The 114,259-nt window shown below is 40.1% G+C and overlaps 13 protein-coding genes, 1 non-coding gene and 1 pseudogene across 17 annotated transcripts; 5 read left to right on the top strand and 10 right to left on the bottom strand.

The window, feature by feature from the left end:
- The first annotated feature begins 4,209 nt into the window (after positions 1-4,209).
- LOC116204388 (putative cysteine-rich receptor-like protein kinase 23) lies at positions 4,210-7,787 on the top strand. Its single transcript, XM_031536464.1, has 5 exons — positions 4,210-4,628; positions 4,721-5,099; positions 5,509-5,632; positions 6,784-7,129; positions 7,227-7,787. Exons 1-5 carry the CDS (start codon positions 4,282-4,284, stop codon positions 7,618-7,620), a joined length of 1,590 nt encoding a protein of 529 aa, XP_031392324.1. The 5' UTR covers positions 4,210-4,281; the 3' UTR covers positions 7,621-7,787.
- Positions 7,788-12,849: 5,062 nt separating this feature from the next.
- On the top strand, positions 12,850-13,675 carry LOC116204387 (uclacyanin 1-like). Its single transcript, XM_031536463.1, has 2 exons — positions 12,850-13,012; positions 13,092-13,675. The coding sequence occupies exons 1-2, from the start codon at positions 12,850-12,852 to the stop codon at positions 13,673-13,675; spliced, it is 747 nt and encodes a 248-aa protein (XP_031392323.1).
- A 109-nt stretch (positions 13,676-13,784) lies between these two features.
- Positions 13,785-17,198, bottom strand: LOC116205278 (extensin). 3 transcript variants are annotated; one of them, XR_004156484.1, is made up of 2 exons: positions 15,203-17,198; positions 13,785-14,429 (listed from the first exon to the last, which is right to left on the bottom strand). XR_004156484.1 is itself a non-coding variant. In XM_031537826.1 (2 exons), the coding sequence occupies exon 1, from the start codon at positions 16,843-16,845 to the stop codon at positions 16,354-16,356; it is 492 nt and encodes a 163-aa protein (XP_031393686.1). In that variant the 5' UTR covers positions 16,846-17,194; the 3' UTR covers positions 13,785-14,429; positions 16,329-16,353. The 3 variants fall into 3 exon arrangements, 1 of the variants encoding a protein (XP_031393686.1); XM_031537826.1 differs by having other exon boundaries at positions 16,329-17,194; XR_004156485.1 differs by having other exon boundaries at positions 13,863-16,202; positions 16,329-17,197.
- A 1,636-nt stretch (positions 17,199-18,834) lies between these two features.
- LOC116202491 (beta-amylase) lies at positions 18,835-22,004 on the top strand. 2 transcript variants are annotated; one of them, XM_031534065.1, is made up of 9 exons: positions 18,835-18,965; positions 19,072-19,268; positions 19,461-19,541; positions 19,718-20,116; positions 20,241-20,405; positions 20,527-20,790; positions 21,082-21,291; positions 21,375-21,614; positions 21,710-22,004. In XM_031534065.1, the coding sequence occupies exons 3-9, from the start codon at positions 19,464-19,466 to the stop codon at positions 21,914-21,916; spliced, it is 1,563 nt and encodes a 520-aa protein (XP_031389925.1). In that variant the 5' UTR covers positions 18,835-18,965; positions 19,072-19,268; positions 19,461-19,463; the 3' UTR covers positions 21,917-22,004. The 2 variants fall into 2 exon arrangements, with proteins under 2 accessions (XP_031389925.1, XP_031389924.1); XM_031534064.1 differs by having other exon boundaries at positions 18,856-19,268.
- Positions 22,005-22,052: 48 nt separating this feature from the next.
- Positions 22,053-22,125, bottom strand: TRNAA-AGC. Its single transcript has one exon. It is a non-coding gene; the product is annotated as a tRNA-Ala (tRNA).
- A 2,631-nt stretch (positions 22,126-24,756) lies between these two features.
- On the top strand, positions 24,757-29,129 carry LOC116205263 (formin-like protein 3). The gene is made up of 6 exons (XM_031537799.1): positions 24,757-25,529; positions 25,878-26,565; positions 26,657-27,101; positions 27,188-27,387; positions 27,492-27,727; positions 27,952-29,129. Exons 1-6 carry the CDS (start codon positions 25,374-25,376, stop codon positions 28,834-28,836), a joined length of 2,610 nt encoding a protein of 869 aa, XP_031393659.1. The 5' UTR covers positions 24,757-25,373; the 3' UTR covers positions 28,837-29,129.
- Positions 28,913-31,393, bottom strand: LOC116205264 (pentatricopeptide repeat-containing protein At3g29230-like). The gene is made up of 2 exons (XM_031537800.1): positions 30,605-31,393; positions 28,913-30,308 (listed from the first exon to the last, which is right to left on the bottom strand). Exons 1-2 carry the CDS (start codon positions 31,130-31,132, stop codon positions 29,205-29,207), a joined length of 1,632 nt encoding a protein of 543 aa, XP_031393660.1. The 5' UTR covers positions 31,133-31,393; the 3' UTR covers positions 28,913-29,204.
- A 494-nt stretch (positions 31,394-31,887) lies between these two features.
- Positions 31,888-33,349, bottom strand: LOC116202746. The gene is made up of 3 exons (XM_031534353.1): positions 33,112-33,349; positions 32,759-32,964; positions 31,888-32,398 (listed from the first exon to the last, which is right to left on the bottom strand). Exons 1-3 carry the CDS (start codon positions 33,208-33,210, stop codon positions 32,218-32,220), a joined length of 486 nt encoding a protein of 161 aa, XP_031390213.1. The 5' UTR covers positions 33,211-33,349; the 3' UTR covers positions 31,888-32,217.
- A 1,828-nt stretch (positions 33,350-35,177) lies between these two features.
- Positions 35,178-36,895, bottom strand: LOC116205548. The gene has a single exon (XM_031538175.1). It carries the CDS (start codon positions 36,554-36,556, stop codon positions 35,549-35,551), a length of 1,008 nt encoding a protein of 335 aa, XP_031394035.1. The 5' UTR covers positions 36,557-36,895; the 3' UTR covers positions 35,178-35,548.
- Positions 36,896-37,285: 390 nt separating this feature from the next.
- LOC116205598 (histone-lysine N-methyltransferase ATXR3) lies at positions 37,286-49,179 on the bottom strand. Its single transcript, XM_031538230.1, has 20 exons — positions 48,941-49,179; positions 46,271-48,736; positions 45,795-45,851; positions 44,519-45,691; positions 43,744-44,117; positions 43,131-43,664; positions 42,906-43,006; positions 41,433-42,483; positions 41,226-41,297; positions 40,676-40,786; positions 40,484-40,584; positions 40,262-40,361; positions 40,084-40,179; positions 39,689-39,856; positions 39,426-39,551; positions 39,220-39,273; positions 38,644-38,891; positions 38,425-38,533; positions 38,033-38,335; positions 37,286-37,924 (listed from the first exon to the last, which is right to left on the bottom strand). The coding sequence occupies exons 2-20, from the start codon at positions 48,603-48,605 to the stop codon at positions 37,748-37,750; spliced, it is 7,290 nt and encodes a 2,429-aa protein (XP_031394090.1). The 5' UTR covers positions 48,606-48,736; positions 48,941-49,179; the 3' UTR covers positions 37,286-37,747.
- Positions 49,180-70,533: 21,354 nt separating this feature from the next.
- LOC116204386 lies at positions 70,534-71,795 on the top strand (annotated as a pseudogene).
- Positions 71,796-80,999: 9,204 nt separating this feature from the next.
- Positions 81,000-83,791, bottom strand: LOC116205925 (terpene synthase 10-like). The gene is made up of 7 exons (XM_031538626.1): positions 83,535-83,791; positions 83,055-83,319; positions 82,601-82,976; positions 82,265-82,480; positions 82,004-82,142; positions 81,627-81,878; positions 81,000-81,449 (listed from the first exon to the last, which is right to left on the bottom strand). The coding sequence occupies exons 1-7, from the start codon at positions 83,715-83,717 to the stop codon at positions 81,153-81,155; spliced, it is 1,728 nt and encodes a 575-aa protein (XP_031394486.1). The 5' UTR covers positions 83,718-83,791; the 3' UTR covers positions 81,000-81,152.
- Positions 83,792-90,806: 7,015 nt separating this feature from the next.
- On the bottom strand, positions 90,807-91,827 carry LOC116204385 (myrcene synthase, chloroplastic-like). Its single transcript, XM_031536462.1, has 4 exons — positions 91,760-91,827; positions 91,529-91,667; positions 91,199-91,447; positions 90,807-91,067 (listed from the first exon to the last, which is right to left on the bottom strand). The coding sequence occupies exons 1-4, from the start codon at positions 91,825-91,827 to the stop codon at positions 90,807-90,809; spliced, it is 717 nt and encodes a 238-aa protein (XP_031392322.1).
- LOC116205563 (santalene synthase-like) lies at positions 90,819-93,518 on the bottom strand. Its single transcript, XM_031538192.1, has 7 exons — positions 93,320-93,518; positions 92,711-92,981; positions 92,215-92,596; positions 91,760-91,974; positions 91,529-91,667; positions 91,199-91,447; positions 90,819-91,067 (listed from the first exon to the last, which is right to left on the bottom strand). Exons 1-4 carry the CDS (start codon positions 93,449-93,451, stop codon positions 91,857-91,859), a joined length of 903 nt encoding a protein of 300 aa, XP_031394052.1. The 5' UTR covers positions 93,452-93,518; the 3' UTR covers positions 90,819-91,067; positions 91,199-91,447; positions 91,529-91,667; positions 91,760-91,856.
- A 16,090-nt stretch (positions 93,519-109,608) lies between these two features.
- LOC116204384 (beta-bisabolene synthase-like) lies at positions 109,609-110,491 on the bottom strand. The gene is made up of 2 exons (XM_031536461.1): positions 110,007-110,491; positions 109,609-109,867 (listed from the first exon to the last, which is right to left on the bottom strand). Exons 1-2 carry the CDS (start codon positions 110,489-110,491, stop codon positions 109,609-109,611), a joined length of 744 nt encoding a protein of 247 aa, XP_031392321.1.
- Between the last annotated feature and the right edge of the window lie 3,768 nt (positions 110,492-114,259).

The raw sequence follows: 114,259 nt of genomic DNA, 5'->3' as shown, positions 1-114,259 counted from the left end.
CTGGTATCCATCCACAACCTGCAGTCCATCAAGCCGATCTTTCCCAACAGGACAACCGCAGAAGCCTTGGAACACCTCTTCAAAGCCGTGGAAGTCGGTCCCGAGAGGATTTTGCAGCAAACAATCTGCTATGACCGTGGTTTTACTGGATGATCTCAGTTGCCTGGGGCTACGCAGTTCAGGTGTTTCCAAGGCACCCGTTTTTGCCCGATGCGACCCAAGTCCAAGAGACCTTCAAGCAATTGAAGAAAGGGAACGTATTTGGGGAATCATACCCATTGGACACGCGAAAGCTTCATCCTGACCCATGTGGAAGATCCACAACTTCTTCTTTGATCGAGTCTATGCTGACCATGATGGGATTAAGAGCACTTATAAGAAATCTCCTGAAAACTGCACGTATGACGCGAATTCACCTAAGTACATCGAGGAGATCCGAGTTTACTCTGACAAGCTAGACCTTAGTGTACAACAGTTGCAGGCCCCAAGGAGGCATTGCTGTGATTTATTACCTTCCCCTAACAATAAGGTATTCGACATTGCAATCAGGCAGTGCAAAGAAGAAGAATTAATCTATATGCACCTGTAGCAGTGTGTCGAGAGATTTCCGACGAACAAATACTATATCAATCCACATTGTACACAAGATAAGATTGATTTCTTTTATTCATATGTCGCTGACTTGATCGATGACCCGAGATCTCTAGCAGGTTTGTCAACAAGCTTTGATTGGATATTATGTTCATTTTTGCATAGAAGTACCACTTGACATATATATCTTACAAAGTTTAGGGAATATTGCTTGTACTGCTTTCTGTAGATGGAGCTGTCTTGTATGACAAAATTAACTATGCAACCTTTTTTCAACAATTGATTCTATGATCTGTGCATGGTAAGAGCTGAACATTCTTTTCTTTTTTTTCTTTTTAATAATTTAATTGTCTAGGTGATATTGACATACATGCTTGAGAGAGTTCCATATGCATAGATGTTCTAGAAGAAGCTAGAGAATTTCGATAATTGTTTCATCACGAGCAGAGAGACCGTTGAAAATGATTGTGAAACTACAGTGAATGATTTAAATGTCTTGACAATTTTTGAGATTGGTCATAAGATGCATTTTACCTTTCCTGCCTAGAGGTCTAGTTTAAATTGCCTGACAATCCGGGCATGCTGGTTATGATATACGATAGTTAATAATCTTACCCATATTCAAAGCTTCTAATAATGTGTCTGCAATGTATAAAAGTGGACAAGTAGCCAACTTGCGTTGATACTTGGTTTCTAGAAGCATTTACTTATATACACACAGATAAATATGTATAACATTATTGATGAGGTTAGAATAAGACAAATTAACATGGAGGCTCTAACTGGTCAATTATTCAATTTGTCACAACCGACAATATATTAGCCGGAATTGCTCAGTCAAAATTTCATTGGATAAAACAAAGAACATAATAGGTTTGTACTTTGTAGAATATGCATTTTCCCCAACTTTCCCTTCTTAGTTTTTTTTTAAAAAAATTTTCCGGCCGCATGAGGCTACACATGGAAAATCAAAATGTTTAACCATATGAGATAAAGAAAGGGGAATGAAAAAAAAAAGGGTATGAAAAGTCCAATTATGTGAATAAAATCCATAATTTCTTGATTTGAAATTAAGTATGAGTGCTGCTTTCATCTCCCTTCTCAAGACAATTAATTTTTTTTTTGTTACAATGGACAAAAAGTAATGTCGATCTTTGCATTTATACTTATTTAACTCATTGCATATCCAATAGAAAACTCATGATTTCCGGAATGCCTTGATCCGCTTCTTTAATCAGTCAACGAGTCTGTGAATGAGTTTCTAATTTTATTGATCATTTCCTTTTCTCTGTGCTTGTTACTTTGAATCCTATCAGTTTGATGTTTGAGGGGATGCAATCGATCTATTAGCGGCGCACCGGGTAACCCCCCCTGGTATCCATCCACAACCTGCAGTCCATCAAGCCGATCTTTCCCAACAGGACAACCACAGAAGCCTTGGAACACCTCTTCAAAGCCATGGAAGTCGGTCCCGAGAGGATTTTGCAGCAAACAATCTGCTATGACCGATGGTTTTCCTGGATGATCTCAGTTTCCTGGGGCTACGCAGTTCAGGTCTTTCCAAGGCACCCGTTTTTGCCCCATGCGACCCAAGTCCAAGAGACCTTCAAGCACTGGAAGAAAGGGGACGTATTTGGGTTTACTCTGACAAGCTAGATCTTAGTGTCCAACAGTTGCAGGCCCCAAGGAGGCATTGCTGTGATTTATTACCTTCCCCTAACAATAAGGTATTCGACATTGCAATCAGGCAGTGCAAAGAAGAAGAATTAATCTATATGCACCTGAAGCAGTGTGTCGAGAGATTTCCGATGAACAAATACTATATCAATCCACATTGTATACAAGATAAGATTGATCTCTTTTATTCATATAGTCGCCGACTCGATCGATGACCCGAGATCTCTAGCAGGTTTATCAATAAGCTTTGATTGGATATTATGTTCATTTTTGCATAGAAGTACCACTTGACATATATATCTTACGAAGTTTAAGGAATATTGCTAGTACTGCTTTCTGTAAACGGAGCTGTCTTGTTTGACAAAATTAACTATGCAACCTTTTTCAACAATTGATTCTATGATCTGTGCATGGTAAGAGCTGAACATTCTTTTCTTTTTCTTTTTTTTTAATAATTTAATTGTCTAGATGATATTGACATACATGCTTGAGAGAGTTCCATATGCATAGAGGTTCTAGAAGAAACTAGAGAATTTTGATAATTGTTTCATCACGAGCAGAGAGACCATTGAATATGACCGTGAAACTACACTGAGTGATTTAAACGTCTTGATGATTTTTGAGATTGGTCATAAGATGCATTTTACCTTTCCTGCCTTGAGGTCTAGTTTAAATTGCCTGACAATCCGATCATGCTGGTTATGATATACGATAGTTAATAATCTTACCCAAATTCAAAGCTTCTAATAATGTGTCTGCAAGGTATAAAAGTGGACAACTAACCAACGTGCGTTGATATTTGGTTTCTAGAAGCATTTACTTATATACACACAGATATATATATGTATATAGATGTATAACACTATGGACGAGGTTAGAATAAGACAAATTAACATGGAAGCTCTAACTGGTCAACTATTCAATTTGTCACAACCGACAATATATTAGCCGGAATTGCTCAGTCAAAACTTCGCTGGATAAAACAAAGAATATAATAGGTCTGTACTTTGTAGAATATGTGTTTTCCCCAACTTTCCCTTCTTAGTTTTTTTTATAATTTTTTTCCGGCCGCATGAGGCTACACATGAAAAATCAAAATGTTTAACCATATGAGATAAAGAAAGGGGAACGAAAAAAAAAAGTATGAAAAGTCCAATTATGTGAATAAAATCCATAATTTCTTAATTTGAAATTGAGTATGAGTGCTGTCTTGATCTCCCTTCTCAAGACGATTAAAATTTTGTTTGATTACAAGGGAGACCTATTAGTACATTGAAATAGAAATTATAATAATTAATAAAGGGACATACGTAATCCTGCTGACTATCGGATTTGCAACCTCTTGGTTGTCGAGCGAGGGCGTGCGCTACTATATTGTACCCGCTTAGAATTTAACAAGAGAATAATCAAACATATCTTAATATATATACTCTTATGTGTGCAGGAGTTTAGTTAGATACAAATATTAATTTGGATATTTCGTCTAGTGATGACTTATTAATTTCGAGCAATATATTTAGGTAAAAATAAACCAATTAGTGGAGAAGGCAAGAGAGAGCCAAAGTTTTCTTATTCCTCACAAATTATTCAAACCAGATCTTATATCCTCCAGTGATTAAAATATAACTGAAGAACCTGTAATTTCACATGTTTACTCTTATAGCAAGTTAGGTTAAATTTTTATTGCCCGAAAACCGGGTCGAACTTTCCATATGGAGAGGGAAGAGAACCGAGCTGCCGAACACCCATCGATTAATTTTTCATTACGCCGCCCACGATATTGAAAGTTTCATCTCCATGTGAAGTTTAAAATTACAATTTACAACCTCAGAAGAAAACGAAAAAGTCAACTCATTCAAATATTTTCATTTGGTCAAATCCTGAAAATCCCTCCCCTCCCTCTCCCATAAATATAGTCAAACCCTCGTATCCCTCAGACATGCAAAGAACAGAACATCTCTCTCTCAATACTCTCAGCCTCGTACGGTCTTCTCATTAATCAATCATACGACAATGTCTTCGAAAACTCCCACCACCTTTTACCTAATAGCTTGCTCCTTTCTTCTGTTCCAAGCTGTTCTTGGAGCAGATCCTCTCTTCCACTTCTGCTCGAGTTCGTCCGGGAACTTCACCCACAGCAGCCCTTACGAGGCGAACTTGAACAAGCTCACTAGCTTCCTCTACCTCAAGACCCCTCCGTCGGGCTTCGGTCTCGGCTCTATCGGACAGTACCCGGACCAGGCTTATGGTCTTGCCCTGTGTCGGGGCGACGTCTCGGCATCCAACTGCAAGTCGTGTGTGGCTGATGCAAGCTCTGAGATCCGTAAACTGTGCCCCCTAAACAAAGGCGCTGTCATATGGTATAACAACGCACTTGCATGCATCATTATATATATATCATGCATTATGTTCAGTCTTTTGATATATTTTTCTCTTCCGACTGCAATTGTAGGTACGATAACTGTCTCTTTAAATACTTTGATGAGGACTTCTTTGGTAAGATCGACGCCCAGAACACATTCTACATGTGGAATCTGAACAAGGTGAACAATTCCGTGGAGTTCAACCAGAAAACAGAGGAGTTCTTGACTCAGCTGACAGATGAAGCCTATCAGACCACAAAACTGTATGCGACCGGAGAGTCGGAGCTTAACAAGTCGACCAAGCTGTACGGCTTGGTCCAGTGCACGAGGGACTTGTCCTCGAGCGACTGCAAGAAGTGCCTTGATGATGCAATTGGTCAGCTCCCAAGCTGCTGTGATGGGAAACAGGGAGGGAGAGTTGTTAGTGGAAGTTGTAACTTCAGATATGAGATCTATCCATTTGTGAATGCTTAAGATAATTGGGGAAAACCAATAACAAAGGTTCGAGAGGACCTTTAGCATCAAGAATTGTCTGGGTCAGAATAATTAGGGATGATGCATGTCATTGCTCCTAAAAGTATATCCATTGTTTCGTGTCCATGTGAGCGACCACTTATATAATAGACCTCACCTTGTTACATCAAATATGCCTCGCATAATTTAAGAGCAATGGCACAGTATAACAAACAAATTCTGCTAGCAGTATATCAAAATGTGTTTAAGCAGATTTTGCTGATGAAGTTTTGATGAATATATTCTCAAAAAGTAATGCGAGACCAATTTGTCCAAAGATTACAAAGACCCCGTGTGCGTTGTTCAATAACCAAATCTGTTCGTATCAAGTATACAGTTAATACTATATGTAGAATGTACATAGAATCAAAACCACCTTCTACAATCTTTAATTAAGAATGTAAACGCTGATCGATCAGCTACATTAGCAGCTGCAAAGTGTCCATTCCAATACCATCTTATGATCTTCACCCATGTGATTGAACGTGGTGATCATCTATGCATACGAAGGCCTTTCCCAATCCTCGGGAGTACTCTTCTCTAAAAAAGGAAGAACAATTATGTGTCTTGTTAATTTCCTGCCTTGCCAACAACTAAAATGTGTATATTGTTCCAGATTAATTGATTAGGTCAATGATATATATATATATATATATACACGTTATATATACGTGCACGAGTTTTTTTTTTTTTTTTTTGCTGGGCTCGCGCTCAATTGTTGAATTTTATAATAAATTGCCGCTTGAGATTACTACAGAACACTTGGTTATGTCCTAAAGCATAAAGTAGCATAGTCTCGAGGAGTCGAATAATGAAGCTAAATATATGCTATATGTATATATATGTTATATATCTCACATAGTTAATTAATGATTTTGGTTTTCATATTTTCAAATTTTGATATATATATTTCCTTGGTAAAATCTAAAGATTAATTTGTCCACATAGCTCCATTCTGACGGAGGAGATTGGATTGGACGATCTATTGAGCTGCTCTTTACTAAGTCGTTATTTTGTTTGAGATTCAAAACACAAGAAACTATATACTTTCGATATGAGAGATTGCATATTATGATTGAATATCACTAAAAGTTGAAGTAATTGGGCACATATCGAACTTTAATGTGTATTTAACGGTATTAAAACGCATTTTATTTTATGCAGATTCCTATTTAATATTACAAAAGTAATTTTGATATATACATAGTGTGGCCTACTTTTAAGAAAATGGAGCTACTTGAAGTGAGCCTGTGTGCATCCTATGTGGATTGCACTTTGGGCTAATCAAAACCCTAGAAATTTCATGTAGGGCAACTGGGCAAGTGCTTGGAACAGATAATGGCTAAATTTTATGACGAGGATTGCCACTTTCTAAGTTTCTAGAGCGAGTCAAAGTCAGCGTTTCTTTCCATTAATCAATAATTTCCGCAAAAAAAAAAAAAGTCAGCAGTTTCAACTTTAATAATTGCGACCACAAGGCTACCAAAAAAATAATAATAATAATTGCAACCACAACTATTCAACCAGTTCCCCATTTCCCTTCTATTTAAGGACCAAAATATCTTGAAAACAATCATGAAAAAAAACCAAAATTTTCAGACCATACAGGGATTAAATAAACCCTAAGCTTCGATCTAAGACATGTTCTTCTCCAAACCAATCCCTCTATTCCTTCTATCGATTTCTCTTCTATGTTCCTGCACTGTCGGGACCGATGATCCGCTCTATCACATCTGCTTTAGCCCGGAAAATTTCACTTCCTCTAGCCCTTACAGGAACAACCTCAACGATCTCCTAGGCATCCTCTCCACCAAGGTTCCGCCAACAGGTTTCGGCACTGGATCAAGCGGTTCGGGACAGGATGTTGTCTATGGTCTTGGCCTGTGCCGGGGAGATGTTAAGAGCGATGACTGCAAGACATGTGTTGTCGATGCAGGGCAGGAGCTCCAGGCAAGATGCCCCACCAGCAAAGGCGCAATCATATGGTACCGATGATATATAATATTACTTAAGCTCATTCTGTTTACTATATATAACGTGCACTCTGATATCTTTGCCTCCCTCTTCGGTTAAATTCAACAGGTATGATAACTGCCTCCTGAAGTACTCAGACAAGAACTTCTTCGGGAAGATTGATAACAAGAACAAGTTCCATCTGCTCAACGTACAGGATGTGGACATAGACTTCATGGAGTTCTACCAGAAGATCAAGGACTTGCTTGGGGTTTTGGCCGAGAAGGCTTCTGGGACCCCAATACTGTATGCTTCTGGGGACGAGAAACTAAATAAGACGTCGAGGCAGACGCTGTTCGGGTTGGCCCAGTGCACTAGGGACTTGACTGCTGCCGATTGCAAGACATGCCTTGACCATGCTATCAGCGACTTGCCTAGCTGTTGCTATGGCAAGAGAGGAGGCAGAACTGTGGGCGCAAGCTGTAACGTTAGATATGAACTTTACCCCTTTGTTAACGTCTGAGTTCAATATGTCCTATGATTGGATATAGTATGAGCTAGCACGTATTTACGTTGTTATTTAGGTTCTCTGGACTTTTATCCTCTAGGCTCTGGAGATTAATTAATAAAGGCCAAAGTGTACCAATAACAAATACTTCGATATATGCCATTGTGACCATCTCAATACGACAGTATAATTTCCTGAAACTACGGTTTATTCATCTTTCCATGAGTACGTGACTGGATGAGATTTTCATCTGGAAGGCAATACTACATGTCCGTTCAGCATGATTCTAGGAGTCATCTTATTAAGCGGGGTCAACAATACTAGTCTATCAATTCCAGTCTGCCAAATCCGTCTTTTCATCACTGTTGTTGACGTCCATATTGCGTATCGTAACATATAAGCAAATGTTGTGCTTTGATAATCAGTCATTTACCAAGAACAAAGAGAGTAATTAAGTACTGGGTTTCATACTTAAGCGACTCTTCCTACCCTATTATTTTTTTCCTAATCTCCTATTGGGTTAAAGTCTCTCTTATAACGCCAAAAATAAACAATTGAAAAGTTTAGTTCCGGGTTCAATATTTGTTGGGGTATTACACATGCTCCGTTATTAGCTATTATGATTACTATTTAAATTTATTACATCCATAGACCTCCCTATGTATCCGAAAAAATAGAAAAGTTTAAATTATAATTACACTGGGCCATCAAAAGTAGAATTTAAAAGGAGGAGCATTGAACCAACAAGCTGTTGATTAAAATGGTATGCAACTTCAACCACTAGGAGGAGAACACAAGTTTAAATTTTAGGAGACGCACTTGTTGGAAGGGGGAGTAATCTTAACGCTTCATTCTCGGAATTATTAGAGTAATATTTCCCATAATTTTTTTCCCACGGAGAAAGCGGAAGCGTGTGAAGAATTGTCTCTCCCAAATTGGAGAAGGAATCACTCCCGGCCCATAATTGGGAGGAAAAAAGGACTACAAGAGGGCCTTGGCCATGTTCTCTAATTGGTCGTACCTGTCCAAAAAAAATTGAGCAGCGAGCTAGAGTTCTTTTGCTTCACTAAGCCGTGTCTTATGGAGGTCGAACTTGAGCCTCTATATTGATCAGCCCAGTTGATATATGCAAATTTCTTCCACAACCATATTCTTATTGATTTTTTCTAAACGCACTCAGAATATTTTGGGAGGAAACTCACACACCAAACGAGTGTGGATTTGTATTCTTCTTCTTCTTCTTCTTCTTCTTCTTCTTCTTCTTCTTCTTCCACAACCATATTCTTATTGATTTTTTCTAAACGCACTCAGAATATTTTGGGAGGAAACTCACACACCAAACGAGTGTGGATTTGTATTCCATTATATAGAGGTAATTGTACAGATTACACAAAACAAAATATCTCTAAATATTTGTAATAATATAACAACTCTGGAGAACTGTAAGTATCTCTATTACTCCCCTACAAGCATAATGGGAGAGATCGCACATTGAGCTTGAACCGAATATCAGCAAACCGTGCAGAGGAGAGACCTTTGGTGAGAACGTCAGCAAGTTGATCCGCAATACCAATAAAAGAGATATGAAGTTGCCTCCGGAAAATACGCTCATAAACAAAGTGATAATCAATTTCAATATGTTTAATGCGAGCATGAAATACCGGGTTAGCAGTTGAGTTAATCGCATACATATTATCACACCATACGGTTGAAGAGTGAGAGAGACAGAGTCCAATTCTCGAATTAGAGATTGAATCCAAACAAGTTCAACAGTGGCATTCGTCAAATTCTTGTCCTCAGATTCGGTGCTGGAACGTGCTACCATATGCTGCTTCTTAGAACTCCACGAGATAATATTTGGACCAAGATAAATAGCAAATCCACTAAAAGACTGATGATCATAGGGATTGCCAACCCAGTCTCCATCATAAAAGCCAGGGAGACTTGATATAGAACCATTACAAATAAAAAAGTCCATAATGGATATCCTCCTTTAAGTACAATAGAATCTGCTTCACTGCAGCCCAATGTATTGTTGTCAATCGATGCATGAATTGACACACTTGGTTTACAGTGTAGGCGAGATCAGGTCGAGTGAGAGTGAGGTATTGAAGACAGCCAACAATTTGGCGATAGAGAGAGGGATCATCATGAAGTACTCCATCATGCAGAGATAGGCGAGAAGCAGCAGAAATAGGAGAAGAAATTGGCTTGCGATCCAACATGGAAGCACCGCGAAGTACATCATGTACATACTTGGATTGCGTGAAGTAGAGACTATCAGTATTGTACCGAGCCTCAATACCAGGGAAGTAGTGCAATGATCCCAAATCCTTCATGGCAAACTCCTGATCTAGAGATGATAAGAGAGAACTAAAAGGAGCATTAGTATCTCTTGTAAGGATAATGTCATCAATGTAAACCAAAAGATAAATGCAATAAGAGGCTGTGCGCATTATGAATAATGAAGAGCCAACCCGCATTCCTTTAAAGCCAACCCAAAAAAGAAAGTCACTGAGACGAAGAAACCACGCATGCGATGCTTGCTTCAGTCTATAAAGAGAATGGTTGAGATGACAAACAAAATGAGTTCGAGTCGAGTCAACAAACCCAGGGGGCTGTTGCATATACACCTCTGCATCAAGATAGCTATGGAGAAAGGCATTCTTGACATCGAGTTGACGAATGGGCCACCTGAGAGAAGTCGCAATGGCTAGTACTGTACGTATTGCAACTGGCTTGATGACCGGGCTGAATGTTTCTTCATCATCTATGCCTTCCTGCTGATTAAACCCTTAGCAACTAGTTGGGCTTTAAAACAATCAACAAACCCATTGGCTTTTTGTTTCACCTTATAGACCTACTTCCATCCGATAATATGATGATTAGGAGGAGGAGGCACAAGGTCCCATGTACGGTTGCTAAGAAGAGCCTGAAATTCCTCCCTCATAGCTTCAACCCATCATGAGTCTCGTTTTGCTTTCGCAAAAGAACGTGGTTCCTGCAGATCAACAGAAACAGAAAGGGCTGCAGGATGTTTAGAGAGAGTAAAACACCGAGGTGGAAGAGACCCATCCTGCAACCATGTAACCATGGGATGAACCCGACTTGTGCCTGGTGCAGTGGTTGAAGAGGAAGCATGTTGATCGAAGGACTGAACAGCAGCTGAAACAGTGGACTGATCAGCAGCTGGCAGAGCAAATGGAGCGTCAGAAGGGATCTCAAACAAATTAAGGTATGGATAGAAGATTTTTAGTAATTTGAGGTGTATAGAGAACATTATTCAAAGTAAAAGATCGGCTGGAAGTGTGAAGAGAAGAAGAGCCAGAAGTGAGAACTTGCAAACCTGAGCCATCACCGGTCACGAGTTGTTCCAGAGTTGAAGGATCATCCTCAATCTGCAGATTAGCAAGATCACCGTGACATGGTGAGTAGCACCGGAATCGACATACCAGTCCAAATCATGGATAGAGGATGTGTTGCCATGAGTGAGAAAAGCATTTGCACTTGGAGAGGCAGCTTCAAAATTGCGAGCCAGGTAACGAAGGCGACAAGTGAGAGCACAGTGACTAGGTCGATGACAAAGCTGACAGATCAGACCAGAAGGACAAGGAAACTCAAAACCTGTTGAAGTAGGTTATATATGAATTGTTTATGTGACATTGGATATTGAGAATCACATAGAGGAAACTCTGTTAAAATTTCGGATCGTGACAACGCTAGCAATACGTGCGCTCTAAACGGCTAGCTTAGAAAGTCGTTGGAGAGTCCAATGCAAGGACCGTTGGTCAACCCAAAACCAGCATTATTCCGAAGCCCAATCCTCCAGGCGTGGTCCAAACAAATAAGTCCAGCAAAATTGCCTCTGCTGTTATACTTCCCACTGTCCACAGCCTTTCTATTGGGACTAGTAATCCAAATTCGGCCGACAAGAGCCCGTTAGAACTGAGCCCAATGGTCGTAAAGACAAAAGGAGACCAAATAACGGAGAACTCGAGACACACAAAAAAAAGCAAATATGAAAATGAAAAAAGAAGGAAGAAAAAAGGGCTGCCGGGGGGGGGATGGTTTGTGGTTTGTGGTTTGTCATGTGGCTTGATGTACAAGAGTTTTAGTATATTAAAAGAAAGAATATTAAAAAAAAATTTAGTGATGATTAAAATGAAAAATGGGAAAGTTTAGACTGGTAGCATGAATATAAACTGACCGATCAGTTTTCATTTATTGTATAATGTTTCAGGCATAATCCTCCTTTCAATCTAATTTTTCATTATAAAAGAGGCCCGTAATATAATGACATTTCAATCTAATTTTAATCATTTAAAATGATTAATCTCGATGATTATGCAAGTTAGTTCGTGCTGAAAAGAGCCCAAGGCAGGTCCACTTTCACAACCAGATTCTCGGTGATTAGTCCAAATACAAGTAGAATTGACCCACATTGCATCCATCGATGAGCATAATAATTGATATCGGGATTATAGTAATTGCCAAAGAAAGGCATCCTGCAATCATACTTTTATATATCACAAAACTAATTATAATTATTTTTGATAAAGTCATGAGATATTTTCAAGTCTCCACTTATTTTTTCAAATTTAAATATTTTTAAGTTTTTCCTCGAAAATCCAAACTGACTGTATCTCGTACTATCATTAAATTTAAATATTTTTAAGTTTTTCCTCGAAAATCCAAACTGACTGTATCTCGTACTATCATTAAATGAGAGATGGAACATATATATATATATATATATATATATATATATCCTATGGATTAGTTTATAGGCAATGCTTGAGCACTATCACGAAACCAAGTAGAATGGTTGAAAAATTCTCAAGGGTACAACTTGTCATTACAGCCCTTGATAATTTGAAAAATCCCAATTCCTATCAACATGCCATACCATAATCTTATTCCATGCCTATAAATGTAAGCTTTGGCCACTGTTCGGAGAGCTGAGTATATCTCGTACTAACATTAAGTACGAGATAGAACCTATACATATATATATATATATTCCATGGATTAGTTTATAGGCCATGCTTGAGCACTATCAGGAAACCAAGTAGAATAGGTGAAAAATTCTCAAGGGTACAACCTGTCATTACAGCTCTTGATAATTTGAAAAATCCCAATTCCTATCAACATGCCATACTATAATCTTATTGCATGCCTATAAATTGTAAGTTTTGGCCATTGTTCGGAGAACTGATCTGAGTTATCGGCTTTACAGTGGCTACCATGAAGGGAACGATTATGATCTCTCTCGTCGTTGTGGCCCTTCTCATCAGGTTATCCAGTGCGGTGGATCACACTGTCGGAGGTCCCAATGGCGGGTGGGACACAAGCTCTGATCTCAAGTCATGGGCCTCGTCGAACACATTCGCGGTGGGAGATAGCCTTGGTAAGTCTCACGATACCACACAATCTCCAAACGGAAATTCGTTAGACATAGGGCTAATTGCTTTATGTTCATGTTACAGTCTTCCAGTACTTGGCGAACCACGACGTAACCGAAGTTCCAAAGGTAGACTACGACTCATGCCAGGCAGCTAACCCAATCGGAACCTACACAGGCGGCTCAACTGTCATCTCTTTGACTTCCCCAGGTAAGAGATATTTCATCTGCGCTCAATCTGGGCACTGCGACCAGGGGATGAAGCTCGAAACAGACACTACCACAGCCTCATCATCACCGCCTCCGGAATCTCCAGCGATCCCACCCCCGCCAGAATCTCCTGTGACCCCTCCGCCGCAGTCCAAAGCACCAGCACCCCGGCCTCAGGTTTCCTCTTCCCCAAAGTCATCTCCTGCTCCAAATGCTTCACCTTCTCTAGCTCCAGCATTAGCTCCTCCAAAGTCATCTCCTGCTCCAAATGCTTCACCTTCTCTAACTCCAGCATCAGCTCCTGTGCCGAACGCTTCTCCTTCTCTGACTCCAGCATCCGCTCCTCCTCCCACGGCCACGGTGGCTCAGTCGCCTACATCTTCAGCAAACAAGGGCACTTTCGGTTTTATTACCGGGCTCGCGTGGTGTACTGGTGTCATGATATTCTTAGCCCTCTGACGAAATGATCATTTTTTTTTTTACCCCGAAGAAGATCTCCCGTTCTGGAAACATTTGTTTTTTTGGTAAGGGATAAAATTTCATTAATCACCAAAATTATACCCAATCCTAACGTCAACTGCCCAGGATGCTTAATCATTAGGCAAACAGGCAGCATACACACAAGAATATAAACAACTAAAGCCCCTCAGGTGCAGGTCTAAACGACCTGCCAATATCGAATATATAAGCCTCAAAGAAACATTGGGAAGAGTCAATACTCTTGCCCTCACATCAGCAAGGATCTGCTGCTCAAGTGTTGAAAGAGACAGAGCCTTCTTTATATAAAATCTTCCATTACGCTCACGCAATATCCAATATATGACATAAGTCCACAACAGCTTCAAGCAAATAGTGTCTATCTTCTTGCCTTTGAGAGAGAATATCCACTGTAACTCTGAATTCTAATCTATCTAAGCTCTCCCATGAAAAGCGCTAACTTCTCCGGATTGAGTTTTAGTCCAGACCATAGAAAAATTCATGCAAGATCTTCAAAACAGTTAATATAGAATCCTAGGTACCATTGTAAATATGAACAAGTCATCCGCAAATCAAAGGTGAGTCAACTTCATAGACTTATATCTCGGGTGATATCCCAATCTGCCATCTACTGCTGCAGCGTCAATGCTTTTTGAGAAAGCCTCCATTGCTATAACAAATAGATATGGCAAAAGTGGATCACTTCGTCTTACTCCTCCCTTGCTAGGAAAATAGCCTGCCAAAGAACCATTAATAGCTACAGAATAAAAAGGAGTTGTTATGAATCCCTTGATCCAGTCAATGAATTTGCTTGGGAAACACAAAGCTTCCAGACAATTCAGTATGAACTCCCAATTAACGGAATCAAACGCTTTCATGAGATCAACCTTGATGGCACTCCTAAGGGACACACCATGTTTGTGATAATTTCTAACAAGTTCATGTGCAAGTTAAACGTTGTCAGAGATCCTCCTTCCCTGTACGAAAACTGTCTGGTTCAAGCTCATTAAGTTTGGAAGCACAATCTTGAGCAGCATGTTGGCATTAACTTTGGTAATACATTTATAAACAACATTGCAACAAGAAATAGGACGAAAGTCTTTCATATGATCAGCCTTAGCCTTTTTGGGGACACCGTTCTGGAAACCTTATCTGAAAGTTGCAAGTGAATTTTCCGGTTCCTATTGTGTAATGAAGAACAAAATTCTTTCTATGAGCATTCTCCAAGACATCCATCAGCAATAAAACCATTCACCCATCACAATTTCTGATCTCCCTTGAGCTTCAAGTCTCTCTCTCCTTCAACACCGATCTCCATTTTCTTGTAGTTTTACGACTCTATGAATATAAAAACGTCGCCAACCAAATCAGCGCAGAAAATCTTCTCAAGAAAACTATGGAAATAGTGATCAGAGTTGAACAATTATCTTCTTGCATCAACCTAAATTTGGCGGCATAACATAGCGACATGCACACTACAAGTCGTAAACTGCTGTGATTTACCCTTACCATGTTCCGGCTCTCCAGAAGTAATCGAATCGGGATCTTTCACTCGATCGATGCAATGGAAAGCCTTTCTTTAAGGAATTAGGAAAACAAACCATAACCTGATGAGACAGAGAATCATCCCTCCATCATGCAATGCCAACTGCATATGCGGTGCCCGAGTATATTAATCGACGCTAGTTTCATCCTGCGGTCTGTGATGGGCAGAAGCCGACGCAGCAGCAACTCCCCCATGATCCCATGGCCAGCCACAGGTCAGACTACACAGCTGAACTGATAACTTCGGGAGATGATTGGGAGTTAAGCACGGGAGTCTCACTAGTCCTGTCCTGTTCTTGTACTAGGATGGTCTGCTCTGTCCTTTGCGTTGGATTCTCAACCCAGAAGAAAGGACCGCAGAACACACTGCATAATTCTCCAGGTTATTCGATCAGTCGAGTGAGTTCGTTCCATCGGGATCATACACAGTTTCCCCGGATCGGGATCCTCCGCAGTTCCTTATCACTGCAGTAGACTCCACTGAATTATTATCCACGTCTGCCAGTTGTCGTTTGCCTCCCAAAACCAATATGGTATTTGTTTCACCATCAAACTGTGGAGTGGTCCCTCCAACAATTTCACTAACATAGCTGACCCTACTCTCCTAACTTATCAGCTCAGAAATGATTGAATTCTACCTCGGCCGCCCAACTTTTACTCCGGCTGGATCGGCTTATACGGTGAAAGTGCATGGTCCAAGAATTATTGCAGGCAAAGAAATAATTGACCCAAGAATCATTAAAACAGTACGACTAGGGAACCCACAAATTCCGTTGAAATCGTCCGGGCCAACAAGTAATCACTGTCACTAACCAGGAAAATCGACAGAAATGGTCAATTCTGCCATGAAAGGGGACGAATTTAACCTTGGAAAGTGAGAGTTAAGATCAAAGAGGATCCAATGCAGACAGTCCCCAAGAGAACAGAACAGCAGCTAATCAACATGATCGTCCCCCACCTTAATCTATACAAATCGGAATTAAAGAACAAATTAATGAAACCCCCACAAGAAAAAAATTGACTAATGAAGAGCCCACAAATCCAACGAATTCCGCCACGACAAAGAATCAAGAGCTCGAAATTTACGAACTTTATTGGTCGTGCATGGGCAGCAGCTAAGACTGTGTGGGACCTGGAGTGGTTGGGGGCACTGGACTCGGTGGGCTGATGTTCGGCGGAGCTGCGGAGGCCTGAGCTGGCGGCGGCGGAGGAGATAACAAGTCCGGGGGCGGCGGGGATGGAAGCAGCGGCGGCGGAGGTGCGCCGGGGATAGAGACTGGAGGGCTGGGGCTGGTGGTCGGAGGGTAAGGGGCGGTGGGGGTGGGAGGCGGGTTGGTGGCGACGTAAGGAGGGGAGGGGTTGGAACTGGGCGGGCTGAGGTTGGTGGTGGGCGGGGGGTTGGTGCCGGTGGGGTTAGGGAAGACAATGGGGGAGGAGGAGGAGGAGGGCGGGGGCTGGCAAGCGGAGTCGGAACATTGGTGGTGGGTGTGGGAATTGTGGGAGGTGAGGGAGTGGCGGAGGGGGCCCAGGCCCAAGACGAGGCCAAGAACCACCAGCACTGTCACTATGAAGATGAAGATCTTTGTCGCTTTCCCCACATAACACATCTCTCTCTCTCTATCTGTTCTCCGAGAATCTGATCTGCTTCCTCCGCTCTGCTCAGCTCAGCTCAGCTCAGCTCAGGTCCGATTCTTCTCTAGGTCCTTCTCTGTTTCTCCTTCTGCACTGAGCACTGACGGTGGGTGGGAAGGAGACAGGAGTCAGGACAGAAGCAACCCCCAGCTGTTGCCTGTTTCTCATGGAGCAAGAGGACGAGGAGGAGAAAGAAGAAGAAGAATGGGCTGAGCAGTGGGTTTCACTTTGGACAAGGAAGGGGCAGTGTACTAATGTGTTGGTAGTGCACGTGAAGACCATTTTGCTGACAGAATGTTGCATTCAATTAGTACTGTCATTTTATCTTTTAATTTCTTTTTTCGGTTAAAAGAGAGGCATCTCGGATGGGTATATATAACCAAGATAGTGATATATAGCCAACTCAGCGATTAATGGGTCGTTCCCCAAGCTATCAGATAAAATTGGATGTCATGTACGATGGTAATGGTGGGAGAGAGCTTCTCTGTGGTCGAAACTATGGTACCGTAGCAAGCATGGATGGCGCAACCATTGCCCCTCTTTCACGAGAAGTCGTCGCCAACATCATGAAATTTTGTTTATCACGAAGATCGCATCCGCATCATCCATGGTGCGACCATCGTACGTCTTTTAACATATAGCTAGTCTAATACTTGACTAGACATCGATCTGCTCTGACCAAAAAATAATTTCGCTGAATTTCGAATATCAGCTCTGCATAACCGTACTGCCTTTCAACTTCCTCTTCTTCTTCTTCTTCTTTTCTTTTTCGATGAAATAACGGGTATTTTTAATCTATTAACTATAATTAATTCCATTCGAACACGTGTTTAATCTTCATTATGAGATACTTTTAATCGACCTCCAATTCTTATAAACTGCAGATAAAATCTGGCTATTGACACAGTTGAATTTACCTTTAAAGATGATTGAAGTTTCTTTCTGCTTCTTTGTTCTTGGGTGTTGTGGTGTTGTCGGAAGGAGTATATAAGTCGTTTTTTGGTGAGCGAGCCCACGGGAGCATGTTCGCCACGTCAGGCCGCTGCTCAGTTGACTTTAGATTCCTTCGAGCCTGCAGTCTTCTTCGTACATTTCCGGTTCTGCCCCTCCTTTCTCCACCAATTCACGTAAACACCCACTTCCCCTCCCAACCAACCAAAACTACCCTTAAATAACAGTACCCACTACCCAGTACGTAGAACTAGTACCCCTTCACCTTCACGGGCTATGGACCAAGATTGAGTAGAATGGGCCTGGTGACTACTCTAATAGGCCCAATCTTAGATATGGGCTTTTCTGGGCCGTGAGGTTTGAAAAAATGCGAATTGTTTTGTTCGCGACCCCCGGGAGTAATCGATTAGCGGGCTCCTATCGATGTTCCATTTCAATATACATGTGTCATCGGTTCTTCACTACCATATCATTGAAACAAAACCGAATGGTTGCCGAAAGCGTCCGAAAGATGAAATGCTCACAGATATGAGTTGACCGGTGGCTATGGAACAAATAGATGAATTTGCATTAATGGGAGCGACTAGTGTCTAGTAAGAAGAAAGAAGGGTAGGAAAAGACGCGCATGCTTAATCCACAAAGATGGATACGGTCTTCCCGTTCCAAATGAGGCAAAAGGACCACCAAAATCATGTATTATAGTCTCATATCTTCTCGTCTTATATCTCACACCACAAGACAAAGTGAACATGTGATCTAATTGGCCCAAATGGACCACCCCGTTAGTCCGTATCCCTTTCCTTTATATATGCTCATCATTTTTTGGAAGCTTTATATACGGTTTGGGACAAGTCCCAATGATGAATTACGGTGCCCGGTACTCACCGTTCTTCCTGGAATACAACCAAAGCAACCCAATCCCCACACGACTCGGCAATGTCTGGATGATCGACAACGACTCGAAAGAGCATTCGGAACATACATTACGTAACCCCTCGAGATTTTTGGACGGCCGAGTGGATGCATTTTAAATGAGAAGCCGCGAGGGATGCACTGAGAGAGCTAAATAACACTTCCTGCCAATTCCAACATCCTCTCCTGCTCTGCCTTTCCAAGACAAGAACTGGAGTCCATCAGAAGTAAGGTATCATATCAGGAGAATCCCTTGGATACATTCGGAGACCGATAATGTGAGAGGAAGGATTCGCACCTCGGAGCTGCCATGACCAGCATTATATATTCGAATGCAGGCGGCATAGGAGAGATTATCGGACTTCGCCGAGATGAGTTTGCAAAGGAAGTCCGCCAGGTTTGTCGAACGGAAACAGTGCGAGGAGTTGGGCGAGCAAGAAAAGTCAGATTCAGGCAGGCTCTCTCCTTCAACCCTGGCAGTGGAGTCAAGAGTCTTCGAGCCGTAGCACCGGACAAGTTCACCACAGAACTAGAGGCGAGTAATAATCCTACAATCTGACATGGCTTTTTCTAGCTTTCTCAGACATTGGAAAAGGGATAAATATTGAAGCAGGAAAATTTCCTGGAACTATCAAATGGTGTTATTCACTACCAGCATTAGTGCATTCGTTCGAATTGAACTGCTCGATTGTTGATTATGCAATGTTAAATCTTGCCCTTTGCTCAGGCTATGAAGGCTGCAACCTCACCCGGCACTTACAATGACAAGATGCTAGCCAACTATGTGCCTGTCTACGTCATGCTTCCGGTAAGTCGACTGCAATTGCTGCGACGACTCAACTCCCGAATGAGTTCTAGGAAGGAAATCTCCGTATAAAATTTGCAAGGACAAGCAATCTAGGAATTACCTGTAACCGGTGGTTTAGTGTGTTGAGCCCGTGACATTCACTGTCCACAGAATGACACAGTTTCTTCTGGTGCCAGTTAGATGTGATCACAAACAATAATGTCCTCAACAACCAAGCCAAGCTCGAGGGGCAGCTCCAGAAGCTTCGAGCAGCAGGTGTGGATGGGGTGATGGTGGACGTATGGTGGGGGATCGTGGAGTCTGCTGGGCCCCAGAAATACGATTGGAGTGCTTACAGGAGCTTGTTCCAGTTGGTCCAGAAGTGCGGCCTGAAGATACAGGCTATTATGTCTTTCCATCAATGCGGCGGGAATGTCGGGGATGCCGTGAACATCCCACTTCCTCAGTGGATCCTCCAGATTGGAGAGGACGACCCCGATATCTTTTACACTGATAGGGCGGGCACGAGGAATAGGGAGTGCCTCACGATTGGTGTGGATAATCAGCCTTTGTTTAAGGGCCGAACTGCAGTAAAGGTTAGCCGTTTACCTCCAGATAGTTGGAAACCTGAAGTCTAAATTACTAGCACCATATATTCGAAAAATAATAAAATTGTCCCGACTCGAGAAGGATCAAAGACACATAATTCTATGATTGCAGATGTATGCAGATTATATGAATAGCTTCAGAGAGAACATGTCCGACTTTCTAGCAGCAGGACTCATAGTGGACATCGAAGTAGGACTTGGCCCTGCAGGAGAGCTGAGGTACCCGTCTTACCCGGCAAACCAAGGATGGGTTTTCCCCGGAATCGGGGAATTTCAGGTACAATGTCAATGTATAATACCATCTGTCGGCACTCAGCACTGTGCAATACGCAATTCAAATTTCATCATCAGATTGCTATAACTTCTTCAAATTCTCACATCACAGAATGAAATTGCAGTGCTATGACAAATATCTCAAAGCTGATTTCAAAGAGGCCGCAACAAAAGCCAGCCACCCTGAATGGGAGCTGCCTGACCATGCTGGAGATTACAACGGTACCCCTGAGTCGACGAAATTTTTCATGCCAAATGGTACTTACCTTAGTAAGAAGGGCAAGTTCTTCCTGACTTGGTACTCGAACAAGCTGCTTAGCCATGGTGATCAGATTCTCGACGAAGCCAATCGGATTTTCCTTGGCTGCAGAGTCAGGTTAGCTGCTAAGGTCAGTTTTCTGGACATTCAACCATGTGACACTTACTTAGCAAAAAAAAAAAAAAAAAACCATGTGACACTTACATTAGCATCGTTTGCCTCTGGAGGAGAGTTTCAGTTTTCAATTCCGTGTACGAAATGTGTTCAAATCTGTGCTTATTGTTGGCTGCTAAAGCTGATTTTTCTGTCATTTCTCGAAACATAAATTTTCTGAAGTCCATCCGACTAAGCATCAACAAACAAGCAATAAAATGTCATTAGAAAGGCATGCCAATGAATTGCATTTCTTAGCAAAATGCAGGTTGCGGGCATTCACTGGTGGTGTAAGGACGACAGTCATGCGGCGGAGCTTACTTCAGGATTCTACAACCTAGGAGATCGAGATGGTTACAGACCGATCGCTAGGATGTTATCGAGGCATTATGCTATATTCAATTTCACGTGCCTCGAGATGAGAGACTCCGAGCAAAGTGCTGCAGCAAAAAGTGGACCGCAAGAGCTTGTGCAGCAGGTAAAGTCCGATATATTTGTCATCTATATCACAAATTTCACATGGTAGCACAGCTCGTGAAAAGTCTCAGCGGTTTCACGCAGGTTTTGAGTGGAGGGTGGAGAGAGAATATCGAGGTGGCGGGAGAGAATGCGTTACCAAGATACGATCGGACAGCTTACAATCAAATCCTTCTAAACGCCAGGCCTAATGGGGTCAACAAAAACGGACAACCTAAGCTCAAAATGTACGGAGCCACATACCTCCGGTTATCGGACGATCTAATGGATACCGAGAATTTCAGAATATTCAAAACATTTGTGAAGAAGATGCACGCTGATCAGGTAACTCGCACACGATCAGACCCGTGCTGGCATTGCATCTAAGCACTCACAATAACAGGATGATATGTATAACCGATTTGTCATCCCATTTACAGGACTACTGTTCGGATCCGAGAAAGTACGGGCAGGAAATAGGCCCGTTGGAGAGGTCAAAGCCACAGATTCCGATTGAGGAGCTCATGGAAGCGACTAAACCGATGAAGCCGTTCCCATGGGATGAAAAGACTGATATGAGCATCGGCGGTGCACTTGCTAATTTCTTAGACAAATTGATAGCACAGATTACTTCTGTTTTCAAGTAAGAAGAAGGACAGCTCCAAAATATTGCAATTCTTAGCTTCTGCCATGAACCGAAGAAGATCATATTCATAGATCTCCCTCCTTTGAATATATTCTAAAGAAAATGGAAGAAAAGCAACAGCATAAAAGAAAAAAAAATGGAGATGCGGGGTATCGATCCCCGTACCTCTCGCATGCTAAGCGAGCGCTCTACCATCTGAGCTACATCCCCTTCACGCCGACTTTTACAAAATGTTCATCACTACGCAAAATGTTCTCCTCAAATTCTATTCATATTGTAAATTTGTCTATGTCGTCGATACACTAATGAGGATTGAGTCTTAACAAAAAGATTAGATTCTAATATGCCAAAATTAGCATCGTGGGAGAAGGAAATCGTGCATCGACTTCTTTCCCTTCATATTTCTATATCAACAACATGTTTGATGTTTCATTATACCCATCAAATAGTAAATTTGAATTGACATATCTTAACTGCTTTGAAAGTTATGCGACATCGATTCGAGAAGTCCATATTTATCCAAGGATTAATGGAGCTTATGAATGATGGGAGAAGGTCATATGTATTTTTTGGCTGGCGAAAGGTCATCATATATGTTTAGTCCTCAATCTATGGAGTTTTTTCATCTTCATTTGAACTGGAAACCTTCACTAATAGTGTCACTTTTCTGTCAATTTCTTAACTTTCCCATTCAAAAACTATTTTAACTAAAATTATATTTAAAGAAAAAAACTCCAGAAGATCAAACCAGGAAAGGGAGGGGCGGTGACTTGGTGTGGCCTCGATGACGCCAACCACCGGCTTGTCGAGAGACCACCTCTGCCATAGCGAGGTCGCTAGCATCAACTAATTAGGTGGTGGCCACCGGTGAGACCCCATAACCTCCCTTCCCCCTTCTCTGTTCAATTCCTCATCTAAAAAAAAAAGAGTTATTTTTATTTTGAAAAATCTTTTTTCGTGAATCAAAGTTCTTTTTTTTTTTACGAAAAATGTAACAGAACTGGTCATTAGGATAAAATGATTTAGGATAAAAAATGAAAAAAATATCAAAATTTGAGGATTAAAATCGACATTTTCTCATGAAAGAATCATACGCAAAAGAGATCAAATAATGCCCGATAATACTTTGTTTTAACTCTTAGATAGATTCTAGGATGGAACGTTAATTTATGTTCCATGATGGAGTCCTAATATTAAAGATAACATTTTTCATCCATAAAACTTTTAATTTCATCACAAAACCATCGGGCCACATATAAAATCAAATAAATTTGGTGGGCTGCTTACATGTCAAATTACTGGTCTGGTAGTCCTGTCGAGTATATGAGAAAATTTTTCAGACTATCTGGGGTGCTTTAATGGTCACTCTTGAGACTGGTCTTCCTCCCCAGCACCGACCCTTCTCTCAGCTTCACCACAGCTCGGATCTCTGTCCACGGAGAGAGAGGGGGCCAGATAGGAGCAGTCATTCCGCTTTTTTTTTTTCATCTTTTAAAATTTTCCGAAATTTAATCTCGTAAATCGGGTCAATAAATCGGTTTATTAGGTTGATTTAGTCTTGAGTGACGTGCCATACCGTAATCGGTACATGTGTTAGGATGAATGTGGATGTGGCAATCGTGGGTGATGTGGCAATGATGGGTGACGTGACAGAATGTGACTGCTATATGTGACGAGAAGATTCAAAAACAGTAATATAATATTATCGGTCAAAATTGTTAAAGAAAATTTAAACTACTAGAAATACTGGAAGGAAAATATGTAAATAATAGACGGATGAAATTAAAAGTTGGTAAAGTTCAATGGCTGAAATTAATATTCGATCATGAAACACAAGTTAGTATTTCCTCCTAGAATCACCCTAACTTACTACTTCAAGAGAGAACATGTTATAATAAATAAATAAAGACTCGCAATTAATATATCAAATATATCTCATTATTTAAATTGAAACGAAACAGCCTAAAATTTCGCTTCTATGATATCAATTTTACCTATTTTTTCTTTATAATCGATTCGATATGTAGCCATTCTTCAAGTGTCCAAGTTATCTGTATAATACTAAGAAATTTAGAGTTTCTTGAGAAATGGAAAGTTTTTATTATACGAAATGTTTTAAAATAACTTACTTATGCATGTAACTAGTTCTTTCAATACATACTTTCGATCTTTTTCGATGCACACATGCTCAGTCATCAACATTTCCATCCTTCTCATGCATACTCATATTGACAACTCTCTCTCATTGTCTTGCATCTGTATTGAGTATAATCATATCCTCTTAGTCATCCTTTGCAATTTTTCTTTTTAAAATTAATTATTTTCTCAATAACACACATCTCACCTATTGTTCTTTTCGTCATATGCTTTTCACGACACCCAACTTCCAAATGAATCTTTTGAATGATACGTATGGATCCACTAATCATCTCGACCTCTGACGATATTATCGTTAAGATTTAAATCTTCTAAAGATCTTTTCATAGATCCATCTAGAAAGTGGATAAGTTACTCAACAACTTTTTTTTTTTATTGGATGCGGTGATGAACTATTTATCATAGTCTAAAAATAACAGAAAATAGTTTCACATTTTCTATATATTAATGCAATCTTGAAAAAAAAAAACCAGAATCCCATATAAGCAAAGATATAAAAAGTACAGAACTGTTTTTTCACAACAATTCAAATGTTAAGATAAATTCTAATTTATTATAACGATCGGGTCTTTTTACGCGATTATCCCCATAAATATTCAAATTATTCAAATAAGAAGAACAAATAAACTATGATAAAATGGATAAATACTAAATAGGCTTGAGTAAATAGTAATCGCAATTATATGGGCGGCATGAAAGAAAAAAAAAAGAAAAAAAAAAGGGAAAATGCTGAAAAAGACAAAAGATAGATTATGGGTGTCCTCTCCCCTTCTTTCCCTCCACGTTGTTCCCGTCACGTCTCCCTCCTCAGGCATCCTTCCTTCTCTTGCTCTGTTTCCATCCGATAATCAAGGAAACAAAAACAAACAAATCAAAACAAATTTCTTAGGATAATAAAAACATTTTTCTTGATCTTCCCCGTTTCTCTTGATTTTTCGGAAAAAAAAAGGGAAAGAAAAATCCCATCTTTTGCACATGTTCATGTCGTTTCAATCCCATTGTTTTGCATGAAAATTATCGATTGACGGCCCGTTCAGCTGCCCTTTTCATTCTTTCATTGCGGCCATTGGTGGGCTGAGTTATCGGGGACCCTTGTTGATCATCGGCAGAAGAACAGATCGAGAAAAATAAATAAATAATAAGGGAATTTCCATTTTTGTTATTTTTTGTGGAAATTCCTGAGACAGGGCCGCCATTGTTGTTTGTGTGTGTTCATGTTCGAGGATAGGAAGTGTTTGGGTTTTCCGATGAAATGAGAAGTAAACAGAGGGAATGGGGATGCAATGATCTGAGAATAAGTGATGGAGATGACGAGAGGCGGCAATGGTATGGTTCTCGTGTTTGCTCTGCTCTGCGTGCTGGCCTCCAGAAGCTCTGAGGGCCGACCACGGCCAATCCACCGGCTCTCCCGCCATGGAGGCATTGTTTTGCCACCTTCGTTCATGGACCAACACATGGTAAGAGACATTATTTTTCATGTTCATGTGTCGTCCTCATCGGGTTATTCCCGTTCTTTTTTGTTGGATCGCTTGAAAACTCTCCTGGTATATGAAAGACTTGGACATGTTTCTATAGTTTTTGAAGGCTTCCTAACATTTGAGGAAGATTCCGATATAAGTCGTGCGTAATTCCGATATCATGAACTGTTTGATCGAACGATCAAAGAAGTTGTTATTTGTTAGGCATTTTGCCAGAGTTTTGATGCGATTCTTCAACAACAGATAGAGCAAGCATGGATTTACTGCAAGAATGAACTAACGGACAGGGCAGAAGGTATCAAAGATTTTGACCCTTGTTCACTGCAGGAACTTGTAGATGCCCTGAAATCGGTGATAATCTCGAAAGTGAATATTGAAGAAGCCGTGGATACTCTGCCTCCCTCAATGAAACAGTCCGTCCTGGAATGCTTGCGAGAGGCAAATCCTCAATTCCGTGTCTCGTCGTCTGAGGATGTCATCTCGAAAGACTGGTTCCTCAAGTGTGTAGCTTTTCCCCGGTCATCCTGGATTAACATTCCGATGAGAAGAAGCCTAGAAGAGGACCTTCCAAATCCTCTGAGAGACTCTCCAAGAACTCCTCCGTCTCAGAGCCGCAGGACTAGCCGGAGCCCTGCCCCGGCTCCGTCTCCGCCCCAAAAGTCTGGGGCCCCACCGAAACATGCTCCTGCTTCCACTCCCTCTAGGCATATTGCTCCATCTCCTCCCCCCGATTCTTCAGCCTTGCCACCTGACCTGCCCGAGATCATCGAGGCGCCTTACATGCCCACAAAGAACACCCATCCTCCTCCTCCACCGCACCTCCCGGCTAAGAAGATAGAAGAGGACGATGATAACTGGATAAAATTAGTTGTTGCTGTTGCTGTAACTGCTGCGGCGTCATTTCTTCTCGTCGCATTTATCTTCTTGTGCTGTCTCCGGAGAAAAAAGAAAGTTCGGGATGCTCACAAGGACGATAGCCCTCTCCTAAATTTGAGCTCGAGTGATTACTCTGCCAGTAAGATATAAACCGCAATCATACTATTGGATTCACAAGTCTTTCTAGCAGAAATCTTCTGATAAGTTGAGGACATTCGTTCCCCTTTCAGGTTCTTCACAGAAATCACTTAGTATCGGAAACTCGAGCAATAAAGACTTCAGCACAAGTGGAAAGAATCCTTCCTCCGTCAACCACTTGCCAACAGTGTCTGAAAATCACAGCCTAACAGTGCCTGCGGCATTAGCAGAGACAAACGCATCAGTTGGGGTTCCCCCTCCGTCGCCAGGTAAGGCGGCCCCACCACCCCCACGGCCGCCACCGCCACCTCCTCCTAAGCCCCGTCCCCCGCCACCACCAAAGATTGCCCGCCCACCGCCTGCTCCACCGGCCAAGCCATCTCATAGCCGAGGAAATAGTTCAATGAGCGACGGAGATGAAAGCAATGGAGACCCTGAAGCTCGAAAAGCGAAACTGAAGCCATTCTTCTGGGACAAGGTCATGACAAGCCCCGATCACGAGATGGTGTGGCATGACATTAAAGCCGGGTCCTTCCAGTAAGGCTAAGACAATCTAGACCCGCCTCAGTATACATGTTCTTCATTTGCCAATCACGTGCCGATATAATAAAACACTTGTACAGGTTCAATGAGGAGATGATGGAGTCATTATTCGGTTATGCAGCAGACAAGAACAAAGGCGACCGCAAAAAAGATTGTTCATCTATGGACAATGCTGTGCAATACATTCAAATTATTGACACCAAAAAGGCACAAAATCTCTCCATCCTTCTCAGAGCACTGAATGTGACGATAGAAGAAGTATGCGATGCCCTTCAAGAAGGTCTCACTCTCTCTACCTCACCTTCTCCCTCGCATGCTCACCGTTCAACAGTTTTCCGACACAGAGAAGAATTAATCATTCATTTACCTCAAACTCTTCTACAGGTACGAAGCTACCCTTGGAGCTTGTGCAGACACTTCTGAAGATGGCTCCGACAACTCAGGAGGAACTGAAGCTCAGACTATACAGCGGCGATCTCTCTCGGCTGGGACCTGCAGAGAGATTCCTGAAGGTCCTAGTCGACATCCCCTTCGCATTCAAACGGCTTGAAGCTTTGCAGTTCATGAGCATTGCTGAGGAGGAAGTGTCTACCGTCAAGGAATCCCTCGAAACTCTAGAGGTGAGATCTGTTTGTCACATGCAGTTTGCACTGCACTTCCCAAGACAAATGATATAATGTTTCATGGAGTCCAATTGACAACATGCTCTTCTCGTTTCCTTGGTTTCCCAAGCCGAGAAAACCGGAAGAATGGAAAAATCTTCCGCAGCACTCTTCTATTTGCTTTTGGTATTATATGCGTATATTTCTATCCTTGTTAGTTCCAATTCAATTCTTCTGTGCAGGTTGCTTGCGGTAAGCTCAAGAACAGCAGGCTGTTCCTTAAGCTTTTAGAAGCAGTACTCAAGACCGGTAACCGGATGAATGATGGGACATACCGAGGAGGGGCCCAGGCATTCAGACTCGACACACTGCTAAAACTGTCTGATGTAAGAGGTACAGACGGGAAAACAACACTCTTGCACTTCGTCGTACAGGAAATCATCCGCTCTGAGGGAATACGAGCTGTCCGCACAGCGAGAGAGAGCCAGAGCACCTCAAGCATGAAGTCTGATGATTCTGCGCTAGAGGATTCGAACAACGAGTCAGCCGAACATCTCCGCACCCTTGGGCTCCAGGTTGTTTCAGGGCTGAGCACCGAGCTCGCAGACGTGAAGAAGGCTGCAATAATTGATGCTGATAGCTTATCAGGGTCCGTGGCGAAGCTAGATAACTCACTGGTGAAGGCCCGTGAGTTCCTCAACACGGAGATGAAGAGTATGGAGGAGGACAGCAAGTTCTCAAAAGCACTGTCGGGCTTCGTGGAACAAATGGAAGCAGAAGTTGCAAGGATCTCAGCGGAGGAGAAGAGGATCACAGCTCTGGTTGAGAGCACGGCAGATTATTTCCATGGAAATGCCGGGAAATCGGAAGGTCTAAGGCTCTTTGTGATTGTACGGGATTTTTTGCTCATGTTAGATAAGGCGTGCAGGGAGGTTAGGGACTCGGGGATGCACTTGAGCAAGTCATCAAAGAAGGAGACATCAGCAGCCCTGACAGAGTCTCCCTCAAGAGATAACACTCGCCCGTCGCCTATTGATATGCGCCAGCGGCTCTTCCCAGCGATTGCGGAACGTCAGATGTACAATTCGAGCTCCTCCGATGATGACAGCGACGCTGAAGATACATAGTTTCCTTCAAGAGAATCCCGAGTTGAAAGGAAGGCTTCGCTTTATTATTGGAAAGATGGAGCCTACAGCAAGCAGGGAAATCCATATTTTTCCCAATTGGATTCTCCTGTGGGGCTCGGCTTTGCCGAGAAAAGCAAGGGTTGCACAATTCTTTGAATGTTGTAACAGGAGAATTAGGGAAATCTATGTTTGTATCATACTTTTAAACCCATAAGATAACTCTGTTGAATAGACTGACCAAAGAAATTATAACTTGAAACTGTCCTGCAGCAGAAGTAACTGCAAATGTTTATCTATTCTCCTGGTTGTTCCTCTGAGGCTCCTTGGATGTGTTTCCAGAACACAAGTATAGGAATAGGATTTTTGGATTAACCTGCACAAAAGGCACTTTTTGATAAACTCCACAGGACCTGTCTTAATTCCTTATTCGTCATACTCAAATCATCTCCACTTCTAAACTCTTCGATGTTTCCATCTACTTCTATGACGCTCTTTCCCATCTCCTTGTCCATTTTTATATCCTTTAAAAATTTCCTTATCCGCCTAGATTCTTCCCAAAAACCAGCATCAGCATATATGTTAGACAGAAGAACATAGGTCCCACAGTCATCGGCTCCAAGCTCTTTCAGCTTCTTGACTGCTACTTCTGCTTGGCCTGGATCTTGATGGGTCCAACACGCCAAGAGAAAAGACCCCCAAAGAGCAGAATTGGGCTTCATTGGCATGGCCTCTATAACTTCTCGGGCCTGATCCAATCGACCTGCGCGACCCAGGAGATCCACCAGACAACCGTAGTGTTCAAGTTTCGGCTCAACTCTGTGTGCTCTCCTCATCTCATCAAAGATGTGTAAACCTTCACTGACCAATCCCGAGTGGCTGCATGCTGTGAGAGCTCCAAGAAAAGTCATGTCATCCCCTTGAATTCCCCCAGAAACCATCTCGAACAAATACTTCAAGGCTGCCTCTCCATAACCATTTATCCCGAACCCAAGTATCATCACGCTATAGGAAACAGCATTTCTTTCAGTCATGCTATCAAACACCCAACGAGCCTCGTCAAGGGCTCCGCATTTCATGTACATATCCAATAGTGCTGTCTGAACTACTATGTCCATATCTATTCTTTTCTTCTTTATATACATGTGCATCCATCGGCCTTGAAGAAGTGCTCCCAACTGGGCACAGGCCGAGAGTGCTCCGACCACTGAGACCTTATCAAGCTCTACATCATCTTCACGAAGCATTAGCCTGAAGAGTTTTAGGGCTTCTTGCGGCTCCCCATGAGAAGCGTATCCCTGTATCATTATGCTCCAAGAAATCACATTTTTCTTAGGCATCAGATCAAACAGATCACGAGCAGCTACCAATTCTCCCACCTTCATGTACCCCGTGATCATGGAATTCCAAGAGACCGAATCTCTGACAGGCATTTCATCAAAGAGAACACGAGCTCTGACAACATCGCCGTTTTTCTAACAGGAGCCCATGAAAACGATCTTGTTATTGAGATGATCATTGCCAACTAATCTAGAAATTCAATATTGTCATACAAAAAGGATATAATTGCAAACTCGGCACTCTCCTCACATGCGCGCGAAAAATAATGATGAATCCCCAAATGTGAAATTATTAATACGAATTGATTTAACAGCTTAATCTTTGCAGATAAGTTGGCAAGAGGTAACTTACATAAATCGCTGACTATAATAGCTAGGAATGCAGACAGAATATAATCAACAAAGTCGACTTGGTAATGCAAACTACAGACCTTACCATATCCATCAATCATTATGGACCAAGAAACCACATCTCTCTGCGGCATTGCATCGAACACCATCTGGGCCACCAGCATCTCTCCAGAGCTCACATAACCTCCCAATATCAGATTCCAGGAAACCAAATCCTTTGATTCGAGCCCATCGAACGCCTTCTTAGCACAAACCATTTCAACACATTTCCCATACATACCGATCAACCCGTTCACCACGAAGACATCGCACCCGTGTCCGCCCTTGACCACCTCTCCATGGACCTGCCTCCCCTCCACCAAGCCCATCATCAACCCACAGGCCTTGAGCACAAAAGGGTAGGTGTAGTTGTCCCCCAGAAGGCCAGTCCTCCTCAAGTCCAAGTAACAGGCCAAGGCCCCCCGCGGGTTCGACTTGTTCGCGTGGGCTCTGATCAGGGAGTTGTACTGGAAGATGTTGGGTTCATTGACGCGGGAAGGTGTTTTTGATCTCTGAAGGAGAGAGACTAAAGGGTTCTTGAGGTGGGATTTGGAAGCAGAGTGGACCATTACTGTTGGTGAAGGTAAGAACGGCGGTTCTTTGCGAGTTTCAGTTCAAGGATGAACCCTTGAGGAAGAAGAAGGGGGGAAAAGCCGTTACCTTTGGCGCTTTTGTGAAAGGAATTAGAGCCCGAGATGAGTAGTAAGTAACCAATCTCTTTGGGCCGGGCTCTCTGTATCGGGTATTCGGGTTGACGAGCGCTTCGTGTTCGTGATCGTAAAATAGCGCATACATCGACCGGATCCGAGATTATTTAGTACGTGCTTTGGTACGGTAATTCCAAATCAAAGAGGTATACAAATTCTCGCCGCTCAAAACTTGGTTGGGCAATGATCACAGATTAAGAAGTAATATTGGGGTTCCTAGTTAGGAACGACTTCTATAGCACCATTAGACAAGGTAATTTTGACGCTATACATACGGGATGATATTTACCATAAGGTCCTTCGATTTTCCGACTGAGGGTGCTCTAGTTGTTCCAATGATGTAGGCAAAGAGCATAAACACAACCAGTTTCAACTCATATTATGAATAACCGGGGGTAATATCGATTACTTGAGTCGTTCATAAATCTAAATCTTTTAACTCCATGTTATAACCATAATATGATGCGAAAGTGCTTTCTTCATGATAATCTGTCTCAATACGCGTGCTCCATTATTTGATTGACCTGCTCATTCGCCATTAGCTACCACGTTGTAATTCCATGTCTAGGTCATAAGCGGAAAGAGCCAGATAGTCCTAGGCAAAATGGATAGGATCCTTAACAAGCAAGTCCATAGGAGGATGATGCTAAAAAGAGAAAATAAAATGAGGTCGATAGTTACATGACATGACCACCTTCTTTTCTTTTAGCTAAAGAAAAGATCTTTATAATAAAATTGTAATTAATTCCCTCCAATGGAAAAATGACATTATAATCACAAAAACAGTCATACATAGAGACTTAGAACAGTCATCAGCCCATCAAACTCAACTTGAAATTTTTTTTTTTAAAAAAAAAAAGGTTAATAGGTTTTCTTTTTAACAAAAAAGGAAAGGAAAGGAAAGTGAGTGAGCGTGCAATCATCATCATCAGATATAAGTAACTAGTTTAGGAGGGGCTGCCGGCAGTGGCGGAGATGTAGTAAGCAACCGAGAAGAGGCCGTGAACGAAGCACAGTATCCCCCCGATCGATAGGAAGTGATGGTGTGTGATCCCGCAGGATGCCCTCGACTTGTGGTTTGCGAGCGTCCCGATCACCAGCATCGACAATCCCACCGCCAATATGATCCTGAATCGAAAATCCCATATTAAACTGAGCTAGCTCATACCAATACTCATAGTTTACTTCTATTTTTAAAGCTGGACTTAACTGTATGGTGGGCATTCATTAATTAAGCCAGTGGCTTTCGGTCATGCATGATGTTGGAGAAAATTGGACACGGAACGAACTGGCCGGACCGGCTAGAAACACCCTGGTCATGCTAGTTTTGCAAGTGAACCAGCGTAAAAATTACTTTGAATTATTGCCTTTCGTAAACCTTTTTGTACCCGCAGTTCCGCCGATTCGATATTCAGTCCTGTTCTGGAATCTATGACTTTACGTGACTATACAATTGCAGATTTGATAACCGAGGAACGTAATCCGTACCAGGTGAAGAAGAGGCAGGCGATGGTGAGCTGCCTGTTCGGGGGAGCCTTCTGGAGCTCGTCCTGGGAGCATACGCAGTCGCACCCGCCGACCAGATTAGCCAGGACATGGGCTATCACAAGAAGGCCGGCCGCGCCGACCCCGAGCTTGAAGGCGTCCTGGCTGGGCTCTTTACACTCGAATATCCAAACCCTCAAGTGCTTCACCTGTTCTCATTACCATTTCCCAGAAAAAAAAAATAAAAAAATTACAATCACGAAACACGTAACATAATAAAAACTCTAGCCAGTCGATATGAAACTAAATGTATTCATCGCACTTGACATGACAAGCCGCGCGAGCGGTTTGGTTACCTTGTTCTGTTCGACTTCTGCTTCGAGGCCGAGGATGCCCGCGCCGACGTCGAGGGCTATGATCACAATACACAAAAAGATCCCCACTGCCTTCGCCATATTTCTCAGAACTCACAGATCACTCACTTCTGTCTCTTGTTCCCTCAAGAAAACTTTAGTGTGTGTGAAGAGAAGCAAAATCTGAGCAAGAGGGTTTTGGGGTTTAAATAGTGAAAAAGCCATAGGTAGGGAGTTTTCCATTAACATATATGATTTATTATCGTATTATATTAACATGACAAAAGTGGGGAAGGCAAAAGCGTCTTTTGTCCATAAACAGTGCTTTGCTTTGTTCTGTTTTACTTTTCCTCCTCATAAACTTTTTCAATTTTTTCTTCCGTTCTTATCTGTGTGATTCCATTGACAGAGGAGGAAGCAAAGCACAGAACAGCTCATAAAGGAGGTGGCTGCCCCACCAACGGTGATACAGTAGTTAAATTTCAAGCGCTCCACTTGAACATCACGAGTTCAAACCTCACTGAGAATATAGAGCTCGCTACTATGTAGGTTTATTATGGGATAATAGTGATCGGCTCATAATGTTTTATCCAGTGAGCCTTGAATTTAATCCACTAATATGGTGGTGGGGCTGCGGTAATTAAGTTGGACTAAAGTCTCAACGAGTTATGACGAAATGAACATTTCGTAGTGATTAGGTTTCCTTAGTTAAAATAGCCATAACAAATTAATAACCCGACCTAACCTTTTATTAAAAAAAAAAAAGAGAGAGAGGAGGTGACTGCCCCTGGATGCATCTCATAGATTCTCTGTAGTAGTGGCCACATCAAAGACGCAGCGGCATGCAGTAGATCAGGCTTCGACTCTCGCCAGCCGACATCATAATTTATCGTCCTTCTTCTTTATAGTGAAAATTATTAGCATATCGAAGATGGGCATTAAGATTATGACATTGTCGGGACATTTTGATTTCATCGGTATGTGTTTCTTTGGGAGGTTAATAATAATCAATTTGTTTGCTTTCTCGGGCCCTTCCCCTGCCCCTGGACTTATCTTGTTGACCATATGACAACGTTGTTATATGTCTCTATTTTGGAGATCCGCAATCCTAATAGATTGAGCTAATCGGGGACCTCTTTTCTCTGTTTTGATGCTTCACTTTATATATAAAGTGATTTCCAATCGATAGATTACCGACCCAAATTACATAAACTCGATATGGAACATGTGCAGTTTAACGTCCACAAATTAGACCTATGGAATATTTGGGATGTATCAACTTAAGATGGTGGATTTTACCTGCCCCACTCTAGTAGTGAAAGTTGGACGGAATCTTGGGGTATGATCAGATTGGATCTCGCCCAAACAAATCAAAGGATTAATTCATGGAAAAATTATATTTGATAAAAAAAAAAATGAAAAAGAGCAAAACCGCGTGGTCAGATAAGTGGGCCCGCAGCTGTGGATTTGTAGGTCTGAAAGAGCCCAAAACATGCTATGCCATGATCTAAAATGTCAAAACTTGACCCGTCGGCGTCTCTGGGTCCTCGTAAAATGTGAAATTTTGGAGGAAGCTATCTGTCAAGTGTCAAGACAAGACAATTGAGTGAAATGAACCGCTGCGTTTAGAAAGAACGCACAATTCACGGTCCATGTTACGGTCTATCTCAAGTTCGAATCCGCCAAGTGTGGTAGATAATGTCCCTCGAACACGTAATATATTTGATGCGAAGGAAACTGAAGGTCGGTCCAAGTCCGAGCTTTGAGTACATATTCCGGTTCATGCACACTATGAACTGTGCCAGCATAACCGAACGCAACGCTTGAGCCCGACGGTATTCGGCTGCCTAACTAAACGGTGATAAAAACCAACTCTGAGTTTTCAACAAGTTGTTATTATTAGGAGAATTATGTACCTAACAGAGTCCACAAGTAAGTATGTGGAAGGCCCAGTTAAAGAGCTGAGCCCATTTAAATGAGCCTACGAGAGAAAGCCCAATAATGCTTCTAAGGCCCAATAATAAAATGGGGGCCCAAATATGAAGACTTGCTGACGCCTGCGGAATCGTCTTCCTCAATCAAATATCAATCCTCATTCCTCCCTCACTACATCGTTGCAGAGCGGACGAACTATTTTCAGGCAGAAGCAGAATGCCAAACGCAGAACGAAACGGGAATCGTAAAAAAGTTGTCGGGTCATTGATTCAAAGTCGTTCACAAAGCCAAGTTCTCTCTTCCCTTCCAAACAAAATGACTGAGAGTTTTGCTTCTTCTAATTGCAGCAGACTGATCAATGATGTTCTTTCCAAACATCTTTTAACTATGAAAAAAAAAAGAAGACAAGAAAATCATATGCATGAGATCCCGTGTTTTGGTCTTCCTAATTAGCTAGCTAGACTGACTGGTGGTGTTTGTCTGTAGATCATTCATGGGGGTGGGGTCAGTAGAAGTTCGAAACCGACGAGGAATAAGCATCGAACATCACGGATGCCATCACCATCGTCATACTCTGCTCCTGCTGCTGCTGCTGCTGCTGCTGGTAGTGGTGGTGGGCCATTATCGCCGTCTCTGCCATCTCCAGCTGCTCCACGGAGACCACGCACTGGCCTCGGGAGTAGAGCACAGTCTGTTGCCGCTGGTTCAGCCCCAGCACCGACCTGCAGCCGTCTGACCCGATCATTGCTGCGTCGGCATATGAGTAGTTATCGGCTTGATGGGGCAGTGCAGGCTGTTGATAACAAGGAGGGGGAGGGGGAGGAGGAGGGCCATGATGGACGTGGGCGGGGATGGAGAGGAGAGCAGAGACGTGGGCCTGTAAGAAGCGGATGTACTTGTGGACCTCCTCCAGCAAGGTGGCGTTGTCCATTTTCCGGTTCGTCGTCGGCATTAGCTTCTTTAGGCACCTCATCTTCTCGCTGATATCACGGCGTCGCTGACGCTGCCTGACCAGGTCCCTCCTCGAGCCCGCACGCCTCCGCGATGCCGGAACGGGCGTCGGGCTGGTGTTGTTGGGGAGTTCATGCTGCCAAGGGATATGGCTTCCGGTGGCTGCCGAGAGAGAGTCCGAGGGCGGCTGAGCGGGCTGAAAGCAGTCGAGGTGGTGGAACAGTACCGGCGGGAACTGAAGCTCAGCGGTGACAGGCTCATCAAGGGGCTCATCGAGGGGCTCGGGTTTAGGAGTTTCGAGAACAAGGGTACTACTGCTGATAGGGAAGGAGCCCTCGTCGGTGGTTTTGCCGTGGCTCAAAGCTGGGCTGTACTGGTCACTAGGGACGAGAGGCGGTGGGAGGAGGGTGGAAGGGAGTTGGGGGCAGTTGTCGTCGCCGTCGGGGACGACCGGGTGGAGGTGGGGAATTTGTTGGAGGAGAAGGGATTGGAGGCTCACGCCGGCGAACATGGCGTCGAAGCGGGCTGCCACTTCGTCGGCGTCGGAGCCGTCGGCCGTCATCACGACTCTCCTGAAATGGAAGCAAACCAGTGAATGAGAGAGAGAGAGAGAGGGAGAGTGAAGAGTGAGGCGAATGCAACATATATCATCATGCTGAGTGAGTGGCGCACACACGCTCTCACAGGGCGTGTGGGTGTGAAGGGACACGTGGCGGGAGGGGGAGTAGGAGAGAGAAGGGAAGGCTACGCCCCTAGTGGGCCCGGTTCAGTGTTCGAGGACGATTGGGGTAGGGGCACTAGTCCTGTCCTGTGCTGTCACCATAAACGACAAATGATGTCTGTTACGGTGGACGGAATTTTACAGTCGCCGGGAGTAGGCCGGAATATTAAAAAAGGGAGACTGGGGCGGGGAGACGAATGAAGAAAGAATAGAGTGAATAAATCATATTTAAAAAAAAAAAGAAACGGACATGGGGGAGACAATGAGCCGCAGAAACGTACATGCAGGTACCGTGTCGGAACGTTTGCTCCGTCAGATTAGGAAATGTCGACGATTCGTGTTTATGTGTATGCGCATGATATCATCTATGTACATGTCCTCAATAACAAAATTGAAAATAGTAGTATCGAATCCATCCATACATACACGTACGCATAGGTATACACACCGAGCTTTGTTCAACGCCGTCATGAAATGTTGACTGCTCAAACGGCCCTGAGCAATACGAAGCTCATCGGGAAAGAGTAAAACACGGAATAGCATCCCAAACAAGAAGTGAGGGACCTCAAATGGCTGAATGCAAATCTGAATATCTTTCTTTTGCTTCTTTTTTTTTTTTCATTTCTATCTCTTCTTTATGTTTTTAAGTTACAAATTACACCCTAAGAAAAAATGGCACTACCTACAACTGCCACTGGCCGCTACTGCTACCGCTACACAATGAATTACAAAGCTACCAAAGAAAAACGAACCAAAACCTGTACACAAGAATTCAAAGGGGGCGGGGTCCGCGCAGCTCGATAATGTGTGTTTTGAGGATCTTGTTCTCTGACCAACTCCCGCTCATTAAATCACCGGCAGTCCTCCGCAGACTAGACCCAGAAGCCGTTCCAAGATTGAAGGCTTGAGTTGAGTGAGCGATTCATTAGTGGCTTCCAAGAGCCGATGGTGGGGAAGTCGCAGAAGAGTTTCTCACGGATCCCACATGGCCTCAAACACGGAGGTTCTGTTCTTCAGCCAGTGCAGAGTTTCTCACTGATCCCACATGGCCTGAAACACGGAGGTTCTGTTCTTCAGCCAGTGCACCATCTCCCTGTCTAATGGACAATTCTTCAAGACGGAGTCGAGCATCGGGCTCCCGAACACCTTCGGGCTGGTTTTGAATGACCATATACGGTCCTTGGGCCACGGTCTCTGGGGCTGCTTCTCCTGCAGATAGCAAAACAAATAGATAAATAACACCATCTTTCAGAACTCACTTCTTGTATATACCGAGCATGTCAGAACAAAATCCAAAAGGGTGAATCTTATACTCACCATTTGGGCCAGCATGAACCTCACAGTCTCTGGTCCATAAACACGTTGCCGGGATGGCTTCTGGAGCTTGGCATAAAAGGACCCTACATCAGGTAACGACAGACAACCTCTGCCCATCCTGAATAGGGTGCTGTCAGGTTCGCTATTGGTCTGAAGGTGCCAAAAAATAAGCTGCCCTAAACAGTAGTTCTCTCCATAGGTCTTGCAATAGTCGTGACCTCCCGCTCCCAGCTTGTCACTATATTTCGGGCCCAGATCGAGTGGGCTGATGAAAACAGGAGGGGAAGTGAACGTTTTATATTCCTGCATACGAACACCACAAGTAACTTTTAGAAATGCGAATCTCGTCATAAGTTTAAAAATCATTTATTCCATCAGATTTTGAGGCTCACTCGTATTTTGAAGAAGCTCTTCGTGTGGGCATAAATGTGGATCAAGTCAGCAGCAGCATCGTGGCGACATTTCTGTGTGCATGGTAGATCACGAATCTCATCCCTCAACCTTTAACAAGAAAAAGAAAACGACCACGTCTCATAATCATAAACATAATTACAAATTACTATGATCGTGAAAAATGTGGAGAAAACTGGGGAAAGAGTAAAGTCCCTGACCATAATATCGATGTCTTCAGCACTCTCTGTAGATCATCGGAACCGGATGGATCGTGTTCGTGAATCTTGGACTTGAGCTCATTTAGCGTGCGCCCATCCAAGTGAGGAGCGATGCAGTCGAGGAGTTCCTCCACAAGTGATCCCTCTCCACTCCATAGGAAAGAAACTGCCTCTTCAGGACTAAGCCTCTCCAGTGGTGGTGGAGCCTTCTTTGGGTCATTGAAAACGCATCTCATAACATACCTAACCTGCATCATTCACCAAACAATTCTAGGACATGAGCACCGCACCCAAAGAAAGTACTTCACATGGAGCATGATCCTGCTAGTCATCGTATGAGAGTCAATTCATCATATCGTACTAAAGCTACTACTGATATTTCCATTAACTAGAAAGAGAATTCTACCATAAGAACCTAAAGTGGGATCAGCAATTTAGGAAGTGTCCTGACAGAATAGGCCACACAAGTCAATGAAATGCTCAAGCAAGTCCAGCAAGCGCCAAACTGAAACTTCGTCACTAATGAGATGATCATAAAGAAGCAATGCTGCAGAAACCGAAAAAATAATTCCTTACCTTGTCAAGTGTGATGGCTAGATTTTGAAGCCTCTGGTTGTAGACACCCTCAGCCTGTCCCAAGACAATCAAAGAAGTGAAACCAGGTATCCAGTACACAAATATGTTTGCACTTCGACAGTTTCATCAGTTTGGACTGGCTTACACACGCATGTGTGTACTATATACATATATATAAATAGAATAAAAGGAGAGTAATCATTTACCTGAACCTCTGCATCGCTCTTCTCCAATTCAAGATTGATATCTAGAAAGTATTTTCTCTTCTCCGCCAAATTATGCTTGAGAATCTCTTGAGGAAGCTTTGTTCTTTCAAAGTTTATGAACCTCACCTTCATTAGAAGATATGTCAACAGTCAGATGAAAGCGAAAAGTTCAATGCATTAAACTAGAAATGTCAGCAGTCAGATGAACACTTCAATGCGTTTAACTAGAAAATTATATATGAAAGAGGGAAGTAGATGCATACAAGGCGAGCAGAGTATGCCACAAGCCAATCAGGCAATCCACCAAGCAAACAACTACCAAGTCCGGCCCTCCCCAAATCATAGTAGTCCTCTTCAGAGACAGTATTCGTTTCACAGGCCTCAACCATCAATTGGTATCTATCTAAAATTCCATGCCACTCCTTAAGAACCTGTTGAAAAATGTTCTCCAGTCAGCAGAATATCTTGAATGCAATAGAAAAAGAGACACACTCAAGTGCTGATATGGAAGTTCCTTTTAGGCTATTCAATTGGAAGCAGGACGAACAATAAATTCTGGAAAATAAGTTTCCAGATCAGTTGTCCAATCTTGTCATACAGAGATGGAACAGGGGAGATGCAGGAGGAAAATAATTAAAAGATTGTACAGAGAATGTACCTTCTGGAAAGCTCCTTCCCCAGTCAAATTCAGATAACTACCCCGGCAGATTTGACTTCCGCATAAACATACAGAAGCTTCATATTCTTCCTTACTCTGCAAGTAAATAGATTCCAGAATGAAGACACACACATACACACAGAGATATGAAAGACAATTCCAGGGTGAACAAACATACCTCGGTCACTGAATTGTAGTCGAAGGTTATCTCCTCACCGAATTGAATTTTACGCACAGAATATATTCCAATCTGGTACTGACCATCAACCGCAGTGACTCTGCATTGAAAATATTACAAGTCAGATATCACCTAGCCCCAATTTTAAGGTAAGATATCATCTAATGCGATCTACTGTGGATTCAAATTAAAATATTTATGATATTGGATAAAGTAGCATACTTCGCTTCACAATTAGGTCTACAGGAGTGACAAATTCGACTTGCATAGTTCGCCTTGTGCATCGCATCAACAACAACTAAGTCATAGCCATCAGCATCACCCTGAGGAAGCATGCATCAAATGAGACTTGGTAAAACAACAATAAGAAACACTTTTCCACTAGCATGAAAGAAGATTGATAAGACTAAACACCTTTGGCCTCTCGAGGTATATGTTGTAGAACTCCGGTGCTGGATCTTTACTGTTCTTCTGCAGAGATCTGATCCCATCTTGCTTCTCAAACCATCTCCATGTAGGATAGACCTGCAATAATATAAAGCATTTCAGCATATAAATTCAATGCCAGCTTATTCCGGAAAACTGCAGCTCATAGAAAAGCACCCCGTGGGTCACCGAAGCATGTGAAACGTTTTCGAATTTTACATGGCTAGGGCAGAATGTCAGAATGAAATGAGCACACATTAACTTGATAAAAATATTTGCAAGAAATAAAGGTCCGATAAAGACTAAATCCACTGAAACACAAATATGAAGCAGCAGGCCATGACCTAATATTGGACTTAAAGGAAAATATAGCTTTGAACCAGCAAGAACAACTACTGCTTTAAATATTTCTCCATGCTAATTACACTGAGCTTCCTATGTAAATCTCAACAAAACAAAATTCGAAATTCACAACCCACATATTCAAAGGAAAGGTCATAAGGTAAATTCAGCAACAACATATAAACATGCATCATACCTCTCCAAGAAACTCCACTATGAAGTCCTCGTCTCCAAAGCCCCCTTCTTTATTACAGACAACTCCAAGTCCCTGGGAGTTTAAACGATGGAAAAACATGTCAGCCAAGTAGTTAAAAGAACAAGTCAATAACTGAAAAGGACAACCATAAACAAAGACCTCGTGATTAAGCTTATGAGAAGGCAAAATCAATACTACGCATATTACCTTTCTGTATGCGACATATTTGTCTTCACGACGGCCATCTATGGCCCTCAAGAGACCCTGGCACATTCTAACTGTACGTATATCATGGTCCTCATCAGCAATTCTTTCAACTTCTTCAATAACAGGCTGTAAAGGATACATCATTGGAGTATTTCCCGTGCCTGTGAAATGCCTGACTTGCTTATTCAGAGTACAAAGAAGCACCTCCTCAATGAACCAATGTTTGTCTGATAATGACCAATCCAACTCCTCAGGCATAGAATCGAGTACGAGATTGTGTGTATAGGGATCAATTCCATAAACCTCCTGTTCTATTACCTCAAACCCCAGCTGCTTTCTGGGTTTATAGTCCTTGACTTCAGGAAGTTCCATGTCCAACTCCTCAGTTCCATTTTTCATAGCATCAAGCTTTTCAGCATAATCCTCGGGTAAAGCGACCTGCATTTTACTCTTGACATTTCCCTCATCTGCCACAATGAGGTACTGATCTATTACTTCATACTTTCTAGTGACAGGAGGAACGAGGCTTGCTTTTGTCATTCGAGCTCCCCATTCACGATCATCACCCAAGGAATCTAAACCTCCATCTTCTTCAAGGAAGCCATCTCTTCTGGACTCCCCAGTTCGACTTTCTACCTTCGATCCCAAGTCACTTTCTGTTTCTGAAGCAGTAGATTCACCCTCAGATCGAGTAGTTCCAGAAGAGAAATCAAATTCATCAGATGTTTCACTTTCTGAATCGGCTGATCTTCTATTCAACTTGGATAAGCGCCTTCTAATTTCCCGATCAGAAGCATACTCTCCATCAAAGACACCATTTAGAGAAGAACCATTGCTTCTATATGTGTATCTCCTCTCATTCTCAACTTTATGGAGTTTCTTCTTGTACTTTGAGGAAGCAGAAGACCCGGCAGATGAGTCATCTCTCCATGACTTGATCATCTCATCTTTCTGGAAGGAAGATTTTGAGCTGTCTTCCAAACTCGATGCAAGTTGGATGAATAATGTTATAATGCGATTCATATCTCCAGCGTCACCTCGATTCTTTGCTCTACATTCAACCATAGACATCATGAATAGATGTAGAGAAATGGATTGTGAACTCTACAAAGGGCAACCCCAATAACGCAAAATAGGAAGTCTATATAAACCGTAAAATTCCATCTTAAAAAATTAATAATACAACATATTTTTTTAAAACCTATAAAAACTGTGCCACCATGAGCAATTGAAGGCAAAGCCTAGAAACCAACCTGATTGCACGTAATACTAACAATGCTAGATGATATTTGGTAGTCATGGCATTGACAATTGGAAATTCATGGCTTTCATGATCCAGGAGGAGGTGATTGGTTGGGGTGGGGGTTTGAGTGTTGGAAGGGGAAGGGAGGAATTAAGTTTCCCATTAAAAAAATGACTTCACCTTTTTTTTTTTTTTGGGTTTTCCCCAGTGAGAGGATGAGTTCAACTTACTTTATGGCGTCCCTACACATTCGACTGATGTCTTCCTTGATAGAGCTGATTCCTCGACGAATGTAATAGCCGCTATTGATTCTGTCCTCTATATCAGCAACCTGAAAAAGAAAAGACCCGTGAGGAGTCTCATCAATGTCTCAATAATATAATAATAATAATAATAACTTATCAGAAAAAAGTGTCTCAATAATATGAATGCTCAAAACAAGAGGAGTACAATACCTTTGGCACGAAAAACTCAAATGTATTTTCTTTCATGATCTCCTTCAAACTTGCAACAAGAAATTCCTCCATCCTCTTATATCCCTTTTCAGACTTTTTAGCATCCCATCGCCTCACTCGAGCATCCCTAGATATAATGGACAAGGCTTTCCTAGCACCAAACACTTTTGAGCGTTTGTAGAAGCCACGACGGAACGACTGGCCAGCTGAGTCTCGCCGATCCACACTGGCAAAATAATCCTTCAATTCACTGAAATCATCCACATCACCAACCATGCTGTTGCTTACAGAGTTTGAAGAACTTTTCTCAGTTAATTGTTTAAGGCTCTTTATTTTGGAATTCATATTCCTACGGCTCCTGACCCAGTTCACATTAGAATATGTAAGGGTCAATTCAGCAAACTGACTGCAACCTCTAATGTCAATGAAAGATAAACAGGGACAGGAACAGAGAATATCTTCAAGTGCATCTGAACTAATGTTGGAGCAGCCTGTCAGTATCATAGAGTTTATTTTTGCTTTGTTGAAACCATCCTGCCAAGAAGAGAGCGCTATTAAAATTTGACTTGGGAGGAAGTGATAAGCAGCGTCGAGAAACTACAACGAAACATACCATGATACTCCTAAGTACAGAGTCAGTACATCTAGGACCAAGAGAAGACACATCAACCCGCCGAGCAACATTCCAATAAAACCTGGTTGCAGTTCTCCAGTGCTGACAAGTTGAAGATGCAAAAACAAGGGACCTGATATCTGATCTCAGAAAATGAAAAACTCGTGCCAGGACATGACTTTCTAGTAAACCCCATGACCCTGTAATTTCGTCACAAAACGCGCTTTCCTTTGGGCTAAAAGTAGCATCATGACATAAATCTTCAAAAGAGGGCTCATCCCTTTGAATTGTTTGCATGACCCCTTCCATTTCACTGTCCTCATCGCTTTCCTCAACCGAAAGTCGAGCTCGTTTGCTAGCATGGAGATAAGCATCTGCAATTTCCCACGCAGAAAAAAGGGGTCAAGAAGGCACATTCTCATTTAGAAAGAAAAAGGACCAATTAATGCATAAGCCACATCTTGTAACTCCAATCAATCGGTATAAAAGATCCTTGAACTTAACCCAAAGCAACAAGCAGTGCAAATTTCTAATAGTGGAGAATAATCATTTCGAGAAAAATTCTGCCGCTTCCACTGAAGAATTGATAAAAAAGAAAGATTGTAACATCAAGGTAGGTAACCTAGGTTCAGAAATGTAATACAGATACATGCAAAAAGAACTCCTCTATGACCTTGAGACAACTTTATATTCTCCTTAAGAAGGATCAATGGTATCCTTTTCTGAGCACACAAGAAAGGGAGTGGGATAGGAGTCTGGAAATGAAAATGCTCACCTGATTTCCGATAGATGTGTTTCTCAGTATCCTTCTTTGGCTGTTTCGCATTAATCCATGGATCTAAGACCTCATTAATTGCAGCAGCAAATTCCCGGCTCTTATAAGATCTCATCACCAACTCATGTAACTTCCCCCGCATATAGCCAATAAATTGTGGATGCATGTTGTGGAAAGAACCAAGGCTATGGTTCTGTTCAAAAGAGCTGCTGTGTAATTGTGGAGGAGGAGGTCCAGAAGAACTGCTAGAGGACAAATTGCTGTCTGGATGAAACTTGGCATTGGCTTTAGAAGTTTCATTACCAGATGTAACTGGAACCCAGAGCTTATCAAATTTCCGAAATACACTGCTGCTCTTCTGAATAGAACCTTGGTCAACAAGAGACTGTAATTCTGAAAATGATGCGGGCCCTCGTTCACGTCCAGTGCCATCAAGGTAGTACCAATCACCCAAATGCAACTGCAAGTCATGAACGGTGCATAAACGGTCCTTTGGGGTGTTAATAGCTGGCATAGTCTTTCTCGAACTCCGCATGTGGTGTTCATCAACAGTTCTTGATCGAGAATCACCCTCAACAGAACACCTCTTCAATTCACTGTTTGACTGTGTGCGAGCAGATCTTGAAGAGTACCTATCCTTTCCACGGGTTCTGCTACGAGACTCAGAAAAAAAGGAACCTTGATCCTTGACCACGCATGCATTTATCCTAACAACTGATAACATGGTGCCTCTCACTCCCCTTGGGACAACAGGCTTAATTTGAGATCTGCCAGTTCCTTCACTATCACTCTTCTCCTCTGGCCAAGAAAATGCCCATGAGGGCAGATCAAGCCGTCTGTTATGAGAAGGATAATAGAGCTCATCCTTTTGGAGCCACCGAGGATCCTCAAACCCAGATTTTGGCATTTGACATAATGGGAAACCGTCATTGAGAATAAGTTTCCTTCTTGACAATCTATCATGGGCTGTTTCCTCGTTCCTCTTCCAATCCCCACCTTTGCAAGACCATTGACCAGGAAACCAGCTGCCCGAATCACAGACTGCAAAAGAAAAGTCCTGATCAGGGACTGTAATTTCCCTCGATTCAGTAAATGCGATGCCAGGATAGCTTGGTGTATTGTCTGTTTTCTGGTTACTCAGCTCTCCAATGCAAGCTCGATGCCAAATGAAACCTGTACACACCCAGAAATCGTTACATATTCCGACGAGATAAAGAAACATAAGAAATATTGATAATAGATTGAAGGATGCATGTATAATGCTGAGCGAATATACCTTCAAGACTTCCCCACCTATCCCATTGTTCATGATCAAATGTCATCTGCAAAGCTTCTGCAACAGGAAGATCGGAAACAGTGAAAAATTGACCCCAAAAAAGAAATTAAAAATAAATAAATAAATAACAGTAAGGAAACATGGGTCTGCTAGAAAAGCCCAAGTTTTCCACTTTCTTATCTTGAATACCATGAAAATAAGAAAATAAAAATATATTAAATGACACTTTAAATTTCAGTATATCCCTTGTAAGATTTGACAGGATAGTCTTCGTTTTTATTTTTTCTTCTTTAGAAAATAAATTATTAAAAAATAAACGAAACTTTTTAAACAAAGTGGGGAAAGAAGAAGAAAAAGACTGGAATACTTCTCCCAGTTCACCAAACGCAAATAGATCCTATTAATTGAAGATTCCAGAAAAGGACAAACAGAATCCAGAAACGGGAATCTAGTAATACACAATATTTGGACAGTACCTCCAATAGTTTCAAGTTCATTGCCCGGCACGAGAGTGAAACCCTCCAGCAAAGCTGCAATCCTTTCGTCCATGCAAAACTCCACAGCAGCATCAGAAGTAGTCAGCGCATCCTCAACAGGTTGAGCAGAATCTCCAGTATCGGCCATCGAATTGCCAGGAGCTTCTGGGGGGCTTACCAGCTGAGTTATGCTGTCTGGCACAACGGATGCGAAACTCAGAGTCACCAAAGGAGAAGATGCATTTTCAACGGTCACCCACCTGTCGCTGTCCACATGCTTGATGAAGTGATCGGAACACATAACACCCTCTTCGACGAGTGCTTTGAGCTCACAGAGTCTAGAGGGCCCACATTCTGCACCATTGTAGTCGAAATAAACCCACTTCCCTGCAGTAGAGTCTGCCACCACAGGCACATGGGGTGGTGTGTCACATATATCCATATCCTCCTCCATTGATAGCAGCTCTTCTGGAAGAGCCCCATCAATACGAGGGGACTCCTTGCAACTTGCAGCAGGCGTTTCTATCAGATCATCCTTCCGAGGTTCACTGTTGCCACCTTTCTCAGAAGTAGACGGTGCTTTTACATCTTCCACCGCGATTTTACATTGGGATTCTTTTGAACAAGGAATAGCATCTTTTTCACTCGAACCCAATTGGCTTTGCTTTTCTTCTTCCCCACCTTTGCTCTTGGCCTGAGAATTAAGCTTGTCACCTGTTCCAGCCTTCCGACTAGCATCCCGACTATCGTGGGGCTTACCTCGATCTTGCGGAGACCGCTCCTTACTAGCCTGATTCTGATCCCTCCGGTCATGGTACCTCCCTCGATCTTGTGGGGACCGCTCTGCATGAATAGGACTTTTGATCCTTCGATCTGAGTGATGGCTGCGGTCGTGTGGGGACCGATCGCGGCCATGAGGGGTTCTTTCCCGACCATAAGGAGATCTGTCACGGCCATAGGGAGATCTGTCATGACTGTATGGATTTCTTCTGGCATAGTATGGGGATCTATCCCGAATATAAGGTGACCTATCGCGTCGGATGGGGCTGCGGTCCCGATGATCACTTTGTCTTGGTCGATCACGCGGGGCCCGCTCAGGATAAACTGGGCTGCGGGCGTTCCTGTCATAGACTCCTCGAGAAGATGAAGAAGATTCAGGATGCCGAGAAGGGTATTTGTCAGTTGAGGATACTCTAGAGGAAGAAGAATTTCTATGTGGTCTCTCAGGAGAACGGCGAGAATGGTGGTCAGAATAAATCGAGCGGGTGCCATCATCAGAAAGCCTCCGGCTTTTTGAGCCTGCATTGTCAGCAGCATAATCCCCGAATTGCTTGCGATCATGATCGCGATCACTACCATCCGAATCTCCATCATGAGCACTGTGGCGCTTTAGCCGATTACCCGAGAAATACTCCCTTCTCTGGTTCTTGCCGTTGCTGTGCTCACCCCTGTAAGAACTGTCCTCGTCCACGATTTTGGAGCTGAGCTTCCCACTCCTCTCTGAGCCACTTTCCCACCGGTAGAAATCCTTATTGTGCTGACCCCCTGCACTCCTGCTGAAGTCTTTCCTCCTAGAAATGTCATCACCCAGATACTTTCCCAGTGGAGGGGTACGCTCAAGGTCGTGCCTCCAGCTCCTGTCCTTTCCCAAGTCGTACCTGCTGCGCGACTTAGAGTAAGAGAAGTCATCCCTCGCGAATTCACTCCTGTGCCATCTATCAGGGATGAATTCACCTTTCTCAATCTCATCATTGGAGCCTCTCCATGGCCGGAATTCCCCCTTTTCAAGTTCCCCTCTCCGGCCCTTCTCGGGAGTTATCTCCCCCTTCTCCCGTTCCCTTAATTTACTTGAAGAAGACTCATCCTTTTCCTTCTCCTTCTCTCCTTTTCTCCACCTATCAAGAACAATTCCATCTTTCTCAGTCTCGTTTCTCTGGGACTTATCTGACGTTATCTCCCCATTCTCCACTTCTCTAGTCGGCCACTTCAGGGTGCCCAATTCACCCTCTTCGACCTCATCGTTCTGCTGCTGCGACTTGTCAGTGCAAATTTCACCATTCTCGATTTCTCTATTGTTGCTGCTGTCATTCCTCTGTGCGGCCACCTCGCTCTTCAGTGTCTCTCCTTTCCTAACTGTAACAACTTTCTTCACTACCTTCCTTATCTTCTTCTTCTTCTTCAGCTCGGACTCAGCCAACTTGAGGGGCTTGGAGCTGAACCCATTGTTATTGCTTCCATTGCTGCCTCCACCGCAAAGTGCCTTCTCCGGAGCTGAAAGCCTGTCCATGATACTACTATGCTGCAAAGGCATGCAAGCGACGCCCCCATCGCCCATGGAAATTCGCCTTCTTCCCCAGAATTGCGGAACCCTAATTCTCCCTTGTGCCGGGGCTGTCGATGCTCATGCTGCAATGCGCCTGTCTTCAATCTCTCCCAGTCTCCAGGCCTCCTCGCAGAGCCAAAACCCTAGCTCAAACCAAAACAGAGAGAGAAGTCAATACAATTGCCAATGTAGGGTTTTAAACAAACCCAAAACACGAACCAGGAGCTCGCGCCCAAAAACCTCGATTCGACTGAGCTCCAATAAAGAACCCCCCAGTCCCCCCGGAATTCAACGAATCAAAGAAGAAGCAGACGAGCTAATAGATAAACAGGGCGACAAGCACTCACCGAGAAAATTGGGAGCTCCGGCGACAGATCGGAGGAGAAATCTCGGGAGCTGCGCCTCGAGAAAGGTCACCAAGTGGGAAGCCCACGGGGGAGGGAGATCGAGAGAAGCTGAGGACGGAGGAGCTTCGAAGCGAAATTCAAGGCTTCCGGCGACGGCGAAAATCTTTCCGACGAGCTCTCTCCCTTCTTTCTTCCCTTCTCTGTGTTTCTGCTCTCTCTTTCTCTCTCTCTCTATATATATATATATATATATCCTTTGTGAGTTCGCTCCCGTTTTTGTGTTCTTACGGCCTGAGAGACGAAACATTTTTCTTGTATTTTTTTTTTCCATTCTTTTTTTATTATTTATTATTCATTGTGTCAAGTGAAAGTACGAAAGTACCCCTGGGTGCGGAGACGAGTGGACCTTGGAGCGCGCGAGGAGTGGTGCGACCTTGGGGTTGACCCTTATCAAAGGCTGCTAGAGGAGCAAGTTTGACCCCAATTATATTCTTTCCTTCCCATGCAATCCCTTTTTTTTGGAAAAAAAAAAATTCCAATTGCCTCGCACCGTGTTATGTTCAAGCTATACAAAGATTGTCGAGTCTGATACATGTCATGATGCGTCCAAAGTCATCCGTCACTCTCGATTTTGATACTGATTCGGAGAAGATAGCTTCACTATATGAAATGATATATTTCTAAAATTTATAGTTTCAAGATGAACTTGTATGTACTAAGAAACATTTTCAATAATCAAACACTATTACATATCTGAAAAAAAAGGAAATATCTCTCCATTTACTAGTATAAATTTGATATAAGTAAGAAAAATCTCAAAAGAAAACCATTTTTGATGCATTGCTCAATTTTAGCTCGTCAATCTCAATTCTGGCCTCATTAGAGGGTGGGATAACTTACGAAATCACGCATAATTACACTGCACCAAATGAGTTCTATGGCTACTCTTTTTTTTCCCTGACACAGTCGGCACGAGTAAAATATTCATAAAATTTATCTACACTTTTCTATAGAGTCCCCCTGCTCTTCTTCTTAACGACACAGTTTCTTGCATCGGGAGCTACTTCTTAGTGTAATTCTACCGTAATTCTGGAACGCTTTTGTAAAGAGTAGTGGTAAGTCAATTTGTTTTTTATTTTGTTATGTCAAGAGAAAAATAAATAGTTTCAAAATATTGTCATAATAATTAACTTGCTATATGCCCAAAAAGTAATTAACTAACTCTTATTATTACCGAAAAATATTAAGATAATATTTAAAATTATAATCAATAACTAAAATTTTTTATTATTTCTAATCAGAAAATTTAAGTTTCAAAATGTAAATAATTACAATAAGAAATGATATATTAATATATGAAAGTGAATCCGTGCAACACACATGACAGAAAATTAGTTACGTAAAATCTCTCAAACAAAATTGATTGGCAACATAGCAATTACTAACTTTAATATTAAAGTTGTGCAAGGATGCCGCTTTTAAGTCTTGATTTATCTACGATCAGCTGCACCATTACGTTGTCTTCCAATCTCTTGTTGTTGAAGAGTCTCGAGTTCCTTTTCTTTCAGACATAATAAATATAACCCGTCCACGTAACATTTTGACAATAGTTTCCAGCTTCATTCCTCTCTCGAACTTGCAGCAGCATCAATTCTTCTTGCCAACTCCCCACAGGTCTTGTGACATTAAGTTTACTAGCCACAGCTCCCCTTATCTTCTTGATCCCAGAAAATCCAAAGAACAGATGGTTTCTATGTTCATCATCCAAACTACAGAAGCCACGGAGGACTCCGACAAAACCACCACGTTAATAGTAGGAATGTATAAATACCCGACGAGATCAATTGACATGCAATTCACATAGTCTTTCCTACACCTTCCCTAAAACTTAGATTGTGGGAGGCATGAAATTGGACCCTCACTTCACAATTTCGGCTCATCTGAATCATTATAATAGGTATCAATTCCGAAAAATCATTTCACGATGATACTTCTTATATTGTTTTCAGTTTTTCTTTTTTCAATTAAATATTGTTTTCAGTTTTAAAGGAACCAAAACGCATAAATACACATATTTATATGACAAAATTTGGTATTATGAACAACTTCAATGAATATGCCAATATGTATTTATTGCTCTTTTTTTTCGGTTACAAGGAAAACTCATGAGCATAGTACATTAAAATAAAAATCCTAAATATTTAGTAAATGGACGGAAATAGTCCCATTACGTATACCCTCTCTTGATTTTATTGCCTTGTTTTTAGTGTAAGAAACATTAGATCTGAAACTTCCACTTCCAATTGGTTTATACATCTCTAGTTTTCTCAGCTGAGAGGTCGTTATGGTTAGGCTATATAAGCTGAGGTGGCTCGCTGTGAGAGGCCACGAGGGCCCAAGGGCGAAACCGTCATTGCATGATGGCCGTGGTTGTCTGAGGGATTATTAATATATGGCGAGGATATTTTTGGGAATGGAGGGAAATTTTTGGCGCTCAACTTGAGCTGGGCGAATTGTTTTGGGAGGGATTCTCAAAGTCATCAGTTTGGGCACCCAAAGAAAGCCCAAATTCCTATGTTACCATATCTTCGATTGACAGTCGAGCGGGGTCCGAAGTCAATTGAGCGTATCTCGACTAGTTCATTTTTTCAAAAGAGTAGAAAGCATGTCATTTACGCGCGCTCGGATTAAGAGATTCTCATAATCATTCTTGTATAATATTTCAAAGAAATCTAAACGTTATCGGAGAGTATGAAATAATTACCGAGCTTGAGGCTGTATTTAACCATTTCACCCCGCTGTGACTGTAAGCATGTCTTCCTTTTTCTTCATCGCAGGCAAGCCAAAAAAAAAAAAAAGCGGGCAAATTGGGATTTCCGAAAACATAGGAGGCCAAAGCTATCAATGGCCCATATTGGGCGCACGTTCGATAGATTGAGTTCGTATCACTCAAATATAATGGGTAGCAAAGTAATCCAAGTTCAGAGATTCGGAAGCAGAAGGTATTCAATTTGATTATCGTTTTATTGGGACTTTTCATATCCTTTTTCCCTTCATTTTTCGTATTTCTATATTAGATTTATGAACTTTCTATTTATTTGAAAAATATACTAGGAAGTGTGGTCGGACCAAGCAAACGTCCGATTGATTATACTTTCAACTAATATGTTTAAAAAACCTTGTCACCGAAAAAAAAGAAAAACCTTGCGATATCACCAGACTCTCCATTTGGTATAGTTGAGAATAGCCTTTTGCAAATTGTTCAATTTAATTCATTATTATTTCGTGGATAAATAGGTAGTTTCCGAATCCTGATCCTCCTGGACTCTAGCTCCATTTTATATGTTCTCATCATTCAATATTCTCGTCTTTGTAAATCTGTTGGCAAAAAGCAGCAGATATAGTGATCTGATCTTGAGCAGCAAAGGAAGCAATATATTGAGGAACATCAAATTTTAGCAGGATGGTATACTTCTAATGCAACCGGAAAATACCAAAATTTACTTCCCTATACTCATTATTATTAGAATACGTACTATCCATAAAAATATTAGTATGTAATTTTGTTATTAGAGTCAACTTGGCATTGGAACATGATTAATTTTCAACCGATAGAGAGGATATATCCGTTATTATTTTTTATTTTTTTTAGAAATGCAGTACGTACTCCTCGAAGTGTACCACGCAACTTCGTACAATGTGAGTATTATGTGGAGGCTATCATTGTGAAGTGGTGGATATGCATTTAATTTTGGTATAAGGTGATATAAAGATGGACAATAAACGAACATGGCAACTAAAAGTTTTCCTTGAAAAATGATGGAGAAACAATAATAATCATCCCATTAACTCAATAGGATCGGTCTGCTGATTGAAGGGCACGACTCCGTTGGTAAAAATTCAAGTTGAGATCAACATGATATTATGTAAAAGAATACTCTCTATTAGGCATGTATGCACAATCCATATAAGCCGGATTACGTTTGGACATGTCTATTCTTGAACTTACATAATGTCACGTAAAACGTGAAATTAGCGGCTTATGTTTGGACACCATCGTTATAAAATAATGATTTAAATAATTATCACGTTGTTGACAATAAAAAGATATTACAAACACTTCAGGTTTGGAGAAGATAAGCAAAATCGGTGAAAGTATCACAAAACCTATTGGTAGATGCAGTGCAGCGGCTTCCGAGTACTTATTGGGCCGTTTGTTTTCCCCTGTGCCGCCACAGCGCTGCCATCGACCTCCCCAGCGATTGGCAGTAACCGAGGGCTGTCGGCCGGCCGTCGACAGCCTGATGCCAAATGCTAGACATCTGCAGACAAAGGATGGCCGACAAGGAGAGATTAGCTTTCATCCGCCGTGGCGGGATGGTGAAGTCTTGGAGGCGGCAAGACATAGAAGAACTTCCTAATGTACGGATCAACGTTCGATGCTATTATAAGCATATCTTGAATTATTTGGATCGACATGATCTTCGTAATTCTTTTGATGAATTACGAGGTGTTGATTTTCAACCTATTAATTAAGACTAATTCATGTTCAGGTGTTGATTTAGTCTCGATCACAATGCTTTCGACTAGTTTTGTACTCCTATAAGAGTCACGTCGTTGTCAGTAATTCTGCGAGAGCATATTATAGACTTATAATAAGAATTAACAAGGCATAAATTATACGAGACAAGTTTGTTAATCATGTAATGTTCCAATCTTAAGTGACTAAATTTCCCGTATCCATTTTAGACTTTCTACCATGGGTTATATAGGTTAGTCGACCACGTCGTGGAAGAAACTTTTTGGAGTTGGAATTTTACTTCACTCTACTCCAGTCTAATTAAACAAAAGTAGCTATTATATATATAATATATGGAAATTTATTATTAAAAATTAATTGTACTAATAGTTAAAAATAGATGTAAAAATTTATTATTAAATGGGACGAAAAGACAAAAAAAAAGTATGTGTATATATATGTATGTAAAAGTATATGGAAATTTAATTATTAAAAAATTGATTGTAATAATGATTGTATGTGAGAGAATTTATTATTAAATGAGAGAAAAAGATAAAAAGAATATAATGATTATATTGTTGAATTAAGAGAATAAAGGAGTGGAGTGAAATAGAGTAGAATTCAATTTCAGAATCAAACGACATCTCATATTTCCGAATTTTTATTTATTTATTTATTCTTTTCTATTTTTTAAAATTTTTATTTTACTTCGTACTATATTAAAGAAAACATGAAAAAAATGCGACTTTTTTTTAGGTCATTCACTCTTTTATTTAATTTTTTTTGCTTTAAATTATAAAGTTTTCATGGAGTTGGACTAGTCCTTTCCTCTGGAATATAACTCATACGTATATAAAAATTAGGTTAATCACCTAAGAAAAACATGACATTTATACTTTTTCCTAAATATAGCATGATTTTTATAAAATAGCATAAAAAAACACGACCTTTGCATTTTTTTTAAATATAATACGATCTTAGAAGAATAACACATAAATACATGATATTTGCACTTTTTTCTAAATATAGCATGGCCTTTAGAAAATAGCACAAAAAGATACGATCTTTTTTTAACGTGCTAAAATCGTTGCTTAACTTGAAGATCATGTCTTTTTGTATTATTTTTTAAAGGTCGTACTATATTTAGGAAAAAATGTAAATGTCGTTTCTTTTTGTGCTACACTCTAAATGTTATGCTATATTTAAAAAAAAATGTAAATATCGTGTCTTTTATGTTATTTTCTAAAGATTGTGCTATATATAGAACAAAGTGTAAAAGTTGTGCTTTTCCTATAAAAATTTCGAGTCGTTATCTCAGTTGCTTCTTTTTCTTACTCAGTTAAGTCGTTATTTCAACTATAAGATGACAGACTCCACCTCTCCGATCAGAATCTACAAGAAGCCATTGAGTCCATCTCTCTGATTCTGGCTCTCTCCTCAGGTTCGTTATTTTCCGATCATGATATTATCATGAGTCAAGAAAATCAGGAAAAGCCCGAGAATGATTCGATATCTTATTGTACCTGCTGTCGATAATAGCACGAGCAAAGAGTCCCCTCGAGTTAGCTGGAAATTTTTCTTGGTCTCGGGCTTGTTCTTTCACTGGTACACTAGCCATAGCTAACTCATAAGTGTATGCTGATAGGCATCGAATAGATTTCTTTTCCCAGGATACTGTAGATAGATCAAGGTTATACAAGTCAAATAAAACATACCTGAATGAGCCATGTCGAATGCGAAACTGCAGATCAACGCTCACAAGACGTTGATTGGTCAATCAATTGCACCAGGAACTTCCTCTCCTTTACCCTCTAGATCATGCAACCTCAGTGGGACGACAAAAACTGCTTAGGGTTGGAGAGCAGATCTAGCTCACAATAGTTATTTACTCTAACGGGCTCTCCCATTAAAAGGCCAATTGCATAAGAGAGCTCACACTGCTGCCTAACCACAACACCCAATAATTAAGGACTGTTGACCCGCTAAAAAATCACAATAAATCGGGTTATCTGCATGTCTCATAACAGACCCAAAACAGACCCAAACTCTATCCGTTATATGAAAATTGAAACCCGCAATTAATAGAAGCCCACAAATAGTGGAATCAATTCCAACATATGCTTCTGCTGCTGTTGCTGCTTCTTTCTTCTTGTTCTTGTTCTTCTTCAGTATTTATATCAGAATCTGCCTCTTTGATCACAATCTACAGAAGAAGCCATTGATTCCCTTATCTTGGGTTCTTGCTCTCTCTCCTTCTTTGGTTTCTTGTGATTTTCCGATCATGATCTCGTCATTGGATTGATTGCTGTGTTAATCATCTAGGCACTACCGAAATGATTATATATTTTAGAGTAAATTGCACCGGTGGTCCAAAATGTTTTACAAATATTTCATAATGATCCAAAAAGTTTTTTTTCGCTATATGATAGTACAAAATGTTTCAAAATTGTTTCATGATGGTACAAACCGTCAACTCGAGCTGACGCCGTTAACATTTTGCTGATGTGGCGCGTCCTATGTGTCACTTTTGTTACGTGGAACCAATCATAGTGCACCACATCATTTAAGACAAAATAAAATTTTAAAAAGTCCAAAAAAATACAAAAAAAATTAAAAAATACAAAAAAAGAGTAAAAAATTTGAAAAAAATAAAAAAATTTAAAATTTTAAAAATTTTAAAATTATTTTTAAAAATTTTAAAATATTTTTAATTTTTTAAAAAAAAAAAAAATTCAAAAAAGAGTAAAAATTTAGAAAAAAAATAAAAAAATAATTTTAAATTTTGAAAATTTTAAATTATTTTAATTTTTTTTAATTAATTTTTTAAAATTTATTTAAATAATTTTATAAAAATTTAAATTTAATATTAAAATTCTTAAAATTTAATATTAAATTATTTTAAATTTTAAATTTTAAATTTAAATTAAAAGTTTAAAATTATTTTTAAAAGTTTTTAAAATTTAAAATTATTTTTAAAAGTTTTAAAATTTTTAGAATATTTAAAATTTTTCGGCCACGTCAGCAAGGAGGTGACACGTAGTAGCCACGTTAGCATCGGCTTGACGGCGTCAAGCTCGAGTTGACAGTTTGTACCATCATGAAACAATTTTGAAACATTTTGTACCATCATGTAGCGAAAAAAACTTTTTGGACCATCATGAAATATTTATAAAATATTTTGGACAACCGGTGCAATTTACCCTATATTTTATCGTACTAGCATAATTGATCATATTCAAGCGGTCGTGTCCCTCACTATAGAAAGACACTTCACGTTGTATCACAGCGATCTCCCATGCTATTGGAAATGCTGAAGCAATGTGACATGCCAAAGGAACTCGAAGAACTGGTCGTGTGCGTAGGGCCTTCGCATTGACTGTTCGATGTTTTTTCTGCTTTCGATATGTAAAAGTTTCATGACTCTTTACAGGTTCGATGTTCCATAGAAGAGTGTCTGCAAAGGAGCATGACAAAATCCGAGACGATCAACCTCTTATGCGATTCAACCATAACGCCCAGTCTCGTAGATTTGAGTAATTATCTCGAACTTCATCATCTATTGTTGCTTGTGAGAAATCTTGAGATAATCTCGCGTAACTAAATTTATGAGTGGTATATTCTTTAGTTTGGAAAACAATGGAAGAAGAGGATCCAGAACTTTTCAAGGCGTACTACACTAGGTTGATACTGTTGAAGCTGATTACTCTGTTCAATAAGCTACTTAGGGACCGATTCCTGAACCACCTGTCTCGCTGTACGTATACTCAGTAACCTTTGGTTTTACTTAGTATTTGGTTTTCATTAGGACTTGGTTTTAATTACGACTTGTTTTCAGTACCACGGGAGATATTGATGGAGATCCTAGTCAGGGTGCTGTGATTCGATTTGAAAAAGTTGGAAGAGAAATGGATCCTGTTTCAGTATTTCAATCAACTCGGGGTTCTTCCATGGGATGTGGCAGACCCGTGGCAGGTGGCTTTCGAGAAGTCCAAGCAGTCTGCAGTCCATGTGGGAGGTAGACGAGTACATGACCTACTAGAAGTCATTGAAATCACCCGTGCAAGTAGCCTGCACCGATCAAATACAGGCCGCCGCTTTGGCAAGGAGGTTGACTGGGAGTATATTGCCAGCCAAAGCGGCCTGCACCGATCAGGTATGAGCTGCTGGAAGCGGTATTACCGGATTAAGGATCGGGAGATCCATTACTCGGAGCTAGATTTCGAGGAGTTTCTGGAGATGCCCAAACTGGTATGAAAGTTCAAAAAGTATGGAGAGCAGAAGTGGGGTGTTATCGCGAAGGAGCTTTAAAGCTGAACGGAAGGGTGGCCGAGGCGGAGCACGGCACAGGTTCGGGATGAATATAACCCTAAAAAGTGGTATGACTCTGAGGATGAATATGAATCAGAACCTGCCACCTTAGATGGAAGAAACCAGCCCATTCCGAATCTGCCGATCCAAGTCCCCCAGATACCACTCGATGAACTGAAGGAGATCACAAACAACTTTGGAGTGGATGCTCATATTGGATATCGATCCTATGAGAAAGTATAGAAAGGGATCCTTAAGAATGGCAAGGATGCAGCAATCGAGAAGCTATATATGAGTGCAAGCAATCTGATGATGCATTTTGAGTCCAGGTTGGTTGCAATTCAGACGAAGATCGGACACTCCCTGTCAGTTTTTATCGATGTTAGTAAGACACAGGTTTATATTCTTTCCTGCTGATTTGTTGGCACCACAGGTTTCGATAGCATCGTCACTGAAGCACCCGAATGTCACTGCTCTTCTGGGCTGCTGCATTAACTTGGAATCTCGTATCCTGGTCTATGAGTATGCAACTATTGGCACTCTCCATGAGCTTCTTCATGGTAAGTAGATCATACGTAATCAAGACCTCTTTTTCTAGTTAAATCTTAACCTGATCTAATATCTAAGACCGAGATTAATACATCTGAAATATGAGAGGTTGCTTCCAGTTCCTGACGTTTGTTACTGAAGCCGGTAACAGAGAAGCCGCAGACCCAATGTCTGGTCGGGTTGGGATCAGCAAGTTCGAATAGCTGCACAGGCTGCACGAGGACTCGACTACTTACATGAAATGGCAGCCGTGCAAGTCGCCCATGGAGCCATTGAGTCTTCCAACATATTGATTTTCAGCAACTTTGTAGCTAAGATTGCTGACTACGACTTGACCAGCCAAAGGGAACGTATCTCCTACAGTTATAGTACTTTCGAGTAAGCGACATCCTTGAGTCCATTTAATTCAGCTATCACCTTGGAATTCCTGTCTCAATGAATGCTCCTTTCTGGAGCAGATGTTTATTTTCCATCAAGAAAACTACCAAGAAACCTTGGGTCCCTTATTCCTTTAGATTGCAGTCTTAATGACTATCACTTGGAAAGCAACCCTCGAAACCATAATAATTGAACGATTTTTCTGTATTGAATATCAGTTTAACCAAAAGGATAGCGTTAGCGAAATCGTCAACCCGAGGATGCAGAGAGATTACCCTCCAGCGGCAGTTTAATAGGTAAGCAAGATGACATGCATCTCTTTAATCCGATTGAATACTGAACTCAGCTTATTGATCAATGATGTTTTTTTGTGTCTGGATCGCAGTTTGCTGCCATTGCCCACCTGTGCTTGAAGGGTGCTGATTTCTGCCCCAACATGACCACCGTCCGCAAATGACTCGAGCCACTCTTAAAAGAACAGATCAGGCCCAGCTCCTACCATAGTCTCATCGATGATTGAAGGCAAACAGAAAAGTGACCGAGTAACATTGGCTTTATCAGTCCAAATTCCAACAGAAAGTCCGAAAATCATCCTTGAAGGATGATACTGTAGACTGCGAACGATCGTTAGATACATGAATACACAGGATTTCAATGAGAATGTAAATACTACATGAGGATTGTCCCGACTCTGATATGGATCAAATTCAAAAGCTGTGATACTCATGAATTGGCATTGCCATGATTTTCTCAGCGTGTGTATCAATGGACAGAGGAAATGCCATACAACTGACCTGGAATTTTGGGCTCCCTCCATAATGAAGATTCGGCAACAACGACCCACCGAGCACAAGCCATGTAAATCTATATCTAAAATACTGTAGTTACAGTTACTCCTGTATATGCATCAGCTCACTATTCCCTCCTTCCGTCATCGAGAAAATCGAGATCATCATCATCATCATCGGTTACTGTCCCACCCGCTTGATTAACTTCCCAGGGTTCGAGATCATTACTCAAAGTAACCATTTCTACAGGTCTCTTCTCTTCGCTTGCATTCTCGTTTTCATCTCCATAGAATTGCTCCACTTCGTTGTAAAGGATCTCCTGATAAATCATAAAGAAAAAAAATCAGTTTGCAGTTAAGGGCTGAAGCCGACAAGGCTGGGAGGGAATCCTTAAAAGATAGAATGTTAAATTGTTAATGTATTGTTACCTCATCATCCTGCTCCAATTGTTTCTGTGTTCCATCAACCCAATCATGCAAGGCTTTTCACAAAGGAGAGTAGATTATCAGTGTCTCTACCGACCAGAAGTTCTCTGAGACACAAGTTGTAGTGAACATAGGTCAGATCATCCCATCTCTTCTGGGAGAGACTATTACGCCTTCTGCTACGAAGTTGATCATATATATAGTCCACTAGTTTTCACATCCAATAGACAAGCAAGTTTGGCCCATTATGGGAATGGCGATGCTTATTTTTATTTTATAAAGTGCAAATAGTTCCGTAATTATGGCTAGGTGATTGTTGAATCTGTCTTGGAATAAATGGAATAAAAAGGATTGATACGAGTGTGATCTGACACATTATCAAAGATCAATCCTGAAGCCTGACGGATGTTCGAGCTCGAGGCAGCTTATCCCATGTTGTTGCCAACCCCACCATGAAGCTGTTTGCGAAACATTCAACAGCACAAAGTTAAAATTATTCTGCACGAAATCTATGATACAAGATATGATGTAGCTTGAATGCTCGACCCAGTAATTTTCTGTTTAAAGCGGATCCTACGTCGGCTGGATCAAGCTTTGTCCTTGTACTAATAGCCAAATCAGTACCGAAATCAACTTTCCCAGAAACAAATTCTGAAATCTGATATAGATAGAGAATTTCATCAGCAAGGGCGAAAGAAAAGGTAAAAAGGCAACAACTCGTGGAATGAACAAAAAACATGCTTACTAAATGAGCACTTGAAGAACCATTTTAACTCAACTCGAAGGGGTTTGGCTTAGTGGTTGAGGAGCTCAAGTATTTATTCGTTTCCAGATTCGAAATCCCTTCGAGTCACCGAAACGCCTTTGGCATGATTACCCGCTCCGTAAGTCGCCGGGAGTTCACGGAGCTAGGGATTAACCTGGACACCCTGGTCCCGGCAAAAAAAAAAAGAAGAACAATTCTGACTCGAAACAACAGCAAAGCAACTTTCATTCTCCCCCAAATACACTTTACAAGTAATTATAAAAATAGATCATGTGGAAGTGAGAGACTAATTAATAATTTCAAATAATTTCATTCTCCCTCTCCTCTTTCTCTTCTCTCCTGCTTCACTCTCCTCTCACTCTCTTCTCGAGGAGGTTGATTACTTTCAAGATGTTGAGTCCATTCCGTATGATGATGAGCTTCTTCCTGAGAAGTACGAGGAACCTGACGGGAGAGAGCCTCCCGTCCGCGAGTCACTGCTAAGAATATGCAGTTTTCCATTTAGCATTTTTTTTTATGGTTGACCTTTTTTTTTTTTTTTTCCTGAGACAGGTGTCTTGAGTGCTGAAGTGTTCGCTCGGTATTGCCGCCTTCGCGGCTAACTTGCTGTATATATGTGGGACTGATGAGTATGGTACAGCGACGGAGACCAAGGCAATGCAAGAGAAGTGCACTCCGTGGCAGATATGTGACAGGTAATGTCCGTCCTCCAAGCCCTTAATTTTTTTTATGAAATTAGTAGATGCATAGTTTACGTGGTCATACTTTTTGTCTGTTATTGTAAGAAATGCGAGATAAGTGCCAGATACTGCTGAGCGTAATAGGATTTTCCGATACCACGGTTTATATCGAAAAAATAAGTGCAAGATACTTTTGTCTGTCTATAAATGAAAATTCTCTGAGCTGGAAGTATCCAACTCTGTGGGTCAAAAAATAAAAAGATCTCGTGAAATTTTGATGTTTCGATAATTTCAACTTCTATGACCCATTTTAGCTGCTTTTTTTTTTTAAAAAAAAGAAAAATTAAATGCATTAGCCAGTGCATATTATGTCCATACTCTTTACAGAGGGCCGGCATTCATCTCTCACCAAACTTTTCATTTCAGTTCAGCAATGGTATTGCATTAGCAGGACCCGAAGTTCCGCCTTTTTCATGCTTGCTGGATTAGTACTTTACGAATTGATGGGGTTGCACTGAAGTAGATTGTTGATAAATACGTCATTATGATGCTTCTTGTGCATCCGCAGATACCATGCAATCCACAGGCAAGTATATGACTGGTTCGATATAAGCTTCGACAAATTTGGACATACATCATCCCCGCAAAAAAAAGGAGAAATGACCTTCATTGGAGAACCTACCGTTGGGATTGGGGAGCTTCGATCAAAGAGAAGAAAATTTGCACGTGACAATTCATAAGAAAAGGAGTGGAAAGAAAAAAAAAAGAAGAAAGAAGAAATGATTTTCATTCGAGAAACTATCGTTTGCTACTTGTTGAAGAACTTGAGTAGTATATAACATATATTTATAGTCAATTAAAGAGAGATATTTAATAAAATGAAATATAATATTTAAAATACCATAATAATAAATATAGACTATATAATTTATATTGTATATTATTGTCATGCCCTTAATAGACTAAATTTCATTGTAAATAATCTATAGATTGGCCAATCAATATACAAAAATAGATAGGAATATATTTATACTTTGATACAATGGACTACTATATAATTTTTATACTGACATTTATATATACATATATATATATTGACTCATCGGTACATGGGAATATAACTGAATATATAGTGTAAATATATATATATATATATATATTGATACAATAGAACACAGAAACTTCTTCCCTTTATATATATTTTGTTGAGGTATATACATAAAATTATATATTCTACTATTAGATAATCAATTAATCAAATTTTAAAACAATATATATGAGAATATTTCCTTCCTTTATAAGAATATAATAATTTTGTTAATGTAAATCGATGACGTAGCAATGTGAGAGAGCTCCATTTTTTTATTTTTAATAATATGACGGCATGATAATTTAAGTCGGGATTTTGTTTTCATATACATATATATAGATTAAACAAGTAGTTTTCCATGACAACTTCCCTGGCGAAGCTCATCTTGGTCATGCCCAATTCGACCCCCACCTACAGCACACTTCAGTTGATGAATTGCTCAGTAGGTTTATATATGGTAATTAATGTCCATTTATAATAAAACCTTAATTCGATGACTTTCTTGAATGCTAATTATATATGTACCTTGCCAATTTGTGAATTTCCCTCATATGGGTCGATTGCACTACGTTGTTGTTGTAGTCCAACTTTGCCAATTTAAGCAAAGTCGGATTATTGTCGGGGCTCTTCCTCGTAGAAACCCATAAACCATCTTGCCTCCAATCTGTTGGGCCTCCAGTGCATGGTGGTATCGATGGCAAGATTTTCTTTTATGTCCAACCTTCTGGGCAAATTATTTTTCTCGACAGCAGCCCTCAAATAGGTGCCAGAGAATTCCTTGGCTTTATCGATGATCGTTTCCCCTTTCAGTCCATGGTATTAAGGATAGTTCCAATTGTATCGGTGTATAATAGGAACATTGTAATATATATGGTAGTCATATATTTAGGATTAATTAATTTCCTTTACATGTAAAGGCTACGGCCTATTTACAGAGTCGATTTACATCAATGGAGATAAGTTGGATTGATTCAAACTTCACATGGTATCAGAGCAATCGCTCCTGGACCGATTGAAACCCTATTGTTTGCAGGATGTCTGATGTCAGTGACACTAAGAAGAGTCCAAGGTTGGACATCAACGCATTCAGGGACAGAAAGGCAGGGGACTGCTCAGGACAGAGCATGGAAGTCCCGCCAGTTTACCGACTTGCTTCGTCGGACAGCACAGGAGCACAAGTAATCGGATGTGCTCTCAACGGCGATAATTACCTGACGTGGTCGCGCGCCATGCTAATCGCACTTCGAGCAAGGAATAAGCTTGCTTTCATCGACGGAACTCTCGAGAAACCGGGAGATGATGACCCACTCAGAGAAAGGTGGGAAAGGTGCAATTCTACGGTATTGGCGTGGATTTTTAACACCATGGAAGGGAGTCTTCAAGCCACGGTTGCCTACGCTGTGGACGCCAGGAACCTGTGGGAAGATCTGAAGGAGAGATTCTCCGAAGGAAACCAATCTAGGGTTTTCCAAATCAAGACAGATATCTGTCTACTCAAGCAGGAAGGATCGAGTGTTCGAGATTACTACGGCAAATTGAAATTGCTGTGGGATGAACTCGAATTTTACTTGGAGCATCCGGGATGTAGTTGTGGGGCAAGAGTGACGATCGCGGCACAGAGAGAGACGGACAAATGCTATCAGTTCCTTATGGGACTGACTTCGGATTTCAACACAATCCGATCCACGATTCTTAGCATCGAGCCGTTGCCGAATCTCAATAAAGTGTATAAGATGGTGGCTAACGAGGAGCGGCAGAAGATGGTGACGAGGTCGTGAGAAGTTGTTCCCGAAACGGCCGCTTTCTTCGCCAGAGATGAAGCAGAGGGCGGACGAGCTGGGATTAAGAATCTGCAGAAATTCGGGGAAGAAAGGGTGTGCAGTCACTGTGGCAAGTTGGGCCACGTCAAAAGCACCTGTTGGGCCCTTGTTGGGTACCCAGATTGGCATTTTAAGTCCAAATTAAATACAGGTAAAGGGCCTGGAGTTGGGCAGAGCAAACAGAGCAGCGGGCCGAGAGGAAAGGCCCAAGTCCAGCGAGGCCCAAACCGCGCGAATGCTGTCCAGACAGCACATCAGACCACTTCGCGGGCCGACCGCTTGGAGGCCCTACCCGATGATCAATTCCAACGCCTGATGTCCATGTTGTCTCAGGACGCCATCGACCCGAACCGGCTAGTTAGTAATAATTTTAATTATGTGGTCTTGCAGAATGAATGGATTTTGGACACGGGAGCTTCGAGGCACATGACCGGTTATCTTGAATATTTTTCAAGATCCATTCCAATCAAGGGCGGTGCACCGGAATATATCCCCAATGGAGGCATGGTACAAGCTACCCGAATGGGAGATGTGATAATTGTAGATTTGATGGAGATTACCAACGTGCTATATGTGCCTACTTTCAATTGCAATTTAATTTCAATTGCACAATTATCAAAGGAGATGAATTGTTACGTGATATTTCACTCCAATTTGTGTGTTATTCAGGACCGCACCTCGAGGAGGATGCTTGAAGTGGGTGAACTTCGAGGAGGGGTTTATTATCTGAAGCGAGTGGCTATCTCACCGCAACAATGCCAAGCAGCTGTAGAGGAATCCGCAGACTTATGGCATCAGAGACTCGGCCATCCATCTCGCTTGATAGAGTCGAATGGTATCAATTTAAATTTTGGGAAAAGAAGTAATAAGGAGTGTGATGTGTGCCTTAGAGCAAAACAGACGCGCTCACAATTTCAGTTGAGTATGAATAAAGCGGAGTACCCGTTTCAATTGATACATTGTGATTTATGGGGACCATACAGAATAAAGGCAAGTTGTGGAGCCAATTACTTCCTGACTATTGTTGATGATTTTAGTCGAGGAGTGTGGGTTTATTTACTGCGAGAGAAATCAGAAGCTCGACGATTTATCATTGATTTTTATAATTTAATTGAGAATCAATTTGGCTGCACAATCAAAATTCTGAGGAGTGATAATGGGATGGAGTTTTTGTCGAGAGATCTACGGGATTTTTTCTCTGCACATGGCATCGTGCATCAGACATCTTGCACGGATACACCGCAGCAGAATGGTCGAGTTGAAAGGAAGCATCGACACATCCTGAACGTTGCTAGAGCACTCATGTTTCAGGCCTCATTACCGGTAAAGTTCTGGGGCGAGTGTGTTTCGACGGCGGTCCATTTGATAAACATCACTCCGACGGTCTTACTTGATAACAAAAGCCCACATGAGGTACTCTTTGGTAAACCACCTAATTACTCGAATTTACGAGTTTTTGGGTCATTATGCTATGCTCATATACGGACCAAAGATAAGTTTGAGTCGAGGTCCCGTAAGTGTATTTTTATTGGATATCCTCATGGCAAGAAGGGATGGAGACTTTATGATTTGCAGAATCGACAAATGTTCGTGTCAAGGGATGTACGGTTCTGTGAAACAATTTTTCCATTTGCCGCGGAAAATGGAAATTCGGAGAAGCACGATGACTGCGGCCCACTTTTCCTGGAAGATGTCTCAGCTGGTCCAAGAAGAGGAAATGTGTCTCTTCAACCCGACACAAAGCAGACGGGCCGGTTTGATGAGCTAACACCACAGCCCAGACGACAGCAGCCCAATGATGAGAAGGGAGACAGGCTCAGCAGTACAAATGGGCCTATTGCTAAGAAGGGACAGAAGCCCAGCGGAATAGTCCATGAATATTCCTAATCTGGGCCGAATAGAGAAAAGCGCGAGCCAGGATCTGGAGGAAAGAAGGAATAATTCGGCCTCTTCTGATCTGGGCCGAACTGAGGGAGATGTAGGCCAGCGTTTGGACGAAGGAAGCAGCATATCCACACCAGGTCCAACAGAAAAAAGCCCGGTCCGGACTGCCGAAACAAGGGAGACTATTATGGGAACAAGGGGGAGTTTCTCGAAATACAAAGGGGAAGGAGAACCATTCGAAAGGGAAATTTATGAGAATTCAGAGGTTGGTCAAGAAGTGAATTTGCGGCGATCTGAATGAGTTTCCCGTCTTCCCAAGCATCTTAAGGATTATGTTGTTCATACTGCTTGTTATAAGACCCCTCCTCCTCATTCACCCATTTCCTCGGACTCCTCAGGTATGTCTTATCCAATTGAGAGTTTTGTTGATTATTCAAAAATCTCTAATACACACAGGGCTTTTCTAGCTGCAATCGATTCTGACAGGGAGCCCACATCTTATCGAGAGGCTGTCCGAGATAGACGATGGAGAGTTGCGATGGCAGAAGAAATTCGCGCTCTCGAATTGAATAAAACATGGACAATTGAACGGCTGCCACCTGGTAAACAACCTATCGGTTGTAAATGGGTATACAAGGTGAAGCGTCGGGCTGATGGAAGTATTGAACGTTACAAGGCACGGCTAGTTGCAAAGGGTTTCACCCAGGTTGAGGGAATCGACTACCACGAGACCTTTGCACCAGTAGCCAAGCTGGTGACTGCGAGATGTCTGTTAACAGTAGCAGTGGCGAAAGGGTGGTACCTTCATTAAATGGACGTCAACAATGCCTTTTTGCATGGAGATTTGGAGGAGGAAGTCCATATGAAATTACCGCCTGGATTCTCTGCATCGAGAGACAGCACTGTGTGCAGGCTTCGCAAGTCTTTATATGGACTTCGTCAGGCATCAAGGAATTGGTTTTCGAAGTTTGCTGACGCACTTCAGCGGTATGGATTTATTCAGTCAGGTGCGGATCATTCTCTTTTTGTTTTTAATCGGGGACAAATTTTTCTTGGTGTACTGGTGTATGTAGATGATCTAATCATAGTGGGCAATAGTCCGAGCCACTGTGACTCATTTAAAGGATATCTGGACAAGTGCTTCCGCATAAAGGATTTAGGACCTCTGAAGTATTTCCTTGGCATCGAAGTCACTAGAATGGGTTCTGGTCTTTTTCTCAGTCAACGGAAGTATGTTTTTGACATTTTGACTGAGTGTGGTATGTTGGCATCGCGACCATCACCATTTCCCATGGAGCAGCATCATCGACTATCCACGAGTTCTAGTGATTTATTATCAGATCCGAGCACGTACAGACGTCTGATTGGGAGACTTATTTATCTGACTATTACAAGGCCAGAAATCAGTTATTCACTTCATATTCTGGCACAGTTCATGCAAGAGCCACGTCAAGATCATTGGGATGCTGCTATGCGTGTTCTCCGTTATTTGAAACAGTCTCCTGGCCAGGGTCTTTATTTGAAGCCTACATCCCTGGATCTTGAAGCTTTCTGTGACTCGGATTGGGCAAGTTGTCCTTTGACCCGTCGTTCTGTTACGGGATATTTTATTACGCTCGGAGGATGTCCAGTCTCGTGGAAGACAAAGAAACAAACGACAGTTTCTCGCTCATCCGCTGAAGCCGAGTATCGTGCCATGACTGCAGTTGTTAGTGAGATCATCTGGTTGCGTAATCTACTTTCTTCTCTTGGAGTACATATGATCACACCGACTCGACTATTCTGCGACAATCAGGCTGCAATACACATTGCTGCTAATCCAGTGTTTCACGAACGAACCAAGCACATTGAGATAGATTGTCATTTTGTGCGTGATCACATCAAGTCCGGCGTTGTGACTACCGATCATTTGCCTACGCGACTTCAATTGGCAGATATCTTCACGAAGGCATTGGGTCGAGATCGCTTCCGTTTTATTCTTTCCAAGTTGGGCATTTGTGATCCACATGCTCCAACTTGAGGGGGAGTATTAAGGATAGTTCCAATTGTATCGGTGTATAATAGGAACATTGTAATATATATGGTAGTCATATATTTAGGATTAATTAATTTCCTTTACATGTAAAGGCTACGGCCTATTTACAGAGTCGATTTACATCAATGGAGATAAATTGGATTGATTCAAACTTCACACATGGAATGAAGCTTCACATACTTACTAGGCCCTCCACATCCTCGAGCAACGGCTCTTCGAAAGTGCCGGTCTTGTTCATGAAACATTTGAAGACATCTAGAATAATAATAAAAGAAAAGGTACCGTGCATCAAATTGTTGTTGGATCATACTTGGGAAGTTATTTTGTAGTTCTGCCTAGTGAAATTGAAAGGAAATATACCTTGGGTTACATTTTATCCATGCTGTCGAGAAGTCTAAATCGTAGGTATATGTGGCATAGAGATCACTGGAAAACGCTGAGAATAATGGTTGCCGGCCTCTTTTATGAATAATGTCGAATGCATATTGTATCTCCGCCTCGAAGTGGTAGTGCAATCCAAGCTGTTGAACGACATCTATCAGCTCGAGTTTTACTAGTGGATCCTCTTGATATGCCTTGATTAGGCCCTTCGCGTCTTCCTTCATCTTCTCAAGCTCCTCCCTATTACCCTCCTCCAGCCCTCCTGCACCCATAAAAAAAGTAGAAAGTTTTGCCTTTGAATTAACCTAAACTCTGCCAAAGCACTTTAATTATCCTGAAAGCAATCTTTTAATATGAGAGTTAGGATTCATTCTTTTCTATGAAAATAAAATATTTGAATTGAGCAAAGTTTCTCACCTCTTTCGTTCAAGTGATTGCGGCCAAAGAATTCATTCAAATCACTTAAGTAGAGTCTTGGGTTGGAGTTCTTCTGAATGCAAAAAATTCATGCTGGAAGGGCTTTATTCCTTAGTGAGTCGACTTGACTCGATTGAATTAGTCATGACCCAATTAAGCTTTCAAAAAATAGGGTTCACACAAAAAAAAAATTCATTTAATTTGGTTGCTTATATAAAAAAGATTAGAAACATAAAATTCCTGCCTAACCTGGAGAGCTGGACAAGTCAATGTACTTTTTTTGTTTTTTGGGGGGTTGGTGAGGTGGCAAGAGCTAGCTATTTTGGTTTTTAGAATAATTTTTCTTTTCATATATAATGAGTATCAAAATTAAAATGTTTTAATTATCAGACGAGCGCGCGCATACATCACTATGTTACACGATCTTTGACATTAGGTAAATATATTGAACAATATTCAAGATTGTGTCGGGAAATAACAAAATATACCAGCAATATAAATGACAATTATTCGAACACTATGTTGGTTTTTTGTTTTTTCTTGATAATGTTTTGAGTTGGATTCATGAAAACTAAAGAGATGAATCCTTGTAACCGAAAAGAAAAACTAAAGAGAGGAATTAAAAAAAAAAAACTAATTTGACCCCGGGTCTCCAGGTTTCCACTGTTGGATACGTGTGGGCCTCGTAGAGCACAATGCATCCAATGAGTGTGAGGGGTTCGTGTTATGGTGACACAAAGTCATATTAAAAATTCAACCAAAAAAGAAGAAAAAGAAGAAGAAGAACCTCAATGACACAGACAACTATGTATACACAAGAGTTTTTGCGTATCGTTCTTATTATTTGTTTTCTCAAAATGAAATCACTTTTTTCATCAACATAGGTTGGTTCAAGCAGTTTGTTCCACTTAAGCAAAGTTTCAAGTTCGAGTTTTTGTGAATGTAGAAAATCAATGCTCGAAGAATTTTATCCCTTAGTATGCTGATCCTGCTCAATTGAATTAGTCGGGGTCCAATTGGACTTTTTCACAAGAAATTTCTGATCTAATCTTGGTCATAAATTCTATATACGGTTCGTACCCAAACTTATGTTGGAGTATCGATGCTCAGATCAGGTGGTCCAATAAAATTGATTACAGAACAAATTGAGGTGGTAATGAGATTATTTATTGAGTTGAATCGGATAACTTAACCACAACAGAAAAAGAACATCATACTAGGCTACTTTTTTAGAAAGAGAGAATTGGCAAAAATAACCTCGAGAGATTAATGCCTTGTTTGGATTCCGGAATTTTAACTTTAACTTTAACTCAACACACTATACAACAAAAACACATATTTCTCAAGTAAAAATTTTTAACTTTAACTTTAACTCAACACACTACACAACAAAAACACACGTTTCCCAAGTCAAATTTATAATCTCATCTCATTTGTTCTTTTGCACAATCAAAATCAAAATTAAAATCAAAATTACTTTTAATTCTGAAATCAAATGTACTGTAAAATTGTCTTAAATTGATCTCGACCAAATTTTTACATCAAACTAAACCATGAAAGTTAAAAGTTACATCAGAGCTGTCCTCCTGTCTATGTTTCCTGAAAAATCAGACGGAATCGTCTGACGTGAGTTTTTATATTATTTCCTCCCTTAAGTATTTTAGGTCGTATTTGGTAACGATTCAGACCTTTTATTATTTTTAAAATGTGCCCCGGTTACCGTTCATCATCTCTCTCTTTCCCTATCTCGTTCGGGTACTGTTCATCGTCTTTCTCTAAACGATTAGGCGATCTTCTCCGAATCAAACTTTGCTGGGAGACTGAAGGAAAAGGGGATTGTGCAGCCAAAAAGAATGCTCCGCCCCCACCTTCTGCGCCCTGCCGCTGCAGCCCGCCCCCCCGCGGAGCCGGCCCTGGCGGGATTTCGGGTCGGGCTCGGGCGGTTTCTTCCTCTCTGGGCAGATTGAGCGCGGGGCTCTCTCGGGCCCGCTCGGCCCGAGCTCTGTTCTGGATGCTTCGGGCCAGGTCCCCTTCTCGGCTCCAATCGGCGGTACATATGTGAAGAGGAAGAGGAGAAAGAAGAGCATTTCCGGGATTAAGAAGGCAATCTACGGAAACTTCTCGGAGAAGAAGCGGCCTGGGTAGTTCTCGTGCTGAATTTCGGGGCAAAGAAGGAAGCTCCGGAGGAGGAGGAAGTCGCGCCCGTTGCTGGCCGGAACGATGTAGATAAAGTGCAGTGGGCATTGGGCAAGGCGGGCGAGGATCGAGTGCATGTGGTCGTATCGGAGGAGCAGGGGTGGTTGTTTGTCGGGATTTATGACGGGTTTAATGGCCCCGATGCCCCCGAGTTCTTGATGGATAATCTTTATCGGGCTGTTTACAATGAGCTCCAGGGCTTGTTTTGGGAAGTAACTGACGGAAGGGAAGAAGGGACTGACCTAATTACTGTAGGAGGAAATGTAGCGATGATAGAGGAACCAAATCCATCAACGGAAAAGTCTGTTGAGGAAGCTCGATTTGTTGTAAATCAAGATAATCCCGATCAGGGATCGGGAAAAAGAGTCAAATTTCAATCGGAGGGGGTTGAAGTCCGGTGAAGACGGCTATGGGAGTACCTTGCTGAAGAAGATCCGGCGCTGCGGGGGGCAGGCTGATTCGGAGAAGATTGAGGAGTGGTGGAGAGAAAGACGATGAACAGTACCAGGGTGAGAGAGGGGGAACACAAAGATGCATAAACAGTAATCGGGTGTGGCGCATTTTAAAAATAGTAAAATATCTAGGTCGTTATCAAACAAGTCCTAAGATGCTTAAGGGAGAAAATAATATAAAAAGTCACGTCAGACGATTCCGTCTGATTTTTCACTGAACGCGGACGGAATGACAACTTTGATGTAACTTTTAGCTGTCAGTGTTCAATTTGATGTAAAAATCGATGGATCGAGGTCAATTTGAGATAATTTTCATCTCTCCCGGTTATTTTTGCGTATTCCCTCCCATCAGAAAAGCTCCACTTTTGATATATAGATTTCCCTGGGCATTGACACCGATATCATACCAAGGAAATTAAGGGTGGCAAGTGGTCGGGATTAAGTATAGATCATGCCTCCTCCTAACTGCCACTCCGAATAGCTCCGTCATGTCAAGATCTTCATTCTTCATTCCATCGGGGAGTTTCCAGTTGAAATGGTAGACAAGCGTTGCAAGCAGATACTCGACTGTTGCAAGCCCAAAATCTACGCCTGGACAGGTCCTCCTTCCCGCCCCAAATGATATATATTCAAAATTATTACCCCTGTAGTCGATCGGACTGTTCAGGAATCTCTCCGGGATGAACGTTTCTTGCTGGTTCCAATACTCAGGATCTCTTCCTATAACCCACATGTTGATAATTGCTCTTGTTTTCTCAGGCATTTCGAACCCGTCGATCTCACATCTTTCTCGACACTCTCTGGGAAGCAGCAAGGGCAGAGGTGGGTGGAGTCTTAGTACTCTTTGATGACCAACTTCGAGTACTGTAGTTTGGTTAGACCGTCTTCTCGGACTTCCCCTTGTCCGCTGAAAAGCCGCCTCACCTCTGCTTGCGCCTTCTCCAGGATCCTTGGCTTGTTTATCATCTCGGCCATGGCCCAATCTAATGTGGCTGCAGATGTTTGGTCCCCAGCAGCGAAAATATCCTATTAGCAAAGAGCAAGAATAGGTAATAAGCAATATCTACTAACTACTAATAGTCTTTAATCATCCATTAGGACAAGTAAACTACAAGGTATTAGCATCCAAGGAATAAAAAATATAATGAAGACTCGAGGGGAAAGGCTAACCAGGATCACTGCTTTGATGTTGGTCACGCTAAGGGAAAATTCTTGATCATCACGCTTCTTGAATTTCAGAAGAACATCGGTCAGATCCAAGCTTGCTTCACCATTCCAGGTCATACTCCCTCTAGCCTCCCGAAGCTCCCTAATGATATTCTCCAGTATATTATCGATTTCTTGGTGCATCCTCTGGAGTTTAGGTCTGCTTCTGCTAATGAAGTGAAGGAAAGTACACGAAGGATAAAAAATGTCAGTGATATAGACACACCCTGACATACCATCGCTTCCTGGATCACTTCGACGAGTGGCTCCAGGGCGCTGCATTTCTCGCCTAAAGCTGCCCTTGATATAATGCTGTAAGTCATTGAGGACATATGCTGTGTAAGATTGACTTGTAATCCCGAGTTTAATGCGATTCATTCAACCAGTTCCTATGCTTCTTCTTCTCTGATCCACCGGCAAGAATGGACCCTTTTCGCGCTCGATAGCTCAGCATGCAAATCTTTTGGAGTTGCCTCCAGTACTCACTGAACGGTGAGAAAGCAATGTCTGCGTAGTCATAGTTCAGGATCTTCAGGGCAAGAAGCTCTGGCCTGGAGAAACTACCATAGTCAAAACTTCCCCGACCTGAAGATGCATCAAGGGCCCATATTTTCTGGCCAAATTTCTTAATGGATGGTGGGGCAGAGCACCACCATGGACAAGATGGGGCAAACTCCCTATGATGGGTAGTTTCCACGGCCAAGGCTGAAGCCTCGGGTTGAAGCGGGTTGGTTTTGACCCGGCTCGTCCTATCTTCAAGACGCTAAAGATGAACAGGAGGAAGAGGAACGTAAGTAGGAGAAGAGACGAGGATTGGAGCTCCATGGCAATGGCTATGGGTTTCAGAGACAGGAAAAAGAATATGTCTTGCGTTATTATCTGTGAAGCGGATCGACATAGTCCGGAATCCAACTTACTATCTGGCAAGTCCATCCTGCCGACAAATAAAACGACATATTTCTGAATTACAAAGTTGCGTGCTAGCAGTATATATTGTATGGACCTTGGCTAGAGTAGATCAGTATGGAAGGTAAAGAAATTCAGAGTATTTAGGAGAAATCCAACCTACTGTTCATAGGTTGTATATTGGTATTTATACTGTAATTGTGTACAAAAATATGAATACAAGTATGGAAAGTGTATCAAATTGATTATACACAATTAATGACTTGTTATCTATGGCTATCTTTCCCTATACTCCCCCGCAAGCACAACGGGGAGGGAACAACGTTGAGCTTGGACCGAAGTGCCGAGAAGCGAGAACTAGTAAGTCCTTTGGTAAGACAGTCGGCAAGTTGATCATTGGTGCTGATGAAGCGAATGAGCAGTTGCCTATGAGATACACGTTCGCGAACAAAATGATAGTCTATTTCAATATGCTTGGTCTGAGCATGAAACACTGGATTAGCTGTGAGATAGATAGCCGAGAGATTGTCACACCATAGAATTGGTGGACTTGATAACCAAACTCCCAATTCCGAAAGTAAGGATTGAATCCAAGTGACTTCAGCAGTGGCATTAGCCAGGCTCTTATATTCTGACTCAGTGCTGGAGCGGGCTACAGTTCGCTGCTTCTTGGAGCTCCAAGAAATTGGATTGGGACCAAGAAAAATAGTGAAACCACTGACAGAGCGACGGTCATCGGGATTGCCCGCCCAATCTGCATCAGAAAAACCATGCAGGGAGGATATAGAGCCTGGTTTAAAATGAAGTCCACTAGTAATAGTACCCTTAAGATACCGAAGAATGCGCTTTACCGCCGACCAGTGAACTGTAGTAGGTTTATGCATGAATTGACACACTTGGTTGACAGCAAATGCAATATCGAGTCTCGTGAGAGTCAAATATTGAAGGCTCCCAACAACACTTCGATATAGAGAAGGATTATCAAAAGGGTCACCATCATGGATAGAAAGACGAGCGCCTGAGGTAACAGGTGAACTAATGGGCTTACAATCCAACATGGAACCCCGCGAAAGAATATCATGGATATATTTCGCCTGAGTGAGATGGAGTCCTGTCTTGTCAAACTTAGCCTCCATACCAAGAAAATAGTTGAGTGGTCCTAAGTCCTTCATTGCAAATTCCTGATGAAGAGCAGTCATCAGTGAATCAAAAGGAGCACTTGGAGTTCCCGTGAGAATAATGTCGTCAACATACACAAGGAGAAGAATAGTGTAATTCCTGCCCCGTAAGATAAATAGTGACGAGTCTGCAATTGAGCAAGTAAATCCCAAGCTCAGAAGAAAATTACTCAGACGTTGGAACCAGGCTCTGGGAGCTTGCTTTAGACCATAGAGAGAGCGTCTCAGGCGACAGACAAAGTCTGAACGAAGAGGATCGATAAATCCAGGAGGTTGGCTCATGTAAACTTCCTCACTAAGATGACCATGAAGAAAAGCGTTCTTCACATCCAGCTGTCTAATAGGCCACTGAAGAGAGACAGCTATAGAAAGAACGACTCTAATAGTAACTGGCTTGATGACAGGGCTGAATGTCTCCTCATAGTCAATGCCTTCCTGCTGATTAAAGCCCTTGGCAACAAGACGAGCTTTATACCTATCAATTGTGCCATCAACCTTCTGCTTGATCCTGTAAACCCATTTGCAGCCGACGATATTCCTCGAAGGAGGAGCAGGAACTAGGTCCCATGTATGATTAGTAAGTAGAGCTTGGAACTCTTCTTCCATGGCGGCTCTCCAACGTGGATCTTGTTGTGCCTTAGAGAAGGTACGAGGTTCCTGTAGATCAACAGAGACAGAGAAGGCAGTTGGATGCCGAGATATGACGAAACGAGGAGCAGGAAGGGTCCCATCACGAGACCTGGTCACCATAGAATGAGTCCTCTGAGAGGCAGGATTATCAGCCTGAGCAACCTGTGCAGAGTCCATGGAATCATCAGACTGATTAATGACTCGAGAAGCCGGAGATGTCACATCACCATCATGTCTAGGAGAATCTGCAAGTTCATGAGAGCCAGCATGTCTGGAAGGATCTCCTGTATTATTAGTGGACATAGGTACGGAAAAGACTGGAAGAGGAATGTGGGATAAATGGGTATCTGTAGAAGGGACATTATGTGGAGTTAATGATGTCGTACCTGGAGCACGTACAGGTGAAAGAGGAGTCTGCCTGGAATCCACCGGGACAGATGACCCAGAGTGATATGGGAATGACTGTTCATCAAAGATAACCTGGGAGGATATATAGATACGACCAGATACAGGATCTAGACATTGATATCCTTGATAATGAGACGGATAACCAAGGAAAACACAAGGGACAGATCGAGGCTCTAATTTGTGACGATTATATGGACGTAGATAAGGAAAGCAAAGACACCCGAAAACCCTTAAGGCAGAATAATTAGGAGGTCGTGCATAGACAAGTTCAAATGGAGACTTAAATTTGAGTGATTTAACAGGAAGACGATTGATGAGATAAACTGCAATTTCAAAGGCATAATTCCAGAATTTTGGAGGTAAAGAGGCATGGAAAAGTAAGGTAAGACCCATTTCGACAATGTGTCGATGCTTACGTTCTGCTGAGCCGTTTTGTTGATGAACGTGAGGACACGAGATACGATGGAATATGCCATTGTTTTGAAGCTCAGCTTGAAAGGCGTGAGAAAGAAATTCTTTAGCTCCATCAGACTGTAAGAATTTGATTTTACGGTCGAATAGATTTTCAACCTGTAATCGAAAAGCACGAAAAATAGATAGGACTTCGGAACGAGATTTCATCATATAGAGCCAGGAGAATTTGCTATAATCATCAAGGAAGTGAATATAATATCGATACCCATTGTCAAAGGTAATAGGTGCTGGCCCCCAAATATCAGTATGAATGAGTTCAAGAAAGACATTACTTTTATTAAGAGTAGGTGGAAAAGAGTGGTTCACAATTTTCCCTTGTTGACAAACGGAGCAGACATGACCGCTATGGTCATTATTCAAGGAAATAAACGCAGGCAAAGTACGACGAACAATAGGAAAGGAAGGATGTCCAAGTCGTTGATGCCACAATATAGTAGACTTGGTGGTAGTAAGGAGAGTATGTGGAGCACGGGTACATCTGTCTTCCGGCTGGAAACAGTACAGACCGTCTCTAACTGGTCCCCGCATGAGCTCTCAGTGCGTGTGAAGGTCCTTTACAACAAAGAAATCAGGATGAAATTCAAAGAAACAGATATTATCTCGAGTAAATTTAGAAATGGATAGGAGATTTTTCCAAATTTGAGGACAATGAAGAATATTTTTCATGTGTAAAGGACGAATATAGGATGGAAAATTAGAGGAACCTGTAGCTACTACAGGTAAAGATTTACCATTGCCCAAGAATATTTGGCTTGAGGTAGGATAGTCATCCTGAACATGCAGATTTGCCAGGTCATTACTGATGTGATGAGTGGCTCCTGAGTCAACATACCGGTTGAGATCATGGATTCCTGCAGAAGAAGCTTGAGCAAAATAAGCCTGCCCATCACGAAGCTGACAGTAAAGAGCGGAATGTCCAACTCGATTACAAATTTGGCAAATTAAATTATTGGTAGGCGCAGCGGACGGCCCGGATCCAGGCCCGGTGCCATACTGAGGCCCACGAAGAGAAGGGCCAGGACGGATATTCTGCCCAAGAGCCGATGGACCGGAAAAATAAGAAAAATGGGCCGGATTGCGAGTCGGGTCATCGAATTGACCCGATTTCCAGGTCTGACCCGATTGCCACCCGCGTCCTCCTCCTCCATTTCCTGCAAAATTAGGGTTTCCCCCATTAACAGAGGAAGCTCCTCCTGAATTAGGGTTTCCACCACCCTTATTCTTCCATTTTCCTCCATTATTCTTGCTCTTTCCGCTCTTGAAATTTCTGCGTCCCTTTCCTCCATTTCCGTCGGAGTAGTGCACTTCGACAGGCGGTGGTCCGAGAAGTCCAGAGAATGGCGGCATGACCGATTGCGGCACGGTGGAGGCAGAGAGTCGACGGGATTCATTGTGAAGAAGTAGATTGGTAAGTTCATCTGTCGTCATAGCCGCGAGAGACGGAGATAATGCTAGAACCAGTGGTTCCCAATCGGACCCGAGACCTGTGACGATTGCTCGATTAATTTGCTCAGACGACTTTGGCTTTCCAATCTGAGCAAAACGTGTTGCTAATTGGCGCACGGCATTGATGTATTTGATCACTGTTTTTCCTTCCTTTCGCAGGTCACGCCACTCCTGTTCGAGAAAATCGACTTGAGCGGCTGTTTGAGCCAGGAACATGGTCTCCAGGGTAGTCCAGGCTTCATGAGAAGTCTTCAATCCAACTATGTTGCATCCAATTTCTTCTGTTACAGCAAGCATAATGCAGGTAAGAGCGAATTTATCTCTCATTACCCATTGTCGATATGTTGGATTGATGATGGTAACATCATCCCTTGAGATTGTTCTCTCTGGTGCTGGTATATTTCCTTCGGCATAGCCAAGTAAGTCATATGTTTCCAGAAGAGCGCTCATAATACCCTGCCAAAAAAAGTAATTACCGCCATTTAGCTTGATTGGTATGGTGGGGACTGTTGCTGGAAGAGGTTGAAGATGGCTAGAGTTGGTTGTTTCGGTAGGAGCTATTGTAGGTAAAGGTTGAGGTTGACTGGAATTGCTTGTGCCAGAGGTAAAACTGTTTACAGGAGAGGTAGAATCAGCCATTGCACAGAAAGGATGGCCGGAGAGGTTGTGAGAGAGGCTAAGAAGGGCAAGCAAAACGGGTGTTATCCCGATTTAGAGCTCTGATACCATAAAGAAATTCAGAGTATTTGGGAGAAATCCAACCTACTGTTCATAGGTTGTATATTGGTATTTATACTGTAATTGTGTACAAAAATATGAATACAAGTATGGAAAGTGTATCAAATTGATTATACACAATTAATGACTTGTTATCTATGGCTATCTTTCCCTATAGAAGGCTTTCAACTATGCCATCTCCCTCCCACGCATGATGAATCGGGACTTGTCAAATATTCAATTGCATTATTGATTGATTCTCATCTGGTTCACTACTAAATAGATAAACCTCGTGCTCTCGTTCTCTGTCTCTTTAGAGTATAATAAATGGTTATAAATCCCATCTAGTTCATCTAATAAACAACGAGAGTATACCAGATACATGGTCCAGCTAAATCGGAGCAGGTTTGTTCACCGGGGAAAAAAATAAGAAAAAAATAATTAGGAGTCAGGTTTTGTAATGTCATTGATTTGTTGATGTTCCTCTACTCCACAGATGTCTTCACCCGTTTAGATTATGTGGAACTCACTTCGGGATTGGGGACTCGAAAGTTCTTGACATCTCGTGTTTCTATGATCAGCTGGTGTCACAACCATATTAAAATGAGGATGAAAATTACGATAGATTTTTAATGTTCTATACCCAATCTATGCTGATGAAATTGTGCAGGAAAGCCAGTTCTGGAAGCTGTAGCATGATGATCCGCCAGTTCTGAAATATCAATTAGGAAGTAGGTTCAACAAAATTAAGGGGCAAACAAATTATTCGTGCTCTCTAAGAAGTGCAAACCTTAAGGCTGCGGCATAGAGATCATTGGAAAATCGAAGATCCTCTCCTCTTTTATGAAGTTCGCTTGATGCATGTTGTTGTACCTTTGCCTCGAAGTGATCTAGTGCAATCCGAGCTGTTGAAGGCATGTATCAACTCGAGCTTTTCTATGGAATTCAGATGCTCATTTGCCTGGATAAGACCCTTTACTTCTTCCTTCATCTTTCTCAAGCTCCTCCATGTATTCCTCCTGCTGTCCACAGAAATATTCCAAACTTTTACTTTTGAATTTAATCAAAACTCTGCCACAAGCACGTTTTTATCATAAAAGTTTTCGTTCAATATAGAAAAGTATAATGGGATATAGAGAAGGCAAGCTGGTTGAATATATACATTGAATCCATTGTTAATTGCTATTTCCATATAATCGTAGTCCTGGACACAAATATTGTAGTTAACAATTCGTCCAGTGACTGCAGGCTGGTCATGGTCAGTTCTCATGGCTCAATGACATATACGATGGGTGCGCCCTTGAGGAGATATTGGTGGCCATGGGTTTTGGCCTATTGAATGAACATATACGAGGAAGAATAAGACCATGGGAAGGAGAAGGAGGGTAAGGCTTGATTAATTAAAGCCATGGGGCTAAGCCTTAAAGCTGTCTCACTCTCTTCTCCGATTTTCTGTGGCTAGCAGAAGGTGTAGGACTCACGTATTTATAGGATAAATGAGTTCATATATCCCCTCTTAACTCTGAGGAATTACAAACAAGCAAGGAAGTCAGAAGGCAATAATTCTACTGATGAAGGATGCGAATGACTGCTTGAACACGACCAAAGTGTTTTACCCAGGTTACATTTTATTAGTCGATACCAGTTTATGATCCAATCACCACCTGATTAAATAGGTATATAGAAAACCTTAATCGACAAACCAGATGATCCAAAAGCCTAGAGTATACATGCCGTCGTTAATGTTTCAATTATTGTGAATTTGGGAGCAGAAGTCACCCATGTTGATTAGACTCCTGGCTTGGACTAGAAATAGGTTTGGCTCAATTACTATAATCAAGAAGATTTATGGCTAATATCAACATTATAAACACCTATATAAATGAAGTGGGTGCTTCTTGTCCGTCCACAATTGTAATTAGTCATCTAATTGACCATACCAATTGTGACTTAACCGAATATAACATTTTTTTGTTTTTGTATGAAACAGATATACAACATCGACATGCATGCACCGCTCCATTTATGGGCTTAATACTTGCAAATGGTCAAGTCTACTTTACTCCATTTAGGACGGCGGTTGATTCATATATGATTTTTTATACAAAATATACAGAAGAATTATGATTTTGATTACCAAAAAAACTAAAAAAACTGATCAGTTTTTTGGAGCTCAGTCTCGATGACATGAAGTAGCAGTCCAACGCATGCAACGGGTTAAGGTTGTGCCCGCGGGCACGAGTATTTTAGCACGAGGGTTGCGGATGGGGCTGCACGGCTAGGGCCAAAGCGAAGGTGGTATCTCGGGAGTCTGTAATTGTAAATCAATCAATGAATTGTTACAAGTCGTGTTCCCTGAAAAAAGATCATAATATGAGGGAAAATAATTTGGAAATACTCTGAAAATATTATAAATTCAGAAGTCAAATTATGATTACATTCTTAATCTAATTTTTGTTATATATCGTACAGCTAGCAGTAGCAAATCATGATCTGATCGTACTTTAAATTGAGACCACTACCCAAAATAATATTCCATGCTTATGGACCATTATGTAACTAATACATCGGAACTGGCTGGATCAGAACGGAGTTGAGATGCTCTTTGGTCTCCCTGTCAGGAATACCGTGCCCATCCCCGTATTGGTAAAAGCATTGAGAAGCCCGTGCAAGATCTAGACACGCGCCCACGAAAGTTTCCGAGAGCGGGTAGTGATCGGCCATATCCTCATTCAAGTTCTTCCAGGTTTCACGTATAAGATCCTTGATGTGGTCCCGAGCGGCTTCTTCTGAACATCCTGTCTCGTTCATGTAGCACTCCACCGACTTCAAAACATCCCCCCTCGCTAGCTCATGCTGCAATCAACCAGTTAGATCGTAAATTTCATTTAGGCATCCCTGCCATATATTTATCTATCTTTACGTGATAGCTATGAAATTTGATCCAGCTACATACAACAGTTTGGATACTTTAGGACGAAGCTAACTGTTGCATATATGGGCGTATATATATATATATATATATATGCGTACCGACGATGTGCCCAAATCATTGCTGAGTCGAACAATCAAGGACGAAGAGAGCATTATCCTGGGTATTTCGGAAATGGAATCGAGTGTCTCAGCTGTTAATGTGTCTGTTGTAGCCAAAAAAACACATTGCAGCAGAAGAAACCCTCCGACGGTTGTTACGGCCGAGTTGAGATACTCCTTCAGTGTCGGAGGCTTCAAGCCCCGGTGATACCACTTCGCCTCAACCAAATATGCTTTGCATTGATCGGCCCACTGATACGAAATGTGTTGACCAAATTAAAAAACAAGTTCAACTTTTTGTTCAATTGAACCACGACTATAGTATACACTTTATGTTACTGGTCTAAAGTGAGAACTATATATAGAGTATGTCTTACCATTTTTCGAAGATATGGGATGATGTTGATGCCACGTTCTATCAACACTGAAAGGCCAATCTCGTTCGTGGTGTTGTACAAAGCCAAGAAACAGGTTTTTATCGTATATGGAAGCTTGTCAATGCCAGTAATATCCCATCTATTCAAACATATATATAATCATGTATCAATTAGAGATGTGTATGTGTGTATATGTCTCTTTTCCAATGTAATTATATGCAATATTTTACAGGTAGACAATTATATAATTTGGAGAAAGACCTGTTTACGAAATCTGTCAAGAGTTCGAGTTCTTCCAGCAAGCCATATACGTCGTAAACATCATCAATCATCGTTATCATGGAACCCAATTTGGTAGTTATCGCTCGGGCAGTTTCGCACTTTGGTTCGAAAACCATAAGAATACTCCATAGGTAATGTTCCAAGAGTCTATCCCTGAAGATGCTCAACTTGGTAATGCCCAATTCCTCCCACCACCTACGAAATACTTCAATCAATTAATTGCTCTAAAAGATTATTTATAATAGTTAATCTTCATCGTGACAAAAATTATGTAAGTTCATCCGATGATGTCTTGGTTAAATTATAATTATGTACCTTGCCAATTTGCTAACTTCCTTCATGTAGATTGATTGCACTATGTTGTAGTCCAATTTTGCTAATTTAAGCAACGTACGGTTTATGCTGGTTTCTTCCTCGTACACCGGCATGAACCATCTTGCCTCCAATCTGTTGGTCCTCCAGTGAATGGGCATGTCTAGGGCGTGATCTACTTTCATGGCCAATCTCTTTGGCAATTTATCTTTGTCCAATGCCTTCAAACAGGTAGAAGAGAACTCCATGGCTTTATCAATGATGGTTTCGCCTTTCAGTCCATGGAATGAAGCTTCATAGAGACTCAGCAGGCCCTCCACATTCTCCTCTAATGATTCCCTAAAACTGCCGGTCTCGTCCACGAAACCTTTGAAGACATCTAGATTCGAAGAAGGTGTCATCAAAGTCAACAGGACCTGAAAAACTAACCTAATAATAAATTGGAAGGTGCCCATACCTTGAGATACATGATATCCATGCTGCCTTAGAAGCCTAAATCGTAGGGCTATGGCATAGATATCATCAGAAAATCGAGAATCCTCTGCTCTCTGATGAATTACATGCAATGCATGTTTTATCTCCGCCTTGAATTGGTATTGCAATCCGAGCCGATGAACAGCATCTATCAGCTCGAGTTTTGCTAATGGATTCTCTTGATTTGCCTTGGTGAGATCTTTCACATCTTCCTTCATCTTCTCAAGCTCCTCTTTGTAGTCCTCCTCCTGCATCTCCAGCAAAGCTTGTTACTGCGGTGAAAATAAGTACCGGACTAAATTCTTCTCATAAATAATTTAGAGGAACACATTTGACAACATTTTCTTGTGAAAAATGTTTATGCTCATAACCATTATTTACTAAAAGCTCTGTCTAAGGACTTCCAATTTCAATACAGAGAAGAACGACGAGTGCAGTTGAGTTTTAGATAATTTAATTATACGTTGAACCCATTGTTGAGCGATTGCATAGAGCCGTAGTCCCACAAATTAGGGTGATAGCTAGCGTTGCGTCTGATGACCGGCTGATCATTATGCTCAATTGATCTCGAGGAGAAAGAAGGAGCTGGGGGATGAGAGTGTGAGCGCTGGGAGACGGACATGCCTTTGGTAACAATTAGAGCCATAATATGGATTGAGCTTTTAGTTTAACCTCTCTCACTCTCTGGTTCCTCCTCCTACTGCGAGGAGCAAAAGGTGAAGACGGGCACCTATTTATATTGAAAATTAGGAGTTCATATCCCCTTGGTGATATCAACACTAATAAAATACTATTAATAATTGAATCTTTAGCCTGGACATGAATTCATACTCTTATGTCGGTCTGAAATACTTGTCCATGTGTCACGTGACAATGGGCCAGACCTTGGCATGTAATAAATGGTCACGACACCATTCTTTCTTCTTAGAGTTACATAATACAAATTTCATGATATCATTATAATCAAATGGTCACGTATAACCCAAAAAAGAAACATTAGATGGTCACGGGATCATTCTTTCTTCTTAGAGATATTATGACGACAAATCAAATGGCTTGTCGGAGCGTCCTCCTGTGGGCCATTTCATCGTCCGCTAGTACATGAGATCGAGGGGCTACTTCAGAAGGATTGGGACGTCTAGATTTGTCATGTGTGTTTCGTGAGGGAAACTTTTGTATAGATTCGGCTTGCCCGACGTACCATTTTTCAGCCTATCGGCATTCAAGTCCTTAATTATGCTCCTAATGGTTTAGGATTGCTACTGTTAGGAGATATTGTAGGGGTCATCACAGCCCGTTTTTATTCTTTTTTTCGGTGTAAACCCTGATATCCGGAAGTCCAATTGAACTTCAACTAATCCAGTCGAGCCGGGTTGACCCACTAAGGGATAAAACTCTATCAGAGTGGATTTTATACATTCACGAGGACTGAAACCTGAGATCTTGCTTAAGCGGAACAAACGCCGAACCGCTTAAACCAAAAGACGTTGCTTTTAGCTCAATTTCTCGTCCAGTTATACTCTCGTGGTTTTTCTAGGTACAATAAGTCGGAATAAAAAATGGAATGAAAATTTTTTGCTTTTGTTTGGTTCGATAAGGAACCAGAGATCCATTGCATTTGCTTCAATTTGGCTCATCACCTAAGAATTGGAATTAATTTTTCAAATTTAATAATTGTTTGTAAATTGTAATATATCAGATAAACAACTAACAGATATCTAAGCAGGTCAATGATTAGTCATATAACATATATGAGAAAATTCAATAAATTCATAAAATTTACCAAATCTATTTAATAACATGTTGCGAAGTAATATATGAAGAAAAGTCTGATCCGAGTACGAGTTCTTAGAAAACATTAAAAGATTTTTCGTAATTACTCATAATATATAAACAGTTGAAAAAGTGTGATATTAGTCTAGATTATTCAAGAAATAAGCAATAACTAATAAATAATTCGGCTTCTCCATTTATATTATTAATTAAAGTTATCATTAAAATTATATAGAAAGAAAAAATTATTTTAGATTTTCTCTTCTCCTCCTCTAGGGGATCTCAGGGACGGATGATTCTCTCGTATGGGAGAGTCAATTTCCCATTAATAAGGAATCAGAAACCGATTCTCTTCAACCAAACAACTACAATCTAAGTGCTTCATTCCTATTCCGATTATGATTCCCATCTTATTTAAAAAGAACCAAAGGTGTCCAGAGGTCAATAGCTGTCTCTGCTCAAGTGTACTCATCAGTTATGTTTCAATTTTTATTTCCTTTTTCAGATTGCACCACTTCGATTGTATCTGGAAGTTTAATGAGCCTTAAACAATCCATATTTAAATTAAGGTAAAACTCTTCTAGTCTCATTATCTCTCTCTTTTTTTATTTTATATTATTAATATGATAATGAATTTCCCGATCCCATAAATATCTCATAGGATTCTTATGGTAAACTAGTGAGCTATAGTACATGTGATAAAGGCCTCATTGAAAGCTAGATGTGCTCACGGATATCTAGACTTACGGCCCTAGAAAAACATTAAATGAGCATTACTCATTTACTATCGATGAGTAACTACTAATGAAAATGCATATAATTATGGAGCGATTATGGGCTATATATACCACTTACATGTAATTTTATTGGATATTACTCAACCATACTCATCGAATATTTGCTCATTTTACTAGCACCAATGATTCATTATCATGTCCATCGAAACTACGTTACTTCTAATTGGTCATATAGGTTTTTATTTCGTCGACTTTCTGTGCGAATTGATTTTTCATAGGTAGCTTCTCTAATTATGCCATGTGTCCCTTTTAACCCCAAAGACTAAGCATGTGTTTGATAACACACATTGAGTGCTAAAACTAATCATTCAACACTTAATGAAGTTAAGCTTTTTTGATAAACACTAAAAAAGCACTTAGACTTAAATAAAAAAGACGCTTAATGATTAAGTAAGTGAAGACCTAATTAATCATTAAGTATCTTTTTGCTGACTCGCTCAGTCAGGGAGCTTTATGAACTTATTGCACCGGTGCGCCCAAAGTTTTCATGTGTTTGCAAATCAGTGGTCCACCCCTTACCCCATCCGGTAGAGAGAGAGAGAGAGAGAGAAGACGGGCGATTGAGCCCCCTTCCATCGATTTGGGGCGGTGGTGGCCCCGTCGCCGACCACCACCCCTCTGGCAAGGTTGCCTTCCCCGGATCTCCCTCCTTCTCTCTCTTTGAAGAGAAAGTGGAGGAGACAACTGTGTGCAGTGGTGGCTTGTCGATGGCCACCACCGCCACAGACAAGAGAGAGGGATGAGAAATTACGGGCAATGGTGGTTCGTCACCCACTACCATTGCTATAGACGGGTCGCGGGCGAGTTTTGTGCTCGTCGACGACCTCTGCTAGGGTGTTGGGAGCCATCGACAGAGCCCCCACCACCCCATCCCTTCCCCTGCAATTGGATCTCGATCTATTTTTTTTTATTCTTAGAAATTTAAAATAATAAAATATGAGGTCAAAATAGAAACAAGCAAAATATTGGACTGACAAATAAATCTACTACGAAATAACTTTAATTTTTACCCATTTATTTCACCAATCAATTTTGACTTAACCAATTATGCACTTATTTATTAAGTGATTAAAAATTCAGCACTTAAACTTTAAGTACTCAATTTTATTTTATTTTTTGATAGAGAACTCGGAGCAAAGGCTCAGTAGAAAGTGCTTAATTTTAAGTGGAAACACATATGCTAATAGTGTTAGTTATTCAATTAATTTTATTTTCTTGATTAAAATTTTCTACTAATTGTCTTATATTAACTTTTTAATTCAACCCATTTTATTAAAGGCAACAATCCCATATACAATATGTAAAGCATAAAAGAAAAAACCTTTTGTATGGTCTGTTAAATGCTCATCAGTTCCCCTGTGCAACCTTCAAATCATACCAACCCCATCTAACTTTTTCTTCCTATGATCAAAAGTCTGTTCTTTTCAAGATGTTGATAATCTTCTAAAAAATTCGATTTTTGAAACCCTAGTCGTCCTTCCACGGCTCTACACGGAGTTTCTCTCCATATACATAAGGAGTTGTCGAGCTTATTATTGTCTTATTGCGAAAACCTACCACAATCATCGTGCATGGTCCAGTGATAACGTGAAAACACCGAACTTTTCTCTTTCATGTTGCGTTCTGTAGTGAAGAACCCCCAAGAGTTCACTGATGGTCCAGTGATAACGTGAAAACACCGAACTTTTCTCTTTCATGTTGCGTTCTGTAGTGAAGAACCCCCAAGAGTTCACTCAAGACCGCCCTGAAAACGTTTTTCCAGGATATTAAGACAGAATACGAGGTGATCCTTGCAGTACTCGTCGTCTAGACATAAGTTTGATACCCTAGAAGGTACCAAATTAGTAATTCACAGTCAATAAGAGGATAGGGGTCCTAACGGACAAAGCAAAATGTGGTCCATCTCCCTTAAAAATTTTATGCTACGTTTGTTTCGCCGTAATGGAATAAGAGATTAATGGAATTAGTAGGGAATATAAATACATAAAATAATAAAATGAAAATTACAACTTATTTGTTTGGCTGGATGTAATAATGAAAATGAGAATTGTAATTCTCAATTTGGTCTGCAAGAATGAATATGGAGAGGTTTAACATAAAAAGACAAAATTATCCTTATTATAGAAACAGCCCCATATTAGAATTTATTTATTAGAAATATATTTGAATATTTTTTTGTTGAATAAATAATATTTTAGGGAATTAATCTTAAAATCACTCGTCGATAGACAGTCTTTGAAGCGATTAACGTTAGGCAACAATTATGAGGAAGGACATCACGTCCTCGAGCAGCTAGACACAGCAGGGTGCAAGCTAGATGGTTCAAATATATTTATACTAGTTTTCTAGATCAACTCATTGCACTGATTTTATAAGAAAAATTTTATTATAAAAATAATAATTATATAAATTTATAGTTTATATCAAAATGCAAAAATTTATTTTTTTATATTTTATAAATTTTAATACGATAAATTCAGACTTGTGATCAAAGAATATATATATATATATATATATCAAAATTCTTAAGAAAGAAATTTATACATCATTGCAATTATCAACTTAATTTCTTGAAAATTTTTATTTAAAATTTCAATACTTTTGTATCAAATCGTTAATTTTATTTGATGGAAGAATAATACTCTTAAAGTCTATCAAATTTTTTAAATTTTATTGTTTGCTTCTTTTATTATAACAAACATTTCATATATTGATTTTTTATGAATTCGAATACTTTAAGAAAAAATGACCCAATCACCTCAATAAATAATTTACTTAATTGAGCTCTACTAAGATTAGCTATAATTCTTAAAATTTTTAAATTGAATTTAACTTTATATAATTATAAATAATTCTTTATTTTTTAATTATGTATATATTTATTATTTAATGAAATGACAACAAGTGATCGAAAATTTAAAATATTCTCTTCTTTAATATTTTCTATATCCATATATTACTATTAATTATAATATAAATTATTATCTTTTAATTTTTTATATAGTATATTAACATATGAATTATTAATGGATTTACTATTTTACTCCTATTTATTGGAGTGCTGTCAACTTTATATATATATATATATATATATATTGTATTTATTTATTGATTAATGAAATGGCAATAAATGGTCGAATATTTGAAATATTCTCTTCTTTGAATATTTTCTTTATATTCATATCTTATTATTAATTGTAATATTAATTATTACCTCTTAATTTTTCATTCCTTGCTTTTAGAGGAATTTTCTCAAATTTTTTAATATTTTTAATGACGCCTTTTTTATTTTTTAATATATATATATAGATGTAGATTCGTCAGACCAGTCATTAGTTTCTTCATTTGAACTTTCTTTAAAAAAATAATTTTTAAAGTTTTTACATTTTAATAGTTTTAAAAATTGTATGATTTATGGGATTGGTTGTTATGTTCTCGAATTTTTAAGCATTTTTGAGGTGACGAATTTTTGATTTTTTAATTTTTAAACACACAGATATAGATTTATATGATCTACACAAAATATAATAGATATAGATGTATAGATATTTTGTATAAGATGTTATGGATGGGATGTATTATATATTTTCTATGGTTCCATTAACCAGTGAGACGGATACGTTATTATGTATACTAAAATTGAGTAGGATCTTATCTTATTTATAGAAATATATCATTTTTGTGTTTCAAAAGATCCAATATCATATTTACTTTTTAAAAAATAAATCAAATCGTATATTTTTTTAAGATATGATTTGTTATCGTATCTACAAAAATAGAAAACTTTCTTTATCTAGTCACACATATATACTCGATAAATTACGTTTTCTATTTAACAATTCTTGCATGAACTTTTTTTAATAACCTAAAAATGCACAAACTTTTGATTTGATAACAATTCTAGCATGACATCAAATTTTCCGTTAATTTAGACGGAATCAATGCCCTAGAGGGCGCCAGTGATCCCAGTCAGGGGAGGGCGTCGGTGACCCCAATCGAGGGGTGGGACCGGGGTCATGGCTTCATTCGCCAGAATTGGAAAAATCCCCAATTTGAGTGTCCTCTCGATTTCGGGGGTTGGGGGCTCTCGATTCCTGCCACTACCCCTTGATTGGAGTCGTCGGTGTCCTCCCCTCTGATAGGGGTTATAGGCGCCCTCTGTTATCTCGATTCTGTCCAAATTAATAGAAAATTTGACATTGTACTAGAATTGTTATCAAATCGAAAGTTTGTATATTTTTATGTTAAGGAAAAAAGATCATGCTAAAATTATTAAAATGTAAAAAATTTATGGTTTTTTTTGTTATTAACCCTAGTTTTAATGATAGTAAATTACGATTTATAAAATTTCAAAACATGCATATAATATATAATAAAATTGAAAAAAACATAAACATTGAACAAATACGATCTCGTGCAACGTAGGGCTCCACGTCTAGTTTGAGAATGTAGCAAGATTTCGTGACTTTCACAACTTTTTTTTTTGTTTTTTGTTGCAAGATTTTATGAGTTACTATAAGAAAATAAAAATCTTAATAATTGATAAAGGGGTAGGAGAAGTCCCATGCGAGAATCGAATCTGGACCTCTTCATTGCCAGGTGAAGGTTATACTATTGCATTACGCCCCTTTCTCTCGCCAAAACCAGACATTTAAAAATATGTAACATTTAGCGATGCAGTTTGGTTTGTTAACAATTTGACACTTTTCCTCCTTAAATTAATATGGTGTCAGATTTATAATTTGCAATGTAGGAAATTCATGATTGTGAGAGTTTTCATCTCTTAATAAACCGATATGGTTCCATATGGATTAATTAAATAGTTAGAGGATATTGAGTTTTTGGGTACCTATTGAAAAAAAAAAAGATGAAGCTTATATATATAAATATATATATGGGCGCAAGTAATTACCATATATATGCTCCATTATAACACGAAGTAATTATCTTTTTGTCTGTAATCATCATATGATCATAGTGTCAATTGAAACACTGCAGCAATATGATTTTGCAATGCTTATAGTCCTTTGAGACTTTTGATCAAGCCGAATAATATGGACTAGCTGCTAGCTGCTGGAAACCATTCGATATTATGGCAATTAGCCTAAAGATCTTTTACATACCTATTAATTCTTGGATAGGGACTGGTCGGACAAGGACTGACATCAGGTGTTCTTCGTTTTGCCGCCAGGAACCCCATGCCCGTCCCCATATTGGTAAAAGCACTGAGCCGCTCGAGCGAGATTCAGGCAGGCATTAAGGAAAGGCCCCGTGATCGGGTAACTCTTGCAGACATCTCTGTTCATGTTCTTCCACATTTCCCACACCAGACCCTTGACGTGCTGCCTTGCAGCTTCTTCACAGGCCGCGCTCTCATTCATGTAGCACTGTATCGACTTGTAGTTATCCCCCCGTTCCATCTCATCCTGAACACGGTTGTAAATGCAATCGGAAAAAAAATTACCTCAAATGTAACTCTATAATACGGTGGACGACTGATCAAAACTGCAAAATTATTGTATATACGAATTTGTGCACATGGAACTGTTGTACAAACCGAGGAGGTGGCAAGGTCATTGTTGAGTCGAACGACTGCGGTGGAGCAGAACATGATACTCGGGTACTCAGAGATGAAATCCAGGGCTTCCTTCGTGATCTTGTTAGTGGTCAGTAAGTAGCAACACAACATCATCAGAAGTCCTCCTATAGAAGTAACCGAAGTTTTGAGATATTCCTGCAACCTCGGCTTGTGTCTGGCATGGTACCATTTTGCCTCCTTCAACAATGCTTTAGTTTGGTCCGCCCACTGTGTTAAGAAAAATTGAAGTTCCTGAAGAAACGGTGCTGCATAGATTTCTGAATAAACGATGAAAATTTAGTTTCTTACCATCTTGTGGATGTAAGGAATGACGCTAAAACCTCGCTCTTTAATGGTCCACTGGTTGATATCATTGCTGATGTCGTACATGGCCAAGTAACATGTTCTTATTGCCGGTGGAAGCCTTCCTATTTCAGATATGTCCCACCTGATACAATGTTTCATCCCTTAAGTACTCAGCTTCCATGGACATATGCACATTTTACAGTAGGCTTGTTAAACCGACTATGCTATGCGAACCTGTCTACGAAATCTGTCAAGATCTCAAGTTCTTCCAATGTGCCAAACACATCGTAAACATCATCCATTGCCGTTACCAAGCAGATGATCTTTGTGGTCATTTCCCTGCAGGCTCGAACTGCGGCTCGAAAACGACCAGGGCGTTCCATAGGTAATGTTCCATTAGCCGGTCCCTCGCGAATGCCAAGTTGTTCACGCCCAAATCCACCCACCATCTGGATGCATTAATTACCGGTCTTAATGAAGCAGTTGACAAAATCAGATGATATGCCGCCTATGTCTATATATAGCCTATGCTCATGTTAATGTTGATTAGGCTGTTTGATCATTTCAGTTTACACATCTAAATTAAAAAGAGTCAGCTACCCTCTTTAAGTTACGCCTATGAGAGCCGTTAATTAATTACGGAAGAAATCCTCGCTTCACCTCTGAAACAGAGTAACATGGATATGTACCTTGCAAGCTCGCTAACTTCCTTCTTGTGGATCGACTGGACCATATTATAGTCCAGTTTGGCCAACTTGAGCAAAATTGGGTTCCTGTCGCGCTCTCCCTCGTATGCATTAATGAACCATCTAGCCTCCAGCCTGTTAGGTCTCCAGTGGATGGGCATGTCCAGGGCGTGATCCACTTTTCTAGCCAAGCTTGGGGACATATTAATGTCCTTTTTCACATTCATCAAGCATGTTGAGGAGAAAGCCTTGGCATTGTCTAGGATCATTTCGCCTTCAAGGGCGTGAAATGAGGCTTCGTACAGGCTTAGGAGCCCCTTCACACCATCTTCGTTCGATGGCACTCCAAAACTACCCTTGTCATCTGTAAACCTCTCGAACACGTCTTCTCACATGCAATAAATTTCACCAAAATTTAGATAAAATTCAAAATCAAAGAAATAGGGCGATTGTGGATTTCTTGCACAATGGATTCTACTCTAGAACTGTGTTGCATTACCTTGGCATACGAGGAACTTGTGCTGTCGGAGAAGCCTGAATCCGAGGGAGCTCGAGTTAAGGTCCTCGAAGCCCCAGCCGAACTTGGCTTTCTCATCATAGATGGCGCTCATTGCCTTTTCAATCTCTTCCTCAAAATGGTAACCCAACCCGAGCCTCCGGACACAGTCTATTAGCTCCAACTTCGACAATGAATCCATCTCTTTACTATTGATTAGCCTCTTCACTTCCCCCTTCATCCTCTCGACCTCTTCCGCATACTCCTCAATCTCCTACACCGTTTGAGATGAGATATTTTTTCTGAGGACATATATAGACAGTTCATATACACCAGGAACTCAAGTATATAAAACAATATATATGTACTGCTACGCATCCATTTATGGCATGTGATTTCGATTCTTGCTAAAATTTCATATGATATATATGTTAGATTGAGCGTCGGTCTTTTTAGAATAGCACGTATTGTTGGATATAAATGCATTTAGCCACTCAAATTAAGTTTACGGTGTCATGCATCGGTATGTTATATATATATATATATATATGGAATTACTCCACGAGTAGCGAGTCAGATTGTACGTATAAATATATGTTATAGTATGCATACAGAATATTCGGAGCCAAGCGATTGCACGAAGCCATAGTCCCACACACTCGGCTGGAAGTTCGCAGAACGTCTGATGACTTCTTCACCAAGATTGTTGATCGACAGGGTGGTCGCTTCGTTCTGGGCAGCCATGGAGGGTATATGATGCTTATGGAAGGGGGACGACGATTTAGGGAGATGGACAGAATGGAATCAGGCGATAGTCGAAGTGCTTTATAAGCCATATGATTACTTGGTATTTATAATGCGACGGTGGTGTCCACAGTAAAGAACGAAACATCTTCACTTTTATATATATAATTTTTTGGATGTGAACCATGATGTTCGGAAACCCAGTTGAATCCCGACTAATCTAGTCGAGTCTGAAGATCCCAACGTGGATTTTTTGTATCCACAAAAATTCGAACCTGAAACCTTACTTTACCAAAACAAACGCCGAACTGTTTGAATCAACCCACATTAGTTATATATATATATATATATTTATATATATATATTTTCAATTCCAATTTTTGCTCGAAAAAACAACAAGATCTATTTATTAATATATTAGAAGAAATTATTATTCTGTACTGCAAGGGATAGAAACAAAATCTTATCCAGCGATCGACACAAAAAATGATATGTAGAAACAAAAAGAAAAGAATTCGGAAAACAAATCGAAAGAGATTATAGTGCAGTGAAGCACGCGCTTGTCTAATAACTAATAAATTTCAGATTTAATACTTAGTGAGACTCCATGTTCTCTTTTAGTTATTAGGATTTTTCCATTTTATTGTTATAGGCTCTTTTTTAGTTATTAGGATTTTCATTTTATTGTTATAGACTTATAAGTCTCTAACCGAGAATTTGGACAACAAAGAAATTCTTAAATCATCCAATACCTCACTATATGACGTGAGAAAATACCAATTAAGTTATATAAAATAAGAAAATAAATATTAATCACTCAAGCATTTATCATAATTGTTTTTAATTAATAAAATTTCGTTACTTCTTTCTCACCAAATTATTGTGATCAAATAACATCATTTAAGATTTTCCACTATTGTTCTGTTGACCATGAGAATTAATGAAGTCAAATATAAGGCATGTCGACCACAAAAACAAGCCTATCAGTGCATCTATATGTGTTGTCTATAATCAATGAAATAAAATCGAATTGAATTTTGTGTATATAATTTTCTTTAACTTGAAATGTGTAAAGTATGCCTTGAATTTTGAGCCGGAACTTATAGAAGCAGCTGACGGGCAAAACCGTGGATAGGTTGAATCAAGGGGAGATCTAGAAATTCAATTTAAGGGCAAAATTAAAGAGAAGTTAAAGAAAAAGTAAATTCATAAAGATAAGGAGGCAAGATATAACAATATCATTAAAAAAAGTACCAAATTCATTTGGATATATTAAAAATTTGTAATTTTTTTTTAGTCCAAGTGGGCTACCGCCCCCCAGCGCCCCCCCTGGATCCGTGCCTGGGTTGACTGTAGTTTTGTGGACAAAAAACGATAGAATGGTGTATAAAGAGGTATTTCAGGCAGAGACCAAGGGTAGTCGACTATAGTATCTGCGTAATTTAAATTAGATCTGGTCAATTTTTTACTTTCTTACTCAGCTGATCTCTTTCCTAGCATAATCATCGATTTCATTTCCCATTTTTCAAGATATAGATCTCTATCTTCTTTTTTTTTGATAATATCTTGATAATATTATATTTTAGGATATTATGAATGTGGCATTTATAAGTCGTGATCTTTGAGAGCATTGTATACGGATACAGAGAAAGCACCTAGAGTGCCGAGAGTATTTTGCTCGAAGGCCATTTGAGGCTATTTGTTAGTAAATGTTTCCTCTCTTTATATGGAGATATTTTTACCATGTATATTTTGCGTGTAATTTCTTCTACTTTCCGCTTATTTTGGTTGATATTAAGTCGATCTTTAACAAAAAGAGAATACAGCGCAATGATGCATATCATTGCCTGGTAATAATGAGGTTCCAAGTTCGATACTCAATATGACTGTTTATGTCACGTTATAAGTTATTAGGATTATAATTTTTATTTTATTTTATTAGGTCATGAACCTTTCTTGTTATTGAAAAAAAAATTGTGTATATCTCTATATATTATATGATGATTTGATAATACGAGAGAGATACAAGCATTGTTATCAGAACCGGACCGGACTGGCCGGTTCGACCGGTCAGATCGAGAATCGATACCATGTTCGGTCCGATTCGCCTGAAAACCCAAAATGCACATTTGAACCGCCGGACCCATAGAACATGCCGGTTTTGAACATAATTCCATTGACTGGCCGGTTCTATGAGTTTTATGGGTTTACTATTTATTGTAAAAATTATTTGATTGTGTAAGGATTTAAACTTATGACCTCTTACTTCTTATACTAGTATACTACCAACCAAACAACCACTACTTTCTTGTTCTTTTAACTCTACTTTTAAGTACTTATTAAAATTTAATATTTATTTTGAAGTAAGAAATATTAAATATATTTATATTTTCTTACATTATTCTCATATATCTTTGAAATCATCATACTTCTATCTTAATTATCATATTTTTTTAATAATATGAATATTTATTTTATTTTAATTAAACGTGCGGTCCAATCCATCGAACTCCCGATTGGACCCATAAACCCATGAACCCATACCCCTTCCAGTTCATCATCCGATCCGATTATAATAACACACTGGATACAAGTTGCTTCATGAGTCGTGTGACTCCTGTTTGCGTTGTTCCGGTTTGACCCCATTAATTGTAAGTAAGATTTGACCCCATTAATTCTACGGGAAGTGTCTATACCAAATACATGCATCTCCAATTCATTGGGCACTTTACCTATTTGCAGTAGGAAAGTACTTTACAGTGCAGTTACCGTGAGAACAATAACCCAATGCAGTCTACGTCAGCGTCAGAGAAGCGGTCAGAGACTGCCGGTGCTGGAACGCATCACTCAATCGAGAGATGCAGGGATAGAATCACGTGACGGCTCAGGAGAAAAGTTGCTTTCCTCCCCCTTGGCCCTTTTTTTATATGTGTGTGGATCTCATAAAGAGACTTCAAAACATAAACAATTAGATTGATGAATTTTTTTTTATTGAGAGTATTTTTAAATAATGTAATAATTATGCGGCAGTGATGTGTCCATTTTAGAGATTCAAATCAGAGACCGTTAGAGATAGTCTAATATCGCTTATTGATTCTGCACTGGCAATTAGGGGAAGTGAAAACATATTTTCCCACCAATAAAAAAAACCGCGATTATCTGTATTTATTAAGTCAAATTAAATAATTAAATGAAATGTATAAAAATATAATAACTTGAAATTAAGAAAATCTATAAGTGAAAATTATTTTAAATCATCGGACTTTAGGCCCCTATTTTATCCAAAAATATTATTTTGAATCTATCATTATATATCCCGAATTTTATTAGGGTTTTATTAAATCGAATGAGAAACCAAGCGGATTAGAAAATGAGCTTAAAGAATGGATTAGAACATTGAACATAAACTATAAATATGGGACTTTTATCCGTGTTTTTTTCTTATTAGAACCATATTCAAACCACATCATAGTTAGTTTTTAAAATTAAAAATCATGTCCGCACCATATTCATTTAATACGGTTATGCAATGAAAAATGTGATGCGATTATCCTCGGACACGATCTCTTCTCTGCACCATTGTCATATCTGATTCGAACAAACATACAATATGGTAGACTGACAAGAGAGGAAGAACCCACATCCCTATCTCTACTACATAGATACTCATACTACTGATACGACACAAATCCGTACCTCGATATGTCATTATTATCATATGAAAAATAAGTTTAACACAATGACACACTGATTTTTTCAGTAACTAATATGTATCAATTGCACCACTTCTTAAAAGAATTTCCCGCATATAAATTAATTGCTTCTAATGTTGATTATATATTACAATTTCGTTGAACCTATAGGAGGAGAACGGCGCAGTAATGATGGATAATTGAATCGGATCAACAGAATGTCCGCGATGTTCATTCAATGTGGGAGTTTCGATAACTTAAAATATTATATATTCACAAGAAAATCAATGGAGGACGAATACATTGACCAAATAATTGAATGAACTAAATGGGATGGTTGATTTGAAGGTCGAGATGGCCAAGTGGGTTTATGCAATAACTGATGTATATATTAATATGAATTCCCTTTCAATATCTTGGAAGAGCTCCACATTACCGTTAATGGCAGCGCAGACATGGACCAATTAATATATACTGATGTATACCTTGGATTTACTCAGAATTCAGTTCTCGTAGTTTTCGGAACCTGAGAGGACGCATAGCGTGCTCCAATCCCCCGTTTAGCTTGGACTCTCCCGGGTTCGAATGAAGCCATAAACCAGCCCAATTAGATGTTACATGAGTCACTTAACATCGATAGCATGTGCGGCACGTTCGGAGGAAGCTAAAGTAGCGCTCCTGGCCCTCAACATAGCCGCAGAAAGTGGAGTTAAGAAGATCTGGCTACGTTGCGACGTTCTTCTTCTTTCTGAAGCCATTTTGAACCCTAGCTCCTATCCGTGGGAGATTAGGGACATAGTCTCTGATATTCTCTCGGTGTTTAAAGTTTTCTCTGTTTGGTTATGTTCCTGGATACCTAGGTCGGATAATACCCTTGTTCATGATTTGGGCCAACATGGCTCGAGATCCAATTTTCAGTCTTTGTGTATTTTTGAAGGGTATCCTGATCTCAAGTCTTTTGTAGACTCACTTCTTCATTATTAATATCTCGAATTATTCATCGAAAAAAATGTGCGGCACGTTGGGTAGTGATGAATGGAATTCATGAGTAATGGACGGTGAATAGAATCGATGAGAAAGAGTATTGAGTATAATGATTGAAATAGGAATTAAAAGGATGCGAGTGTAATGACCAAAATGTCCTTGACATTTAAAATGAATAAGATGATGATGAATTATTTCTCTATATAATCCACATATATATAATATGTAACTGGATGATATTCGTGCAGTATTTATAATTAAATAAAGATAATCGAGACATATAATGTAAATAAATAAAATTTTAATAAATGTATGTGCCGAGTAGATTTGTAAATATCTACTTTGCTGGTCTACCCCCTTCCCCTTCGCCAACCGGTCTTCCCTGTCCCTCACAAAAGCAAAAAGGATTTTTTTTAAAAAATAACAAAATAAATAAATTGTTGTTTTGGACAAATATAATTAAAAATTAATATTATACTTGATTCATAAACCTTCTCAATATAAAAAAAAATTTAAAAATATTTTCAATGCCATAATGTTGCCATTTCGTTGTGGACCAATTCCAAAAGAATAGCATGTTCTGCTGTTTGGTTGCATTTTTCGGCCCTGATTCAGCCCAATGTGGATATGAGTTTCCCCGTCAAGAAACACAGATTATTCAATTTGGGCCGGTTCCTTGTGGCGTGAAAAAATAAAATCCATACTGAAAAAATTTTTGCTCCTTAATAAATGATTCAGCTCAAATTAGATAAGTCGAGATACATTGAGTTTTAGAATATTATGATACACACCGAAAAGAAAAGAATTAATGAAATACCATTATTGACCCAAAGCTTACAATAACTAACAAGAAAACGTATACTAATCATTCACTTTCTGAAGGCCTAGGCGAATGCATGATTGACTGACACGGCAGGCAAGAGCATCCGCGATGGTGACGTAAGAGGCAGCAATGGTGGCGACGGCAATAGCAAAACTGAAACCGTAGTAGCCACGATGAATATATTTGAAGCATTTTTTTCGACATTCTTTCTCTCACACACACATCAGTCTCAGTTCTCCACGAGCTCATTGACCCTCCGATCTCCGATCATTCAGACTTCTCGGTCTTCTTTGAAGTCGATAGTCTGTGTCATTGCAATTTCAGGTTTTCATTTTCAGAAAATTATCTTTCACTTCTCATTTTCATTTTCTTCTCTTTCTCTAAACAATTTTTTCTATAGAGTAGAGTAAGATTTCATCTTCCATACATGGTAAGAGGAGGAGAGAGGATATTAACAATGACCCACTTAACCTGCCTTGACGATAGATTATACATGACATGAGCTCACACGTGTATTAAACTCGTAATTGCTACAGCCATGATACCATATAAGAACTTCCACGAGGTCTATTAAGCCATCAGGTCCGTTTCTAATTCAAAAGTTCGAGGTGAAAAGTTGTGATACCTAATTTATTATAAACTTGTGATTTTCTACTTAACTTTTTTTTCATGTGGGATATTTTGACCTTACACATTGTAATTGTTGGGCGTGTCTTGCATTGATCCGCAATCTCGAAGACCTAATGAACGAGGAAGAAATCAGAAGAAATATTATTTTCAATATTTCGAGATAACTTGTAATATCAGAATATATTAAAAGGGGGAAAATATGTATTATGATATCTTTAGGAATAGTGATGGTGAATCTTTCTGGAGTTCTCTTGGGAAAATTTGTTTGGAACTTTAGAGTATTAGGGTGAGAGAGTTGGAGAAAATTGAGAGATCGAGTTAGACTTTTCTCGGCATGGGGTTTGCCACAAGGGCTAGGATAAGAGACATCTCTAAGGGCTGTAATCTCCAGTTCATTATCTAGTAGATTCTCATGCTCTGTGTCGTGGATATTTCCTCTTTCTCATTGGGAAGGGTTTTACCACGTATATCCGATGTCCGAGTACAAAAGTTGAGCACTCTGTTTGTGCTGCAGCACAGAGATGGATGTTGCAGCACTGGAAGGCCGCGTGCGAGATTTTGTTTCTATTTTGGTGCGACTTCATTATAACTCGAAGATCCAACAAAAAGGTCATGACCGCGAGAATGTTGACTGTCGTTATGCTTGGCTGAATGCAAGCGAAGGTGGAGAATTGTTGGATGTGTTGCACTGTGTCTTGCATTAACCCTCAATCTCGAAGACTCAGTAAACGAGGAAAAAAATCATGAGAGATATTATTTCCAATATTTCGTAATATCTTGTAGCCTCAGAATATATTCAAAGGGGAAATTATCGTTGGAGAGATATTATGATATTTTTAGGATATATCTTTTGGATATTATAAATGGGGTCTTATATGACTTATAAAATAAGCCTCAATTGCTGTGAAACTCCGATCCTTTGGGGGGCCGATTAAGAGAGTCTTGTATCGCGGAGATAGTGATGGCGGATTTTTCTAGAGTTATTTTGTGGAAATTTCTTTGTAACTCTAGGGTACTAGGGTAACAAAGTTAACGAGAATTGAGAGATCGGATTTGACTGTCCTCGGTGGGGGTTTCGATAACTTAAAGTATTATATATTCACAAGAAAATAATGGAGGACGAATACATTGACCAAATAATTGAATGAATTAAATGGGATGGTTGACTTGAAGGTCGAGATGGCCAAGTGAGTTTATGCAATAACTGATGTATATATTAATATAAATTCCCTTTCAATATCTTGGAAGAGCTCCACAGTACCGTTAATGGCAGCGCAGACATGGACCAATTAATATATACTGATGTATATCTTGGATTGACTCAGAATTCAATTCTCGTAGTTTTCGGAACCTGAGAGGACGCATAGCGTGCTCCAATCCCCCGTTTAGCTTGGACTCTCTCGGGTTCGAATGAAGCCATAAACCAGCCCAATTGGATGTTACAGGGGTCACTTAACATCGATATCATGAGCGGCACGTTGGGTAGTGATGAATGGAATTCATGAGTAATGGACGGTGAATAGAATCGATGAGAAAGAGTATTGAGTATAATGATCGAAGTAGGAATTAAAAGGATGCGAATGTAATGACCAAAATGTCCTTGACATTTAAAATGAATAAGATGATGATGAATTATTTCGCTATATAATCCACATATAATATATAATTGGATGATATTCGTGCAGTATTTATAATTAAATAAAGATAATCAAGACATATAATGTAAATAAATAAAATTTTAATAAATGTATGTACCGAGTAGATTTGTTAATCTCTACTTTGCTGGTCTACTCCCTTCCCCTTCCCTAATCGGTCTCCCCCGTCCCTCACAAAAGCATAAAGGATTTAAAAAAAAATAACAAAATAAATAAATTGTTGTTTTGGACAAATATAATTAAAAATTAATATTATACTTGATTCATAAACCTTCTCAATATAAAAAAAAATTAAAAATATTTTCGATGCCATAATGTTGCCATTTCGTTGTGGACCAATTCCAAAAGAATAGCATGTTCTACTGTTTGGTTGCATTTTTCGGCCCTGATTCAGCCCAATGTGGATCTGAGTTTCCCCGTCAAGAAACACAGATTATTCAATTTGGGCCGGTTTCTTGTGGCGTGAAAAAATAAAATTCATACTTAAAATTTTTTTTACTCCCTAATAAATGATTCAGCTCAAATTAAATAAGTCGAGATACATTGAATTTTAGAATATTATGGTACACACCGAAAAGAAAAGAACTAATGAAATACCATTATTGACCCAAAGCTTACAATAACTAACAAGAAAACCTATACTAATCATTCACTTTCTGAAGGCCTAGGCGAATGCATGATTGACTGACACGGCAGGCAAGAGCAACGGCGATGGTGACGTAGGAGGCAGCAATGGTGGCGACGGCAATAGCAAAACCGAAACCTTAGTAGCCACGATGAATATATTTGAAGCATTTTTTTCGACATTCTTTCTCTCACACACACATCAGTCTCGGTTCTCCACGAGCTCATTGACTCTCCGATCTCCGATCATCTCCGTCGGAAATCTCCAGCGAGAAAGTACATAGCAATCACCAACTAGGCGTGCACATCATTCAGACTTCTCGGTCTTCTTTGAAGTCGATAGTCTGTGTCATTGCAATTTCAGGTTTTCATTTTCAGAAAATTATCTTTCACTTCTCATTTTCATTTTCTTCTCTTTCTCTAAACAAATTTTTCTATAGAATAGAGTAAGATTTCATCTTCCATACAGGGCAAGAGGAGGAGAGAGGATATTAACAACGACCCACTTAACCTGCCTTGACGATAGATTATACATGACATGAGATCACACGTGTATTAAACTGATAATTGCTACAGCCATGATACCATATAAGAACTTCCACGAGGTCTATTAAGCCATCAGGTCCGTTTCTAATTCAAAAGTTCGAGGTGAAAAGTTGTGATACCTAATTTATTATAAACTTGTGATTTTCTACTTAACTTTTTTCATGTGGGATATTTTGACCCTACACATTGTAATTGTTGGGCGTGTCTTGCATTGATCCGCAATCTCGAAGACCTAATGAACGAGGAAGAAATCAGAAGAAATATTATTTCCAATATTTCGAGATAACTTGTAATATCAGAATATATTTAAAGGGGGAAAATATGTATTATGATATCTTTAGGAATAGTGAAGGCGAATCTTTCTGGAGTTCTCTTGGGAAAATTTGTTTGGAACTTTAGAGTATTAGGGTGAGAGAGTTAGAGAAAATTGAGAGATCGAGTTAGACTCTTCTCGGCATGGGGTTTGCAACAAGGGCTAGGATAAGCGACATCTCTAAGGGCTGTAATCTCCAGTTCATTATTTAGTAGATTCTCATGCTCTGTGCCGTGGATATTTCCTCTTTCTCATTGGGAAGGGTTTTACCACGTATATTCGATGTCCGAGTACAAAAGTTGAGCACTCTGTTTGTGTTGCAGCACAGAGATGGATGTTGCAGCACTGGAAGGCCGCGTGCAAGATTTTGTTTCTATTTTGGTGCGACTTCATTATAACTCGAAGATCCAACGAAAAGGTCATGACCGCGAGAAGGTTGACTGTCGTTATGCTTGGCTGAATGCAAGCGAAGGTGGAGAATTGTTGGATGTGTTGCACTGTGTCTTGCATTAACCCTCAATCTCGAAGACTCAGTAAACGAGGAAAAAATCATGAGAGATATTATTTTTAATATTTCGTAATATCTTGTAGACTCAGAATATATTCAAAGGGGAAATTATTGTTGGAGAGATATTATGATATGTTTAGGATATATCTTTTGGATATTATAAATTAAGGCCGTCAATATTTCACACGACACAATAACACGACACGGATACGATACGGAGTTAAACGGGTTTGGGTTGGACATTTTTGATAATCGGTCTAAATGGGTCCAACCCATTTAAACACAGTTAATAAGCGTGTCTTATCGGGTTGAACCCGTGTAACCCGATTATACACGATTAAACTTGTTTATTTAGACATGTTTAATCGTGTTACTATAATTATGTAATCCGTTAACCCATTTATGTATTTGAATTTACTAAAATATTCTTATGTAATTCTAACTTCCTAAGTCTTTAACCTAATTTCCTTTAGTTTCTTTCACCCAATCCAACACATGTCATGTTAACGTGTAAACATGTCGTGTTAACGTGTTCGGGAAAACGAGTTAATTGGATAAACATGTCGTGTTAATGTATCCGGGTAATTGAGTTGATCGGATAAACAAGTTGTGTTAACGTGTCCAAATAACGTTTATAATTGTGTCGTGTATATGTGTACTTATTATGACACGTTTCGATAAACGGGTTTAAACGTATCTAAACGGGTTAACACGGATATAAACTTGTCGTGTATGGGTTTCCAAAACTTGACCCATTTAATAATCGTGTCGTATACGGGTTATGACTTCGATGACACGAATCCGCTTAGACACGACACGTATAAACACGATACGACACGAATTGCTACTCCTATTATAAATGGGGTCTTGTATGACTTGTAAAATAAGCCTCAATTACTGTGAAACTTCGATCCCTTGGGGGGCCGATTAAGAGAGTCTTGTATCACGGAGATAGTGATGGCGGATTTTTCTAGAATTATTTTGTGGAAATTTCTTTATAATTCTAGGGTATTAGGGTAACAAAGTTAAAGAGAATTGAGAGATCGGATTTGACTCTCCTCGGTATGGGTTTCGATAACTTAAAATATTATATATTCACAAGAAAATAATGGAGGACGAATACATTGACCAAATAATTGAATGAATTAAATGGGATGGTTGATTTGATGGTCGAGATGGCCAAGTGGGTTTATGCAATAACTGATGTATATATTAATATCAATTCCATATCAATATCTTGGAAGAACTCCACAGTACCGTTAATGGCAGCGCAGACATGGACCAATTAATATATACTGATGTATATCTTGGATTGACTCAGAATTCAATTCTCGTAGTTTTCGGAACCGAAGAGGACGCATAGCGTGCTCCAATCCCCCGTTTAGCTTGGACTCTCTCGGGTTCGAATGAAGCCATAAACCAGCCCAATTGGATGTTACAGGAGTCACTTAACATCGATATCATGTGCGGCATGTTGGGTAGTGATGAATGGAATTCATGAGTAATGGACGGTGAATAGAATCGATGAGAAAGAGTATTGAGTATAATGATCGAAGTAGGAATTAAAAGGATGCGAATGTAATGACCAAAATGTCATTGACATTTAAAATGAATAAGATGATGATGAATTATTTCGCTATATAATCCACATATAATATATAATTGGATGATATTCGTGCAGTATTTATAATTAAATAAAGATAATCAAGACATATAATGCAAATAAATAAAATTTTAATATATGTATGTACCGAGTAGATTTGTAAATATCTACTATGCCGGTCTACCCCCTTCCTCTTCCCTAACCGGTCTCCCCCGTCCCTCACAAAAGCATAAAGGATTTAAAAAAAATAACAAAATAAATAAATTGTTGTTTTGAACAAATATAATTAAAAAATAATATTATACTGGATTCATAAATCTTCCCAATATAAAAAAAAATTTAAAAATATTTTCGATGCCATAATGTTGCCATTTCGTTGTGGACCAATTCCAAAAGAATAGCATGATCTGCTGTTTGGTTGCATTTTTCGGCCCTGATTCAGCCCAATGTGGATATGAGTTTCCCCGTCAAGAAACACAGATTATTCAATTTGGGCTGGTTCCTTGTGGCGTGAAAAAATAAAATCCATATTGAAAAAAATTTTACTCCTTAATAAATGATTCAGCTCAAATTAGATAAGTCGAGGTACATTGAGTTTTAGAATATTATGGTACACTGAAAAGAAAAGAATTAATGAAATACCATTATTGACCCAAAGCTTACAATAACTAACAAGAAAACCTATACTAATCATTCACTTTCTGAAGGCCTGGGCGAATGCATGATTGACTGACACGGCAGGCAAGAGCAACGACGATGGTGACGTAGGAGGCAGCAATGGTGGCGACGGCAATAGCTAAATCGAAACCGTAGTGGCCACGACGAATATATTTGAAGCATTTTTTTCGACATTTTCTCTCTCTCACACACTTCAGTCGCGGTTCTCCATGATCTCATTGACTCTCCGATCTCCGATCATCTCCGTCGGAAATCTCCAGCGAGAAAGTACATAGCAATCACCAACTAGGCGTGCACATCATTCAGACTTCTCGGTCTTTTTTGAAGTCGATAGTCTGTGTCATTGCAATTTCAGGTTTTCATTTTCAGAAAATTATCTTTCACTTCTCATTTTCATTTTCTTCTCTTTCTCTAAACAAATTTTTCTACAGAATAGAGTAAGATTTCATCTTCCATACATGGTAAGAGGAGGAGAGAGGATATTAACAACGACCCACTTAACCTGCCTTGACGATAGATTATACATGACATGAGCCCACATGTGTATTAAACTCGTAATTGCTACCGCCATGATACCATATAAGAACTTCCACCAGGTCTATTAAGCCATCAGGTCCGTTTCTAAAAAAGTTCGAGGTGAAAAATTGTGATACCTAATTTATTATAAACTTGTGATTTTCTACTTAACTTTTTGTCATGTGGGATATTTTGACCCTACACATTGTAATTGTTGGGCGTGTCCTGCATTGATCCGCAATCTCGAAGACCTAATGAACGAGGAAGAAATCAGAAGAAATATTATTTCCAATATTTCAAGATATCTTGTAATATCAGAATATATAAAAAGGGGGAAAATATGTATTATGATATCTTTAGGAATAGTGAAGGCGAATCTTTCTGGAGTTCTCTTGGGAAATTTTCTCTGGAACTTTAGAGTATTAGGATGAGAGAGTTAGAGAAAATTGAGAGATCGAGTTAGACTCTTCTCGGCATGGGGTTTGCAATAAGGGCTAGGATAAGAGACATCTTTAAGGGCTGTAATCTCCAGTTCATTATCTAGTAGATTCTCATGCTCTGTGCCGTGTATATTTCCTCTTTCTCATTGGGAAGGGTTTTACCACGTATATCCGATGTCCGAGTACAAAAGTTGAGCACTCTGTTTGTGCTGCAGCACAGAGATAGATGTTGCAGCACTGGAAGGCCGCGTGCGAGATTTTGTTTCTATTTTGGTGCGATTTCATTATAACTCGAAGATCCAACAAAAAGGTCGTGACCGCGAGAAGGTTGACTGTCGTTATGCTTGGCTGAATGCAAGCCAAGGTGGAGAATTGTTGGATGTGTTGCACCGTGTCTTGCATTAACCCTCAATCTCGAAGACTCAGTAAACGAGGAAAAAAATCATGAGAGATATTATTTCCAATATTTCGTAATATCTTGTATCCTCAGAATATATTCAAAGGGGAAATTATCGTTGGAGAGATATTATGATATCTTTAGGAAATATCTTTTGGATATTATAAATGGGGTCTTGTATGACTTGTAAAATAAGCCTCAATTGCTGTGAAATTTCGATCCCTTGGGGGGCCGATTAAGAGAGTCTTGTATTACGGAGATAGTGATGGCGGATTTTTCTGGAGTTATTTTGTGGAAATTTCTTTGTAACTCTAGGGTATTAGGGTAACAAAGTTAACGAGAATTGAGAGATCGGATTTGACTCTTCTCGGTGGGGGGTTTGTAACGAGGACTGGGATGAAAGACATCTTTGAGGGCTGTAATATCCGGTTCATTATCTAGTGGATTCTCTTGCTCTATGCCGTGGACGTTTCCCCTTTCTCGTTAGGAGGGGTTTTACCAAGTATATCTGGTGTCCGATCTTATTTTTATGTTATCTCATCTCATATTACAAACATCTTGTCACAATAATTGGTATCAAAGCCCAGTTTCTGGAATTGGACCCTGAAGATTTCAAGTGTGAGATTTGAGGTTGAGAGGGTTGATGGATAGAGCAACAACTAATTAAGCAGATGGAGTGGAAGGTATTACTGAGGCAGCATGGCCTTGATGGAGTACTAGGAGGAGAAGCCCCGACGACCATGACTCGAGCTACGACAAATGAGGTGGAGCCATTGGAAGCTATAGCAGAGTAGGAGGCAAATACGAGTCAAGGTGGAGACTTGAAAACTCGTAAAGAAGGACGAAATATCGACTAAAGATAAGGAGGAGTATTCAACAGTTGATGTTGCAGCACATAAAGGGATGTTGCAGCACTACTCGAGTACAAAAGTGGAGCACTCTATCTGTACCGCAGCACAAAGATGGATGTTGCAGCACTGGAAGTCCGCGTGCGAGATTTTGTTTCAGTTTTGATGCGATTTCATCGTAACTCGGAGATCTAACAAAAAGGCCGTGTCCACGAGAAGGTTGATTGTCACGATGCTTGGCTGAATGCAAGCCAAGGTGGAGAATTGTTGGTGTGTCTTGCACTAAGCCGCAATCTCGAAGACTCGGTAAGCAATGAACAAATAAGGAGAAATATTATTTCTAGTATTTCGGGATATCTTGTAACCTTAGAATATATTCAAAGAGGAAAATTACCCTTGGAGAGATATTATGATATTTTTAGGATATATCTTTTGGTTATTATAAATATGGTCTTATACGGCTTGTAAATAAGCCTTAATTGTTGTAAAACCCCGGCCCATCGGGGGGGCAGTTGACAGAGTTTTGTATCACGGGGATAGTGATTGTGGATCTTTCTGGATTTCTCTTGGGGAAATTTCTATGTAACTCTAGGGTATTAAGGTGAGAAAGTTAGAGAGAATTGAGAGGTCGAGTTAAATTCTTCTAGGTGTGGGGTTTGCAACGAGGGCTGGGATGAGAGACATCTCTGAGGGGCTGTAATCTTCGTTTTATTATCTAGTGGATTCTCCTGCTCTGCGCCGTGGATGTTTCCCCTTTCTCGTTGGGAGGAGTTTTATCACGTATATCCAATGTCCGGTCTTATTTTCTCTGTTATCTCATCTCGTGTTACATGCATCTTATCACAACGGTACTTAATATGAGAATGGCAGGCATTAATATATGTATGCATTTTTCAGAGCTTCGGCCTTATTTCACCCCCAAAATGAATTTATGATCCAATTGCTCGATTGGAATAGGTTGGACTAGAGCCGACATGAGATGCTATTTGGCTTCTTGGCTTCTTATCCCATGCCCATCTCCGTATCTGTAAATCCAATGAGATGCCCGTGCAGCATTCAGGCAAGCCGTCACGAAAGGCCCGGAGAATTGGCAGCTATCATTGAACACATCTTTGTTCAAGGTCTTCCACGTTTTGTGCACGAGATCTTTGATGTGTCCTCTTGCCTGTTCCTCAGAAGCTCCCGTTTCGTTCATAAAGCACTCCAACGAATTCAGTTTGTCTCCCTCGGCCAACCCTACCTGAAAATGATGATGTGACCTAGCCGAACACACTAGCTCATGACAGATAATACCACAAGAACAATTAAGTTGATAATATTGTGAGTGCAATTTGGACAATCACACATACCGCTGTTGGAACCAGATCATTGTTAAGTCGAATAAGTAATGATGAACACCGGACAATACTTGGGATCTTGACGATATAGTTTAGTGCGTCTTCTGTTAGGTTGTCCGTAGTAATCAAGAAACAACATTGTAGAGTAAGGAACACTCCGACCGATCTCACCGCGCTGCTGAGGTACTTCTTCAGCGTAGGCATGAAGTGCTTTTGACACCACTTTGCCTCTTCTAGATATGCCTTGCATTGATCTGACCACTGTTAATATTTTCGGCAAAAAAAGGCTGTCAAATACTTTACGGTAACGGCTTTGAGAGGGGCTTAAAAGAAACTTTAACCGATATATATATCTTACTGCTTCCCGCATATATGGGATGATGTTGATGCCTCGCCTTGTCATAGCCCAGAGTCCGATTTCATTCGTGATGTTGTATAGAGCAACAAAGCAAGTGGCCATATTAAGAGGAAGCTCGTCAATTTTGGTGATATCCCATCTGAATATTCCATTTCACGAAAAGATATTTAGATGTTGAACGGTGAATTAAAGTCCTTTTGATCATTCAGAGCTGAAAAGTTTGAGGTATGGTAAGATGGACGACTAACTGATTGATGAGATGAGTTAAGAGCTCGAGCTCCTCCAGAGTACCCAACAAGTCGTAGACATCATCTATAAGTGTTATCATAGCAACGACTTTTGTTGTCATTTCTCTCAGGTCACTGTATTTTGGGTCGAAAATCACGAGAGATGTCCAGAAGCAATGTTCGACGAGGTTATCCCTGAAGAAGGTCATATTGCCCAATCCCAATTCAGTCCACCACCTGCAGGAAGCAAAACATGGAAAAACCATTTCCGCACATAGGAGACGGCAATCAAATGTGATTATGTATACGCTACTTTAGGCAGTACATCCTATTTCATGAACCCTTGGTGCTTTAGGTAGAGAAATCTGGTATGCACCTCACGAGGCGGCCGAATTCCTCTCGGTGGATCAACTGAACAATGTTGTAATCAAGTTTGGCCAACTTAAGCAGATTGGGGTTCATGTCTGGCTGTTCCTCATACACTTCCATGAACCATCGCGCCTCTAGTCTGTTTGGCCTCCAATGGATCGGCATGTCCAAGGCATGCTCCACTTTTACAGCTAAACCTGGGGATGATATTATCTTCTTCTTCTCCTTCAAATGTGCAGTGGAAAACGCCAGAGCCTTGTCCATGACAACTTCGCCTTTGAATCCTAGAAAAGAAGCTTCATACAGACTCAACAATCCCTTCACATCATTAGCCAACACTGACCTAAAGTTGCCCGTCTCACTGTCTATGAATTTTCGAAATACATCTGCATGAAAAAGAGGAGAGATATATTGATGATCAATAAGCACTTGGGCTTGGGAGCATGGAGAGGAACGACTATTACGAACTATTTTAAGATACGCACACATCATCTTTCACACTTGAGTCGCTCACTAACGGTTTTTGACTTAGGCATCGAAGGGTCAAAATGGGCCATCACCATCAAATTTTGACTTTCCTTGCCTGCTCCAGGAAGTGGAGCTCTCAACCTACTTCAGTGGACCGATTGTACCCAAGCCATCTAAGACATGTTACATTCAATATGTAATATCAAGTCCAATGATTTGATTTGGTGAACAAGCAAATCCTCATCCCGGTTTGTTTCTCTCAGTTTTTCCTTTTGGTGAGAGATATCTTTCAATAGAACGCAGAGAACAAGGAATCCGACTCAAGGGGTAGATTAACAGCTGTGATTGTGTGAAGAAGATAGCCTGAAGAGCCATAGCTTTCTTTCTTTCTGCTGGACAATGAACTACTGCTAGTACGTTGATGCATTATATAGCACAGTGCCAACTACAAAGTAGATCACGTTTTCTATGAGATTAAAAAAGAAATAATTAACAAGATTTTCGGAGGTTTCCTCTCTCTCTCGTTTTGTCCAAGTGAACATGCGGTGATTAAACTAACTCTCATTCTGTTCGTGTCTACTTGTCAATATATGTATTGTAAAATTTCTATTTACCTTATAAGTTATTGGGTCCATCTTCAACCCAAAAATTTGAGCACATAGGTTATGGTTCTCAATCTTTTAAGGAATGTTTTGAATAAAATGCCAATTTACATAAACTCATGAAATTCTTCTTATATTTCCGATGTGGGATTAACTCATTTTTTAAACTCTCTCAACATGTATATATTCATTGCGCCTCAGTAATGTCTTTGCTCCCCTGTGTACAAATAAAACAATACAATGGTCACCAGGTGCGTTGGTACAGTTAAATCGGCATCTCTTTCCTAGTAAAATTTTCGATTCGAGTCTTGTGAATAGAGAGGAAAGTCAAGATTGAGAGAGTTTTACCCCTTAATTAATAGGCTGATCCAGCTCAAACCTAGATTGGTTGGGTTGCATTGTGCTTCCAAATACCAAGTGATTTATACAAAAAGAAATGCAATATAGTCAAGGAAGTGGGTTTCGTCCACTGATATCGCCCTCAACCGAGAGAAACTGATGCAGCGTACACGCAAAGAATCTGTCACTGACCTGTTGATTCCACAGAATACCAAAACTATGACCTTCAATCCTATTGATTTTTCGAATTCCTAGGAAATTGGCATCCAACTCGAATCGAATCCAAGAATGGGTAAAGAGCATGGTAGCTCAAAACTTTATTGAATGATCAAAAAGACAACTGTTAAACCCTAGGTTTTACAATGCTTAAATAGTAATTAACACGAAAAACATAAACTTTTCCTAAAATTACAAAAACGCTCAAATATAATTAAAATGCCGTTTGAGGCCCTAAACGATGGAATTTAGTCTAAATCTCCTCTTTTCACGGCCAAAGGCGGTGAGCTGTGCTCCGGAGGCCGTTTCCCTCCAAATAGGGTCGTCAGAACTTGTTTTTCTCGAGATACCTATTTATCATGTTTTCTGCCGCATCAGAAACCAAGAGGTCTTAATTAAATTTTATTTTCACTGGTGAATCTTTTTGTGCATCTTTATATAAAATGCAATGGCTGCCAGCGCAGGGCAAGCGTAATTTAACTAATAATCATTGTGGTTTTGAGATTGCCGATCGAGATCTGGGAGTATAATTAAATAACTTCTGCCTCTCTCCCATCCATTCTGCATCTCTAATCCGTTTAATTTGTTCCAAAGCACTGCTACCGATGTTGGTTCAATAATTGCTTTTAATAGGATCTTTGTTCTAGCTCTACGATGGGTGTTGCTTCGGTAATTATAAGAATTTTCTAATTTCTATGCAAATTTAAAATTGATTTCTTCAATATTGATTCTTTCAACGTGATACTAGGTACCGCTTTGGTAATTGCTAGACTTTTATGATATCTATTTTTTATTGTGAATTTGAAATTGATTTCTTCGAAGTGATTTAATTCATTCCTATAGCACTACTACTGGTGTTGATTCTTCTATTTCTTCAATATTCTTTTTAATTACTATAATGTAATTTATGAACTTTGAGTTTAGTAGTTTATTTTATTATTTATTCTTATTTCTTGCTGTACGATTTTGAGTGAAAATTTTAATACAAATTTTAAACTGATCGCCTTATATTGGTTGTTTTGATAGGAACACATCTTAGGTCTACAGTGGGCATCACTTCATAAATTGTAAGACTTTTGAAAATAACATTTTATATTCTTCTTTTATGTTCCGAAATGGAGTTTTTTTTCATAAAATTTGGATTCAGTAGTTTTATTAATTAGAGTACTCATTAGAATGACAATATTAATGTTGATTTTTGGTCCAATAATCAATTTCATTTGTGGACATATTAGTTTTCCCACTCATTATTTCATACATGGACTATGGTAATTGCTATCTGATGAGAGTTTTCTTTAACTTTCAAATTATTTTACTTCTATTAGACAATTAGTAAAATATTGAGAAAATATTTCATATTTTAATCTAAATAACTTTTGTGTGTATAATTATTACCTTCGATTTTATAAAAAGCAATCTTATTAAACGCGAACTAAAATTTAATTTTTTTTAATTTTCTTATCAGAAGTTGTCTTTCAAGCATTTTTTAGATAATACATGAAACTAGAGAGATAATACCAGCTCGGTATTTGTTACTTTAGACTCATTTTTCTATAAGTAACTGTAACTCAATTAATTATAATATATATTAAGATCAAATATCGTACTATTAAATGATACTAATAAGTTTTTATGTTTCGGTATATTCTTTTCAAATTCCTCAGTAATTATTTGCACGACGTGGAGGTCTTCATCTAATTTCTAAAATATATAAAAGAATATCAAAATGACGCACAATCTTGCATCATAAGAATGCATAATGTATATTTATTATGTAATAGGTATTGTAATTTTTTTAAGGCAATTATATATAATATATTTAGTTGTCTGATATATTATGGTAACATATATATATATATATATATATATAGTTGAAGACGTATATTGCACATACAATATTACATTATATATTGGAGCTACATTAGACATCATTTGCACGGAACCTTTACCATTATATTTCCGTGTGAAACGACGTGTTGGTGTCTTTACGAATTTTATGTGTATTATGTTGCATGTTCACTGACTACCAACACTGATCTATGTTAATTTGATCGCTTCAAAAATGCTTCATCATGTTTTCTCTTCACTAACTTTTATTGATATATTTGCTCAAATATTTTAATTCAATTACATTCTTTTCACATATGTCTCATATATCAATTTTCTTTAATGAGTATATAATTCATGTATATATTTATAGCATTTTTCTCTTTCAAAATAATTAAGAGATTATTTGTGCAATTCTTGTGCAACGCACAGGTATACAACTAGTTTATTTACTACATGGGTACGATTTTTTTTATTAATAAAAAACAGATCACCTTGTTTTGCGTACCTTCTTCACAGCTTATCTTCTCCACCGCCTTACTTTTTGTTTAGCTCTTAAAAAATTTATTCCTTTCATTCTTCTAAGAGTTAAGAGATACCAGAGAGAAAATGGCAGAATTAAAAATATGGCAAAACATATAGAAAAATCAAAAGCAACCGTCCTTCGATATTTTGAGTTCAAAAGGACTTGTAAACTGAGTAACCCAGATCGAAATCAGCATAAAATCGAAATCAGTTATTTTATGCTGATCATGTTAGTATTTTTAGAATTCGTAGTAATGACCATGTCAGTACTGATCATGTATGT

The sequence above is a fragment of the Punica granatum genome, chromosome 4 (assembly GCF_007655135.1).
Source record: "Punica granatum isolate Tunisia-2019 chromosome 4, ASM765513v2, whole genome shotgun sequence".
NCBI lineage: Eukaryota > Viridiplantae > Streptophyta > Magnoliopsida > Myrtales > Lythraceae > Punica > Punica granatum.
Note: the sequence above shows the minus strand (reverse complement) of the source record. Positions and strands in the feature narration are given on the sequence as shown.

Excerpts from the sequence above, each read along its gene's own strand:
- LOC116205278 (XM_031537826.1), bottom strand. The coding sequence starts at position 16,845 with ATGTGTTATGTGGGGAAAGCGACAAAGATCTTCATCTTCATAGTGACA.
- LOC116205263 (XM_031537799.1), top strand. The coding sequence starts at position 25,374 with ATGGAGATGACGAGAGGCGGCAATGGTATGGTTCTCGTGTTTGCTCTG. Across the intron at positions 27,102-27,187 it reads ATTAAAGCCGGGTCCTTCCA|GTTCAATGAGGAGATGATGG; the intron begins GTAAGGCTAAGA and ends ACACTTGTACAG. Across the intron at positions 27,388-27,491 it reads ATGCGATGCCCTTCAAGAAG|GTACGAAGCTACCCTTGGAG; the intron begins GTCTCACTCTCT and ends ACTCTTCTACAG.
- LOC116204385 (XM_031536462.1), bottom strand. The coding sequence starts at position 91,827 with ATGGATGATGTTTACGATGTGTTTGGCACATTGGAAGAACTTGAGATC. Across the intron at positions 91,668-91,759 it reads TTGACAGATTTCGTAGACAG|GTGGGACATATCTGAAATAG; the intron begins GTTCGCATAGCA and ends ACATTGTATCAG. Across the intron at positions 91,068-91,198 it reads ATGACCTTGCCACCTCCTCG|GATGAGATGGAACGGGGGGA; the intron begins GTTTGTACAACA and ends AACCGTGTTCAG.
- LOC116205548 (XM_031538175.1), bottom strand. The coding sequence starts at position 36,556 with ATGACGGCCGACGGCTCCGACGCCGACGAAGTGGCAGCCCGCTTCGAC.
- LOC116205598 (XM_031538230.1), bottom strand. The coding sequence starts at position 48,605 with ATGGGCGATGGGGGCGTCGCTTGCATGCCTTTGCAGCATAGTAGTATC. Across the intron at positions 44,118-44,518 it reads ACACATCTATCGGAAATCAG|ATGCTTATCTCCATGCTAGC; the intron begins GTGAGCATTTTC and ends GGGAAATTGCAG. Across the intron at positions 39,552-39,688 it reads TGGCATACTCTGCTCGCCTT|GTGAGGTTCATAAACTTTGA; the intron begins GTATGCATCTAC and ends CTTCTAATGAAG.
- LOC116205925 (XM_031538626.1), bottom strand. The coding sequence starts at position 83,717 with ATGGCTCTAATTGTTACCAAAGGCATGTCCGTCTCCCAGCGCTCACAC. Across the intron at positions 82,143-82,264 it reads TTGACAGATTTCGTAAACAG|ATGGGATATTACTGGCATTG; the intron begins GTCTTTCTCCAA and ends ATGTTTGAATAG. Across the intron at positions 81,879-82,003 it reads TCCCATATCTTCGAAAAATG|TGGGCCGATCAATGCAAAGC; the intron begins GTAAGACATACT and ends ATTTCGTATCAG.
- LOC116204384 (XM_031536461.1), bottom strand. The coding sequence starts at position 110,491 with ATGATGTGTGCGTATCTTAAAATAGTTCGTAATAGTCGTTCCTCTCCA. Across the intron at positions 109,868-110,006 it reads GAATTCGGCCGCCTCGTGAG|GTGGTGGACTGAATTGGGAT; the intron begins GTGCATACCAGA and ends TGCTTCCTGCAG.
- LOC116204387 (XM_031536463.1), top strand. The coding sequence starts at position 12,850 with ATGAAGGGAACGATTATGATCTCTCTCGTCGTTGTGGCCCTTCTCATC. Across the intron at positions 13,013-13,091 it reads CGCGGTGGGAGATAGCCTTG|TCTTCCAGTACTTGGCGAAC; the intron begins GTAAGTCTCACG and ends TTCATGTTACAG.
- LOC116204388 (XM_031536464.1), top strand. The coding sequence starts at position 4,282 with ATGTCTTCGAAAACTCCCACCACCTTTTACCTAATAGCTTGCTCCTTT. Across the intron at positions 5,100-5,508 it reads AGATCTATCCATTTGTGAAT|AATCAAAACCACCTTCTACA; the intron begins GCTTAAGATAAT and ends GAATGTACATAG. Across the intron at positions 5,633-6,783 it reads CACCCATGTGATTGAACGTG|ACATGTTCTTCTCCAAACCA; the intron begins GTGATCATCTAT and ends CTTCGATCTAAG.
- LOC116205264 (XM_031537800.1), bottom strand. The coding sequence starts at position 31,132 with ATGGTCCACTCTGCTTCCAAATCCCACCTCAAGAACCCTTTAGTCTCT. Across the intron at positions 30,309-30,604 it reads TGATTGATGGATATGGTAAG|AAAAACGGCGATGTTGTCAG; the intron begins GTCTGTAGTTTG and ends GGCTCCTGTTAG.
- LOC116202491 (XM_031534064.1), top strand. The coding sequence starts at position 19,044 with ATGACCAGCATTATATATTCGAATGCAGGCGGCATAGGAGAGATTATC. Across the intron at positions 19,269-19,460 it reads AGTTCACCACAGAACTAGAG|GCTATGAAGGCTGCAACCTC; the intron begins GCGAGTAATAAT and ends CCCTTTGCTCAG. Across the intron at positions 20,791-21,081 it reads GAGTCAGGTTAGCTGCTAAG|GTTGCGGGCATTCACTGGTG; the intron begins GTCAGTTTTCTG and ends AGCAAAATGCAG.
- LOC116202746 (XM_031534353.1), bottom strand. The coding sequence starts at position 33,210 with ATGGCGAAGGCAGTGGGGATCTTTTTGTGTATTGTGATCATAGCCCTC. Across the intron at positions 32,965-33,111 it reads CAGAAGTCGAACAGAACAAG|GTGAAGCACTTGAGGGTTTG; the intron begins GTAACCAAACCG and ends TAATGAGAACAG. Across the intron at positions 32,399-32,758 it reads GCCTGCCTCTTCTTCACCTG|GATCATATTGGCGGTGGGAT; the intron begins GTACGGATTACG and ends TTTTCGATTCAG.
- LOC116205563 (XM_031538192.1), bottom strand. The coding sequence starts at position 93,451 with ATGGCTGCCCAGAACGAAGCGACCACCCTGTCGATCAACAATCTTGGT. Across the intron at positions 92,982-93,319 it reads CGCTTGGCTCCGAATATTCT|GAGATTGAGGAGTATGCGGA; the intron begins GTATGCATACTA and ends CAAACGGTGTAG. Across the intron at positions 91,975-92,214 it reads GAAGTTAGCGAGCTTGCAAG|ATGGTGGGTGGATTTGGGCG; the intron begins GTACATATCCAT and ends TAATGCATCCAG.